The sequence below is a fragment of the Juglans microcarpa x Juglans regia genome, chromosome 3D, assembly GCF_004785595.1.
Source record: "Juglans microcarpa x Juglans regia isolate MS1-56 chromosome 3D, Jm3101_v1.0, whole genome shotgun sequence".
Lineage (NCBI taxonomy): Eukaryota > Viridiplantae > Streptophyta > Magnoliopsida > Fagales > Juglandaceae > Juglans > Juglans microcarpa x Juglans regia.
In genome coordinates, this window is record NC_054598.1 from 6,959,045 (window position 1) to 7,101,170 (window position 142,126).

Sequence of the window (142,126 nt, forward strand, 5' to 3'; positions counted from 1 at the left end):
GTTGGGTTCTGCTCGTCATCCATCAACCACGGTTTACTGTTTCAAATCTCTACATTTCCAGTTCAAGCATCCCGTCGTCTGCCTGAGATAAAGTTTCTGAAAAAATTCTCCTCGTCGCTCCTCCTTTTTCAAGTGGGTGACCAATAATTCCACAAAGTCGAGAAAGTATTACGCTAACAAATACAATTTTTGGGAAATTTCAGTCACTAAAGTTATTTCTTTAAATCCGATTCTAATTTCATTTGCATTTTTAGAAATTGATTCTTTCTTTTAAAGCTGATTCTCTCTCTCTCTCTCTCCTTTTCGTGGGATTTTTATTTTTTTATTTTTTGGCTTTAGGATGAGATATTCAGCTCATCCTATGCAGCTGCTATGTTCTTGAAGGTCAGTAGTTTTTCTAAAGGAAAAAAGGTTATTTGCTGCTTCTTTTCACTTGTTTATTTTCCTTTTCAAATACCCATTTATGTACATTAAAATAGAGCAGAATCAGTAGCCTACATGGCCGGTTACAGTTAGATGAGATAAGATGAAATGAAATGATATATTTTAAATAAAAATAAAATTTTTGAATAAAGATAACATCAAATAATTTATAAAAAAAATATGTATTTAGATAACAAGATAAGATGAAATGGTTTTTAATTTTTGAGATTTTAAAAATGTGTGAGTCACAATTGATTAGAGAACTGAAAAGTACATTGTCTACACACTGTTTATTGTCAATTTTTACTGTTTATATCAGTTTTGTACTGTTTATATATTGTTTACTGTCAGTATTTACTGTTTATTTAAGTGGATGCTTTTAAAATTTAGAGATGAAATATTGTGTGTTTGGATAGAAAAAACTACTGTACTGTACAGATGAGATGAAAAATATTTTTGAGTAACCAAACGTGGCCTAAACTATTTAGAATGACATACTCCCCATCCAAAGAAACATATCCTATTACCATGGTCTGGTAAAACTGGGTTGTGGTGGTCTAAAGGAACTAGTATTTGTCATTTCATGCTTTATTGTTGCAAAATATTGGAAGGGACTGCATGTGGCACCGTTAGGTCCTTTTGCAGGTTTACGCGGTGGGTGGGGAGGTAACGTTATATTGGAAGAGCTAGCTTGTCGGGTATAAAGGTCTTGGTGGCCCGGTAATTTAGTTTGTTATTTTGTTTACAAATTGAACATATGACTGATTTGCAAGAATGGCCTGGTATTTATTTATTTTTTTTCACTTTCAATCTTTATTTTATTTGGCCAACTTTGCAAGTGGACCGTTTTCTTCATTTATGATTAAACTTGCAAGGTGCAGGGTGTAGTTGCTATGTGTGTTGCTACTATGTGTGCATCAACCGAGAAGGAGCTTATTGTAGTTGGAAAACCATCAACCTTCAGCAAGCTCTGTAAAATGAATATTCTTTCACAATTATCTTGAGAATATATTTTCAAAATTAACCAAAATGAATATTCTTGTAATATATTTAGAGAATATTCTCATAATATAATCTTTTTTTTTTTTATATTTTGAATCAATTTAAATTTTAGTTTGGCTTATAATTTTGGATTAATTTGAAATATGACATAATTATATAAGTAGATATTACGATTATCAAAAGATATAAGTATATTATTGATAATTATAGAAAATATTTATAATAAATAAAAAATATTAAAAAAATATAATATGTATACTATATAGAAAAAAAATAGATAAATTGATATATGATATATTGTAAAAATTGATATATAAAATAGAAAAATAATTTTTAATAATATATTTTAAAAAATAAGATAAAAGAATAATTGAGAATGCTAGCTCCACGATGACTGTTGTGGTGGTCATCGGTGGCTATTGTTAAGATTTTTTTATTTTCAATTTAATTTTATTAATACTTGTATGGATTAAAATTTAAGGAGGGTATTTTAAAAAATAGGAGTAAAATATAACGGAAAGGAAGACCAATTAAGCCGTCAAAATCATATGGATGGACTGACTGGATGGGTTATGGTCTTCTATTTTGAACACTTGTAAAGTATATAGGGTTGGTACAATAATAAGGTGTGTGTAGGGTTATCCAAGTGCAGGCCACCAAAACCTAATTTTCTAGTCAAAGCCAGAGGCCGTCTCTATCTGAATAACTTTTTCCATGTCTCTTAGTAAATCTTCTGGCTATTGAATGCATATGCTTGCAGAATCATACATCGCATAATCTGCTGTAAGCTGTTAAAAGGCAAGATGACTTGAAAAGAACTCGAAGTACAATCTGGAGTCGCGTATGAATGTATGGCAAACAATGTTTAATAAGCAATCATGTACAGTACACGACATGGAGATCGTCGAAGCCGCCCATGTGCCTTTCTTTTAACCTTTATTGAGTACTTCTGGATTACTGGATAAGGATGAGAAGCTGAAATCAACCATCGTTATTGAATAGAGTCCAAAAGAATTAAAGTGAACCAGGAGTAATACTCACCCTCAGTACCCTATATATATAATATATAAAGGAAGATTCCTCCAATCAAATAAATGAAAATTAGCACGATCAGCAAGTAAATAAATAGCCAAAAATCAAGGCTGTCAATGCTGTAAGAGTCTGGAATTTTCTTGTATCCGTTAGTCATAATTTTAGAGAACTTACTTAGAATACACTCTCTAATATTGTATAAATTTCTTCATACAATCAATTGAAAGTGTGTGAATATTTTCCCATTCTCGGCAGCAATACAACTCTCCCCTATTACTCTTCAAAATTCATCATAATATTCACCCTCCCCAAACATCAACCAAAACATAAACAAACCTGAAAATGAGGTTTTGGGCCCTGGTAATTCTTTGTTTATGGCTGTCTTCATTTCAAAGAGGCTTAGCTGAGCAGTGTGGAGGGCAGGCAGGAGGGGCTCTATGCCCAGGTGGGCAGTGCTGCAGCCAGTTTGGCTGGTGCGGCACCGCACCTGACTACTGCACCAACGGTTGCCAAAGCCAATGCAGTGGTGGTGGTGGTGGAGGGACATAGGCAGTCTCATCTCAAGGAATAACTTTGATCAGTTGTTGAAGCATCGCAACGATGGCGGCTGTCCGGCCAAGGGCTTCTACACCTACGATGCATTCATAAGTGCTGCAAAGTCCTTTCCTGCCTTTGCTGCCACTGGGGACACTGCCACCCGTAAAAGAGAGATTGCTGCTTTCTTAGGCCAAACTTCCCATGAAACTACAAGCTATTTAGTTCAGACCAGGCTATGAAGTTTCATCATATTGTTAGCAGAATTTAACAAAGTGTTCGATCCAGAGATGACATGAAACCTTGATGTCGATCACTAAAACATTATTAATTATGTCCCGATTCCCTGATAAGAATCTTTGTAGTATAGTATCTATGTAGATTCCTGTATTGGTCAGTGAATTAACTTGTGTTGTGATATGCATATGCAGGAGGATGGGCAAGCGCACCAGATGGCCCATACTCTTGGGGATATTGCTATCTTAGGGAACAAAACCCTGGATCCTACCGTGCGTCGGATCCAAATTATCCTTGTGCTCCTGGCAGGCAATATTATGGCCGAGGTCCTATCCAAGTTACATGGTCAGTATACATCAATATCACCTTTGCGATTACATTATCTATATGACTTTTTGTCTTTCAATTATACTTTTTTTTTTTTTTTTTTTATGTATACAAAATTGTCATTATTCAGGAACTACAACTACGGGAGGTGTGGAAAAGCCATAGGAGTGGATCTGTTGAACAACCCTGACCTTGTGGCCACTAACCCAAAAATCTCATTCAAAACAGCACTCTGGTTCTGGATGACTCCACAGTCACCAAAGCCGTCGTGCCACGATGTTATGACCGGGAGATGGAATCCATCCGGTGCTGACAGCTCGGCCGGTCGGGTTCCGGGATATGGTGTAGTCACAAACATTATCAATGGTGGACTGGAGTGTGGTAAAGGGTGGAATTCTAAGGTGGAGGATCGCATTGGGTTCTATAAGAGGTATTGTGACATACTTGGGGTTGGATATGGTAACAACCTTGACTGCTACAACCAGAGGTCCTTTGGGAATGGACTATTGGTGGACACCATGTAGATGCATGCACGATCTAGATAACTTTGGGGTTTTGTGCTTCAGAATAATTGATCATTTGGTCAATGGGGAAGTTGATCCTTTCGTTTTTCGTATTATTAAGTCGGTGTATCATATATGTAAGTTTCTCATTTAATTTTCTCTTGTGAAATAAGAAAATACAAATAATTACTGAAAAAAAGGGTTAGTGCAATTATTTTATTCAAGAGAAATTTTATTTGCCCTCTTGAGTGAGGAACTGTGTGTATAGTCTTATTAATGAATGGAATAAAAAGAAAAAAAATATCATTTTAAAAAATATATTATTATAATTTTAAATTTTTTTAAATATAACTATATAGATTTGCATGAACAGTCTCCAAATTATAGACTAATTTTTTTATTTAAAGAGTTAGTCTATATATAATCCCTAAATGAGACTGCTCATAGGAGCCCATATAATTATATTTAAAAAAAATTTAAAATTATAATAATATCTTTTTTAAAATGATTTTTTTTTTATTTTACTCTTATTCATCCATAGGATTGCACAAATAATTTCTTACTCAAGACTGTAAATATAATTTTTATTATTTAAAAGCCTATTATAAGTTACCAGCCAATTGTGATTTACCCTCCCAAAACGATCAATTTCATTTATAATCAATGAATATATAAGAATCTCGAAAAATATGTATATTTCAATGCAATATATTAACGTTATATGGAAAATTAAAAAAAAAAAAAATGAAACTCCTTGACAAGATGTGAATGTGAATTAATTGAACATGTCACGTCCCGTAGTTGGAAGTGAACCTTTTTAATCTGAAATTCATAATAATAAAAACTTATATACAATAATACTCCAAAATCAAATCTCTCAAAAATCATTTCAAGTGAAATAAACTCAACACTAATAAATATTTTCTAAAATCTTACAAATCCATATATATCCTATTACACTTAAATTTATTTTTTAATCATGTCACGTGTCATCTATTCCAGTTGTGACAGAACAAATCTACGTTGTATTTATAACAATAATTTGAATATTAAATAAATTATAACTAAAAGAAATTTGAAGAAGGGGGTAACACCCAATATAATTTTAGTGGGTCATTAGTTTTGGAATATGTTTAGAATAATTATACTCTACCGCTTCAGTGTGCCCGTTCGCAGTTACCGCATGATGCGGAGTGCGCCACGTTGTCAACTTCCGCTTTCTTGTCAAACACGATCTCCTTTAGTGAACCCGAACCATAGCCTTTCCTCCACCATCTCGCACCCAGCTGCCCTCCCTCCCTGACGTTGCCGACCACCATTCCCGGCGTCATCACTAGCGAAACAATTTCTGCGTCGGCCTCCCAAGGTGAAAGTTATGCTCACTTTTGAAACAATTTCTTCATCACTTTTGAAAGGATATATCCAGATTCAAAAACTCTTTCATTTTTTATGAAAATCCACTTAAAAGAGAAGGAATCAATAACATCACGATTGCATTACGTGGAAACTAAAAATAACAGAAAGACAAGATATGTATTAAAATTGGGCAAGCAAAATATGAGATTAATAACATGAACAATTCTAAATACTTCAGAAGCACATATTTGTTTTAGTTATTGATCAATCTTTATTTTATTTGGCCAACTTTGCAAGTGGACAGTTTTCTTCATTATGATTAAACTTGTAGGTGCAGGGTGTAGTTGCTATGTGTGTTGCTACTATGGTGCATCAACCGATCGAGAAGGAGCCTATTGTAGTTCGAAAACCATCAACCTTCAACAAGCTCTTTAAAATGAATATTCTTTCACAATTATCTTGATAATATTCTATCAAAAATGAATATTCTTGTAATATATTTTGAGAATATTCTCATAATATAATCTCTTTTTTATATTTTAAATCAATTTAAATTTTAGTTTGGCTTATAAATTTGGATTAATTTGAAATATGACATAATTATATAGGTAGATATTGCAAATATCAAAAGATATAAAAATATCTTTGATAGTTATAGAAAATATTTGAAATGAATAAAAAATATTAAAAAAAATTTAATATGTAAATGATATAGAGAAAAAATAGATAATGTAACACCCCGCTTTCCAAAAAGACAATTTAGAATTTTCGGGGAGCCTATGTGCTACTACTGAACTTAAACTTAAAAGTTTTTCTTTTTAACAAAGCGCCAGACGTGAAAGATTTCCATAAATAAAGCAAACTTCAATAAAATACTGAAAATTTAAAATAAAGTCTGCAGAAGCACTTATTTCAGAAAAAATACGAAAGTCTTATGTGCTTATCAAAATAATTTATTTAAACCTTAAACCATAAACTAATCACAGCATAATTTGTCTAGGCCTCTACCTCGCCTCCCGGGGTTAAGTCCTGTCCTGCAGTCTCATCTTCATAAATGTTATCATCTGGGCGGTTCAAAAACATAAAAATATACAAAAATGAGTCGAATACTTAATAAGCAACACATCATACAGTAAACATAATAAACATAAGGCTTCTTGGAAAACGTGCATACTCACAAATACATGTGTAATTAACATGAACATGAACATGAACTTATCTTTCACTTATATAGGCCGTTACCCACTGTTGACCCCCGTGAGTTAGGGTTAGCGAATCTAAATAGATTCTGATTCCGTCCATAGCCGCGGGTTGTGGAATCCATACATAAGGAAGACATACTGAGTGCACTACCAGCATGCATGACTTGGCAATGCAATATGCCCATAACATAGGTACCGTCTTCATATCATAACATATGTTGTTACATATTTTATCATAATCATACTTGCATACTTGTCATTTCATAGATTTCAAAAGAAATCACATACATACTTGTCAAATCGTATCATAGATTTGAAATGAAATCGCATTCTTTCATAAATATCGTTATACATGTTTTCTCAAATAAATTGATGACTTTTCATAGATAATTTTATGCATAACTCTCACATAAAATCATGACTTTTCATAAATAATTTTATGCATAACTCTCACATAAAATCATGCATTTCATAAATAGTTTTATGAAATAACTCACATAAAATAATTTTATGCATAACTCTTATATAAAATCATGACTTTTCATAAATAATTTTATTTATAACCCTCACATAAAATTATGACTTTTCCTAAATAATTTTATACATAACTCTCACATAATATCATGATTGAGGTACGTAAAAAGGGGCTTCTAATGAAGGGCATACATGCATTAATTGAACATGTCATGTCCCGTAGTTGGAAGTGAACCTTTTTAATCTGTAATTCATAATAATAAAAACTTAAATACAATAATACTCCAAAATCAAATCTCTCAAAAATCATTTCAAGTGAAATAAACTCAACAGTAATAAGTATTTTCTAAAATCTTACAAATTCATATATATCCTCTTACACTTAAATTTATTTTTTAATCATGTCACGTGTGATCTATTCCCGTTGTCACAGAACAACTCTACGTGGTATTTATAATAATAATTTGAATCTTAAATAAATTATAACTAAAATAAATTTGAAGAAGGGGCAAAACCCAATATTATATTAATGGTTCATTAGCTTAGGAATATGCTTAGAATAATTCTACTCTGCCACTTCAGTGTGCCTGCTCGCTATGCAACACCCGGACCCAGTCAAGCTCAATTTTTTATTTATTTATTTTCTTTTTTTTTTCACCGCCTTGCACGATTGCACTCCCATGCACGTACGCCTCTATTCTCCTCAGCTTTAGGGTTTTTATTTTTGTTTTGTTTCAATCACCTATTTTTTTTTTCACACGTTAACTTCTCCGCACGTTTTATTTTCTTACTATTTTTCACCCCTAGAGTTTTCCTCACGTCCACAGCATGCATGATCTTGCACGTCTCTTGCCTATTTTTCTCTAGGGTTTTTGCCAATCAACTCTTTATATACTTGTACTCATTTCTTGAAAAAGTAGTAGCCGTAACAACCCACGCATAACTCCCTCTCGTCCACTGCTTCTCCACTTTCTCGGATTAGCGCTCGTCAACTTTGCACCCATAAAGCTCTACTGAAAACCACCAACACTGAAAGATAGCCCACCATAGAAAACTCCTCCGCCTTGGTCACGTAAACACACCCTAAGCCGTGCAACACCCCCAACCACTGGCCAAGCCGTAATGCAACATGGTTTTATTTTCCGTGGCGCCGCTGCCCTGCCACACGAGGTCATAGTCAGCAACTCCTCCTTGCAAATAGCACACCACCCTCCAGGCCGTCCTCACCACCACAGAAAGCCAGCTACTGTCGCCCAACCGTTGAAGGAAGAACACCCATGACATACTTTGCTTTTGACCTCCGTAACAGAGGACTAGCTTTCCCCCATCGTGTGCAACCAACCTGCCACCCTACGCCGCCAACCTCCTCCTCGACATCGCTAACTCACAGGGAGCTTTGCCGGGCGCTGCACTCTATCTAGGTCCGTTGCTCTCCTCTCGATAAGCCTATGCCGAACTCACCCACTCTCCTCTCCGTCTCTCTCTCTATTTTCTACGTAATGTTCCTCTCTCTCTCTCATTAGTTGGTCTCTTTCTCTAACCAATGTTTTGCCGCCGACCCCATCACTGTAAACAACCGCCCAGCTTGCCGCCTTCGTGCCCTCTATCGCTCGGTGAGTATGGTTCCATACAAATTTATACTGTGATGTATATGAACCTCTGTCATTTCCAAGAAGGTCCTTATGTGTTTTGTTTAATCCCTAAAATACCCTTATCATTAGACTAATTATAGGTTTATCATGTTTTGGTCTATATATATTAGTAGGTTTTGTTTTAAAGTACAAGATTTCATAAAAGAAATAGAGAAAGATTTGAGATATTATTAGTGATAATATATAAATTTTAAGAAGTACATAGTAAGTGCAAAATTTTATTTTGAGATCTTTAAAGAGAAACTAATTAGTCTATTTTTATTAAATGAAATTTTGACCTACGAACTTTTAATAAGTTTTGTTATAATTATGTTAAGAGAATTTTTTTAAACTAGAGATGTATTTTATGGCATAGTTGTATTTAGTATAATATTATTATGTAATTTAGAAAGGACTTAGAGTATAATGGTGAGAGGAATTAAGTGGATATTGATGGTTTTAGAAAATGATGATATTTTATGAATTATAAGAATTTTAGGTTTTGTGGATTTAAAATAGGTTCTTTTAGTATTTTAGGTTTAAATATCGAAATACGTGGTTGAATAGAAATTTACGAGAATTACTTGATTATTTTATAGTTGACGATAATTAATTGTTTGCCATTTTTGAGGAAAATTCTAAAATGGGCCAAGAAGTCCAGGTAAGCGGGGTTCCTATGCTAGACTTTGCATTAAAATAAAATGAGCTGAGGTTGAATTTTTGGAAAATATACATATTTGGTTATGAAAAGAAATTTGAACTACCTCAGTTATTTATTCTGCATTACTCATGAGATTTTGTCTAAGAAGAAAGTATTTTCTGTCATGACTGGTGTAGACATGAGCTTATTTTTGACATTCTGTTTCTGAACTTTGAAAAAGAGAGTGAATATGAAATTTTATGCATAAATTATGTTTTGTGATATGATTTTGTTCTGTTCTGAAGATTTTTTGTACTCTGATATGATTTGATGCGGTTTTTGAAAACCTTTGGCATAACATTCTGTTTATGTTTCTGTTTCCGTTTTGACCTTACCACGGGTGTAAAACTATGGCCTCTGTTTGGGTTGATACCAACTTTTCTGTTTCTGGTGCACCCACATTGGAAACAAAGTGATTTTCTGCGTGGTCTTTCTTATATACACACTTGGGGCTCCGAGAATGAATAACGGGAATATTCACATTCTGTTTCTACTTGGTTAGCTATCGGGGTTTGCACAACCCTATCACAGGGGTTAAACACGGTATTTGTTATGATATGATAAGATAAGATGTAATGTTTCAGTTTATACTATGCCAAAGAGATTTTGATTATGAATATTTTTGAACTTTCACTCCGATATTTTTGATAACATTGTTCTGACGTTGCATTTTGAAAACATTATTCTGATTCTGCATTCTGAAAGAAAAGATTATGTTCTGTATTTTGAACTCTGTAAATGCTCATGTTTACATACTAATATATGTCTTCTGCTTACTGAGTTGTTGATAACTCACCCCTTATCTCCATATATTTTTCAGATAATTTTGATGGTTCAGCTGGAGAACAAGAGTAGGAAATTTTAGCAAGGTATGATGATCGTAGTGGAATAAGTGCCTGAGGGTATAAGTGCTTATTTGAGAATCGTAGTTAGTAAACTAATTTATTTTTTCAGATATTTTGATTTGATGAGTTAAGGATATTTTCGAATTTTTGGAGAATTTCTAATTTATGTTATTGAGAATTTCTTTATTGTCCCCATAGAGGAACTTAGATATTTGGATTGATTAAATGGATTAGTATTTTATGGAATTTTCTAGATTTTATAATTGTGTTATTTAAGTTGATATTAGGTATTAAGAGCTAACTCTCCGGACCTTCGGGAACGGGGCGTTACATGCAGTTACCGCATAATGCGGAGTGCGCCACTTTGTCAAAGAGAAAAAAAAAAAAAAACCCACAACTTCTGCTCTCTTGTCAAACATGATCTCCTTCAGTGAACCCGAACCTTAGCCTTTCCTCCACCATCTCGCACCTAGCTGCCCTCCCTCACTGACATTGCCGACCACCATTCCCGGCGTCATCTCCGGCGAAACAATTTCTGCGTCGGCCTCCCAAGGTGAAAGTTATGCTCACTTTTGAAACAATTTCTTCATCACTTTTGAAAGGATATATCCAGATTCAAAAACTCTTTCGTTTTTTTATGAAAATCCACTTAAAAGAGAAGGAATCAATAACATCTCGACTGCATTACATGGAAACTAAAAATAACAGAAAGACAAGATATGTATTAAAATTGGGCAAGCAAAATATGAGATTAATAACATGAACAATTCTAAATACTTCAGAAGCACATATTTGTTTTAGTTATTGATCAATCTTTATTTTATTTGGCCAACTTTGCAAGTGGACAGTTTTCTTCATTATGATTAAACTTGCAGGTGCAGGGTGTAGTTGCTATGTGTGTTGCTACTATGGTGCATCAACCGATCGAGAAGGAGCCTATTGTAGTGTAATGGACCCCTTGACGAATATGAAGAATTCTCCAAGAACTAAAGAGAGAAAGAGATAGAGAGAGATAATGAGAAGTAGAGAGAGAGAGAGAGAGAGAGAGAGAGAGAGAGAGAGAGAGATAAATTTGATTCACATTGAATACCGAAGTTGGCCTCCTTCCCAACTTACGACTACCTTTTATAGACGAATGAATCAATTTACATGAATTAGTTATGAAAACTACACATATTTATTTCATGTTCAGCCATTTGATAACTTAAACGACAGTCACAAAATGACACCATTCTATTTATTTCCACTTACAATTAAACGACACAACTACAAACAGTTATATACAAAATAGCTCCACTTAAACCAAACTGTGTGTTTTGATCTTTCTACTTTACTTATTCGAAGACTTCAGTTCTTATTCGTGCAGACTTCAGTTCAAACTTCAATTCTTACTCATGTTGGCCTCGATCTGCAATCTCGTTCATCTTCCATAATTCTCAACTCGTAACATACCCTCCCCCATTAAAGCATCTTGCCCACAAGGTGAGGAAATTTATCACGCGTTAACCAATATGGCTCCCAGGTTGCATCATCAACACTAGCCCCCTTCCATTGAACTAACACATCAATTACTACTCTGTTATGAACTTGCCTCATTCTACATTGCAGAATAGCCTGAGGCTCAGGAGTTAATTCACCTTGCAAATCCATTGGAGGCAAGGAAGATAGTGGAGAGTGATGTTGACCCAACTTTTTCTTAAGACAAGAAATATGAAAAATTGGGTGAATAGAGCTGGTTGGTGGTAATTCCAGCTTATAAGCAACATGTCCCACTCTTTAAAAAATCTGAAAAGGTCCAAAGAGATGAGGAGAAATCTTGAAATTTCTTCTAGCTACCAAAGACTGTTGCCTATAAGGTTGCAATCTCAAATAAACCCAATCCCCTACAGCAAACTCCCTTTTAGTTCTTTTCTTGTCAGCTTGAAACTTCATCCTCTCTTGAGCAGTAGCCAAGTTACTCTTAAAGGTAGAAAGAATTTGATCTCGAGTCTTTAAAACCTCATCAACTGCTTGATTAGCAGTCAAACCAGGTATATAAGATTGTAATTTTGTTGGAGGTCTACCATACATCACCTCAAAAGGAGTCAACTTTGTTGAAGTTTGAGGAGTGGAATTATACCACCATTCAGACAGGGTCAACCAATCAAACCATAACCTAGGCCTATCCCCAGAACAACTTCTCAAAAAATGCTCAATGCACTTATTGACTGCCTCAGTTTGACCATCACTTTGAGGATGGTAGGTAGATGAGAAGGAAAGTGTCACTCCTTGTAGCTTAAAGAGTTCCTTCCAAAAGGAACTAGTAAAAGTTGTTTCTCTATCAGAACAATATTCTGAGGCATGCCATACAACTCAAACACATTGTCAAAAAATAATGCTGTCACTTTAGATGCTATGAATGGGTGCTTCGAGGCCATAAAGTGTGCATATTTAGATAATCTGTCAACAACAACTATGATGACAGAAAACCCTCTTGAGATTTGCAAGCCTTCAATGAAATCTATGGACAAGTTTGTCCATGTATTTGCAGGTACAGGAAGATGCTGTAAAAGACCGGCAGGGTATACAAGCTCCACCTTGTTCCTTTGACACAAATCACGCTCCTTTATATACTGTTTCACTTCACGTTTAAGGTCAGGCCAATAAAAATCTTGCCTAGCTCTATGTAGGGACTTATGGAAACCAGAAAGTCCAGCAGATGGGCTAGCATGTATAAAATGCAAAATTTTTAGTTTCAACTCAGGATTATCAGGGATATAAATTCTGTTTTTTCTAAATAACAACCCATGCTTCAGAAAAGGAAGGAGGAGTGTGGCGCCCTCGACCCCCACGTGTTATTTTTGTGGAGTTCGTGACACCGGGATGATAACCACACGGATCACGCACCCCAACGACCAGTGCTCAAAGTGTGTACAACATACAATAAATGTACAGTATAATATTCGTAGCGGAGAAAATAAAAGGGTCTTTCTTTATTAAGTACCAGAATTGTACAAAAGCAGTAAAATAACTTTACAAGAATTTTACAGTCCTCTGATAGATGATTTAAAGAAAACAAATAACATAAGGGAAACAAGTCCCAAAACGCTGAACAACATATCAGCGACTTAAGCCTCTGGCGGAGTTGGTCCTTCAGGTTCATACTCGGGCTCTGCGTCAAACTCTACGGCACCATAAAACGGAACCGTAGGGTAAACACCACTATGAGATTATGACATCTCAGCAAGTAATTAACCAAACAACATCCAAGAGATTTAAAACACATTTATATAAACACGTGTTCCCATACGGACAAAATAACAACCCACATTTATTTTTTCCAAAAATACCATTTTTATACTTACACCAAAATCCCATTTTTGGTCCCAATTATATTTATTATGAAATTACGCATGCACCACGGTCTCCCCTATGGACCGTCCACACACCTTGGCTCTCTTCGTCACATCACGGGTAACGTCCGTACAAGAGACTTCTTAACAAGCGATGCCCAGTTCCGCGCCCAGCGCGTACATGGCCAAGCATCCTCTAACCTCGCCAGCCAAAAGGTCACGGAATCGGTACGAGAGCGTTACCGTCTCGTCCGTTCCCGTCGTTGCCCTGCGACAACTCAGAGGACGTCATGTCAGTCTATTACGCTCCCGAGTGACCAGAGGAGCTCCACCGAGATAATGCCCCATCTCGGCTTGGAGTCGTGATACACACGCACCCACGCCATTAATAACAGTAGTCTCAATTCCAACAGACAACGTGACATCACAGCACAATTTATTATAAACGATAAATATGCATTGCAACAGTTTAATGGAATAAATATTAAATATCTCATTTACAATAAAATAATCCTCCATTTACAGTTATACAGTTTCATAATACACACGTAATCCCGTCCTGCAATCCGGCCCAAGGCCCAAATCCAACAACTCCAATTTAACAAACCCAACACTTCAACAGCTCAAGGCCCAATTCTAACAAAACCGACAGATCAATAATTTACAAATGAACAACAGTTATAATGTTAATTTAAATCACTTGATTTACGATGAAAAATTACATACACACGAAGATGGGTAATTCTGAAAGATCACTCGAAGGGCGTTGCTCAAGGCGGCAGCTCAACGGAACAGTGCCCAAAAATTGGGTTTTATCACACGGCAACAACAACCCAACCGATCAATCAATTTTTTCCAATTAAGACAAAACCAAGCACAACAAAATCTAAGCTCTCGGATTCAATCACCCAAAACTCACAAATTTCAGAATTGAAGCTCTCGGTAAAACCACACAACCACTCGGGTTCACCCCAAAAATTCACAGATCAAAACTCCAATTAAGAGGGACAAGATTGAGGAACTCCCAAAAATTATTTGTAGAAGCCGTGGCCTATTTATAGGCCAAGCACGGCGGTGACAGGTGCCCGTGTGTCACACGGGTAGAAGAAGAGAAAACGGCATCAAGCCGTGGAGGAGTGAGATGTCTTTGCGCGGACGTGTGGTGCGGCAGCAAAGACAGCACATTCGGAGCCCATGCCCAACGCCACCGAGATGCTTACGGAAGAATGAGGTGGTGGCGTGGGGAACGGCAGCTCGACAGCAAGCTTCGGAGTCACTACCGAAAGACACGGAGAGGGAAAGGCAAGGTGGAGGTGGCGGCTTGCGGCTGATTTGCGGAACGAAGTCTAGATTGGCGTTGGCAGCAGCTGCGTGGAAGAGTAAGTTGCAGGAAGAAGAAGAAATAAGAAGAAGAAGGAAGAAGTCGTGCGGCGCATGAAGGAAACGATGGAGCCCTAGCTTCCTGACCAAAAACGGCGCCGTTCGGATTAAAAGGGGAGGACTGGGTTCACAACACGGGCTGGGCTCAGCTTGTGCACGGGTTGGGCCCTCCTTCACACGGCTGGGTTAGTCTAGGCTCACCAAACTCACACACCCATGGCCCACAATGAAAAACACACATACACACACAGCCCACAATAAATAATCACTACGATAAAATTACACAAAAATTACTATCACATATAAAATAATTAATAAAGAAATTAAAATCCCAACATACTAAAATAATTAACAATAAAATAATACACTTAAAAAAGATAAAATAAAATAACACAATAATATAATTAAGTAAATAATTTAAAACCCATAAAAATAAGGATCTCACAAGGAGAACCTCATTGTAACACTGCCAACTGTTCCTGTACCTTCTGATCTGAAGCATAAGCTTGCTTCAATTCCTCCAACCAGAATGGAGTAGGAAATGAAATAGCAGTCATTAATGTAGTGTCATTTAAACCTTCCTTCCTTGACAAAGCATCTATTGCTTTGTTTTCAACTCCCTTCTTGTACTCAATTGTGAATTCATAACCTAACAGCTTAAAAATCTACCTTTGTTGAGCATTTGTATCCACTTTCTATTCTAAGAGGTACTTTAAACTATGGTGATCAGTTCTAACAACAAAAGCTGCCCCCAACAGATAAGGTCTCCATTTTTTTACAGCCATAACAAGTACCAACAGCTCTTTCTCATAGGTGGAAAGCCTCAAATTCTTACCCTTGAGAGCTTGACTCAGAAAAGCCAATGGCTTTTGATCTTGCATCAAGACAGCTCCTACTCCCACTCCACATGCATCACACTCCACCGCAAATTGCTTATTAAAGTCAGGTAAGCATAAAACAGGAGGACTCGTGATTGCCTTCTTCAATTCCTCAAAGGCATCATTTGCTGCCTCAGACCATTTAAAGGCATCTTTTTTTCAACAAAAGAGTTAAAAGTATTGTTATTTGGCCATATCCCCGAATAAACTTCCTGTAATATCCTGTTAATCCCAAGAAACCCCTCAATGCTTTAAGAGTTTTTGAAATTGGCCAGGACACCATTGAATCCAGCTTCCTTGGATCAGCTCAACACCATATTTTGAGATTAAATGGCCAAGGTACTCAATTTCTGAACAAGCAAAGTGACATTTTGATCTCTTTGCAAACAATTGATTAGCCTTAAGTGTCTTCAAAACAGTGGTCAAATGAATTAGATGGGATGCCATATCCTTACTATAGACAAGAATGTCATAAAAAAACACGATGACAAACTGCCTAAGAAAAGGCTTAAAGACCTCATTCATTAATGCTTGAAATGTTGAAGGAGCATTTGTAAGGCCAAAAGACATGACAAGGAACTCATAATGTCCCTCGTGAGTCCTAAATGCAGTTTTTAGTACATCCGCATCCCTCATTCTAATCTGGTGATAACCAGATCTCAAATCTAATTTAGAAAAAATTGTTGAGCCAAAGAGTTCATCCAATAACTTATCAACAACTGGTATTGGATACTTATCCTTAACAGTAGCCTCATTAAGCACCCTATAATCGATGCACATTCTCCAAGAGCCATCATATTTCCTCACTAATAATACAGGAGATGAAAATGGGGATTGATTGGGTCTAATCACACCAAACTTGAGCAATTCAGACACAATCTTCTCTATTTCTGTTTTTTGGAAGTAAGGATATTTGTATGGTCTGACACTCACAGGAACAACCTCATTCTTAAGATTAATCTGATGATCTCGAGCCCTATGAGGAGGTAAGGTAGTAGGTTCATCAAAAACCTTTTCAAACTTCTTTAACAATTGCTGTATTTGGGGAGAAGAATCATTCTGATTCTTCATGACTTCCACATGCATAAGTTGCAACCACACTCCCTTAGAACCCACCTTAGAGATCATGAAAATTTCTTTATCATCTACTAAACTAATAGCAGAAGATGTGAGCCCTTTAAGGCAAACTTTCCTTCCATGATAATCAAATTGCATTTTCAGATCTGTAAAATCCCAAAGTATTGGCCCAAGAGATGAAAGTCAACTAACTCCCAATACTACATCACACCCCCTGAGAGCCAATGAAAAACAAATCAGCAAAAAATCAGATTCCTTGTATTTGAATGCCAACCCCAATAGCTCTAGCACTATTATTCAAAATCTCACCATTAGCCACCCTGACCTACATAGCCTGCCCTTGCTGTACCTCCAACCCACAACTGTTCATGAGTACAGTATCCACAAAATTGTGGCTACTGCCAGAGTCAATTAATATCACAACCTCCTTTTATTAATATGCCCAACCACTCGCATGGTTTTAGTACTTGGAGACCCAACCATAGCTTGGAAAGAAATGGAAGCTAGGTCTGCAGCTTCAGGTTCCTCATGTATCTCCTCCACAATTAATTTTTCTCAGTTGCATTAACACTACTTTCACCCATATCCATTCCATCCAACACATAAACTCTTGGTTTAGTGCACTTATGGCCTGGTTTCCATTTCTCATCACAGAAATAACATAAACCTTTCATTCTTCTCTCTTGCATCTGAGACTCATTTATTTTTTAGTATGGCAACTTAACAGTAGGTATCTTAGGGCTTCCCAAAAAAAAAGCCCCCGCATTCGACTGCTGAGAATCATTAGAATTACTTCTCCATGACCTCTTTGTACTCCAAACATATTGCTCTTGGATTTTTGCTAATCCAAAGGCATCATTCAAGGAAGAAGGATTTAACTTTCTAATAGGCAGTCTAACTTCATCTTTTAAGCCACTTAAAAAATAGTTTAATTTGTTCCTTTCAGAAATGCCTTTAATACAATTGGAAAGCAATTCAAATTTAGTCTTATAAGCAGTAACAAAATGAACCTGTTTTAAACGTGTCAATGCCTCCATAGGATCATCATAGGCAGATGAACCAAATCGAACCTGCACTGCCTGAATGAATTCCTCCCAAGAATGAAAGATTCCAGACTCACTTGCATCCTGAAACCACACCAAGGCATCATCATCCATGTGGAATGAACCCAAAAAAATCATCTGACCAAGAGGCACTTGATGAAACTGAAAATACTGATTTGTTCGATAAATCCAAGCTGTAGGATCTTTTCCACCAAATCTTGGAAAATCTAGCTTAATTGGCCTCATATTAGATCTATCTCCCATGTTTCTGCAATAAACCTCCCCCATACCATCATTTGATTCACCATCTCTTGATTGATGAAAACCTTGTCCATTTCTTGTATTCTGTGTATTTCCTTCCAACTGAGGATTATGAGGCTTTGAAAGATGCTGCAGTAATTCAGCAAACTTCCTATCCTGAGATTCCCTTTCCAACCTTGTTGTTTCTTGTTTCTGAGCCAGGACCATAATAGCATCCTCGATCTGCTTCTGTTGCCGTTCTTGTTGTTGTCGCAATTGATTCACAGAATCAAGGATCTGTGCATATGATCTTGTTCCCTCCGCCATCACTGACAATTGATACCAATTGTAATGGACCCCTTGGTGAATATGAAGAATTCTCCAAGAACTAAAGAGAGAAAGAGACAGAGAGTGTGAGTGAGAAGTAGAGTTGATTCACACTGAATACCGAAGTTGGCCTCCTTCCCAACTTACGGCTACCTTTTATAGACGAATGAATCAATTTACATGAATTAGTTATGAAAACTGCACAGATTTATTTCATGTTCAGCCATTTGATGACTTAAACGACATTCACGAAATGGCACCGTCCTATTTATTTCCACTTACAACTAAACGACACAACTACAAACAGTTATATACAAAACAACTCCACTTAAACCAAACGGTGCGTTTTGATCTTTAACTTTACTTATTCGAAGACTTCAGTTCTTATTCATGCAGACTTCAGTTCAAACTTCAATTCATACTCACGTTGGCCTCGATCTACAATCTCGTCCATCTTCTATACTTCTCAACCCGTAACAGGTAGTTGGAAAACCATCAACCTTCAACAAGCTCTCTAAAATGAATATTCTTTCACAATTATCTTGACAATATTCTATCGAAAATGAATGTTCTCGTAATATATTTTGAGAATGTTCTCATAATATAATCTCTTTTTTATATTTTGAATCAATTTAAATTTTAGTTTGGCTTATAAATTTAGATTAATTTGAAATACGATATAATTATATAGGTAGATATTGCAAATATCAAAAGATATAAATATATGATTGATAATTATAGAAAATATTTGAAATGAATAATAAATATTAAAAAATATAAGATGTAAATGATATAGAGAAAAAATAGATAATGTAACACCCCGTTTCTCAAAAAGACATTTTAAAATTTTCGGAGAGCCAGTGTGCTACTACTGAACTTAAACTTAAAAGCTTTTCTTTTTAACAAAGCGCCAGATACGAAAGATTTCCATAAATAAAGCAAACTTCAATAAAATACTGAAAATCCAAAATAAAATCTGCGGAAACACTTATTTAAAAAAAAAATACGAAAGTCTCATGTGCTTATCAAAATAATTTATTTAAATCTTAAACCATAAAACTAATCACAACATAATTTGTCTAGGCCTCTGCCTTGCCTCTTGGGTCAAGTCCTATCCTGCAGTCTCATCTTCATAAATGTCATCACTTGGGTGGTTCAAAAACATAAAAATATACAAAAATGAGTCGAATACTTAATAAACAACACATCATACAATAAACATAATAAACATAAGGTTTCTTGGAAAACGTGCATACTCACAAATACATATATAATTAACATGAATATGAACATGAACTTATCTTTCACTTATCATAGGCCGTTACCCACTGTTGACCCCCGTGAGTTAGGGTTAGCGAATCTAAATAGATTCCGATTCCGCCGGTGGCTGCGAGTTGTAGAATCCATATATAAGGAAGACATACTGGGTGCACTACCAGTATGCACGACCTGGCAATACAATATGCCCATAACATAGGTACCATCTTTATATCATAACATAGGTCGTTACATATTTTATCATAATCATACTTGCATACTTGTCATTTTATAAATTTCAAAAGAAATCACATACATACTGGTCATATTGTATCATAAATTTCAAATGAAATCGCATTCTTTCATAAATATTGTGATACATATTTCCTCACATAAATTCATGACTTTTCATAGATAATTTTATGCATAACTCTCACATAAAATAATTTTATGCATAACTCTCACATAAAATTATGACTTTTCATAAATAATTTTATGCATAACTCTCACATAAAATCATGCATTTCATAAATAATTTTATGAAATAACTCTCACATAAAATACTTTTATGCATAACTCTCACATAAAATCATGACTTTTCATAAATAATTTTATGCATAACCCTCACATAAAATCATGACTTTTCATAAATAATGTTATGCATAACTCTCACATAATATCATGATTGAGGTATGTAAAAATGGGCTTCCAATAAAGGGCATACATGCATAATATTTTTATAAAAGAAGACAAGCAGTTTACCTTATATACGTGTAAGGGTATGATCATGCTACTTACCTTGCGGTGCTAATCTACTATTTTCGGCACGTAATCGGTTGCCTAAAAAATAGAGACGTAATTTGCATAAATTTTTAATTAAACATGTGAGTTTATTTATAATCTAAAATACTAAAATAGTTTATATTTCCTAAACCTATATTCTTTCTAACATTAAAATATTCTCACCTGTTAATCCTAAATAGGCATGAGTATTTTTGAAAAAAACAACCTACTGGGCATGGTCATTTTGGGAAAACAATATAAAAGGGCATTTTTGTAATCTCATCAATATCTGCCCATTCTAAAGTAAAACCTAAAAGCAACTTATATGTGTTTTGTAGAGAAACAGAAGGCGAGAGAGAGACGTGCGATACTCACCGAGAGGAAGCGGCACGGTACGACGGCTGGTGGCTGCGCGCGGTGGCAACTCCGGCGAGTGGGCGACTATGCAAATGAGTGAGAGAGAGTTACGGAAGAACAAGAAAATGCCGAGAGGCCATGCATGGAGTGGGTCGGCGTGAACTTACAGAGTAAGGGTGGCGGCTTGTGGTGGCGTGAGGTGTCGGACGACACTCTCTGTGCAGTGTGGTGAAGACATGTAGGGAGTTGGTGCTGTGGAGTGGCTGGGCTGTGGCTCACGGTGGGGAGAAAAATCCCCTGTTTTTTATGGTGAAAACAGAGCACCCTCTCTATACCTTTCAGTGGTTGGCGCCGTTTACGTGGGCTGCGAAAAAACTCTATTTGCCATGTGATGGTTGTGAGAAAACTGGTGGTTCTTGGTGCACTGTCGTGTGTGTGGTTGTGCGGTGGCCTTGTGTTTGCTCTACGGTGAGCATTGTTTGTGTGTTTGGAGGTGGATAAAACCGAGACTCTCTCGGTGACGGACTTGCGGGTTATGTGCTTTTGTGTGGTGCTGTGGCTGAGGGAGGAGACGTGAACTAGGGGTATTGGAGGGTGAACGTTAGTGCGGATAAGTGGTGAACTGGGGTAGCCGTGCTGCGGGACTGAACGTGGGGCTGTGGCCGTGGCTTTCGGTGGCCGTCACAAAGGAGGTCTTGGGTGCAACTGGCCAGTGTGTGGACGTACTCAGTGATGGATTCCAGCGAGGTGGTGGTCTGGTATGGAGAGAAATTGCTACGGAGTTTCTGTTTTCGATGTTGGGCTTACTGTGAGTGTGTGTTTTCTTATTTGTGTTGTGTTTATTACTAGAGGGTTTCGGGGTAGTTTTATAGGTAGGGGAAAGGGATGTATCGTGGATCATAGGAGGTTGGATATAGTTTGGAGTTGAGAGGCGTACGTGCATGTGCATGTGCATGTGCATGTGAGTGGATATGTACATTAGAGACGTGCATTGTTGTGGTTTATAAGGAAATCAGTTAAGAGTTTATCTAGTCTAACGCTAAGGAGTTTGGAGTTTTAAAAAATATAATAATAATAACAATAATGGAGCCCTAACTCTAAAGTATAAAATATATATATATAATCTGTCCGATAAATTTTTTTATGGGCTTTAACTCATTTATTGAGCCTAATAAAATTATCTAAACTTTATCCTTAAAAATATAGGATAAGGTCGTTACAGATAAGTTGATATATGATATATTGTAAAAGCCGGTATGTAAAATAGAAAAAATGACTTTTAGTAATATATTTTAAAAGATAAGATAAAAGAACCATTGAGAATGCTAGTTCTAAGAGCTGCCACCCCATGATGACTTTTGTGGTGGTCATCGATGGCCATTTTTAAGATTTATTTATTTATTTATTTTCAATTTAATTTTATTAATACTTGTATGGATTAAAATTTAAGGAGGGTATTTTAAAACATTCAATATATAAATAGAAAATACCTCTGGGATTCCAATGTAATTCCTTTCATAAGTAGCAACTGCGTTAATGGGTAACAAAAAAATAATTGTAGAAGATAAGGATACAAAATCTTAAGCTGGCCACCACAAAAGGATACAAAATATTCGATCATCATGATCATACTGATCAATCATCATCTATATTTAAATAGGAGTAAAATATAACGGAAAGGAAGACCAATTAAGCTGTCAAAATCATATGGATGGTCTGGATGGGTTATGGTCTTCTATTTTGAACACTTGTAAAGTATATAGGGTTGGTATAATAATGAGGTGTGTGTGTGTAGGGTTATCCAAGTGCAGGCCACCAAAACCTAATTTTCAAGTCAAAGCCGGAGGTCTCTATCTGAGTTTGGGCAAAACGCGCAAACCTTTCAGGATTTGAACCATTGAAATTATTATATAAAAAGGAAAAGGCCTACAAGGGGTATGTTGTGGCCTGATTTCATGGGATATTCTCACTTTCCTAAAGCATATCCTACTTTCTTTACCAGGACATGCTAAATGCAAGTGTCTAACAAACGTGTCAGTGTCTTGTTGTCGACAAATTGCGTAATGGGATTGAGGATTTGGAGGCTCATGATGAACATCCTTTTCCAGATATGCATGGAGAATAACTTTTTCCATGTCTCTTAGTAAATCTTCTGGCTACTGAATGCATATGCTTGCAGAATCATACATCGCATGATCTGCTGTAAGCTGTTAAAAGGCAAGATAACTTAAAAAGGACTCCAAGTACAATCCTGGGATGGTATTACTTACAGGGTGATATGCATACTTTTTATGTAAATCTATGATCGTCTATATGGATAACACCACATTCAATCTGTTTTGAAATGTAGCTTTAACTTAAGATCATGTCCTGTCTCACACGCTCTGGAGTCGCGTATGAATGTATGGCAAAAAATGTTTAATAAGCAATCATGTACAGTACATGACATGACATGGAGATCGTCGAAGCCGCCCATGTGCCTTTCTTTTTAACCTTTATTGAGTACTTCTGGATTACTGGACAAGGATGAGAAGCTGAAATCAGCCATCGTTATTTAATAAAATCCAAAAGAATTAAAGAGGAAGAAACAAAACTCTTATCAGGAGTAATACTCACCCTCAGTACCCTATATATATAATATTCACCCTCCCCAAACATCAACCAAAACATAAACAAACCTGAAAATGAGGTTTTGGGCCCTGGTAATTCTCCGTTTATGGCTGTCTTCATTTCAAAGAGGCTTAGCTGAGCAGTGTGGAAGGCAGGCAGGAGGGGCTCTATGCCCTGGTGGGCAGTGCTGCAGCCAGTTTGGCTGGTGCGGCACCGCACCTGACTACTGCACCAACGGTTGCCAAAGCCAATGCAGTGGTGGTGGTGGAGGTGGAGGGGATATAGGCAGTCTTATCTCAAGGAATAACTTTGATCAGTTGCTGAAGCATCGCAACGATGGCGGCTGCCCGGCCAAGGGCTTCTACACCTACGATGCATTCATAAGCGCTGCAAAGTCCTTTCCTGCCTTTGCTACCACTGGGGACACTGCCACCCGTAAAAGAGAGATTGCTGCTTTCTTAGGCCAAACTTCCCATGAAACTACAGGTTAGTTAGTTAGTTAGTTCATACAGGCTATGAAGTTTCATCATATTGTTAGCAGAATTTAACGAAGTGTTCGATCCGGAGATGACATGAAACCTTGATGTCGATCACTAAAACATTATTAATTATGTCCCGATTCCCTGATAAGAATCTTTGTAGTATAGTATCTATGTAGATTCCTGTATTGGTCAGAGAATTAACCTGTGTTGTGATATGCATATGCAGGAGGATGGGCAAGCGCACCAGATGGCCCATACTCTTGGGATATTGCTATCTTAGGGAACAAAACCCTGGATCCTACTGTGCTTCGGATCCAAATTATCCTTGTGCTCCTGGCAGGCAATATTATGGCCGAGGTCCTATCCAACTTTCATGGTCAGTATACATCAGTATCACCTTTACAATTACATTATTTATATGACTTTTTGTCTTTCAATTATACTTATTTTTTGTGATGTCTACAAAAAATTGTCATTATTCAGGAACTACAACTATGGGAGGTGTGGAAAAGCCATAGGAGTGGACCTATTGAACAACCCTGACCTTGTGGCTACTAGCCCAGAAATCTCATTCAAAACAGCACTCTGGTTCTGGATGACTCCACAGTCACCAAAGCCGTCGTGCCACGATGTTATGACCGGGAGATGGAATCCATCCGGTGCTGACAGCTCGGCCGGTCGGGTTCCGGGATATGGTGTAGTCACAAACATTATCAATGGTGGACTGGAGTGTGGTAAAGGGTGGAATTCTAAGGTGGAGGATCGCATTGGGTTCTATAAGAGGTATTGTGACATACTTGGGGTTGGATATGGTAACAACCTTGACTGCTACAACCAGAGGTCCTTTGGGAATGGACTATTGCTGGACACCATGTAGATGCATGCTCGATCTAGATAACTTTGGGGTTTTGTGCTTCAGAATAATTGATCATTTGGTCAATGGGGAAGTTGATCCTTTCGTTTTTCGTATTATTAAGTCGGTATATCATGTATGTAACTTTCTCATTTAATTTTCTCTTGTGAAATAAGAAAATACAAATAATTACTGAAAAAAAAGGGTTAGTGCAATTATTTTATTCAAGAGAAATTTTATTTATAATTTTGAGTGGGGACTGTGTTTTCAGTCTTATTGATAAATTGGGTAAAAGGAGAAAAAAATTATTTAAAAAATAATATTATTATAATTTTAAATTTTTTTAAACATAACTGTATAAGCATGCATGAGCAGTCTCTAAATTATAGATTAACTCTTTAATTAAAAAATTAGTTTATATACAATTCTTAAATAAAATTGTTCATATAAATTTATATAATTATGCTTAAAAAATTTTAAAATTATAATAATATTTTTTTAAGAATAATATTTTTTTATTTTACTCTTATTGATGCAAACAATCCAAACAATCTTTCACTCAAAACTATAAATAAAATTCTCTTTATCTCTTATAAGTTACCAGCCAATTGTGATTTACCATCCCAAAACGATCAATTTCATTTATAATCAATGAATGTATAAGAATCTCGAAAAATATGTATATTTCAAAGCAATATATTAATTTTATATGGAAAATTAAAAAAGAAAAAAAAAAAAAAAACTCCTTAACAAGATGTGAATTAATTTAACATGTCACGTCCCGTATTTGGAAGTGAACCTTTTTAATCTGAAATTCATAATAATAAAAACTTAAATACAATAATACTCCAAAATCAAATGTCTCAAAAATCATTTCAAGTGAAATAAACTCAACACTAAATAAATATTTTCTAAAATCTTACAAATCCATATATATCCTCTTACACTTAAATTTATTTTTTAATCATGTCCCGTGTGATCTATTCCAGTTGTCACAGAACAACTCTTACGTGGTATTTATAACAATAATTTGAATCTAAATAAATTATAACTAAAAGAAATTTGAAGAAGGGGAAAACGTAAAACCCAATATAATTTTAGTGGGTCATTAGCTTAGGAATATGTTTAGAATAATTCTACTTCTGCCGCTTCGTGTGCCCGCTCGCAGTTACCGCATGATGCGGAGTGCGCAACATTGTCAAAGAGAAGGAAAAAAAAAAAAAAAAAAAAAAAACAACTTCTACTCTCTTGTCAAACACGATCTCCTTCAGTGAACCCGAACCCTAGCCTTTCCTCCACCATCTCGCACCCAGCTGCCCTCCTCCCTGACGTTGCCGACCACCATTCCCGGCGTCATCTCCGGCGAAACAATTTCTGCGTCGGCCTCCCAAGGTGAAAGTTATGCTCACTTTTGAAACAATTTCTTCATCACTTTTGAAAGGATATATCCAGATTAAAAAACTCATTCGTTTTTTATGAAATTCCACTTTAAAGAGAAGGAATCAATAACATCTCGACTGCATTACATGGAAACTAAAAATAACAGAAAGACAAGATATGTATTAAAATTGGGCAAGCAAAATATGAGATTAAGACATGAACAATTCTAAATACTTCAGAAGCACATATTTGTTTTAGTTATTGATCGATTGCTGAAATAGTTTACACAATTGCCCAGATTTAAAAAATAAAAGAAAAGAAAAAAGATGAAGAATAGTCTATGGATGCTGGTAGTCTATGGCTTACCGACTAACTCATTGTAGAAAAAGGAAATAAAAAACAATAAAGTAAAAATCATTCAATGCAACAAAATATAATTGTTTTCTGAATAAATACTTGGGGACATGTTGTAATCCCTTGGGGGAGCAGAGACTGGAACTCGTGGCGATGCTCTTGAAGAATCCTTGCAGCTCCAAGAAGCATGGAAACATGAGCATCATGGCCACATGCATGCATCTTCCCAGGAACTTTACTCTTGTGCTCCCACTCTACAAGCTCCTGTAACAACCAAAATCCTCATTAGGTTCTAAGATTTCCTCTTAACTAATTTAATTCATCAAAGTATGCAGGAATTCTCAATGATCTACTGCTGCACAGGTACATTGCAATCACCAATTATAGTTTACTACCGGTTGTAACTAACGATATTTCCTCATCATTTTTTGCAATAAAAATAATAATGTTTATTCGTTAATCAAAGACTCAAAGAGATTTGTTTACAGCAAAAAAAGGGAACATAAAGAGTGAGAAACAGAACACGGATGCATCGAGATCTATATTAATACAGCAGGATCACATAAGTGAATACAAAAGGAAGACATGGCTTTTGAATTACACGATAGCCATACATCTGCAGGCTTAAAGGCAAAACTTGACCTGTGAGTTGATAAGCAAGTTCCTTCCTCTGCTCGGCGCTTCCATACTCAAAACTAAAGATCACAAAAGAAATGCCTTATGCTTTTAAACGAGGGAGACGAAGGCACTTATTGAAAAACGCAAATAAACAAACACCTTACCGTATGGCCAGAAGCTCTGCCGCGTGACTTAAAGAAGTTCTTGAGCCGCGAGCGACGGATGGTACTCGTGGAGGAGGGAGCCGACGGTAGCCGACGGACGGAACTCGTGACGGTGGACGGTATTCGACGATGGGAGGGCGACAAGAGGGCCGAAATGTATCCGCACGATTTGAGAATTTCAGCACGTCAGGCGATCAATTAGAGCGGGCATCTGCATTTGTTCATACTCTCGTCTCAATATGTTGGGCTATATAATGAGTGGTATACGAAACGGCGCCGTTTAATATATCCTGTGTATCCCAATGCAGATTCCCTTCCCTTCCCGAACCCTAACCTACATAACTCACTCAGTCTGCAGCTCTCAATTAATCTCTCGCTATCGCTCTTCCGGTTTGTGATTTATACTGATTGACGTTTGATTTCTCTGCATTAAATTGAACTCGATTATGCGGATTCTCGGTTGATTTCTTCGAACGGCTTGATCTTGGCCGAGGGTAAATCTCTCTCTCTATAGATGGAGTGGATCTCTCTCCGATTTCGTGATGGGTATCTTCGCATGCATGATGCTTCCCTAGGAAAACCGCTCAAAATGTATTGACGAATTTTCCAAATACCACCAGCTGGTGGAATCTTGCCCATCTAAAAAACTGAAGCCCTTTGTTTTATGGCCCGATCGGTTCATTTGGTTCTTTGATAAGCTTCATGTCAGAGATGTCAAAATCGCTTTGATTTGGTTTGGAATGACACATTTTTTTTTTCAGTTAATGCCTTCAATTGTCTGTTAAGACTTGCAAGTGATTCAGTGCTTTGAAAAACATGTATTTTTTTGTCTAGGACCTAAAAGCATGCCACTCTGGTCTCTACAGTCTAAAGCCTAAAGGCCTGTTATTTCTTACGATTTTTCCGTTTTAAAACCTTTTAGGGCTAGAAATTGTCGTTGCTTAGTTTTTCAACGTTGCTGTTTCTCCTTTGAATGATTTCAAACAATGGAAATATACTGTTGGATCTTTACCAAGATTGTGGTGACTGTCTTTCATTTCCTCTTTTTCTGCATATAATTAATTTGATGTTAGGAAGGTTAATCCTTTTCATTTGTATATCCTTAAGTAAATTATTTATGTTTTGTTTTTCAGGAAAGTCGCTGCTTAAGCAACCTAGATGTACCGGAGACTCCATGGGTTCAGAAATTGATACTCTCAAGGAGAGGTTAACATCTATGCTTGGCCAGCTCCAAACAGAGTGTGGCATTCTTGAAAGAATGGCGTACAAGAACAAGAACCAGCATCGCCGTTGCTCGTATTTCCAGTATATTTTGAAGGTTCTTATTCTTTCCTTTAAAGATGCTTACCCTTTTTCGGTTTCTGCTGATGAAAAGACTAAAAAAGAGAAGGGATTTGTTACTAGTATGTGCAAAATGTGCAAAAATCTCACTTCAAGTTTGCCAAATAGCCTTAAATTGGCCAATTTCACCAGTGAGATTTAGTTGGGTAGCATATAATGAGTTTATTTTTCCCTACTTTAGCAGCCAAATAGGGCACTGGATTCTAATTGCTTTGGAATTCTTATGATTTGTGCACTCTTCCTTACTTCTTTTGTGATTTTAGGTTAGGAGGGATCTAAGGCTGCTGAAATCAACTAAATTGGAGGAGTTAGTAGATTCTTGCTTTTTGGTTATCACTGGAAAGAGACCTAAACAAAAGCTGCACCTTTTAGAAAGGTAAAATTTTTGTTGTCTTATATTAGACCTCTAATTAATAGGTGGGTTGTATCATGAGTATCATGAGCTTGCAAATACTTTGATTAGTGTTTATCTTCTGTGAAACACAATGCATGTATATGTAACTGTATATTATGGTTGTCTTCACCTTAGAATTGGGATTGCTGTAAAAAAACTAAGGCTTTCCGCTAAGCCTTAGTATTTTTATGCTTCTGCTAAACCTTAGTTTTTTAATGCCTTTCCTATCAGGGAAATGGTATTTGTAGTTTACTGAAACTAAATCAGCATCATGTATTTGGGAGTTCCTTTTGAATTTGGTACAACTTGGTAAGAAAATGTCCATAAATGCTCATACGGATTTTGATGAGCATGTATGAATGTTGGCTCTGGTAAGGATAAGCACGATAGTTGATGGATGAGAAACACAATGCATATCTTAAATTGCAAACAATTAAACATAATGGATTTGTCTGCATATAAGAGAGCATTATCAGGTGACAAAAGGGGTTGAGTCACCGATCACACATTTAGAGTAGTCATGATGGCTTCTGTACTTTTATTAACGGTGGTTAAATAGAGGGACAAAAGTTGGATACTTTCCATTTTAAAAGAAGAGGGATGCTTTAGAGATGGAGGTCTAAGGCATGGATGCATAGGATCGGGTTTTACCATGTAGAGATAAAATCTGTTGGATGTAGATTAGGTTTACAAATCTTAAATGCACTTTGTCCTATATTGTTTTGCCTACTCCTTGGCCTACTATCTACCGTCCTATCCCCGTGCAATTATATAAACTGGAATGAACAAAATTAATCCAATTTGTTAGTATTGTAATTGGATCAAAGCACCTTCTCTGCCATCTGAACTGTAATTGCCTTTTTAGTTTATTATGGCATCTTAAAATCAGTTTTGGGAATAAAAAGATGAGCTTTGACTCTTTCTATCTAGGTATGTCATGCATGACCTCATTTCCCAATATTTATGAGATAACCTCATCTTTATATGGGCTATATGGTTAGTTTCTACTTATTGATTCATTTTGTCCCAGTTTAAAGAGGAGAAAATGTGATGGTGGAAAACATAATTTCATGGAACGACTTCTGGGAGCTGCACGACTACTCTCACTGGTATGGTCATGCTTTTATCTTATGCTTCCCATCTTCTTTGCCCACCTTGGTCACTGAAGTTATTACTCGCTTTTCTATTCCAAGGTTGTTTTGACTAAACGTGGACATCTCTCTCTCTCTCTCTCTCTCGTATTTAAGCTACTGAAGTAGAGATTTCATCCTGATGTTTTTTTCTTCATCTATACTAAAGCACCCAACTGATTGTTGGCTTTTGTTCGGAAAGATCTAAATATTTTCATTCTTTTGAACCATTTAAGATGTGCATTTTACATTTGACCCATGTTTCAGGCCTGGCCAACTTAATTAATTATGGTGTCTTATAGAAGTCTTGATAGGGAAAATAACTGTTTTAATTGCCACAGTGACAAAATCAACTAAGCTTTTATTACAACTCAGTTTTGGCTCCATGGCTATCAGGAGGCAATCATGTTGAATAATGCTTCTACAGATTCATGTTGCCATTAACCATTTGATTTGAGTGCTGGCATCAAGGAGCAGTTTTGTGTGGATTTCTTGAATTTGGTAATCATATGTGCCTTGTTTCTCATGCAGATTGTTGAGCCAATATTGATGGCAGCTGCGTATCCTATTTATTGGTTAAAGAGTTACTTGTCCATATTGTTTATAAGATCGAATATTTGTTTTTGAAAGTTGTCCTTTTTTCATATACATGTTAGAGCTTTTGGCTGTACTTCAACCCCTATGACTCCTTATTTTCAGTTATCAAGCATCTACACAAACACAAAATTTCCCTTTCTTATAATTGTCCCAAAAGAGAAATATTTACATTTCTTATATTTTACCACCTTTTCTTGTGCTGTTGTTATGTAGGTGTACTCTTTGGCTTTAAAACTTGCCAACAGATTATATGCCAGTTAATGCAAGAATAATTTTTTTTTTTTTTTTTTTTCCAAACAAGCAAAAAAAGTATCATTTTCATCCTTGACCACTCTGCAGTGAGATATCTATCTTGCTTGCTCGATCCTTTTTCATGGGATTTTCTATGACTATGTTGGCTCTGCTCGCACGCCTTCGAGTTTTGGTTCAGCAAGTACGTATATTTCGGGTCTTGTTCTTAAACTTTTTGAGAGTCGACCTTTGCACTTTTAAATTTTCAGTTAGTTTTAGGCATGTCAACTCGTTGATCCTGTTTATCTATGTAACAATACCATCTTGAATAACCTTATTCCTGGAGGATGAAATTTGGATTTTTTTATTAGTAAATTTGGATATTATATGAGACGAATAAAGTTATAGATGTATGGCATGGTTACAGAGGTTATTTACGGGCAGCATTTAGAAATTGAAATAAATTGAACTAGCTTTGGTTTCAGGCAACAATCTCACCTGCCTGACTAACAAAGAGTATTTATTATTTTGGGCATAAACGTTAGCAATCTGCAGAAAAGATAGTAGTCTCCTTGTGACTGTCCTTTAGGAATAAGTATATAAACCCTTATTTTGATGGGTTAGCATTGTGGAGTCTTGACCTCTTAATTCTTATATTTGTATTGGAGCTGCCTGCTATCAGTATGCAACTAAGCTAGTCTTCCAATTAAACTTCTATTTATGTTCCTTGTACAGATACTACATGATGTTGTTTCAATATTCAACATGGTTTCTTCTATCTCCCAGAAGAAGCAATCTGTAAAGATAAACCAGGAAGGAATTGAGGTTGGTCCACACCTCTTAATTCCTTTGGTCAATTTCTCTTTTCAACGCCTTTTTACTTTAAGAGTTTTTATAAGTTACTTTTTCTTGTCCTGCTATGACCCGTTCAGGTCTTCAGGGAGTTTTATCCTACCAATGAGGAAGTTGTTACCTTAGAGTGTGTATGGAAATCAGATAAGTTTGTGTTACTTGAGAGGATGTGTAAGAGCAATACTGGAAGCCCAGATGAGGATCTTATAGAAGATGCATCTTTGGGAGCATCAGCTGTAAAGTATCTACATGTCGAGTCTTTTCTTGGAGGTAAGCATTTCTCATGATTTTCTTCTGAACCCCTGAACCCCCCCCCCCCCAAAAAAACTCGATCATTCACTTTTTCTTCTTTCTTTCTTTTCTTTATAAAAGCCAGCTTCGGTTGTAATTGCATTTTCCCTACATCTTACTGCTTATGGAGCAAGAATATCCCTTCTTCATTCACATGTTTCTTTACACCTTATGCTTTTCTTATTCTGATGTAATAAGTTTTAAGATTGCTTCCTATTTCTTGCAAGTCATCAGTAAACAGTGGCTTTTTCTGCTATTGATCAGCTGAAATGTGGCTTGCTTGCATAGTTTTTCATTTGTTACATTAGAATTATACTTTTAAATCAGAGATCAGGACTAGCAATCCCATATGATGAACTCTAATGACATTTATTGCCAAAGAGCGACTTCATTTATCAGAGTCAAGATGAGTAGAGTACAAGTGCCGAAGGAATCCCATATACCCAGGATTTATGATACATTAAAAGTGCATTACCATGTGCATGATAGACTACATTATGATTATGATGCATGTAAACTGTGTACCATTATTAAGGAGTCTTGATGCTTTTACTTTCTAGCAACTCCTGAATGTCTCTTTTGTAGACGATGAACTTGTTCCCAAGAAGGTGGATTCTGATCAAATGGGTGAAAAAGGCCCATCTCACGTCAAGGCGGTGAGGACTGATTTGCCCGCAAGCCCTCCCATGGAGAGTGACAATAGGAAGGCAGTTGAAGATTGTAGGGAAGTTGGAGATGGTTCAGGAACTGCAGCTACACCTTGCAAGAAACTCCTGCAGGAAGTGAGTTTGCTTACAGCCTCAAAGCCCTCTCCAAGTTCAAACACTTCTATACTCAAATCCGGGTCAAGAAAAGTAGCATTCGTCTCTGTGAAAAATCCTCCAGCATTAACGGCTAATGTGAAAAACCTGCCAGTACCTGGCTTTAAAGGTGAGGACAACGCAGATCCATTTTTCAGCTTGCTCATTGATGGAAATGTGAAGGATAGTCTCCTCTAGTTACTAATCCTTTGAATAGGATTTTTTTTTTTTTATTTATTTAATGATAGTATATTTTTCATATAATTCTTCGACTTCTCTCATCCGTTCAATAGGAGAATTTATAGGTGAATTATCCTGAAACTCATATAAATGCCTGTTCCGGATAAAAGCCCCTAAAATTGTAACCAATGAATTCTTTTAAAAAACCCCTGAATTAAAAAAAAAAAAAAAAATCAGAATAAAAGAAAATAAAACAATTGAGACAATGTTTTTGAATTACATACACTCCATATCATTCTTATTTTCTTAACAATAAGATAAGATGATACTTGAGTTTGACCTTTTTAACTTTCTTAGGGTAACTTCAGTGTGAAGTTCGTAAAACTTAAAGCCGTGATTTTCGATTCAACGACTTAGGTTTTGTAACCTCAACATACAATTTAATAAATACAATGAATTAAGGAGAGACCGAGAACTCTCTCTATACAAAATCTGAATTAAGAATTACGGTTAAAATTTAAAAACTTTACCATGAAGTTACTTAATTCATAGAGAAATGTAGAATATCAAAACAAATTATAATAATTTACTTGTCAAATTGACATATTTGATGCGATATATCAGATTGTGATGTCTTTCTATTGTAAAGCAAATATGATGCAAGGCACTAAATCATATTAGTTTGTAAGTTTTTTTAATTTCTAAGATTTTTCTAGACTTGGCACTTCCTTAGCATATGCAAAAAGAGTTTACACCTTTCACGCTTTAGGCATCTCTTTGTACATTCCTTTTATGCGTATTGATTCCTTGTATTAATCTATGAGATAACTGGTCTCGTTTATTTTTACAAAACTTTTCAACTCATCTCATTTAATCATTATAATTTTTTCAAATTCTCACACAAAAAAAAAACAATTCAACTTTTTCAAATCTCAAAACAAAAATAAAATTAAAAAAATATATTCTAACAATATTTTATTCAACTTTTAACTTTTATCTTAATTTTTATCTCATCTATAAAAAGCTTTAAGATTCACTGCATTTTCATTCTCTATGAGGGAGGGTCAAAGTCAAACGCTGGAATTTTGTTTTGTTGGAATCTCTCAAAAATAGAACCAGTCAACCATTAATATAAGAAGGAGCAACTTATTTTATTTTTTTAAAAAATAAAATACATCAAATTAAAACTAAAATTAAAATAAATATTTTTAAAATATTATTTTATTTTAAGATTGTAGAAAAATTGTGTAACATGAATAATATTTGTAGTCGTGAATGCACAAGCGTTATGTAATATTTTTGAAAAAAATAAGTAAATATGAATCTAATGAAAAACGGTCCATACAAGTTTTTTTCCTGCAACGCAATAAAAAAACAATATTACAAAGTAAGTTTACAAAAAAAAAAAAAAAAAAGATGCAACCACAAAGTTGGTAGCAATATAACTCTGCAACACAAGATTCCTTGAAGGGAAGCCCCTTTCTCTGAACCCATCTGTTTAGTAGAGAATCCGTTCCCATCTTTAGCACTTGAATTAAAGATCGATCAGTCGATGAAGAAGTAGGTTTCATTACCATATAGGCCAATTTCTTGGATTTTCTTAGTTTTCCATCTGTTTTTAAAATTTAAGAGAAGCCATTCTCGAAAGTGAAACTGTTCTTTAATCAGAACAGAAAGCACCCTTTGAAAGGAGGAAAACAAGTCATGGCCAACCACCTGATGACTAACAAAAACTTATCCAGAATTCCCTTAATCGAGGAGGGATTGGCCCATATACTACTAATTCATGCACAAATTTATCTACATGGCCTAAGTTTATTGTATTCTAGGCATGATGAACGTGAAGAAATTAGAAGTTCAGAATGTTGGCATAAGGGGTCAGGCTTTGAAGCCAAGGACTGTTTAACTGAGTCCAAAATTGATCTTGGGTCCAGTCCATGGTCGATTTGGGAACTTGAAGCTCTGGCAACTTGTCCTTCCCTAGTGGCAAGTGCAGGGATGTGGAACATCCTCTACTTTCAATTGGTCTTCCATGTTTTGTGTCTTCTTCTGCTTCTTTCTTGAAGACAATGTTGTGCACAGGCATTGGTGGCACAAACTGATCCTCCTGTTGAGTTAGAAATGAGACGGTTTCAAGTGATGATGATGGTGGAGATGAATAAGGGGAAGCATGAAAGTTCTTCATCTCTTCCTCCATTGCTGCCCTTTGCTCTAGGACTTTTAAAGAAGTGGCCTTCCTGTATATCTTGCACAGTACTATGTCCTGCATTTGAAAACAGAGACATTAGGAAGGACCATAGTGTGGAATTACTGAATTAGTTAGGTGAGAATAACTTATGCCACTGTGATTTCAACTACTATACGACTACTGACTTTTATTTACCTATCGGTAGTGGGACCTATTCTAAAAATAGAATATTGTAAACACTATGATTTTGCACTGCTTTAATAATGTGGCCCAAGTGTTACTGGGTCCCCATAATTTATATATTGGAAGGCACTTATAAAAGGTGTACATGAACTCAATGGATAATAGTCTTGGTATTAATAATCTCTGAACTTAAACTAGTGTTCCATCTAAACATTTTCATGGAAACTTCCTAGATAGCTTTTAATTCACACTAACAGATGGTGATTCTTGAAAGAGATATTTTCTTAGAATTGACTAGTTTGTTTTCGCAGATAAGATGAGATGGATGAGATGAATTGAGATAAAAATTGAATAAAATATTATTATAATATTTTTTTTAATATTTTTTTATTTTGAGATTTAAAAAATTAAATTATTTATTTTATTTTACGTGAAAATTTGAAAAAATTATAATAATTAAATAAAAAATTTTGTGAAAGTGAACACCGAGACGTGGACTTGAGAAAACTCCTTTCAAGTACTACATTTTCTGAAACAAGCAAAGCCCTCGATTCTCTCTCGGAAAATATTGGCTGGGGAAGCAATTTTCCTAGCAATACTTACTATTCATTGGCCAAAACTACAACTTTGATTTCAAAACTGAAGAATCGAAAAGTCTAAACTTTCCAAGTAGTTTAAAACTACAACGAAAAGGTTGGCTCGCTAACCTTTGGTAACGGAGATGAATCAGGCAGGCGATACTCGTTCATCACCCAGTCGGTCTTGTTTCCTCTAGGTGCTCTTCCTTTATAGAAAACAAGGGTCTTCCTTAAGCCAATAATCCGTTTCGGATCCGATATGGTCACGATTTTCCGGTCAGAACCTGTGGCTTTCCAAAACCCATTTTCAGTTGTCCGGTTAGGCCTCCCACCACTACCATGCTTCCTGTCCCTCGGCACAAAGAAGTACCACTCTCTTTCACCAATCCTCGCCAGCCCTTTTTTACAAAAAATCATGACAAATAAGCATAATCATATATTACTCGTACTGAAATTTGAAACAAAACTAAAGCAACGTAGGAAAGTGCAGAAAACAATATATATATATATATATAGGTATATATATTATGTACCAGGCAAATCCCAAGGGTCATGATGATAGATGTTGAGAAAGCCGATTATATCAAAACGCAATCTTTTTCCGAACACCATGTTCTTGAGGTAGAAGTCGAGAAGTTCTTCTTCTGTAGGGTGAAATCGGAAGCCCGGAAGTTCAAGTTCTGGTGTCATTTCATCCATGGCAGTGGCTGTCATTTTGGTTAAGTAACTAGGTATTGCTGAAGTATTTGCTCTTCACTATTCTTGTTTAAGGTTGTGTGTGATTTTTTTTTTTCTTTTTTCTCCTACGTAGATACACCTACCACTCTGAAAGAAGATTTATAAGCGGGTGGCAATGAATCTGTGTTGGTTATTTATAAGGATGGCTGATAAAAGAAGGTTGGGACCAAGTCATCGGAGTTGTGGGGGCAGGGAAGTCCTTCAAAAAATGTTCCGGAGACTTGGGTCCATCAGGGTGGTGGAACCCACACGGCATTGCAAAAAGTCACCAGAGACTGAAATGTAAGTCTGTGACAATGACTCGTATCTCTTATGCACTTGCCACTTAGCATGAAATTTTTTTCCCTCATCAGTTTTGGACTCTTACCTGGAAATTTCAGACAACTTGGAGATTTTTCCAAGTAATTCTGCTCTCCATGATTTGATCTTTGATTCTGAATATATGAATCATATCATAGTTTCAAGGCTTCAAAGGCAAATTAGTAGTCAGCAAGTCTTTTAAGGACTCCACATTCTTGTGATATATGGCAATTTGAGCCGGTCTTATTAATGGAGTCTTTGCTAATTTCTTGGAATTAAAAGTTTCTGGTTTCTGCAGATCGCACCTTCACCAGCTCAGCCCTCCAATTTGCATCATTGAATTTCACTCCAACCTTAAAAATCAAACCCCAATCACATTTAAAAGAGTATATGACATGTGAGTGCGAACAATTACATCTCTTTTTCATTAATTTTTTTAAACAGTTACATCACATATCGGATAATAATTACAAAATGGAAGAAGGGATTAATATAATATTGGTTTGGTTTACACTTCTATGTGAAATAGAATATCTTCCCATATATTATTTAAATCCAAGCTTAAAACTTGATCGATATTCATCTCTCAAGTGATAACAAATTACTAGGAATTTGTAGATTTTTGAATTCTTGGTTTATAAATCTCGAGAGGAAATGATTGTTGGGTTGCATATGATCATAGGTCGTTAATTCTTGAAATTAAAGAGGTAGATAGAGTTGAAAAAAAGATATATTAGTCTTCATCTTAAATCTCATCATCCTTACCGGCACTTGTTGATATGGGTTGTTTTTAAATGATTTCATATAAGAATCACTTAAATAAAATAATTCTTAAAATGTTACACCTTACAGATCATATAACTGACAAAATATAGTTTTAAAAAAAAAAAAAAAGTGGGGTAGAGATATTTCATGAGCCTCATGTTGTTGCATAATTAATGTGCATGTATAAGAAGTACTTGGCATTTTGTTTATATGACTAAGTCTTTATGATTTAGTGCTCACAAAACTACAAGACAGGAATATTTTCCAAAGCTGTCAATTCAAAGAGCAACCACGCGTTGTTGTACTGTTTGGTTTTTCATTAATATATGTACAACTTTGGTAACAGGCTGTTTTTCATGGCATTTGATGGGTAATTTGACTTGGAAGTCTTCCCCGTAGACCTGAAGAAGTCTTTCCTTCCTCCCACGCAAATGATAAGAATCACCACAGAAAAAATAGACTTTTTAATACCTTCTAGTAATTGCCCTCTACTGTCCCATTTACTTCTAAATTTCTCAATTTTCACTCAAATCTATGAACATAGTGTATGGTTTAAAGGTACAAACACAATTATTAATTTTATAAGTTGCTTTCTTTGCAATTTCCTCGAATTTTCTCATATCTGTTTTTGAAAGAGTCTCACCAAGTCTGAGGGAACATAGTTTGCTGTCTAATAAAGTTTGTGTCAGGTTTGTCGACATAACATATGAAACCCTACAATCCTTTATGCAAATCGATAAGTGTTATAGACATAAAAACATTCCATAAAAATAAACCTATAAATTAGTATGGATTTATATGATACGTTAGATGTAATTTATAATAAAATTAATTTTACAATTTAATGTACTACATCAAACCACATCAATTTATAAATATATTTTTGTGGAAGAGTAAAGCTACAACTACCGAATCGGGATCCAAATTTGGGTCTGTAGTTCATCTTTTTTTTTTTTCTTATTTTTTTTTACATGTATTTTTGTAACATCTTTAATTATTTTTATTTAAAAAAATCACAATATTATTAAAAAATACTTCCTTAATTACTAAATAAAAAAAAAAATGCATCGTGAAACACTACCGGGATCCAACTTTGGTAGATTTAGCATTTCTGTTAGTGGAATCTCTTTATATTTAAAGCATTTCTCGTACCAAAAACTAAGCAAAAACTGTCTGAATCAAAAGTCTAAGCTTGTGACAAAGCAAAAGACTGCATTGGTTGGCATCATGGAATGCAAGCTCAGTTCTGCGTTACATAGAGTCATTTAAGGATGCAAAAGTCTCATGGTTCTGTATACTGAGAATGGAAGATAATTTTTCAAGTGCCAGATAATATTGGAGAAATACAAAAGGTGTCTTAACATTATAATACTTTGACCGTAAGCTATAATTCCGGCACAAATTGAGATGGGACTCGAATGCTGAAAGATTTTGATATATACCTCACTCACCTCTTATATCTTAATTCACCGAAAAGAGAGGGAGGCATTCAGTGAATTACATGATTCTCGTCTCTTTAATGTTGTCGCGAAGATGCATACTCAGATGATAACGAGTTTATAAACCTCATTTGTTTTTACAGATGAGATGAGATGAGATAAGTTGGAATTCAAATTGAAAATTAATAAAATATTATTAGAATATATATTATTATTATTATTATTGTTTTGAGATTTGAAAAAATTGAATTGTTTATTTTATTTTGTGTAGAAATTTAAAAATATTATAATGATTAAATGAGATTGATTATAAAATCAAACAAGGCTTGAAGACTCATTTTATGTTTATATCGCTTATTACTCTAACTATAACGAGTCAGTCAAAAACTATATGAAATTTTGATCCTGAATATTTTCTATTTTTTTAGTAGAAAGCATTTCTTGAAAAATAAAGATAATTATAGAACGAGTTATTCTGTTCTCAAATTAGTGTATAGATCACACCATCTATATATCTTAAATGGTAATATATATTTTATTTGTGAGATTTAAATTTTAAAATTTATCTTCATAATTAAATTATATTATGTAAATATTTATTAAATATACTCTGCTTACTGACTTGAGAATATAATTTTTCTTACAAAACAGGAAAGAAGAAGAATATTGAGTTCAAGTCCACGGAGTCTATTACACGACAGAGTTCGTACAAAAATTATTAGTGGGTGCCTCTTTTTTGTTTTTAATAAAAATTATTTTGAGGTAAACGAATCTTCCGAAGTCTTATACATTGAACAGCCATGGTCTTTTTTCTCCTTTTTAATTGTTTTTTTTTTATCAATAAAATGACATCAAGATGACTGGGATTAACACTTTTTTTTTTTTAATAATATTACGTACAATTTTTATTTAAGGACTGCAATATAAATTTATATAATTTTATTTTTAAATTTTCTTAAAATTACAAAAATATTCTTCTTAAAATAATATTTTTTTTCATTTAATAAAGAGTTTGCACGTACAGTCTCTAAATAAATATTGCAAATAATTTTTTTTTTTTATACTTAAATTATTGACCCGTTCGGATGACATTTCTTTATTCTATGCTTTGTATTTAATGGTACTGCAATTATTCAAACATTTACATTAAAAAAAAAAAAGAAAAATAAAAAAGGAGAGTATATAATTCAAGAGCGAACTACATATGCAATGCATGGTGCCCACCGTAGCATGTCATGTGAATATTGTCATTCTAGTGCAAAAATTATGATAGACAGGAAATTACATTTTTCACCCATACATCACTTATTTTTCTCTTTCTATCCTAAATTATAAAATATTTAAGCCTGCCGTCACTAAGAGTGCGTTTGGTTACCAAACTCACCTCAACTCATTATTACAATTTTTTCAAATCCAAATACAAAATATAATAAACAATTCAACTTTTTTAAATTTCAAAATAATAATAATATTAAAAAATAATATTCTAACAATATTTTATCATTACAACTCAACTCAACTCAACTCACTTCAACATCCCCACACACCCTAAGTATTTCAATTAACACTCTCAACTTATGGTTGTTGCCTGTTGGGATGAGTTAAAAGTAATTGACCATGTGATATAATCTTAAACCAAGGATTTAATTAATGGATTATTATTATTATATATCTAGATATATATAATTCCATGTTTGAATTGAAATATTTGGTAGTTTGAGATGCAAAATAAAAGACAAATGACTGGTTGTGGTCCTGCTTTCACTGTTTTTATTTTCATGCAAAATAAAAACACATTTCACTTGTGGATGAAATGTGTAATTCCCCATGTGATAAACAGTAAAAACTAATTCATAAATTGAGTAATGAAAATATAATCAATTCAAAACTGATTGTATAATGTTTAATATACAGTTTTAGAGTGTACAGTTCCTATTTACTTCTTTTTTTAAAAAAAAATTAGGGATTATTATTAAAAAATAAAATTTTCACGTGAATCTTAGATTTACCTATTTTAATTTTTTTTTTTTTAAATGAACACACGAAAATTACACATTCCATAACAGTAAATAATTATCATTTCTCCTATTATTATTTTTCAATTTAATATTAAAGATGACTACTAGGCCCTCGCTAAAACCACAAGGATTTCTTTATAACTATAATAAGACAATCGATATTTCTTATCTTTATTCTATATATATATTTATACGAAAAATTATATTCATCATCATCACACATCATTTTTTTTCTCTTATCAAATGTGTGATATATGAATTATGAGTAGAAGAATTCAATAAGTTTAAAAAGAATAAAATCAAAAACAAATTAAAAAAAAAAATGATGTGTGGTGTGTGGTGCGTGAAAATGATGAGTAACAAAGCTCATATACACATGATGTATAAATTTTTGTTGAGTCATGTCATTCAGTCTCGCATTAAATGATCATAAATATAGAATAATTAGATATATTGTATCATAAGATTTTGTATCCTTTCCTATGTTTAACGTAATACAATTAATAATAGAAGAATGTTGTATTTAAAAAAACTTTACCATCAAGTTATAGACATAATTGCCAAGAGTTTGATGGCACGATGGCATACAACCCACTTCTCTAAATAGAGAACATGGATTCAAACTCTCCTTTATATATATATATATATATATATATATATATATAACTTATAAACATAATTATAAATTATAAATTTTGTTTAGTGCATTGCACTTGTGCAAGGCTAGTATCAACTATTACACTATGTTACTACTATTAGAAGACATTTTAGTCCTATAAAGCCAAGTCATTCACTCTCCCTTTTACTTTGAACTCTCTCCCTCTTTTCACTCTTTTCACTTTTGTTCATAGTTTGTTACATTATTAACACAAAAACAAAATGAGAATAAGGATATAGAAAATCAAATTGCTCAAACAAACTCTTAGATATCAAAATGCTCGTGCTTATTTTTTTTCAATTACATAAGAGGTTTTTTTTTTTTTTCATTTAGCACATAAACCTATTATACAATGATTTTTTTTACGAGCATTATCAAGCATAAAGAAACTTCTTGTTATTTCATGAGTAATGATACGTGTACAACTTTTTATAGAACCATATTTTAAATTGAAAGTATTTCATTAAAACGATATTATTTTTATAAATTATTTTATAAAAATGTCCCCCATTTAAAATAAGATTGTGAAAAAATATTGTAAGTCTATATTTTCTTTATAGATATATTTTAATTATAAAAATATTTTATATAAATAAATTCATAAATTAATGTAATTTGATATATTAACACCTTTGGACTCGGAGGATAATGTACATATGCTCTCCATTTTGCTTTATCACTTGCGTTGGACCAAAATTCTAGAGTCCTCAACAAAATCGAGAATTTCTCAAATTTCGTTTAGATTTGAGTATGGTAAAAACCCACTAGGCCCACTTTTAGAAGTTGTATGAACAATTCCTGAACTCTAGCCTAAAGAGTGAAGGCCATGAACATGGATAGGCCCAAACATACCAAAACAAGAGACCCATTAGGCCCAATTATGAGATGTCTAATATACACTTTACTGCCTCCTTGAATAATTTCTAAGAACTTAAAGGAAATATATTTTCTATAAACAATTTACAAGATAAGATCATAGCCCCATGTGGCAAGTTAAAATCGCAACATTAAATTTAATAATAACAAAATAATTAATTAGAAGGCAAAATAACAAAAAAACTCAATAAAATTAATTTAAATTCTAAATTAAAGTAGTCCATAAGAGTGTGAATAGACCATGAATGGGGGGTCATGATATCCATGCTTGACCACGTTTGAAGGGGTAAAGTGGTCACACAGGATTTTAATTTTAAATTTGCATTTGATTCACTGTGAATGACTGAAATTTCAAGCCCAGATGCAGCATATCACCAAAGTTGAGAAACCCAACGAGGCAATGATAAAAGGCATTGCAATTATTTTGGGTGCCCAATAACATAGTATTTCTCCACTATTTGAACTGAAAGTTTATACAGTATTGAACAAAAAGTATGTCTGTGATAAGATCAAAACGAGAGACATGATCAGTTAGTCCCACCTAAAATGAATGTGGTCCGATTGTAAAAGATGAGAACTTTTACACTATTTGAACTGAAAGTTTGAAATGGCTTTCCACCCTCTACACTCTGAGCAAAAGTCCAGTAGTGGATTGAACCAGAGAGTGGGGCATTTCTGTTCTTAAATTGGCCAGGTGAAGGAGACAGTGAAGAAGATGTGTTGTCAGAGTGAGAGTGGTGGGAAATGGAGTAGTGGCTACCAAAAAAAAAAAAAAAAAAAGTAGCCTTTTAAGCTGAAGACACGCATCCTTTACATCAGGAGGAGTAATGATCGAAGACATTCTTCAATCAGTCCTCCAATGTAACAGTACTGCACTATTTGAACAGCACAACCCCCCTTAGGAGTTGTTGGGGGCCGGGGCTTTGGTCTCTGACCACTGTTTGAGAATTGAACTCCTTGGCTAGTTTAGAGCATTGACAATGAACTAACCAAATATCAAAAGTCTAAACTTTAGTTAGATATGAGAAAAAAGCTTCATATTAGACTAGCTAATGGTCCAAAACTTAAGACTTGATGAATAGTAAATTTTAAGTCCTCTCCAAACATGGTTAGCTACTATTCACAATAGAAAGTAATATTTAATTATTTCATCACTTCCATCTCTCTTTGAATGGTAAAACATGCATGGCATGCACATTATTTCTACAAAACATGAAGATCTAAGAAATATATAAATTGTATTTATAAAAAAAAATAAATAATAAAAAAAAATAAATAATATTATATTATTATTTTAACTTTATAATGGCTAATCTAATGTGGACTCACTAGTCAAAAGTTGATATTATAGTTAAAAGTTAAGATTCTAGCCAAACTTTAGACTTGGCAATGACCATTGCCAATGCTCTTAGTTATGAACTTATGAGGGGGAAAAAGTCTTTGTATTTGCACCCATTTCTTCTCATGTTTTGGTTTCAATCACTTCTGCTTTTATTCAGGGTTGTTCTGTTGTGTTGCAATAACAAGATGGCCTCAAATTGTGCAGATACCAAGAGATCGTTCTTGAGGAAGATTCAGACTTTCAGTAGTCATAGATCAGCAAATTCATCCTGTCATTAAATTACAACAGCTGTGTGCATACATTGGCGCCATGGATCGCTTCCACGCTGTCTGTTGGAAGCATTGCCACTGACAAACCTTCTGTTTGTATTGTTAATACAGAGAGTGTGTGGTGCAACTCCCAATGTACGTAAAGCAGTATGTACAATGCTCTTGTCAAGAAACATCGAAAGATGTTTGAAACTGCAAATTTTAAGAATAAATAAACACACATCAGTTTACTCGTATAGCGCCTATCATGTTCACTTCAAATTGATAAGATATCCTTGCATGTACATGAGTCATATCCAACAGATGTTTTGGTCGGTGCAAGTTAGTCCTCTCTCATCAATTGGAAAGCCAAGAGAAATGGATGGAGTCTAGATTTTGCTCAACTTTCCCAGGAATATTTTGAAAATGGGTTTTGGATTCTAACAGAAAGCATTACAGAAACTCAATGAAAAGAGTTTTGGAAGCTGGGAGAAATTCTTGAAATATTGAAGAAACCTGGGCTGCACTGGCTATTGAATTTCCCCAACTAAAACAACAAAGCAAATCCCTGGAAAAATGTTTGGATTTCCAAAACAAGACCTGATATTGTATCACTTCCAATTTCCTTTGCTGCTTACATTTCTTCATCTCATATGGTAAAAGTAAGCCATAATCACAAGTGAGTAGACACTCCGGTCCCACACTGATACAGTTGTAACCACCACACCCTTCTCTCGCAGTTGACCTATAATAATGAAGGTGTCTTAGCCTTAGGACAAGCTTTCAAGGGCGGCACTCCTTGTATCATCATTTGCCCTTTGCCAAAGGGAATGGTATGGTCCAATCCAACTGTGAGACCAGCCACAAGAACAAAAGGGAGGAGCCACTAACTGCACAACGACAAACCGGTCCCCCAACCGTGGTCACACCCACCCACATTGTCCAAAATCAAGGATGTTGGCATTCTACTTTGGGCAACCCAAACTAGAGCCTTGTATTTTTACCAGGCAGAGGGAGTCAGGGAGGGACGGTACATAAAACCCATGAATGGCTGCCTCTTATCTCAAGGGCTGGGCTGCCCCCCCCCCCCCCCCCCCCCCCCCCCCCCCCATGTTTAAGTGCCATAAGAAAGCCAAAGTTACCCATTATTATTAGCAGATTGTATGAAAGCTTCATTAGTGGAAATCCTACTTTAGCTTTAGTGGGAGAGGACATCATAATAATCAAAATTTGAGACTGTCAAAGTCCCCAATAGTCCCTACACACAACCACTTTCAACTTGCTATTATGCTGAATTATCAGCAGGACAACATCTGGTTTGAAATATGTTAGTTCCACCAAACATTCTGAAAAACATCATGTCTGCAACAGAAATAGGAGAAAAAATAGGAATCAAAACCTAGCTACGTCTAACTTCGTCTCTGTAACATTTTGGTATCCAACAAGATCAGGCCCCAAGCCTAAACTTGATGACTTTCAAAACCCCGAATTCAAAACTAACCTAAAGTCTCTAATTGGCCTATGCAACAAATATTACGTTATACCTTCAAAGCTAAGGCCCAGGTCACACTGGTCAGGAACCAAAGTAAATCACCAGATAAAAACTGACCATATTTCTTGTAGTTGCAGATGACAATTCAACAAAGTAACCAATTTCATTTCTTTTCTTTTGAAACTTGTGAAAACGTCACTCTTTATTCAAAGCTTACAGATTGTGGCGTACAGAAAAATTTATGATAAATTTGAAGTTCCGTGAAATATTTAATCACTGTACAAAAATTTCTGGAAACGTCACCAAAGAGAGAAAAAAATCCTTTTTCAGGCTTTTTCATGCCTAAACGAAGTTCAAAGTCAGATCCAATTTGTATAGAAACATCACATCCCAAAAAATAAAAGAAAATGAAAGGAACCCTCTCCTTTGAACACTTCAAAGTCCAAAGTCCCATCCCAACCGAAAGGCAGGGTCTTATCTTTATTGCTATTTCAAATATAAGTAGTATTTAAGGGGGATAATTAAGTATTGGAACCCCCGGGGTCTCTCTGACTTTGGAATAACAACTTCGAAAAGCATGATTTGGTGGTTCGTTAGTTACCATGATTGGCAAGTTTTTTTAAATTAATCCAAGTTTTCAGGTCATCATATCCAACCTCTATTTCTCTGTCTCTCTACAGTGCTTTTTCAGAAGACCAGAAAGAGCCTCGGGCTACAGTTCAAAATCCCTGTGCTGGGGCTGTACCAGCCTTCTCATCCTCATGAACAACCCAACAAATGGAACAAGATTGGTCTTAAAAAAAGTAGGCCACTCGTCCACCACTTATAGACTCATCCAACGTAATCCCAACATTTCAAGGTCCCCAAAAAATGATGCAGCTACATAAATCATCACAGCACCCCCACAACAGTACCTTAAAAACTGGCAGAGACAAAAAAGAGAATTATAACACCCAACAGTAAAAGCATGCATGCTGTAGCAATTAAATGGAGAGAATAAAGCTGGCTATTTCTGCTAGTTTTTGGATCTTACTTCTTGTTCCTTCTATAAAATCTTTGTACACAATTCAAGCTTCAAAATACAATGCTCAAAACTTAACCGAGTACCAGGATAAGCCTTTCTTTCTAAGAAAGATACAAAAATGCCCAAAACTTTTTTTTTTTTTTTTGGTCAAAGTTTCTTCTCCATCTCCCTAATCTTTTTTTTTTCCTACTTTTTTTCTTTTCTACTGGGTTACATCACACCCCCAGTCAATCAAACAACTTTACCATAGCATACCATTATGGTATGGTTGGTATATGACCCAAAATAAGACCAAAAGCAAAGAGCATAAGCACTTTTTCCCCCAACTTTTATCTTCTACTTTTCACTTGTCTCTCTTTATAGAGCGATCTCAGTCTGCAAAGTAGTGGCATTGAACCCCACCTGTTGTTGCTGCTGCTGTTGTGGCAACTCAACCTCCCACCTTGCCTTGGCTATGGCTCCATCATGCACTGGCACGTACTCCTAATCACAACAAAATAGTATCATCATTTACAACCAAACAACCCATATAAGAACCATACACCTAGATAGTATACTGAGAAAGATTCCTTCTCCAGAAGCCAGATTGTCTTTTCCATACAAGAGCTTTAAAATCAGCAGACCCTAAAAACAAGAAGTTGATGACAAAGTAAAAAAGATGAAGCGACCCACCTCAAGTTTCTGAACAAGCTCTCTGGCATTAGGAGCAGACACAATGATGTGGCGCTGGGATGGCTTGATGAAGCCATCATCCACGGCTTTGTCAATGAAAGTAAGAAAGGAATTGTAGTAGCCATCAACATTCAACAGGCCCACCTGTATAGTTTGAGATCTAAAAATTAGGTTTTGGAAGTAAAACACCCACAAGGGTTTTTGTCGAGAGTCTGCCGGGTACACTCACAGGCTTGTCATGTATACCCAGTTGGGCCCAGGTGATGACCTCCAAAAGCTCTTCCAAAGTTCCATACCCACCTGAAACCCAAGGTGATGGCAGAATAACATTGATAATTTGGGGAACAAAAAGGGTAAAGCGAAGGTTTGGTTATATTTGTATTTCATAGAGAAAGAGGAGATGGGAACCTGGTAGGGCAATAAAACAATCAGAATGGCGGGCCATTTCTGCCTTTCTTTGGTGCATGTCGGCTACTGGCCTCACCTCTCCAACCGTCTCACCCGTTATCTGTGGCTCCACCATAGACAAGCATTCTCAGAGACACCATGACGCAAAATGGTCTAACTTTGAAACAGTATTAAAAGCATACAAGGAATTTACAGAGTCGCCACGACCCTTAAAAAGTGCGAAACTTTAAACCAGTACTATGAAAAAGAAAAACCCTTTAACCCATTCGAAACTCAAAAGTTAGAAACCGGAATGAGATTCTAGGTACCTCTTTGCACATCAGAGTCCTCGGGATGATCCTGTGAACCAATATCCAGAAATAGAAACTTATATAAGCCATGTGGGGAAAGAGCAACAACAATTTCAAACATAAAACCCAAGATAGTGGTAATCTAGTTCAGTGACTGTACCCAAGAACTTTACCCCCACCACGATGCACAGCTTGTGAAACCAGACCCATTAGCCCAATACTCCCACCTCCATACACAAGGTCGAGCCTCCTTGACACCTTAACATGCATATGCCCAAAACACCTCAGAACGAGATGAAAAAAGAAAGAAAGATGAAATAACATATAGAAGTTGGTGTAATTCAGTTTTATGAATCAGTAAATACCAGCTCTTGGGCCAACTCAATGGCAGCATCCCTGTAGCAATTTCTCTTCCCCGTACTGCTACCGCAGAAAACACAAACCCTCTTGAATCTTGAACTCACAACCTTTCCTTCCATTTCCATACTAAGGATTCTCACTCGTTTGGTTTGCAAGCACTACAACGCGAATAAATAATGAAGATGGATGAAGCTTCACTACAACACGCAGTAGCAAGTGAAATGGAACAGTCTCTATATATAGACCCGACAAAAATATTATTAAAAAGGAAGAGACTTTACATAAATAAAAAATTAAAGAATATAAAGGAAAAAAATTTGAGAAAAAGCACACTGTGAGTGGATAGGGATGCAGTAGGACAAAAAAGGCCAAAGCATTTGAGACAGTCGCAGATAGATAGAGAGTTGTGTATACCATTGCCCCCAAGGTATACACGTGTCTTCATAGAATGGCAGAACATGGTGGTTTCGTGCTCATTCTCGTAAGACAAGCATTCTTGATGAACCAAAAGAATTTACAATAATTCCCATCCTCGCACACCACCCAGACCATATAGTGTTTTTCTCTCTGTCTCGTTTCTAACGCACGCAATCATAATTTGATGGCTAAGACACGTGCAGAGCCTCACTGCATCAAAATCAATATCAACAACACTCTAATACAAAAACCATCCAATTACGAAGGAGTAACAATAAAACGAAGTTATTATTCAGTGCAACTTGTCTTTTTGGTTTCATCCATCGATTCAAGCCATTTGCCATTCCCAGGAAAAACCCAAATGCTTATCTATACTCATACTGGAGTAGCTTTTTGTCCACACACTAAGCAATGCCTCCTCGAAAAAAATCTTTTTTTGTCAATATATATTTATATATATGAACCCAAATTTTTAACAGCTGTATATCTGAGGAGAACTTCCATAACAGGCATGTCGAGTTCATAATTAGAGAAAGTTTAAAGGCTCACGCACACAATTGTTTTTGACACCACAAAAGTTTTAAGTTAAATTTTTGCGTGTTTATATATAATAGTCTTTTGCACACGCTAGCATTGCCAACTTCTTTATTATTTTTTTACTGTGAGTGGCATTATTAACCTGCAGTGGCATTAAATGTTCTGTGTGAGAGTTGCATCATTATAATACTGACAAGCATAATTACCAGCTTCATCTGATCGTTTGTACATACAAAGCAATCATCAGTGAACATCTTGATTATTTGCTGTTTGTTTTAAGTTTTACATCATCTTTCCCTATCTCTATTGTTTTTATTATATTTAGGGTGAGTTTTGTATTTAAAATTCATTTCAATTTATTTTAATTTATTATTATAATTTTTTTAAATTTTAATATAAAATATAATAAATAATTTAATTTTTTTAAAAATTTAAAATAATAATAATATTAAAAAATAATATTCTAATAATATTTTATCATCTCAATTCAACTCAATTTAATTCAATATTTAAACACAATCTTACTTATCTATGAAAAGTATGGAAAGGATGCCAATGGAAAGGATGCTCCACCTGTGATATATGCAGAGTAATAAAAAGATTCATTAACAATAGGTATAGGATTGAAGCGCCGCCCATCTAAATTACCATCTCTATCTATCTATCTTTCTTTCTTTCTTTCTTTCTTTCTTTCTTTTTTTTAAGCCAACTGAAAGGGACGTGCAAGCAAAAATCAATTCTGGGTTCTGGCTAAAGGAACTGGGAATTCAAGTTTCAAGCTGGGATTAGCAGCTCCGCGACCCCAGGTAAAACAAGTAGAAGAAGCCACACACGAAAGCTCACCTCCAAGAAGCAAGAATTGGTTATTGGGTGGAACGGGGCTAGAATGGGACCCACTTGTGGGTGTCTGATAGTCTCAATGGGGTCACTGTCGGTCTGTGATTGGGCTCCACACAGCTCGCTTCAACTAGCACGTTCTCATTTAATGCATCCCTGAACAGTTCTTTCATCTCCTCTGGTTTTCTTGTCCACGTGTAACATCTAGGCCTAAGTAGCAGTGAGAGAAGTGATAACTAAAGATTCAGGTAGGCCCCAATAAATAAATGTTCGATGAGGTCTCTGTGTTGGAGAAGGTCTCGTTACCTCCTAAAAGATTGTGTAGTTTCTTTATGCTCTTGGACATCATTCCTTTTTATTTTCTTATACAGTTGATCCCGTACTTTGGTACATCAAAGGGCGAATGTTATGGCCACTGACGATGCCGGAGAGGCCGGCCACAATCAAATGACGAGACCACAGTGAAGGGTGCAGATGCCTTCCCATGGAAATCGTGTTAGTTTTCTGCAGAGTGAAAGAGCTTGGCAATGGAGATCGTGTTTTTTTTTTTAAAAAAAAAAATTTTGAAAGAGTGAAAGAGATTGAAATTGTGGCTAAAGCTGTGCATGCGGCGCAATGATTTTACTGCGCCGTCCGCCATTCATATGTAATTTCACTGTACTTCTCCGTTTGTTGAATTTAATGACTTTGTGTTATTCCTCTGCTCCCTTTTTGGTACATGAGCTAGCTAGCTAGCCCCCTCCTCCTGCGAGAGATCCGTTTTCAGGCCACAAAACATATATATATATATATATATCTATTTTTCTTTGTTTTTTTTAATGTGTTAGATGAATTTAAATGAAATAATTCCTATAAATTTATGGCATCTGCAGTATAATTTTCGAAGTTTATCGGTTTGTCTGAATAATGCAGTTGCTAATATCAATTTATATAAAAATCAAAACAAAATAAGGTAATGCCGTAATGGTGGAAGCAACAGTACAATAATGATCAGGAAGCAGCTTGAATTTTGTTTAAAATCTAGCTGTTCATCACGTATATATGTGAATAAAGAAATAAATTAGGGGAAAATGAGAGGCCGGTGGAGGGATGTGAGTGTGACTGTCGAGGTGATCTGAAGGGTTTCAGAGTTATAAAGACAGGAAAACTTTATCAACGTTGGGATTCGAAAGAGCAATCAAGAGCGTGATTACCGCCTATCCTGCGTGCATTACGTCTTGTACGTGATTAACTTCAACTTGCTGCTGTGCCCAAGTTTCTTCTTTTCTATTTCTCCTGTTCCAACAACATGCGATTTTACCACTGCCTGCCTCGCATGTTATACATACCTATATTTACTACCACCTTTTTCGATATGATATCATCATGTTGGGATCGATTGATTATATATCAGCAGCATATCCTCGTGATTTTTTTTTTTCTTCATCTTTTTCTAATCAAGCATGGTTTCTGTGAAATTGTACAGAATTGTACAGAAAAATAAAAGAAAAACAGACCAATAAAGAAATGTATTTTAGATTGAAAAAATTCTCATTCATTTCAATCATTATCTATGTACAAAATGACTCTATTTATACACTTAAAATTGATCAATAATACTAATCAATTATTGACATTTGGCATAACTAATTTAACTGTCAAAAAATAGATAAAGCCTTATGTTTGGCTACTTGAGACTTTAACTCTAATTCATCTATTAGATTCTGGATATCCCAACAGCTCCCTGCAAGATGAGAATGAATATTTATTATTCTCATCTTGCTAATAAGATGATGAAAGTTGAGACACCCGAGAGGTTTGGTTGGTATATCTGCCAATTGATACTTGGAAGGAATGTGGAAGATTTTTATCAAACCCTCTTGCAATTTCTCTCTAACCAGATGACAATCTAACTGTATATGTTTTGTTCTTTTGTGATGTATTAGGTTGGAAGCAATTTCTGAAGCAGGTTTGCTATCTGTGTATAGCAATGCAGCTTGAGAATACTTTACCTTCAAATCAGCCAACAAATAAAAGAACCATTGAAGCTCACAGGTTGTAATGGCTAAAACTCTATATTCAGCTTCTGCCGAGGACCTACTTACAATAGGTTGCTTCTTTGATTTCCAAGATACAAGAGAATCTCCAATGAAAACTGTAAAACCAGTAACACTTCTTCTAGTGTCAATACATCCACCTCAATCACTATCGGAATATGCCTTTAAATGCAAATCAGATGAAGCCTTTAGGAATAAGTCTTGACCTGGTGTTGCCTTAATGTATCAAAGGACTCTCTCTGCAGCTTGTAAGTGCATAGTATAAGGATTAGACATAAACTGGCTGAGAGCTTTTACTGCATATGCTAAGTCTGGTCTTGTGATTGTTAGATAAAGAAGTCTGCCAATGAGTCTCCTATAGGATGCAAGATCAGATAATAAAGGACTTGGATCATTTGCAGTGAGTTTCAGATTTGATTCCATAGGGAAGCCAACTGGTTTAGAGCCAGAGAAACCACTGTCTTCCAACACATCTAGAGCATACTTCCGTTGGCATAAAGCAATACCTTTGGTTGATCTTGCTACTTCAATGCCTAAAAAATATTTTAGCTCACCCAAATCTTTTATAGTAAAAGATTCATAAAGAAACCTTTTCACAATAGCTATTTCTTCAAGATTATTGGAAGCTATTATAACATCATCAACATATATTAATAAAGCCATAAAACTTGTTGATGTTTGTCTGATAAAAAGGCTTGAATCTGACTTTGCTTGACTGAAACCAAAATTTAGTAAAGATGAAGATAGCTTTGAGAACCACTGCCTTGAAGCTTGTTTCAGACCATATAAACTCTTTTTGAGTTTACAAACCCGAGGGTCATTTGGAGTTGAAAATCCTGGTGGCAATTGCATATAAACCTCCTCATTTAAGTCTCCATGCAAGAAGGCATTATTTACATCAAGTTGATGTAAATGCCATTGTTTAACTGCTGCAATAGCAAGAAGAACTCTAACTGTTGTCATCTTTGCAATAGGAGAATATGTGTCAAAAAAATCAAGCCCCTCTTGTTGAGTATAGCCCTTGACTACTAGTCTAGCTTTGTACCTTTCAACACTTCCATTTGTCTTAAATTTCACTCGATATACCAACTTACAACCTATAGCAATTTTGTTTGGAGGCAAAATTGCAAGATCCCAAGTTTTATTATGTTCAACAGCTTTAATTTCATCAGTCATGGCAGTTTGCCAATGAGGAATTGAGCTGGCTTGTTTGTAAGTTTTGGCTTCAAAAGTGGATGAAATAGCAGTAATGAAAGCTTTGTGTTTAGATGACAATCTGGAATTAGATAAGAAGGAGAATATAGAATGGGGCTTACTAGATAAAGAACAGCTTGAAGGTGCTTGAGTTGCTGAAGAAATCTTAGTCATATTACCACAATAGTAATTATGCAAGTATTTTGGTAAATGCTTAGTTCTTTCAGACCTTCTAAGACTATTAGTATCATTGTTTACAGCAATTGGATTTTCAGGAATTGAAGATTCCTGAATAGAAGTTGTAGAAGGTGAATTTGTAGGAACAGAAGTTATAGAAATTGTCTTGTTTGGAATGCAGGAGATTGGTTCATATATTTGGGGAAAATCTGGAAAAACAAAAGGTGTATGAATTTTATCTAGAATAGAAGGAAATGTAGATTCATGAAAAACTACATTTCGAGATACAAAAGTTTTGAGAGTGACTAAGTCAAGTACTTTGTACCCTTTTATGTTTGGTGGATAACCACGAAAAAGATATTTTGTAGCTCTTGGCTGAAATTTGCCTCGGTTGCTTGTGATTGTACTAGCAAAACATAAACAACTAAAGACTTTGAAATAGTTGTAGTTTGGTGGCTTTTGAAATAAAAGATGGTATGGTGTTTGATTATTTAGAATGGATGATGGAGTACGATTTATCAGATGTGTGGCTGTTAATACACAATATGTCCAATATGATAAATGTAGTTTTGACTGAAACATGAGAGATCTAGCTACATTCAATAGGTGTTGATGTTTTCTTTCAACCCTTCCATTTTGTTCAGGTGTTTCAACACGTGATAATTGATGAATAATGCCATGCTCTTGATAAAAAGCATGCATATTAAACTCTCGGCCATTATCTAATCTAAGAGTTTGAATATTAGTGTTGAAATGAGTATAAACATAAGCTAGAAAGTTTGTAAGAATTGCTCGAGTTTCTGTTTTGGTTTTCATTAAAAATAACCAAGTGAATCTTATGTAATCATCAACAATAGTAAGAAAGAATCTATAACCAAAATATGAAGGAATAGAAAAGGGTCCCCAAATATCGATGTGAACCAATTGAAAGGCATTATTTGATTGACTGTTTGATACAGGAAATGGTAGCTTTTTTTGTTTAGCTAATGGGCAAATCTCACAGACATTATTGTGAGTAGCTTTTACAGAAGAATCAGAACTATTTATGAGTTGTATTTTTGTATTTGGAATATGGCCTAAACGAAAATGCCATAGATCAAAATTAACAGTACAAGATTCAACTAAAGAACTAGAAGGTAAACCAATTGAATTTGAAAGCATTTCATTATTTGCTTGAACAAATGGTTTTTGAAGATGGTATAGACCAGATTGAACTTCAGCAAGCCCAATCATCCTCCATTTGCTGAGGTCCTGCAAGATACATTTGGATTGAAGAAAAAATAATCCAATTGAATTTTCATTAGTTAATCTCAATGCAAAAACAAGATTGATGTTGAAAGATGGAATATAAAGAGCAGTGTAAAATAATATCAGGAGAAAATTTGATAAATCCAGTGAAGATAATTGGAACTGTTTGGCCATTTGGTAAATGAACCTTGGAAGGTGTTTTAGGCAAAACAATTGAATCGAATAGAAGAGGAGAACAGATCATATGATCTGTTGCTCCTGTATCAAGAATCTAAGTGAATTAATTCTTTGATAAAGAAACTGTATTACAAGAAAAAAAATTACCTGAAGTAGATGCAACATTAGCAGTTGCATTAGAATTTATGTTTGAGCTGGAAAGGCTATTTGCAAGAGTGAGCAGATTTTGTATTTGCTCTTGAGAGAAAATTATGTTGGGATTGCCTGAATTTTGTTCCAAAACAGTAGTATTATTTACAGTGGGTAATCTTTGAAAATTCGTGGCTGCAGTTGGTATAGAATTGAATCTTTTTCCTCTTGGGCCCTTCCATCTAGGAGGATATCCAATTAACTGAAAACATTTATCAACAAGGTGACCCGAATAACCACAATGAGAGCAGATTGCATCAGACTTTCCTTTCTGCTTTGTGAATCGAGTGTTATTTGTTGAAATTGTTCTTGATGATTGTTCAGCAACCATTGCTTGTGAATCAATGGAAATACCAACAGCATTAGTCAAGGACCCTTGATTCTCTTTTTGTAAAAGTAAAGAAAACACTCTGCTCATAGATGGTAAAGGAGATTGAAGCAATAGTTGACTTCTGACTGCAGAATAAGAGTCATGAAGACCCACAAGAAACTTCATTACATGATCTGATTGTTGTCGATCTGTCAGATTCTTCAAAATGTTACATGAACAACGATCAAGATTCTCACATCTGCAACTGGGAATTGGTCTGTAGCTGATGTATTTATCCCATAAAGCCTTGAATTCACTGAAATATTCAGTGACAGATTTCGAGTTTTGAGAAATAGAGCTTAAAGATTTCTCCAAAGAGAAAACCCTTGGTCCATCACTTCGAAGATATCTAACTCTTATTTCTTCCGAAATATCAAAAGCATTTGTAAAATAAAGAAGACTACCACGGATTTCTTTGGCAATTGAATTCATTAGCCAAGATAGGACAAGATTGTTGGCTCTTAGCCAGGCAACACGAAGATAAGGATCATTAGTTATAGGTTGAACTAGAGATCCATCAACAAAGGCAATTTTATTTTTCATTGTTAGAGCAATTGACATAGATCGACTTCATGCAATGTAATTCTCACCAGTGAATATCTCAGAAACCAGAAGCACACCAGGATTATCAGACGGATGCAAGTAGTAGCAGCTGGATGAATCATCAGAAAGATTCTGTACAGAGGCATTTGATGAAGGAGTGTGTGCCATAGAAGCGTTTTCCTCAAGATTATCAGACATTGTAAAGCAAGAAAGATCAAGAAAGCAGCGAAAAAGTGTTTGTTCTTGATGATACCATGTGAAATTGTACAGAATTGTACAAAAAAGTAAAAGAAAAACAGATCAATGAAGAGATGTATTCTATATTGGAAAAATTCTCATTCATTTCAACCATTATCTCTGTACAAAATGACTCTATTTATATACTTGAAATTGATCAATAATACTAATCAACTATTGACATCTGGCATAACTAATTTAACTGTCAAATAACAGATAAAGCCTTCTGTTTGGCTACTTGAGACTTTAACTCTAATTCATCTATTAGATTCTGGATATCCCAACAGTTTCATTAACAAAAACAATTTACAAGCTAGTAGGGATGCTTCCCGTTGTCAATATGCAAAATACAAGAAGGAATTTTTTCGAAGGATATGCTACCAAAAACATAGTTGATTGCTACCCATTGCGCTACCGACTGTACACATCAATTTTTGGATCTATTTATTTTTTAAAAGCTTCAGTCATTTTGACTTTGCAAAATTTGAGCAACGTCTTCAATTATGGGGTTAATCTATCAAACCACCAATTCTCTTTGGATTGCCAATATTACTGGTTGTGCATCTCCTTCTGTTATTGTGTTGTCATTTTGAGTGCAAGCTTTGCTGCCTAGGTTTATGCTATAATAGGTATTGTGGTAGCATTTTTCTTTGTCCAGATTTCTATAATATTCCCCTCTGAATCTCGACTTACCACTGAGGATGTCGAGTAAGAAACTCGTACTGCAGCATCAAAGGGCATACTTATATGGTATCTGAAGGGGACTTGTCACTCTTATGATTGACCTGATTTCGCCTTTTGTTTCCATGCATGTAGATTTTCTTGGTATGAAGTGTCCAATTGCTCCTTTGCCTTTGTTAGAGAAATAACAGTTTGGTTGTGGACTACATCATTCCTCATTTTTTAGATAAAATTTTTCAAATAAAATTTATTATCAAGACTACAAAGAACTGAAAAGGATGCTCTTCCTGTGATTTAAATCCCAATTTTACTTCGGGATCAATGATAATTTGTATCCATTCTTGCATAGCGGTGATCGCCAGCGATGAAAGATTTAGTGGCCAGCTGCTTTGGCTCCATAAAATTATAGTGATTGGGTATTCAATAAAAAGATGGCGCAATGTTCTGCCTGCTTGTGATTATAATTTTGATTGCCAGCCCTCCAACTTCCTATTTATGTTGTCCATTAGTTCTTTGTAATTCACTTTCTTTGACCTTTCAAAAGATGTTGGAATCCCCAAGTACTTTATTCTGGATGTTGATTCTTTGCATTGCATTTTGGCCAGGATCATCGCTCTTGTAGCTTGGTTGGTATTCCAAGTTATGAAGATTGATGATTTTGCCTTGTTGACTTTTTGGCCTGACCAAACTTGGTATTTATCTAAATTGTCACGGATGATTTGGCCCCTTTTTTCATCTACTTTCTCAAAAATTATTAGATCATTCGCAAAAAATAAGTAAGATATAAAGGCAGTTTCTACTCAGTTTAACTGCTTATAGATTCCCCATAGCTTCTGATTTTCCTATTAGTCTTGAAAGCACTTCTGTGTATAAAATGAAAAGGGAATGAGAGATTGGATCTCCTTACTTGAGACCTCTTTGCATTTTGAAAAAATCTCTTAGAGAACCATTTATGAGAATTGAGAATAAGGTTGTTGTTACACATTCTCTAATCCAGTTGATTCATATACTGCTATATCTCAATGCCTTCATTGTAGCAAAAAGAAAATTCCATTCAATATACTCGAATCCTTTTCCATTTCTAACTTTATCGCCCTTTGGCCATTTTTTCATGTTTTTCTCGTGAAATTTGAAACAACATATATATATATATATATTAAAATGTTTTTTGTGATTGTATTTATGAGATGACAAGATGTTTGTTAAGTAGTGGTAGAAAATTTATTTATATTTTATAAGATTTTCGTGAATGTAAGTATTAAGGTCGACTAACGATTAGATGAAATATCTTCTTTTCTTTTAAATGAAAATGTATTTTAGTATTAAAATGTACGTAGAGAAATAAAATCTAACCAACATTGCTGTAAGCACGACTTCAGCCTTAGGTTGTCTTTAAAGAAATTATTAATGAAACTCAATTCACATCAACTCGGCTACTTCCAGTTCCGAACGTTCAGACTAATCAAACGAAAGAACTTCATCTCCCTAAATTGATGGGACTTTATTATTTATTTTTCTTTATTTTCATTTTAGGTCACTGGTTTCTCAACCTAGCTAACGAAAAACAATATAAGTTACGTCGACTTTCGATCCTAGTTTTTTTGTTCAGACCAAACTATCTCACCCTTTTTTACCTAAGCCTACCTCTCTATTAGAAGACTCTCACTGAATTAGTTAAAAATTAAATTTATTAAATATTTAGTTATTAAATAACAAAATATAATCACAATAGATTAGCTACAATGATTTTTAAAATTTTTTTTAAATTTAAAAGTTACTACAATGATTTTTAAAATTTTTTTTAAATTTAAAAGTTACTATACATATATCAAATATATATTTTATTAATTATTTCTCTTTCCCTTTCTTTTTATCATATATTTTATCATAATTGATATATTAATTTGAGTTAGTGATATATTAATTTAATAAAAATATGATTATTAATTGATATATAATAGGTAGAATAGTAAAATATGATAAAATAAAATAAATTAATAATTAAAAAAATTAAATATTTTTGAAATGATTAGTTATTCATTACTATATAATGAATAAATGTATAATCTAATGTAGAGATTTAATGTGACTAACCAAAATCAAATTCATATTATATTATTTTATTATTATATAATAAAAAGATAACTATTTCAATGTAGAAATTTATGTGAATATAATAATTAAAAGTTAAATTTCTCTTATATTCACAAAAATATCCTTTAACTAAGACTAATCTAACGAGACTGCTCTTACATGCTTTGTTGTTTTTTTTTTTTTTGGCACGATTCTTACATGCTTGAATGTGCGAGATATCGGACATGCAGTATTGCGGTAATATCATGGCCAGTACGTGGTACTGTTTACGTACATCGGTACATGCACATAACTTTTTCAAATGAGTAATATTGGGAACAACTTTGAAATAGACTAATCACAAGATCACAAGACTACATCCTTCGTAAAAAGGTAAATCTAGTTTATAAAAAATAATTTTTTTTAATCTTTTAAAATTAAATCTACTTTTTTACAAAAATTTACGTAAATTTTATCTATTTAAAATTTATAGAAATCATTCCGCTTTCCAAATATCACTTGCATGTGTTGTACCTGCTCCCACACAGCTTGCCATGAAACATTAAAAAACTCTTACCTCGAAAGAAGGCTTTATTGATCCTTTTTTGATGTTTTTGTTTTTTTACGTTAAAATAATCAAAGTTTTCTTTGCTGCAGTATCATGATCAGTCTTCGATTATTCATAGTGTAAAGATAAAGGATAAATTAACTGGATGGTGAAGTCGTGCAGCATGGTGATCCGACCGATTGATTGTTGCATGCGAATTAAAGGACTCTAACCGAATTATATATATAGGTATTAAAAAAATTTATACTAATTAAAAACTTTACAAAATTATAACATGTCATCGAATTAAAATAATAAAAAAACTAAATTAATATTTATTGTATATATGGGTAATGTATCACCAATTGCATGCACGTGAGTTTTGCTAACAAATTTAGCATTTTTTTCCGTACAGTTGTTTGCAATCTTTGTTACGCAATCGATATTAAGAAATAATATTTATAATCATAGAATGCATAAGTGATACGTGCGTATTTTTTATATAAAAATAAATTTTATTATTAAAAAATTATTATTTTTTATGTGAATCTCATATAATTTCGGTGCGACCAGGCTTTAGAAGATGATAAGGATAGGTGCATGTTGTCTTGCACTAAGAGGGCTATGGAATTAGTGATTTACACCAAAGCATGAAAAATACTTTTTAGAGCATATTTTATTATTATTTTATAATTTTTTTAGGACAAGGGATGGAAACACTAATGGCGTATTGAGTAGGGTCAAGACCCAAAATTGAAGAGGTCAAAGATGCGATATTAATTATTATGGCTCTTGCTACCTACCTAAGCTTTAAAAGTGAGGATAATGATGCCCAATTGATTCATACCTAATTTCAACTTTTGGACAGATCCATCTGAACTTGGAATGTATCCCTTTCAATTGGAATAATATTAGCAATATTTTGGTGTTTTATGTCATATTTGGCACCTGACTGCAAGCCCAACCAAACCATATAATGGAGATCGTGGTGAAAATCACTTTGTTTCAAAGTAAGGTGTTTTTTTAGGTAAGGAGATGGATGAAATTTTTTAAAAAGTTATCATTATTTTCTTTTCAAACATCACTCGAGATTCAAGCATAAAATACTGTTTAATTTTAAATTTTTAAAATTTTTATTTAATCATTATAATTTTTACAAACTTTAAAATAAAACAAAAAAATTAAACAATTTTTTCAAACTTCAAAATAAAAATAGTAATAATAAATTATATTCAAACAGTTTTTTAACTTTACCATATTTTTATTGAACTTTTTTTGCCATTTCTTAAAATTCAATAAAATATCTTAACTAAAACTATTTTATTACTATTCATAAATAATTTCATTATTATTTATAAAATTATAAAATATTTTCAAGTTTCTAAATGAAATCTAAATTTTATCATTCTCAATAACAGTTGTTACATATTGTACATATTGTAATCAATTGTCATCTAATTTATTGATATATGAAATCACTTTTATCGTTCATTGAAATCATTCTCTTCCCGCGCGCCCATTCGACAGTTATCTGCTTGTGATGAATGACTTTTGGTAGCTGTGTAAGTCAACCTTGGAAGCGGAATCTGTCATGTGAATGCCTATCGTTGAAAATTTAGGTTGGGTGGTTTACCAAGTTGATCTCATGATTTAGGTGGTCATGACTCGTGCACGAAGTTTGACATTAAAGAAGATGGTATATGGCTAAAGAAATCATATTTACAGTCGTGTCGTTTGTAAGTATGGATATTTTTATAATCAATGACTGTATCGAATATTACTCGTTTAGCTAAAAGTAATAGTTGGAAAAGAAATTGTTTAATTCTCATCCAACTATTATTTCAAGAGATCAATATGCATGGGACCTAGCTAGATAATAACATCACGATCCAAGCTCAAAAAGTCCATTATCCTTTTTAGCCCAAGTTCGGCTAAATGTTTTGGGCCTCATGAGTAGTGTGCCCAATAAAGTTTAAGAAAAAGGCCTTTAGGGAGTTTTATTCAGTAATCATATCAGACTCAATTTATTTAATTAAACATGGTGGATGCTAATTTGACCGCGTGAGTGTCAGTTGTTATGGATTGGGCCTTGGGTCCTAAACCGTAAAGTTTCTTTTTATATCTATTTCAGAGGTCCAAGCTACATTTGGGACATGTCTTAATTAGAATAAATAGTATAATTTGGTAGGTTTGGAGGGTGGGATGAGACATAAAATTTTTATTTCATCTTATCATTATACTTTTTTCAAATTTTTATATAAAATATAATAAACAATTCAACATTTCCAAATCCCAATTCACATTTTTCAAATTTTAAAACAATAATAATATTAAAACACAATATTTTAAACTCTAAAATAAAATACAAAATTTTCATCTCACCCCGCAAACTTGCTCAGATAAAGTGAGATGCTATACACAGCTGTCACAGCAAGCATGGCTTACTTCAGATGTATATTTTCTTGATTGTCCCTCCCGAGTTAGTCTACATACAGTTCTCAAATAGAGACTGTTTATGTAAATCCATACAATTATTTTTTAAAAAAAATTAAAATTACAATAATATACTTTTTAAAATGATATTTTTTCCTCTTTTATCTTCATTCATTAATAGGACTGCACACACAATTTCCTACTCAGGATTGCAAATAGAATTTCTCAGTCTCTCCTGCCCCATTTGCATGATCAATTAAAAAAAAGGGCAAAACATGGCTCACTCCAGCTTGCCAGACTCTGGATGTGTGGCGTTGTCCAGCAAAGTTTAGGTTTACACCTTGTATCTAAAATGTTGGGGTATTGGCCTACATATGCTCACTAGAGCCATCATGCTCTCGCATTCAAAGCAATTTCTCATCCTCAGTACCAAGTGGGAACTGCAGTAATATGGTGGTTTCCTGTCAAATTTCGACACCACGTCCTGTCCATATTATAAACAGCTTGTGCGTCGAAAGTTTTTTTTTTTCTTTTAGTTTATTTTTTTACTCCATCTTGGGGCATTGCTAGTCATTCGTATGCATTATAAGTACGCATATCAGAGGGAGTCGGAAAGGAACAAGGTGGGAGGAATCTCGGATATTTTATTATACCATCGAATGAAATATGTTAAGACAACATTAAGAACATCCTATCTGAAAGGTGAGAAAATTGTCCTAGTAAAATGAAGTTCAGAACTCCCAAACGCAGTTGAAAGCCATTCCAGTTCGTGTTCTTATTTCCTGAGATTCTAAGCTAATTTTTCTGGACCTACATATATTCACCCCAGCAGGGCCAAGTTCCCTCATTTCCAGTTCTCTTTGTCGCATGGAGAGCAGCCCTCTTGTGCAATATCAGTTATTTGAACTCCTGAGTCATATATTGCTCCTGAGTTCCAGTCAGCAGGGAGAACATGCTGTGCCCAAACCCACTTCCCGTCGTACCCACCTGTTACTACAAACCGGAATTGCAGCGGCCCAGATGGCACTCTGCTTGTGTCCCAGATTGCCCCATAATTTCTGCTCATGGAACCCCAGTTCAAGGAACCAACCTAGGAAGATTGCAATAATGTTTCATGATCAGTATGTTACCTTAAATTTGAACAGTAAAATAGTTTAACAAGTCAAAAGTTGTAAGCTTTTGGCTCACCTGAGCCACATCCACACCCACTATCTCCGTCTGACCACCTTGATACAGAAATTTGACTGCCAAGTAATGTGGTCTTTGGCTTAATTCTTCCACTCGCGCGGTCAAATTCTGATTCCCGTATTCACAAGGTACCCTGGTTTTGTGCAACCAAGAAGATTGGATTTTAGTGCTCGAGGTATGGTGTTATGCCATTTTCGTTCCAAAGCATCTGATGATGCAGATTCATAAGATTATTTTATGCATATTGGACCGTTAATAACATTAAATGTGCTTGGTTTTTGTCCAAGGGGACAATGGCTGACCCGCTGAGACTAGTATTATTTAAAGTTGGTCCACATGCATCTGGACTTTTCTATGTGGTGGGTGTAACAAAACCACATATAGTGGGGCAGGGTTTAAAAAAGTCAATAATTGTTTATGATTTGGACTTGAAGTGGAAGCTAAGAGTGTATCCTTACCTCTTGTACTCCACGTCCACGATCCCTTGTTTCAAAATGTGTTGGCTCATCCCTTCTTGAGCCATAGCCGTGAAAGCTCTGCTGCTGAGAACAAAGTCTATTTGGTTATTGTCATTACGATCCGTCAAAATCACTCTAGTCCCTTTTCCGGTACAAAGAGTTGTGTTCTTGCATCTTATCTGCCAAACGTGGCCCCCGATCAAAACAAGTTTACTCGGTAAAAGCATTAGCAAACAACAGAAAGGAGGTGATTAATCTATACGCACCTGGAAACATGCTCCACAACCAGCTCCATCCTTGTAAAGGGAAGCAACCCCGCCTGCAAGTCGTCCACCGTTGAAGCCTAATGCCAGGGAACCATACCCACAAGCCCCAGCTGCATCAAATCCACAAAACAAGAAAGGCCCGCTTAGTATTTCCCAAAAATAAAATCTGGGTCAGTGTTACTTTTTCAATTTCGCCGAGAATTATCACACGAGTATCCATCAAAATAATCAAACAGAGACGATAAAACAAAATGAAAAAAAGGAAAAAAAAAAATGCATCTTACATGAAAGTGCTGAAGCTTGATTGAAATAGGCAGCCTTAGTTTGGTGCACACAACGTTCGCAAGCAGTTGCAGATGAAATAAGAAAGAAAAGGAAGCAAATAAAGACGGCCATTTTGTTACGAGTGTCGAGGAGGAGCAATGGTTGAGGTACATATATATACACACGTTGTAGTGCCACTCATTTCCAAATTCCAATTACAACTTTGTTAGTTCTTTGTATAGGGGATCGAAGATTTGATTACATAGTGACGTGGAATAGGCGTAGATAAGAAGGAAAGAAAAGCATTTGTGCCAACGAGGTGGGACAAAGCAAAATGGGATGGGTCCTTCTCACCGACTCTCTTCTGCCTTCGCAAAAACAGCTGTGCTGTGACCGTGAGAGGGGTGATGAAGCATACTCTGCTCGGTATTCGTTCAGTTAAATTTAAAATAAATTTGATTCTTTAAAAAAAAAAAACTCATCTATATAAGTAAATACCAGCTTGATTAGTAAATAATATGTATCCGACAAAACTTGACTTGACTAAAACTTGTTAAGGCCCGCTCGTTTATGTCTGAGTTAACTCATTAGCTCGACTTGATTAAAACTTATTCATATATTGATAAATATATATATACACTTATGTGTATATACACACACATATATGTGTTAGCTAATAATATAAGAATAGCATTTTTATAATTAAATATATAATGTATAACATAATTACTTATGTTTATATATTGAATATACTTCATAGCTATATTTTATAATTTGTACAATAATTATTCAATAAGATTTAATAATTTCGTATACTAGTATGTGTGAGTCATATATGAAATAAATATATGTTATCATATTATGTGTATGTATTAATAATTTCTGTAGGCAATATAAGATATTGTTATTATGGATAAATATCAATTATTTATAAATTTTATAATTCAATAGAAGTTCTACTTGTTAGTTATACAAATTCAATATTAGATTTCTTTTTTATTTTTTATCTATCTAATTTATTAATTATTAAATCTTATTCAAAAAATAAAAAAATGGAGGAGCTCGAGCTCGAGTTGGGAATTTAACTTACCAAGTTGAGCTCGAATAAAGAATAAATAAAAATTTCGAACTCGAGTTCAAATATTTTGAGTCGAGCCGAGCTTGACAAACCAAAAACCGATTCGGCTCAACTTGGCTGGATTATAGCCCTATGTGAGAATTCGGAAAGAGTTTTGTTGTGTGTAAGTATTTTATTTGCCTATCCGAGTCTGTGAAGGACCAGGGGACAAATTTTTCACTCAACTAGAGATTAAGGTCTCGTTTATTTTCACAATCATTCTCATTTCATTTCATCTCATCTAATTATTACAATTTTTGTATATTTCCACACAAAATGAAATAAACAATTCAAATTTTTTAAATTTTAAAATAAAAATAATATTAAAAAATATATTCTAACAATATTTTATTTAGCTTTTAACTTTTATTTTATCTTATATCAACTCATCTATAAAAACAAACGAGGCAAAGTGATTTTTTTAAGATAAAAGTAATCTCATTTGCCAAATAAGTAATAACCCTTAAAAACTGGTTTTTTTTTTTTTATAAAAAAAAAAAAAGAGGAATTTTGTGCGCTTTTGTTGAGGTGTTCACGCGTATGGTCCCAAGTCCAAGAATAGAAAGGAAAGAACATTTAGGCCTCGTTTGTTTTTAGAAAACATCTCATCTCATCTCATCTCATCTCACCTCATCTCATCTCATCATTATAACTTTCTCAAATCTCCACACAAAATAAAATAAATAATTTAACTTTTTCAAATCTTTAAACAAAAATAATATTAAAAAAAATATTTTAATAATATTTTATTCAACTTTTTAACTTTAATCTCATCTCATCTCATCTTATCTTTAAAAACAAACGAACTCTTAAGTTGATAAAAGTTTGTTGAATATGAGGATTCTTGTCAATGGGTGCAAAGATAAGAACAAAGTCTACACCAACCCCACCTCTAATGCAAGAATAATGCCAAAATTTAAACAGCTATATGGAGGGCTTTGGAGGAGAACCTTCCATGATATTTTTATTCATATTTATATATCATTCTCTTCAGGAAAATTATAAGCAGCGGCAATAGCACAATAACCTCAGATAACCCTTTTTTCAGATTTTTTTTTTGTTTTGTTTTGGCTCAACGAAAGAAAGAACAGAACAACTTCATGAAGACCTTCACTTCTGAAAATTTAAACTGAAGTCGCGTATTAATGTTCAAAACCGTTTATAATTAGATTTTTTCTTTAAAAACTGTATCAGTATCCTATAAGCACTGGAACACACTACTCGGTAGTGGATAACTTTTTATTTTTTATTTTTGATGAGTTACTCGGTAGTGGATAATTACCAGTTGTTTTGTGCATAAACAATAGTTCTGGTTTTATCACTAGCCAACCAGGCTTTCACACACGGTTCTCAAGTGGTTTCCACTCAAGTAAAAAATTTTATACTGTAGGCGTTTTGCATACTTTACCCAAAAAAACAGGTTGTTCCTGGCTCATCATTCATCACTTTCGTCAATGGACTCTTGGGTGTATACCACTGCAAGGCTATCATTAAATCAAAGCTGTAGGATCCTGCTCTGCCCATGACAAATGTGTAGCAACTTTCGGTTTGGTCCATAGAGGTGAAGAGTCTGTGCACCAAGTTGCAATATTATCAAACCACATTATCGTATAAGACTATTTAAACCTCTATTGTAGACAACATATATGATACGGGCGCCAAGTAAGGAAGTGCATGGGATGATAATGTGGTTTCGCTACGGTCCAACTATGTTCGAGGATTCGCTACGGTCCAACTATGTTCGAGGACCATTTTGGTTCACTCAGCAAGCTGCGGCAAACTAGCTCTGTCTGAGAATATCAACTTCAATTTGAACAATTGTTAAGCCGTGTAGGGAGGCTAGCTCCCGACCATCAACTGGGATGTTTAGTCAGCGGATTGAAGGAACCTGTTCGCACAGATGTGCAAGCTGCGAGACGCACGTCCATTACGGATGCGATTGGGTTGGCTAGGCTTTAAGAAGCAAGGAGTATGAAGAGACCCCTTCAGCTGGACAATAGAAGGCAAACCACGTTGGAACCAACTCCTCCACCTATGCCTTTAGCTAATTTGTCAAGAACAAAGACTCCGGTTATCTGACGTCTCAACCGCAATGAGATGCAAGAGAGGAGGAAGAAAGACCTTTGTTTTAATTGTGACGAGCCCTTCACACCAGGCCATCGCTGTAAGAAATTATTTTTAATTGAAGGAATATATTTGTAGGATGATGAGGGGAACGACAGAGTGGAGGTAGAAGACCAAGAAGATTTTAATGAAGAACCAAGAATATCTTTGCATGCCATGCTGGGGTCAACACCACCACAAACAATGAGAGTTCAGGGTGTGCTTATGGGCCAAGGTATCACCATCCTTTTAGACACTGGAAGCTCTCAAAATTTTTTGAATGCCTCGTCCGCAAGGAAATTCGGATTGATTCCACAACCAACACATGGAATGAAGGTGATGGTTGCAAATGGAGAGAGGCTTGACTGTGAAGGTTGTTGCAACAATGTAGAGTTATGAATCCAAGACAACAAATTTTCCATTGAATTTTTCTTGTTGGCTATTGAAGGGTGCGATGCAGTCCTGGGCACTCAATGGTTACGCACGCTTGGATCGATCTGGTGGGACTTTACTAAGCTTGCTATGAGCTTCAAGCATAAAGGAAGGAGGGTGGAATTGAAGGGAATAAATGGACCAAAGCATAAGGTAGTCGAAGAAGGAGTAGCGGCCAGAGAAATGTGAGCCATGATCTTAAAAAATTATTGTTGGAGTATGAGGAGTTATTCTTGGAACCAGTGGGATTACCTCCAGATCGCTCACATAACCACCACATTCCTTTGAAACATGGGTGCGGACCTATCAACGTTCGTCCATATTGTTACCCACACTACATGAAGGGGGAAATTGAGAAAATGATTTCCGAACTCTTGCAAGCTGGGGTAGTTCAAACAAGTACCAGCCCATACTTTTCGCTGGTGTTGATGGTTAAAAAAAAAAGATGGCTCGTGGCCTTTGTGTTGATTATCGGGCTCTCAACCAAATCACGGTAAAAGATAAATTTCTGATACCCATCATCGATGAATTATTAGACGAGTTAAATGGAGCAAGGTATTTTTCAAAACTGGATTTTCGCTCGGGATATCATCAAATTAAGATGCACGACAAAGACGTGGAAAAACAGCCTTCCAGACACATCATGGCCACTATGAATTTCTTGTGATGCCGTTCGGACTCACCAACGCGCCCTTGACCTTCCAATCACTCATGAATGAGGTTTTTAAAAACGCCTTACGGAGGTACGTGTTGGTATTTTTTGATGATATACTTGTTTATAGTCTAACGTGGGAGGACCATCTTTATCATTTACGGATGGTGTTAGATACGTTGAAGGCTAATCAATTGTTTGTAAGAATGGATAAGTGCCAGTTTGGGCAAAGGCAGTTCAGTTACTTGGGACATCTCATTTCCAAAAATGGCGTGGCAATGGACCCGGACAAGGTGACGGCCATGACGGAATGGCCTTGTCCCACCACCGTGAAGGCCTTACGAGGCTTCCTTAGCTTGACCGGTTATTATCGAAAATTTATCCTCAAATATGGTCAGATTGCACGTCCCCTCACAAAACTTCTCAAAAAAGACTCTTTTGGCTGGAATGAAGGAGCAGAGGCAGCATTCCTTCAACTCAAGAAGACGATGACGGTTGGTCCAGTTCTGGCTCGTCCGAATTTTTCTAAACAATTCGTGATCGAATGTGATGCTTCCGGCTTTGGTTTAGGCACCGTCCTCATGCAAGAGGGGAGGCCCATTGCCTATTTCAGCAAGGCTCTACAAGGAAGGAACTTAAGCCAATCCACATATGAGAAGGAAATTTTGGCTCTCGTCACTGCTATTAAAAAATGGAGGCCTTATATTCTTGGAAATAAATTTGTGATACGCTCTAACCAGAAAAGTTTGAGATATTTATGGGATCAGACCATAGCTACGGAAGCACAACAAAAATGGTTAGTAAAACTCATGGGATACGATTTTGCTATTGAGTATAAAAAGGGACGGAAAAATTCAGCTGCAGATAGCTTATCCAGACATGAAGAAGGAGCTTGGAATGAGAACAGGGCATTTGCCATCAGCATGCCGCTGCCTCTATGGTCAGACACCATCCGAGAGGAAGTATCGCGCGATCCAGCGTTGCAGACTTAAAAAAAAAAAATATTGAAGCAGGCGAAGCCGTCGGTCCATGGAGCATCAAGTCTGGAATGATCTTCTATAAAAATAGAATTTACTTGAGATCAACTTCTCCTTTGACTAAACTCATTATTAGTGAGTTTCATGCAGGAATGCATGAAGGTTTTCACAAGAGCTGGCAAAGACTCAAGGCAGTTTTTTTTTGGCATGGAGCAATGTCCCAACTCAAAGCATTCATACGTGAATGTGATATTTGCCAAAGACATAAGAGTGAACATGCCAAACTAGCAGGGCTTCTTCAACCACTTCCAATTCCGATCACTGTATGGGCGGACCTTTTCATGGATTTCATAACAAGACTGCCGAATTCACAAGGGAAAAATGTGATTTTTGTCGTGGTTGATCGCTTTTCGAAATTTGCTCACTTCATGGCTCTCAAACACCCCTTCACAGCAGCGACAGTGGCTCAAGTTTGACTTCCTACTTCCATTGTTTGTGATAGAGATCCCACATTTACGAGTAAATTTTGGCAAGAATTCTTTGAATTGCAGGGCATTAAGTTCAACTTCAGTTCCTTGTATCATCCGCAAACGGATGGCTAGACGGAGGTGGTTAATCGAACCTTTGAAATGTATCTGCGCTGCTTCACTAGCTCCACACCTGCAGCATGGGCCAAATGGCTACCTTGGGCAGAGTACGTGTATAATACCAGCAGCCATTCTAGCACAGGTCGATCTCCCTACGAGGTGGTTTATGGAAAGGCACCTCCAACACTGCTCACATATGTACCTGAAACGACAAGGGTAGAAACTGTGGAACAGACACTCATGGAGAGGGATCAGCTTCTGAAAGATGTAAGGCTTAAACTCCAGCAAGCTCAAAACCGTATGAAGCTGCAATATGACAAGGGGCATCAAGAGAGGATTTTTCAAACAGGTGACATGGTTTACGTTCGGTTACAACCATATCAGCAACAATCTGTGGAAATGAGGACCACAATGAAGTTAGCAGCTTGATACTTCGGTCCATTCAAGGTCTTGGAACGAATCCGATCAATGGCATACCATCTCCAATTTCCTGAAGGGTCGCGTGTTCACCCGGTGTTTCACGTATCGTTGTTAAAGCTGAAATTGGGAAAACAGGAATCAGCAGCTACTAAGTTTCCCGAGGCTGCTCTCACGTCCACTCCAATCCAACCGCAAGCTGTCTTAGCTGTTCGTGGTCAAGGGCGTAAAGCAATGGCGCTCATTCATTGGCAAGGGACCAATCCAGCTGAAGCCACCTGGGAGGATATTTCAACTATCAAGTGGCAATTTTCTGAGTTCAACCTTGAGGACAAGTGTTGAATTGAAGTGGGGAGGGATGATACGGGCTCTAAGTAAGGAAGTGCATGGGATGATGATACGGGTGCTAAGTATGGAAAGTGAATAAAGAGGAGCGGCAACGTGATTCAACGTGATCGACTAGTCTCGCACAATAGGAAACTTTTCCATTTGAATCTTGCTCTGTTTTGGGAATAATACGTTAAGCTTTAATTACGTATGTTGTTTTGGAAAGTTGAATAATGTAATGAGTATATCATTGTACGAGGGAAATGAAGAAATTATCAAGAAAATTATTATTCAAACTTGTTTTGAAAGAGGCGGGTTCCTCATCAACCCAACTGTTCTTGCATTTTATTTCAACATAGGTAAGGCATGTCGACTCAATCCGGCGTCCTTTCCCGTTGAACCTCGCATAACTCCTCTAAGAGATTTTCTACCTTGATTGTTACTTCTTCAGCCTTCACCTATAAAAGGAAACTCTAAAACATATTAGAGATTCTTGTTCTAGTCATGAATGGATGTGAATAGTACAATAAACAAATTAAAATTATAGAAGTGCTGGAGCTGGAGGGAGGTTGATGATGATAGTTCTATTTTTTAATTTCCCAGAGCCAGAAATTCTCACTGACTTGGGGATTCGATCAAAAGTTTGAACTCACGGTTAGGCACAAACGATAAAACTGGTGTTACTAGCAGAGGGATGAACGTTAAATAAATGGTTCACTAAAAAACAGACATGATTCTTTTCAAGGATACAGCAAAACAAAGAAAGCACTCACATAAGTTTTGCAATTAATAGCAATTCTAAAAGAAAAAAAAAACATACTTTGAGAGTGGAACACAGGTTTTTCTTACGGTAATCTCTCGCATTGACATATTCAATGAAAGGTTCACCAGCCAGAGCTTCTATTCGCCTGATTCCAGATGCTATACCCTGCTCTGAGATTATTTTGAAGCCACGTATCTCAGATGTATTGCTGACATGGGTCCCGCCACATGGTTCCATCGAGACACCTGGGACCTCTACAACACGTACCTTTAACAATCAAAGTATTATAAAACAGAAATGAATGAAAAGGTTTTGTATCAGACACTATGGATATCCAAAGTGTCCTGTTGAATGTTGAAATAAGTACATGTCCTGTCCTGACAATACGACCTCTGAGATTGTTTGGAGTAAAACATTTGTACCAAACAGATACTACAGAGGCAACCACTTGAGAGTAAGAAACACGATAGTTCAAGAGGAGAGAGAATAAAATATGGTCCTCCTGGCCAAGAAGTTATTTATGCTTTAGAATCCTACTTTTGATCACTCTCTCATCATGCTCACCATAAACCATATAATGGTAAGACTGATCAACTTTGAAGAAGCTCAGCGGAATGAGTATAAAGGTAAGCCATTATTAATGGATGCAAAAATTTGTTATTAAAACTATGAAGCTTCAAACCTTTTCTCCATATTTTTCCCCAAACATTGCAATAGCCCCAGCTCTTTTTGCATCAACAAGAGGCATGACTTTAGTTTGAAGTAGTGTTGCGTCGCCAATCCATCTGTTGATAATTCCTTCAATTTCCACAATCTCATTCTCATGAAGTGGTCGGTGGAAGTTGAAATCAAACCTGAGACGGTCAAAAGCAACCAATGAACCTGCTTGTGATGTTTCCTGGCCTACAACTTTCTTAAGTGCAGCTTGTAGCAAATGCGTAGCAGTATGATGAACCTGCAAAATACCAAAATAAATTTAGGCAGCAAGCTAAAAGGTGCTGAAAATAGAAAGATATACATTCCATAAGGTATGACGTAGCTCTTGGTGAACAGGAAGTACCATTTAATATTTGACTTTTCTACCTTCCAAATCAATTTGAGCTTGGACATAAACTCAAGTTAATAACTACTATATTTGTTTTAACCTCTTCTCATCTGAAGATTGTGTTCTAGACTTCACAATCTGGGAAAAAGAAAAGTTGAACCAGCAGTTAAGCATGTACCTTTGCCCGCTGCCTCAGTTTTGCATCTACTGTTGCTTCCACTTCTCTACCAACCTCTATAATTCCCTCTCTGATAGTACCCTTATGAACAAATATGTTACCAAAAGATTTTTGGACATCTTTTATCTCCACAACAGCTTTCTCTCGGCCACCATCACTAAAATATAGAAAGCCATGATCTGCAATTTGACCACCTGATTCTGCATAAAATGGTGTTCTGTTCAGCAGTGTTAAAGTATCTAGTGCAACCACATCAGACCCCTCAAGCTCCAGCTCTGCAGATCGTGCACAGGATGAGTGCCCAAGAAGTATCATTACCAATATGGCAAGAGCACCTCTCCAAGATCATGACAGCAAGCCTCCAGACAGCTAGCCTTACAAATATGGAAGCTCACACTTAAGGAAAGCCTTTGCAACAATCATGGATCCTACAATATCTGCTGTATAATTTTGTAATCTCATAGATTCAGCAAATCAATCTTATTTATGTTAATTGTATCTTTTGCTATCTTGTACAGAAAATAATATGTATCTCAAGATTGTATCTTTTGATTTTTCATTGACTTGTACTGCCTATATAATGAATACACAATATACTGGTTTGGTGTGTTGGCCAAAACCATTTTTCTGCAACTTTGTTCATGGTATCAGAGCAGTACTCAGCTCACGCTCATACATCCTGGTTCAATGGCTTCTCCAAATACTACTTCTGCTGCTCCTTTTGTTTTTCCATCCTTTACCCAATTAACTGGGGTCAAACTTGATGGAAACAACTACTTACAATGGCTATCTCAACTGGTTCCTGTTATGAGAAGTCATGACATGATGGGCATTGTGGATGGTTCTGAACCTTGCCCTACCACTTTGATCTCTGATGCTCAAGGCAAAGAGGTTCCTAATTCAGCTTATGCTCTATGGATAAAGAAGGATCAGTTCCTTCTCGAATGGATCAATATGACCCTATCTGAATCAGTGCTTTCCACAGTTTATGGATTGCAAACTTCTCACCAAGTGTGGACTGCCCTTGCCAGTCGATTTGCATCACAGTCTAGATCTCATGTCTCTCACCTAAAAAGACAATTGCAGTGCCTTTCTCAAGGCGCCAAATCATGTTCTGAATACCTGCAAAGTGCTAAAGTCCTAGCAGACCAACTTGCTGCAGTTGGCAAACCCACTGAGGATGAGGACTTAATTTCCTTCATTATTAGTGGCCTTAATCCTTCCTTCAATGGATTTATCACTTCTTTCTCTCTTGCAACAAGAGACAACCCTCTAACATTTCTTGACTTTCAAGATGAGTTACTTAGTCATGAAATGCTCCTCAAACAACAAACTCCTTCTCCTGATCCAACGAACTTTGCTCTATTTATGCCAAAGTCCAACTCCCCACAACAAAATAGATTTCCTTCACGTAATGGAGCACCCCACTTCCACAAGAAAGGCAAAAATCCTCACACATACAATTACCCCTTAAGAAATGGGCCCTCTAAGCTCTCTGCAGGTTCAGCACCTAAGCCACCACAGCAAAACAATGGCCAAAACTTCAGCAACACCAGTAGGCCATCGTGTCAAATTTGTGGAAAAACCAGTCATACAGCTATTGATTGCTTCCATAGGATGGATTATTCCTATCAAGGAAGGCATCCTCCATCTCAGCTCGCTGCCTTGGTGGCTCACACCAACCAAACATTGGAAGAACAATCTTGGTATGCTGATAGTGGTGCCAATGCGCACATCACCAATAACTTGGAGAACCTGACCATCCAGCAACCTTTTCAAGGATATGACACAGTTACAGTTGGCAATGGAGCTGGAATTCACATCCAAAACACTGGTTCTTCAATCGTTCACTCATCTAGATCTCATTTTCATCTTAAAAATGTGTTGCATTGTCCACAGGCCTCAGCCAACTTGCTTTCTATTAACAAATTCTGTTCTGATAATAATTGTTATTTTGTCCTAATCTCCTCTCATTTTTTTGTGAAGGACAATCAGACCAGAGCCATACTCTTGGAAGGCAAAGTTGAGAATGGGCTGTACCCCTTGCGGTTTCAAGGATCTTCCTTCAAAAATAAACATGTGTTTACTGCCTTTATTGGATTAAAGACCACTCTTCCTATGTGGCATTTTAGACTAGGGCATTCATCATTTGTACTAGTCTCTCAAATAATAAAAGATTATCATTTACCATTCTTTCATGCAAATGATAATGAGCAACCCTTTTGTGATTCATGTCAGCTTGGTAAAAGTAAAAAGCTTCCATTTTATGCCTCTCACAGAATCTCTACTGCTCCTTTACAACTTATTCATTCAGATTTATGGATATCGCCTATCTCTTATGTTAGTGGCTGCAAGTACTACATAATATTTGTGGATGACTTTTCACGCTACACTTGGTTTTATCCTCTTCGTACTAAAGCAGAAACCTATGAGTATTTTGTTAAGTTCAAGACTCTTGTGGAAACCCAATTCTCCTGTAAAATCAAAAAGTTGCAAACTGATGGAGGAGGGGAGTACAATTCACTTCAGTTTCAATCATTTTTGACCCAAAATGGCATTATGCATCGTAAAACTTGCCCACACACTTCACAACAAAATGGATTGGCTGAAAGAAAACTCCGCCATATCCTTGAAACGGGCCTCACTCTTCTTGCCCATTCGGGCCTTTCAAACACCTATTGGGTTGATGCCTTCCTCACCTCTGTTTACATCATCAACAGGTTGCCTACTGCTGTCCTTACTCACAAATCCCCGTATGAAAAACTCTTCAAAATGACACCGAATTATTCTATCCTCAGGGTCTTTGGTTGTAAATGTTTCCCTCTACTTCGGCCTTACACCACTCACAAGTTAGAATATTGGTCCAAAATCTGTATTTTTCTTGGCTACAGTCCTGCTGGCTATCGTTGTCTTGATCCATTTTCAGGTCGAGTTTATCTCTCTAGGCATGTCGTTTTTGATGAAAGATTCTTTCCAGCAAAGGAACATGCTACATTGCAACTGCCATCCAGGATTAATGCTGCTGCTGATCATCCTTTTCAACTCTCTGTAAGTTTTCCTTCTCCTAATCCATTTACACTTGCTTCTGAAAATTCTAGCACTACTCCTGTGTTACCTATCTCTGGTGACACCCAGATTGACATACAATCATGGATCGTACAATATCTATTGTATACTTTTGTAATCTCATAGATTCAGCAAATCAATCTTATTTATGTTAATTGTATCTTTTGCTATCTTGTACAGAAAATAATATGTATCTCAAGATTGTATCTTTTGATTTTTCATTGACTTGTACTGCCTATATAATGAATACACAATATACTGATTTGGTGTGTTGGCCAAAACCATTTTTCTGCAACTTTGTTCAAGCAGAACTTCTACTTCACTTCCTTCTGAAACCTGTATCACTGGGTTCCCATTCACCAGAAGGCTCTCCACTAATGCTCTAGCATAAAGGGTGTCATATCCAAGAAATTCAGTGTCAGGTACATCTTCCGTAATATCTGCACCATTTCCAACTGCAAGTTTAACAGCGCTGTGTGCAGCCTGAGATTGACGTCTTTGGTTCTCCATTTCAACATCAAAACCATTCACATCTACACTTGCACCACGTTCTTCAGCGACTTCTTTTGTTATCTCTACAAGAAACCCATACGTGTCATACAAAAGAAAAGCATCTTTTCCGGACAAACAAGGTGCAGTTCCATTTTCTTTTGCATGTAAGAATGCATCAGCTAGCATTTCTTCCAGCAATTTTTCTCCTCTCTCCAATGTTTGTACAAAGCGAAGTTCTTCCCTTTTCAACTCCTCGAGAATTCGTGATGCTCTGTCCTTTACATCCGCATCAATATGAGTGCTTAATTCTATTACTTTCTCTGCAACTATTGGCAAAAATGCTTCTTCTACATTATCCCTACCATCCCCCTTTATACCAAGCAACCTGCCAGTACGGACAGCCCTTCTAATAAGCCGCCGAACTACAAAACCTCTCCCAATGTTTGAGGGGAACACTCCGTCTGATATGAGATATACAATTGCACGCAACATGATCTCCTATAATCTGATAATGAAAATAATAACTAAATTAATAGAGGAGTCATGCACATTTATTATGAAAGAGAGATTCTAAAGTGAGATGCTATACACAGCTGTCACAGCAAGCATGGCTTACTTCAGTTGTATATTTTCTTGGCTGTCCCTCCCGAGTTAGTCTACATATAGTTCTCAAATAGGAACTGCTCATGCAAATCCATACAGTTATATTTTAAAAAAAAATTAAAATTACAATAATATACCTTTTAAAATGATACTTTTTCCTGTTTTACTCTCATTCATTAATAGAACTGCAGACACAATCTCACACTCAGAAGTGTAAATAGAATTTCTCATTCTCTCCTACCCCAATTGCATGCTCAATTAAAAAGAAGGACAAAACATGGCTCACTCCAGTTTGCCAGACCGTGGATGTGTGGCGTTGTCCAGCAAAGTTTAGGTTTACACCTTGTATCTAAAATGTTGGGGTATTGGCCTACATATGCTCGCTAGAGCCATCATGCTCTCACATTCAAAGCAATTTCTCATCCTCAGTACCAAGTGGCAACTGCAGTATTATGGTGGTTTCCTGTCAAATTTCGACACCCCGTCCTGTCCATATTATAAACAGCTAATACTTGTGCGTCGAAAGTTTTTTTTTTTCTTTTAGTTTATTTTTTTACTCCATCTTGGCGCATTGCTAGTCATTCATATGAATTATAGGTACGCATATCAGAGGGAGTCGGAAAGGAACAAGGTGGGAGGAATCTCGGATATTTTATTATACCATCGAATGAAATATGTTAAGACAACATTAAGAACATCCTATCTGACAGGTGAGAAAATTGTCCTAGTAAAATGAAGTTCAGAACTCCCAAATGCAGTTGAAAGCCATTCCAGTTCGTGTTCTTATTTCCTGAGATTCTAAGCTAATTTTTCTGGACCTACATATATTCACCCCAGCAGGGCCAAGTTCCATCATTTCCAGTGCTCTTTGTCGCATGGAGAGCAGCTCTCTTGTGCAATATCAGTTATTTGAACTCCTGCGTCATATATTGCTCCTGAATTCCAGTCAGCAGGAAGAACATGTTGTGCCCAAACCCACTTCCCGTCGTACCCAGCTGTTACTAAAAACCGGAATTGCAGTGGCCCAGATGGCACTCTGCTTGTGTCCCAGATTGCTCCATAATTTCTGCTCATGGAACCCCAGTTCGAGGAACCAACCTAGGAAGATTGCCATAATGTTTCATGATCAGTATGTTACCTTAAATTTGAACAGTTAAATAGTTTAACAAGTCAAAAGTTGTAAGCTTTTGGCTCACCTGAGCCACATCCACACCCACTATCTCCGTCTGACCACCTTGATACAGAAATTTGACTGCCAAGTAACGTGGTTTTTGGCTTAATTCTTCCACTCGCGCGGCCAAATTCTGATTCCCGTATTTACAAGGTACCCTGGTTTTATGCAACCAAGAAGATTGGATTTTAGTGCTCGAGGTATGGTGTTATGCCATTTTCTTTCCAAAGCATCTGATGATGCAGATTCATAAGATTATTTTATGCATATTGGATCGTTAATAACATTAAATGTGCTTGGTTTTGTCCAAGGGGACAATGGCCGACCCGCTGAGACTAGTATTATTTAAAGTTGGTCCACATGCATCTGGACTTTTCTACGTGATGTGTGTAACAAAACAACATATAGTGGGGCAGGGTTTAAAAAAGTCAATAATTGTTTATGATTTTGACTTGAAGTGGGAGCTAAGAGTGAGATATAATATCCTTACCTCTTGTACTCCACGTCCACGATCCCTTGTTCCAAAATGTGTTGGCTCATCCCTCCATGAGCCATAGCCGTAAAAGCTCTGCTGCTGAGAACAAAGTCTAATTGGTTATTGTCATTACGATCCGTCAAAATCACTCTAGTCCCTTTTCTGGTACAAAGAGTTGTGTTCTTGCATCTTATCTGCCAAACGTGGCCCCCGATCAAAACAAGTTTACTCGGTAAAAGCATTAGCAAACAACAGAAAGGAGGTGATTAATCTATACGCACCTGGAAACATGCTCCACAACCAGCTCCATCGTTGTAAAGGGAAGCAACCCCACCTGCAAGTCGTCCACTGTTGAAGCCTAATGCCAAGGAACCATACCCACAAGCCCCAGCTGCATCAAATCCACAAAACAAGAAAGGCCCGCTTAGTATTTCCCAAAAATAAAATCTGGGTCAGTGTTACTTTTTCAATTTCGCCGAGAATTATCACACGAGTATCCATCAAAATAATCAAACAGAGACGATAAAACAAAATGAAAAAAAGGAAAAAAATGCATCTTACATGAAAGTGCTGAAGCTCGAGTGAAATAGGCAGCCTTAGTTTGGTGCACACAACGTTCGCAAGCAGTTGCAGATGAAATAAGAAAGAAAAGGAAGCAAATAAAGACGGCCATTTTGTTATAAGTGTCGAGGAGGAGCAATGGCTGAGGTACGTATATATACACGTTGGTAGATGAGTGTGGACTACAGGTCAGCATTTCCCAATTTTTTCGGGACATCCTTCGCGACCATTTTTCGGTGGCTGTAGTGCCACTCATTTCCAAATTCCAATTACAACTTTGGTAGTTCTTTGTATATGGGATCGAAGATTTGATTACATAGTGACGTGGAATAGGCGTAGATAAGAAGGAAAGAAAAGCATTTGTGCCAACGCGGTGGGACAAAGCAAAATGGGATGTGTCCTTCTCACCGTCTCTCTTCTGCCTTCACATGCTGTGACCGTGAGAGGGCTGTTAGAGGATACTCCGCTTGGTATTCGTCCATTAAACTTGAATTGAATTCGACTCTTAAAAAAAAAAAAATTCACCTGTACAAGTAAATACCAACTTGATTAGTAAATTATACATACTCGATAAAACTCGACTCGATTCGACTTAAATTCATTAAAGCTCGCTCGTTTATGCTTGAGTCGACTCATTAACTCAACTCGATTAAAACTTATTTATATATTAATAAATATATACATACACTTATGTGTATATACACACACATATATGTATTAGCTAATAATATAATAATAGCATTTTTATAATTAAATATATAATATGTAACCTAATTACTTATGTCTATATATTAAATATATTTCACAATTATATTTTATAATTTGTACAATAATTATTTCTTAAAATTTAATAATTTCGTATATTAGTATGTGAGAATCATATATGAAATAGATATATGCTATCATATTATATGTATGTATTAATAATTTTTGTAAACATATAAGATGTTATTATGGATAAATATCAGTTATTATAAATTTTTAAAATTTTATAATTCAATAGAAGTTCTATCTGTTAGTTATACAAATTCAATATTAGATTTTTTTTATTTTTTATCTATCTAATTTATTAATTATTAAATCTTATTAAAAAAATCGACGAGCTCGAATTGAAAATTTAACTTACCAAGTTGAGCTTGAATAAAGAATAAATAAAAATTTTGAGCTCGAATTCAAATATTTTGAGTCGAGCTAAACTTGACAAAACCAAAAACCGACTTGACTCAACTCGGCTTGATTACAATCCTATGTGAGAACTCGGAAAGAGTTGTGCTGTGTGTAAGCACTTTATTTGTCTATCCGAGTCTGTGAAGGCCCAGGGGACAAATTTTGCACTCAGCTAGAGATTAAGGTCTTATTTGTTTTCACAATCATTTGCTGAGGTGTTCACGCGTATGGTCCCCACATTTAAGTTGATAAAAGTTTGTTGAATATGAGGATTCTTGTCAATGGGTGCAAAGATAAGAACAAATTCTACACCAACCCCACCTCTAAAGCGCAGGAATAATGCCAAAATTTAAACAGCTATATAGAGGGCTTTGGAGGAGAACCTTCCATGATATTTTTATTCACATTTATATATCATTCTCTTCAGGAAAATTATAAGCAGCGGCAATAGCACAATAACCTCAGATAACCCTTTTTTCAGATTTTTTTTATTTTTTTTGTTTTGGCTCAACAAAAGAAAGAACAGAACAACTTCATGAAGACCTCCACTTCTGGAAATTTAAACTATATGAGTATGCTATAAGGACTGGAACACACTACTCGGTAGTGGATAATTTTTTATTTTTTATTTTGATAAGTTACTCGGTAGTGGATAATTAACAGTTGTTTTGTGCATAAACAATAGTTCTGGTTTTTTCACCAGCCAACCAGGCTTTCACACACGGTTCTCTAGTGGTTTCCACTCAAGTAAAAAATTTTATACTGAAGGCGTTTTGCATGCGTACCCAAAAAATCAGGTTGTTCCTGGCATCATCATTCATCACTTTCGTCAATGGACTCTTGGGTGTATACCACTGCAAGGCTATCATTAAATCAAAGCTGTAGGATCCTGCTCTGCTCACGACAAATGTGTAGCAACTTTCGGTTTGGTCCATAGAGATAAAGAGTTTGTGCACCAAGTTGCAATATTATCAAACCACATTATTGTATAAGACTATTTAAACCTCTATTGTAGACAATATATATGCATAAAAACCCCAAGTGGTGAAGGCCTTGATCTTAGAGTATCACTCCCTTCAAGGTCCAAGGTTCAACACCTCATGACAATCGCTTGACCCAGATTTTAGGTCCTAATTGTTTGGAGCCAATGAAGCATATCTATACAGGCTATAGTGCATCTTTCTTTCCCCTACTCCAAGGGTATTGTCACAATCTACAGCCATTTCTGTGTGAGGAAAAGATGCAAATGCGCACACCCTTAGCAGTTGTAAACAAAGAATTGCAAAGCGGCCTTGAGAAGCAAAAGTTGTGCTTGTGTAAACTTTCCACAAGGAAATTCAATCAAATAAGCGTAGATGTCAGCTTGCCTTCTTAGTCAGGATTGAGACAAGCTCTGATTGGGCTTTTTCTAGGGCACTTGACAAATTCTCAGGTTTCCTCCCGCCTGCCTGAGCAAAATTGGGCCTGCCACCCCCTCCCCCACCACACAACTTAGCTATAGGTCCTATGAACTTCCCTGCCTGTACTCCTAAATCGACGACTCCAGGAGTGAATGCGGCAACCAAACTAACCTTCCCTTCACCTGGACATGAACCCAATACCACAGCTGCTGGGTCTTGTAGTACATCCACCAGATATTCAGCCGCACTTTTCAGTGAATCAGCGTCAATATCATCCATGCACTCAACTAATAACCTGAAACGGAAGTTTTTCGAAGACAAAAAAAAAAAAAAAAAAATGCTAAACATCATAACGCTTTCTACATGGAAGTGCTATGTGATACTTCTGAGATTATATTTCCTCTTGAAAATACTGAAAGAGCAGAAGACAAGGAAAATTTTGGTGCATCTAGCTACTTCACAAGCTCACACAGGTTTCAAGGACTACAAATGAGGAGGATGCAATCAATACGATTTCAAGAATAATTTGGTGTATCTTCGGCTATAATGTGCATATCTTAATGAATAATTTTCTCACCGTTCCTATTTTGCATATCTAAGTTTTTCTCTTCGTGAATTCTTTTTCCTATTTTTCTATTTTTAAGGTTTTTTTTTTTTGGGAGGGGGTTGGGACAGAGAGGGCAGATTTGAGGGATCCATATGTATATGAACAACTGTAACCATGTATGTATGGATAGGGGTGCAAATGGTCCGGTCCGGCGATGGACAATTTTCGGTCCATCATTGGACCGGACCGAATACCCATAGGGACTGGACCAGACCGGTAGTTATCAGTCCGGTCCGGTCCAATCGGTCCGGCCTAATTGTTTTTTCCTTTTTTTATTTTTTTAAATCAATTAATAAAAAAAAATTATTTAAAATACTAAATTAAATTAAGTGATTTATTAATGTGGATTATGTAACAAATTCAATAAAAAAATATTTTATATGGTCAATGATAATAAATTAGATGAAAATTACATTATTAATTTATATAATTACTATATAATTAACTAATTGATATTATATATTAGTTAATTCATAGAATATTAACAAGTGTTAATAACATATTTAAAATTTTATATTGTTAATAGTAATAGGTTAGATGAAGATATATATAAAATATTATTAATTTATAAAATATTAACAAGTATTAATAACATATTTAAAATTTTATATTGTTAATTGTACAATTATTATATAAATAATATATATAATTTTTTTTTTAAATTTTTTATTCGGTCAGTCCGGACTGGACCGAAGACCGAAATTCCCCTACTTATTAGACCGGACCGGACCATGCATTTTTTCAGTCCGGTCTGGTCCGGACCGACCGTTTTACACCCCTATCAGTATGGAGGCAGATACGTACATGATCTTTTTTGAACTGCCCACTGGGAATGCCTTGCTCGCAACAGTTGATGCTTTGTATTCTGCTGCCTTTGCTCGCAAAGCAGAAACTTCATTTCTTACCATCCGTAACTCCTCTAAGAGATTTTCTACCCTGATTGTTACTTCTTCAGCCTTCACCTATAAAAGGAAACTCTAAAACATATTAGAGATTCTTGTTCTAGTCATGAATGGATGTCTAAGGCACCATACAGCATTCAAAAACTGAGGACCAAAAAGAAGAGAGAGCCAATCCTATAGAATGAACAGTACAATAAACAAATTAAAATTATAGAAGTGCTGGAGCTGGAGGGAGGTTGATGATGATAGTTCTATTTTTTAATTTCCCACAGTCAGAAAGTCTCACTGACTTGGGGATTCTATCAAAAGTTTGAACTCATGGTTAGACACAAATGATAAAACTGGTGTTACTAGATGAGGGATGAAGGTTAAATAAATGGTTCTCTAAAAAACACACATGATTCTTTTCAAGGATATAGCAAAACAAAGAAAGGACTCATAAGTTTTGCAATTAATAACAATTGTAAAAGAAAAAAAACATACTTTGAGAGTGGAACACAGGTTTTTCATATGGTAGTCTCTCGCATTGACATATTCAATGAAAGGTTCACCAGCCACAGCTTCTATTCGCCTGATTCCAGATGCTATACCCTGCTCTGAGATTATTTTGAAGCCACGTATCTCAGATGTATTGCTGACATGGGTCCCGCCACATAGTTCCATCGATACACCTGGGACCTCTACAACACGTACCTATAACAATCAAACTATTAGAAAACAGAAATGAATGAACAGGTTTTGTATATGACCTCTGAGATTGTTTGGAGTAAAACATTAGTACCAAACAGATACTACAAAGGCAATCACTTGAGAGTAAGAAACACAATAATTAAAGAGGAGAGAAAATAAAATATGGTCCTCCTGGCCAAGAAGTTAGTTATGCTTTAGAATCCTACTTTTGATCACTCCTTCATCATGCTCACCATAAACCATATAATGGTAAGACTGATCAACTTTGAAGAAGCTCAGCGGAATGAGTATAAAGGTAAGCCATTATTAATGTATGCAAAAATTTGTTATTAAAACATAGAAGCTTCAAACCTGTTCTCCATATTTTTCCCCAAACATTGCAATAGCCCCAGCTCTTTTTGCATCAACAAGAGGCATGACTTTAGTTTGAAGAAGTGTTGCGTCGCCAATCCATCTGTTGATAATTCCTTCGATTTCCACAATCTCATTCTCATGAAGTGGTCGGTGGAAGTTGAAATCAAACCTGAGACGATCAAAAGCAACCAATGAACCTGCTTGTGATGTTTCCTGGCCTACAACTTTCTTAAGTGCAGCTTGTAGCAAATGCGTAGCAGTATGATGAACCTGCAAAATACCAAAATAAATTTAGGCAGCAAGCTAAAAAGTGCTGAAAATAGAAAGATATACATTCCACAAGGTATGACATATCTCTTGGTGAACAGGAAGTACCATTTAATATTTGACTTTTCTACCTTCCAAATCAATTTGAGCTTGGACATAAACTCAAGTTAATAACTAATATTTGTTTTAACCTCTTTAACCTCTTCTCATCTGAAGATTGTGTTCTAGACTTCACAATTTGGGAAAAAGAAAAGTTGAACCAGCAGTTAAGCATGTACCTTTGCCCGCTGCCTCAGTTTTGCATCTACCGTTGCTTCCACTTCTCTACCAACCTCTAGAACTCCCTCTCTGATAGTACCCTTATGAACAAATATGTTACCAAAAGATTTTTGGACATCTTTTATCTCCACAACAGCTTTCTCTCGGCTTTCACCATCACTAAAATATAGAAAGCCATGATCAGCAATTTGACCACCTGATTCTGCATAAAATGGTGTTCTGTTCAGCAGAACTTCTACTTCACTTCCTTCTGAAACCTGTATCACTGGGTTCCCATTCACCAGAAGGCTCTCCACTAATGCTCTAGCATAAAGGGTGTCATATCCAAGAAATTCAGTGTCAGGTACATCTTCCGTAATATCTGCACCATTTCCAACTGCAAGTTTAACAGCACTGTGTGCAGCCTGAGATTGACGTCTTTGGTTCTCCATTTCAACATCAAAACCATTCACATCTACACTTGCACCACGTTCTTCAGCCACTTCTTTTGTTATCTCTACAGGAAACCCATATGTGTCATACAAAAGAAAAGCATCTTTGCCGGACAAACAAGGTGCAGTTCCATTTTCTTTTGCATGTAAGAATGCATCAGCTAGCATTTCTTCCAGCAATTTTTCTCCTCTCTCCAATGTTTGTACAAAGCGAAGTTCTTCCCTTTTCAACTCCTCGAGAATTCGTGATGCTCTGTCCTTTACATCCATATCAATATGAGTGCTTAATTCTATTACTTTTTCTGCAACTATTGGCAAAAATGCTCCTTCTACATTACCCCTACCGTCCCCCTTTATACCAAGCAACCTGCCAGTACGGACAGCCCTTCTGATAAGCCGCCGAACTACATAACCTCTCCCAATGTTTGAGGGGAACACTCCGTCTGATATGAGATATACAATTGCACGCACATGATCTCCTATAATCTGATAATGAAAATAATAACTAAATTAATAGAGGAGTCATGCACATTTATTATGAAAGAGAAAATATATGTTGAAACAGAAACTTAAAATTATTTTCAGCTTCATAAAAGATGGTGTACTTTAAGGTTCATCTTGGTATGATCATCAGCAAGAACATATGACACATTGGCCAACTTTGAGGCCTTCTCTATAATGGGATAAATCAAGTCAGTCTCATAGTTGTTTGGAACCTGCATGCGAAACATGATTTACGTGATTAGAAGTTTTGAAGCATAGAATATCGTGCTTGGTTTGCTATCCATGTTCCAATAATTCAATTTCCTCTCCCAATCGTAAAAAAGGAAAGAAAGAAAGAATGTTCATTTCATTATTTCTGTATTGTGGCAAACCAACATATACCTTCTGGAGGATACGAGCCATACGCTCTAGACCAAGCCCAGTGTCTATATTCTTCTGTTTTAAGGGTTCAAGAGTACCATCCTCTGTTTTGTTGTATTGCATGAAAACCAGATTGTAGAACTCTATGAACCTAGTATCATCTCCAAGATCCTGTATATCATTCATAAAATAATGAAAAACAAACAAAAAGCACCAGCATAAACTAATCATCAGTTTGCACCTTCAAACAAAGATGAAGAGCCTAGGAAATGAAGAATGGTCACTTGAACTCATACAATACATACAGTGTCTAAAATTCCCCTCTCAGGGTGGAAATCATAATAAATCTCTGAGCAGGGACCACAGGGACCAGTAACTCCACTAGTCCAAAAGTTGTCATCTTCACCCATCCTCTTTATACGCTCCACAGGAACCCCCACCTGAAGCAAAAGCCTTGTTTATAGAGTGTACATAACCATAAATAGCACTTGGTTATATTTTTTCTTTTCCAGGTTATAATGTGATTTATGGGAAACAGACACATACAGCCAATAAGTTCACATAAGTAATAATGGTGATGATGATCATAAACTCCAGGATGCAAGTCCAGGACTAAAATTTATACCGATATGTTGATATTTATGTGCAAAGTCATAAACTCCAGTATACAAGTCCATGACTAAAAAATAAAAAATATAAGACAAATAACAATAATAAAAAATTAAAAACCAGATGCAATCCCACAAACGTGGAAGAGTATATGTAGTTCCAAATGCAAAATAGTCATACATAAAGTTTAACATATAACTAATTATGAACTCTGTTTGACTGACCTCATCATGCCAGATTTTAAAAGCTTCGTCATCATCTTCATAAATACTGATCCATAGTCTCTCAGCTGGCAATCCAAATCTGTAGGAAAAATAAGTATGTGGTCAGTTAATAAGTTTCTTACCTAGCAAAATAAAATATGCTGAAACAATATACTAACTGTTCATTTTTGCTTTTTTGTTTTGATAGATTTAAAAAAAAAAAATATCCAGAGCACACTCACTCAAATACAAATATCAACATATTGAATCTTAGAAAGCAATTGCTTATATCCTTGAAAAAGAAACACAACACTTCTGTCCTTAGAGGGCATTCGCCTTATGAGGAATCGATTTTTGGTTGAGACTCAGATGTCTCTGTCATAGAACATCAATATTGCCCTCGCTTCATTCGTAACATATGAAATTTTTGCTTGCATACACACATAAACTTGCTTGCACTAGCAGCCTGGATAATATGCTAACTAGCAATGAAGCCTTCAGTGCAATAACAAGAAATCATTCGTCAAGAAAAGAGCACAATATATATAACTATTTTTTCTACGAACGTATAAATATATGTTAATGACCCATTAGCAGCAAAATAATTCATGCATACTCCATGGTCGACAGCTCCCATGCCCATCTAATTGCTTCCTTCTTGAAGTAATCTCCAAAACTGAAGTTTCCAAGCATCTCAAAAAATGTGTGATGCCGAGCTGTTCGACCTACATTCTCCACATCGTTGGTACGTATGCATCTTTGTGCAGTTGTCGCACAAGGTACCTGTCTGGGAACCTGAACAGGATATGTTAACACCATCAGAAAAATATAATAAACATCTCTTCAAGAGTCTTTCATGCTAATTAGACCATTTGATTCTGAGAGTTACCTTCTAAAAAAGACATTTTTTTTAAGTTCAAAGACAATATTCTAGGAACCTGACATTAGTTTAACAAGAAGTTTCGTTATACCTTGCCAAGGAATATAGGCTTGAATTGAAGCATTCCTGCAATTGTCAGTAGAACTGTCGGATCATCTGGTACCAAAGAAGCACTTGGAAGAACCTTGTGACCACGGGAAGCATAAAAATTAAGAAACCGATGGCGAATAGAATCCCCACTTACAGGGTCATCCTTTGATGTATCTTCCATCAGTTCCTCAGTCATGGTCTGCATCGATGCTGAAAATTCATGCAGTAAATTTCATATCCCTTGATGACAGAAGCTGAAGGAAAATTTATAAGCTTGTAATAAAAAACTTATACACCTAAATACAGCAACCTGATGTACTGGTTTTGCTAAAATGCGCATGTTGTGCTTCTTTTAGATCACAATGACCACGCAGGAAAATATTAGGAGAAACCATGGTAATGGTTCTCATAAAAAGACCTGCATAATCCCAAAGATCAATATTCAGAAAACTCGTGCATCAACCCTAAGAACCTAGTACAATGCTTTGAAAGCACATCAATCTATTATAAAGTGCACAACAGAATAATTATTCAAGGGAGATAATTATAGTGTAAAAGTAGATTGTTAATAAATTAGGACCAGCTTAAAACGCAAGCAATTAAAGTGCTTGTGTAATTCCCTCCAGGATAAAAGTGTCTCATTAAGGTCCCGTAATAAAGAATATTTCATCAAAATGATGATATGTTGAAATCAATTAAGAGATAAAGGAAACTTCATTTTGACCAAATATATTTTATTTCTTTCTAAGGATGGCTTTACCTATCTAATGTGATCCGCAAAAATTACAAAAAATTCTTCCGAAATATTAGCAATTGATCATATGTCAAAAACACGAGCACAACATAAAGAACCGTACTTCATATCTCAAAAGTCCTACAAACAAGTGTAATCATTTTAAAAACTTCATTTCTTTCTTTTATTAGACTTCTTGAATGACAATAGCTTCCAAAAAGCAGTAATATAGTGTCCAAAAATATCTTAAACTTTTATTAAATCCCTCTTTCAGATTCTTTTTGGGTTTTCATTCTTTCACCAATCTATGAGTCTGGGTTTTTATGAATTTATTAATCTTCTACTTCTAAGTATAGTGGTTAAAAGAAATTTTATACCATTGAATTTCTAAAAACCAGAGACGGGGTTTGGCTGAATTCAAGAGAGGATATTGAGAATAATATATATAGTTGAGTACTTTAAACAGATATACTCCTCTACGAACCCCCAATTTCCACAGGACCTCCGGGGGAAAATTACACCAGTAATCACGGAGGAGGACACTAGTCTTCTATGTGCTATCCCTGACGAGCAGGAAATTAGGGAAGCTCTCAAACATTCAGCTTCGGTAATTATACTTAAAAAGCTATGCTGGAACGGTTTCTAACGAGAGAACCGGAAAAAAACTAAAGGTAGAGTTTTGAAAGAAAGTACCAGTGAAAAGCGCGAATTTGCGGTTCGGGTAGATTGGAAAGGGTGATCTGGGAGACAAGCTCGAAGAGGGGAATGGGAAGAGAGCCTTTTTGCCTCCATGGCCGCAGTGTAGAGAGTGTGGGAGCTTCAGGGTCTCCATGGTTGAGTCTACCCGTAGCTTGTCTTGATTTTCAAAAGGGTGGTTTATAGTTTATATACGTTGGTGTATATGGAGGGGATAAGCCGCTCTTGAGAGGTTCACATTTTTGGAGCTAATTCGAAGTTTTCAAGGGGTTTATTTTGGGCTCGGGCTCCAACGAAAGGTCTATTGGGCTTCTGGATGACCCATTCCCAAGTCAGGAATATAGACTTCTCGACACTCCAGTCCTAAATTAAGGACCTTCTTAGGTGCAAGAAACAGGGGCAGTAAAAAGATAGAAAATTGAAACAGAAAATTAAATAACAAGAAACATAAATGGCCGACCCTGAAGTGTTGTTGATGGCCGAACAGAGAACAGACATGCCATGCCCACTATCCCAACCATTGGTTTGGTTTGATAATCACATGGCCATCAGCCTAACACAAAAGATGACAGCAGTGTTTGGTGCTGTCTAACCTTGTGGATATATACCTTTATACAGAACACAAGATCCAGCATCTGAAATATCGCACCTCTAGAGCTCTTTCCTATTTATTGCTTGTTAAGAACCCTCATTCTAAACCCCACAAGGCTCATCGTAATGTCAAAGGAGTGGTGGTAGAGGATGGCTGCTAATAAGCCTTAGAGGATTTCATCTATACGAAGTGATGTGGGTTTGCAATCTTTAATGGCCAGTAAAGGCCATTTTGTTGTATCCACCGATGACAACAAACGGTTTGTGGTTCCCTTAGAATATGTCAGCAAAATGATCTTCGGGGAGCTCTTGAGAATGTCTGAGGAGTTTGGACTGCCTAGCAATGAACCCATCGGCAACACATTGCCTTGTGATGGTACTTTCTCGGAGTATGTGATTTATTTAGTTCAAGTACACATGCCTGAAGATATAGAGAAGGCTTTACTCTCACTTCTTTGGCAACATGCCAAAGCTCGGGATCATGTTCAATTGCTTTAGGACAGAACCAACCACGCACACTTGTTATGCCTTCTGAAGGAATTTTGATATCTTTATTCTTTTTTTATTTGTGTACGTGAAAAAAAAATCAGTTTTGTAAATTTAGAAGCAGATTATAAAACCGAATGTATATTATTTGAAAATTAATTTGAGTCTGATAGCTTTGGTGTAAATAGCATAAAATTAAAAAAAAAAATTGTGGAGCAGACAAACTGTTGTATTGATTAGAACGAGAAACCAATTCTGCACTGACCGTACAAAAATTAAGGACGAAATTCTAATTTACTCTTGTGAGAAACGTATGATGTTTTGGATGAGTTTTTGCCATGTTTTAAGTAAAGGAAAGGAAAAACTCAGTTTACTCTTGCTCATGGTGTTATTACAGAAAAGACTAATGTTAAAGTCGTGAGAGAACCAACGCCAAAAATCAGGACATACTGATGATATACCATTACCATATATGGAACATAAAAGAAAATTGAAGATTAGAAACCAATGCCCACTTGACATCAATGCTAAATCACAAATTATGGAGATTGCAAGAGCACTCTTCTTATAGCAATCATCGACCCAAAAGGTTGCAAAGAAATCTGTTTTCTCTTTTTGTGCTTTGGGGTATTCAGGGTCGACGAACTCAAAACAATCTGAATTGTCATTGAAGATTGGCTTTTCAAGACACATCGGTTTGAGAAAGACAAAGCTCCAGGTTGGCCTCGTATATGTTCATGATACACATACAGAGAAAAGAATTTCATCATATGATGCACCATCTAAAATATTACGGTAACATTATTCAAATAAGCATTTTTCAGTATGAGCCACATATAAAACAATCTACTCAATTCCAGGAAAAATGAAATATATTCATGAACATCCGGCAAAATGTACAAAGACATTGTACAGCATCTGGTCACCTTTGCCTGGTACTCTGAAGTTGAATTCATATTCTACAATTCGCAGCTGAACAAGAAAAGATGCATTAACTTGTTAAAATATGGTACTTGACAACAAATGTTTGACAAAACTGGCACCCAAAAAATGGGTGGTTTGAACTCTTTGACGGCTAGGGAGAGTGCCCTCTGTGGACTACATTAATCACAAAGATCAAAAGTATTTCAAAATCAAGCGGATCTTGGGTGGGGTCCACGGAATTGTGGAGCCCCAAATTAACCAGCCTCCCTCACTGCAAGATTGCAGTTTTTACAATGAAAATGGCAGACATATTTTGGTAAAAAGTTTAAAAGGATAGCATTTTGGGCACTGAAATTATATTTGGTTGATTGCCTCAAAGATCTGAAGGGGTCCAGAAGACTAAAAATGCCATGAAAGGTCGCAATACACTAAAACTTAACTTTAAACCATAAGCTTTTTAGTTTTTCTTAGGGAGAATCAGAGTACTCACTGCAGTAGACAAACTGGTTGAGATCAAGAGTCACCCTGCCTTGCTTTGCTGTATCAAATGAATTGAATAAATTCCTGCAGGAAACAAAATTAGAACATAACCACAATGAGAATAATAGTATTTAAAGATTAGAATTTCTGGTTCAATTTAGAAGTATTATTCACTCTAGACTCAATGGGTCTCACTTCGTGTGAATAGCCTCTAATGGAAAATGAGTTTACTGTGCTACTGTGGACCATTTGGTAGAACTAAGCTACAAGACTAAAATGAGCCCAATTAAACTTAAGACCAAAATCACCCCATGGTGACCATGTACACCCACTGTACCATTAATGGCACCATTACCTTACATCATTGCTCATATTACCCAAAGTATAAAAGGTGTAACATCAAACATGCAGTTTTCTGGAATATAATGGATACTTACCGAGCAGACTGTAAAAATATACAAAGAGATATGAAGTCATCCAGCCGAAATCTCCCATTCTTCTTTTGATCAAAGCTCTGAGCAATCAAGAAAAAAACTTATAAGCATTCTCAACTTGATCAAACCAGTTGAACACTTGGATCAAGCGTAAAATTTATGTCATTAAACAGATAAAAATTTTCAAACATGTACTTGAACAACTGTGGGGAATAGAGAGCACAAAAAACACGACTATTAATCAAACCCTGAAGACTCAGTTCTACACATAATTTTTCATAACAAAAGTTTCTAGTCTTGTTTATCAAGGTATAAGCCATACCTCGCAAACTGTGTAAAAAGCAGGAGTGTCCAATGAGAAACCAATCTTCACCAACGCCTGCAACCAATACCTCGGCAGTTGAGGAAAAAAACATATTTGGGCAAAAAAGAGGAGGGGAATCACAAGGTTTCTCATTAATAGTATAAAAAATAGGTACAAGGGGACCACGTACATTCATAAAAAATAAAAAACGGGGGTATACATCTACAACAAAAAAATACCTCGTACACTTCATCCGTAACAATGTATCCGCGAGCTCTGCAAAAAATGACCCGATATGGCAAAAGACAATACTAAGGTTATGTTACTTCACAATACAATCACATGTAACCGAATAAGCTTCTTAAACAAAAAGCAAGAAAACCACCTCTCTAGGTCAGAGAAAGCTTGTTGAACCTGCAAAGCAAAGGAATCAGCAGTATAAAGCGAGTGGCCATTGAAAATGGTAATCAATTACGTGCCGTTGAGACCTATAGCTAGTGTTGGCCATTAATACTAAATTTTTCATTACAAATTTTAAAAAAAGGTGAAGTGATTTCATGGAAAGGTCGAACACCTTGAGAAGGAACTTGTTGAGCGCAACGAATTCTGAGAAAAAAGACAAATTTAAACCAAAATTAGAAAGACAATCAAGTTTAAGCAAGCACCAAAGTAAATATAAGTGAGGAAAATCACCGAAAATATGAAATCGATAAAGAAACTAAAAATCCGCTCACCATCGAAGCTCATGGTGCCGTTCCTATCAAAGTCGTACATCCTGCAACAAGCGCCATACAAGTTCAATTTATTATATTCGGGATATGAGAACGACAAAGAGATGATGAAATAAAGACCTGATCATCTGCTGAACGACCGAGAGAGGGAATTCGAGGTTCCCAACAGCGAGAGCTCTCTGGTCATGGGGAAAAGTGATCGTTTCAATTAAAATTGAGATCAATTAGTAGTACAGATTGCTACGAAGAAGAAGAAGAAGAAGAAAATGAACCTTGAGCAGAGGAGCAGTGATGCTTCCAGTTTTCTCCGAGTCCACTCTCTCGAACCACTCCCTCAGGATCGCCGTGTTCTCCATCTCTCTCTCTCTCTCTCTCTCTCTCTCTGTCTGCTCGATAATTGAAAAAAAGTAAAAGAAGTTAGAACAGTGCAGAACAGCGTCGTTTTTTCAGTATTAAATCTTGCATTATACCAACGACGTCGTTTCATCCGCCTAATGCCCAATGGCCATTTGCCCGTTTAAATGTACAGATGCCCACTGCAATTGTGTCTGAAAAAATGATTTTGTTTTCCCATGAATCTGTGTTTAAACTGGACGATTTTCACTTCTTGTTCTTGCATTTTACTATTTTAGATAGATGATCTATCTGCATTAGTTTATTTTTTTATGGAAAAACTCACTGATAAAATAATAGACGTTTTTGCATGGTAAAATTCCAAGTAAAATGTCACCAAACCTCTAACTTGTGCCTCTTCTTTACGAAATTATTTCAGTTATCAATTTCTATGCCAATGGATCCCTTGACAGCAACCTGGGTTCAACCAGAGGAATTTTACTTCTCCATCCATCCATTATGAAATGGCAAATAGAAATGACTTTCATGGATATTCAGACTCAACGGGAACAGATCATAATACCACCATGAGGTAATTGGATCTCGACAAATATTGAAGCAAACTTGTGAAAGAAAAAACACCGGGTTGCTGAAGACTAGACCCAGCCCAACAAACCACACTAGAGAACAAAATGGAGAGGAGGGGAGTGGGAGACAAGAAATGACCATGGGTCAAGAGAGTAAGAGAAGTGTGTCATGAAAGAGTGGGGAAAAGAAGGGATGCTCAGATACGCCAAGGGTCGGGTCTCACCTCCGTTGACAGACACACAAAGGGATCGGTCATATCAAGGCAGGCAGGCATGCACAATAGAGAATGAGATAAAAGCAAGGGACTGGATGGCCAAATGGGATCTTCTTCTTCTTCTTCTTCTTCAACCTCTCGAGGAATACATCGTCTCCAGCAGGAAAAGCTCCAGCTTTCTTTGTACAGGAAGAAATGACAGGTCATGGGAGACTGTAAACAAGTATATAGTGGATTTTTTTCTCCTCAAACGCTCGTGGATGTATGCAACATGTCGAACCACGTAAATCTGTATGTCCTTTACTCTAACTTTTTCTACACTTATTTTTCATTTACCACCATGCACGTACACATCGACACCGTACAACTACACTGAGACACTGTCGGGGGCTCCAAATAACAATGATCAAGGCCCAAGTCGACCCAGTGGGCCCGGGAATGACTATTTCTCTCCTTCCAGCCTGTTGTGCAATTTTTCCAGCATCAATAGTAATGCCGTCTGTGGGATTCGTTTCACTTTCTAAGTCGGAGGTGGAAGAATGACGATTTTCCCGTGTGCTAAGTACTCGTCGAGCGGACAATGGGAATTCTCCCATATAAGTGTTATTGAACTCTCGACTTTTTTTTTATGAAAAATATTACCATCAGTATGTAGACCTGGGAATCTAAACTCCCGGGACACTTGAGTTGTACATGCACACTTGCTCATGCATTTCAAATACACAGTGCACAGGCACAAATAGGAAGGCAAACACTTAAGTACACAGTATCCATACACTTACAAGTACAATGCAAGACACCTGCATAGGCAGCTACCCATGCACGTCCCAATTGTGGATGGCACTTGTATGCCATGCACAGATAGGTACGTGCCGTGGTGAAGACAGACGGCTCGCGGCAAGCTGCTTCGAGCTCGGAAACCTACCGGCAGCCACCACATGGGTCGTCGGGTGGTTTTGCCTCCAACTAGGCCACCCCCGTCGCCGGAAACTGAGCATGGTGCCCTTAAACGAGTGTAAGCCAACATGCACCCTAGAGTCCTTGCCGACGGCCACGACTTGGGCCACCGGCATTCTCTGTTGTGGCTGCAGTGGTCACGAAGTCCATGCATATCATGCACGACAAACAACGGCTGGACGTTGCCCAACGTAACCGAGAGGCTCAAGGTTGTTTGATCCTCAGGCGACCACCACTTGGGCTGTTGGAGGTTTCTGTTCCTAACCGGACATCTCCCGTGAATAGGGAGCATGCCAGCATGGTGTTGTGCCATGCTCGCGTAGGCACGAGAGTTGAGGTGCATAGAGAGCAATTGCGGGTCCAGCGAGCCTGTCGGCAGACCACGAGGTGGCTGCCCTACAGTTTCTGTCTCGCACCGGCTCTTCCTCGCCACTGGGGACTGAGCACGGTGCACCAGGCAACACCTTAACCACACGGGCTCTCCACTTACACCGAGCCCTCAACCGCACCGGACTCGGACACATTTGACACAAGGCTTGGACTCCTGCTCAGAGAATCATCTCGCACAGACCGGTGGGCAAGCATGGGCTCGGAGCAGCCCCTCGCTTACTTGCATGGGACTCAGGCACCACTAACTGGGCTCGGACAGTACCCACTTGTAGGGCTCAGGCACAGTCCTCTCCTACATGGGGCTCGGACAGTGCCCACTTGCTGGGCTCGGACACAGTCCCCACTTGTAGGGCTCAGGCACAGTCCTCTCCTACATGGGGCTCAGACAGTGCCCACTTGTTGGGCTCGGACACAGTCCCCACTTGCACTGTTCGAAACTCAAGTGTATAGGCTCTCAACTACATGGGATCTCCTTTACTCCAGGCTCTCCTCAACCGACCACCATGGAAGGCACTTAGCTCGCCACCCTGACAACAGCCTCTCCTTTGCTTAGGATTGAACTGCACGGGCTCTCCTATGCTCGAGGCTCATCTGCACGGGATCTCATATGCTCAGGACTGAACTGCACGTGGTTGTACCATTTTGGGATCTCAATTGCACGGGACCCATCTGATCAGGCGCAGTACCCACGCTCCATTAAAGCCGAGTCACTGAACTCGCCGTGACCAAACGATCGAACACAAGTCCCTCGACTTGTCAACCCTCGCACTACAAGCCAAGTCTCTGGATTTGCCACGATGTATTGGCTAGAGCTAGGGCATTTCGAACTCTAACCCATCGACAGCTAGTCACAAGTCCATTGACTTACTGACCTTCGTGCTACAAGTTGAGTCTCTAGATTCGCCACGATGCATTGGCTAGGGCCAGGCGAGCTCTACCCCTTCGACAACCAGTCGGACACAAGTTGTGACGCTCTGACTCCCACGTACAAAAAAAAGAGAATCGTGATGTCAGGATGATGACAACACGGGTCACGCATCCCAACGAAATGTGCTCAAGTGTGTACAACATGTAAAAGTGCACAATAAAAATCACAGCAGATAATATAAATAAGTTATCTAAGTACCAGAAGTTTAAATACAAATATTCAAAACAACTTATCCTTAAAAAGTTATATAGTCATCCCAAAATATATTACAAGACAAATACATAAATAATTGATAAAAACGAATCTCGATAAACAGGAGCAATCTCAGATCACTCTGCCAACGGAGACAAGCTAAGGCTCGTCATCCTCATCTGCATCAAAATCTGCGATACCATAAAATGGTACCACAAGTAAGTATAAACCAAACAACTACGAGATAAAAACATATTGATGCAACCAACATGCATGCATATGATAAAATATGCATCAAATCCAAAATATCATTTTTCCTGAAAATAGATATTTTTCAAAACACGCCAAAATCTCATTTTGCCCCAAAAATAATAATCCGTCATTTTCCCAGAAAATGACCCAAGTCAATAAAACATCATTTTCTCAGAAAATGAATCACATAAAATCTTTTTATTCAACACGTTATTTTCCCAGAAAACAACCATTAATCCATTAACCAATGCACCATGATCTCCCCTAGGGATCATCCGTACGTCTTGGCTTCGTAGCGATGCTCAGTTCCGCGCCCAGCGTGTTCATGGCCAAGTACCCACTACGCAAAGAGCGATGCCCAGTTCCGCGCTCAGCGCTTTCGTGGCCAAGCATCCTCTAGCCCCCGCCAGCAGAGGGGCCACGGAGTCGGCACGAAACCATCTCGTCCCATCCCGTTGTCGCCCAGCGACAACCCAGGGGACGTCACTCAGTATATTCCGCTCCCGAGTAACCAGAGGAGCTCCACCGAGATAATGCCCCATCTCAGCTTGGGGTCGTGATACACACGCACCCAAAATCCTTTAACACATGAAAACTGGATTTTCATGAAACACATGAACATGAATGCATGTACACGAAAACCCAGTTTCCTTTACAAACATAATCATGCGTGCAATATGTCATGTACCTGAACAACACCATACCAACAACCAACATTTCACAATACCAATCAAACACACAACTCCGTCCACAATCCATCCGACCCCCGAACTCTTCGGACTCAATCTGGCATGTCCAACCAGATCACAATAATATGAGTTAGTGCAAAAATATATTTAAATCACGATAGTTCTTTGAAAAAAATACTTACAGTGCTATATAATAATTTTCAAATGATCACGAAGCTGCAAGAAGTGGCAACACAGCTGCAGAACAGTGCAAAATGCACTGTGGCCGTGGGTCTCAAATACCTATTTTTGAACGGAGACAAACCAAGACCCGAAATTGATAGGGTAGGTCTTAGAGAGGTCGGTGAAGCTAGTGGTGGTGGTGGTTTACCGTGGATGGCAACACAAAGGATGGTTGAAGACCAAAAATACCCAAATCGGAATAGGATTGGTTGTGCTTCACCTGTGACGGATCGGAACTGGGGTTGGATGCATTGGGTTGCTAGGAGGTAGAGGATGAAGTGGTGAAGAAATGGTGGCCGGAAGTGGAGCGGCGGCGGCGCAACGGCATAAGGAATACCGTGGCTTTGAGGGGCTCGTGGTGGCTAACGGCCACACGAGGGAGGCTGTGATTGAAGGGGTAAGGTCGCCGGAGGGTGGGGGAGCTAGTGGGCTAGGCAGAGTCGGGCATGAGCGGCGCTGAAGTGAAGAGAGCGCCACAACTTGGTGTTGTGCGGGGGAAGAAACGACAGCGAGTTAGGGGCTGAGATTGGTGGGGGATGATGGCCGGTGGGAGGGAAACTTGTGGCGATGGGCGGTGTTGGTCACGGGCGGTTCACGGCGGCGGGCTGGGTAGAGGAGAAAATGGACGGGGAGGGAGAGTGCAAGGACTTCGCGCGAGAGGAGAGAGAAGGAAGAGAAAGAAATAGAGAAAAAGAAAAGAAAAAGGGGAAAAAGAAAAGTGAATAGAAAGAAATGAAGTCTAATCCTCACATCTTGGGTCACAAAAATGATCCAACGAAAATGATTTCAAAACAGCATCTCAATTAAAATAATTTAAACTTAATGATACAATGAAAATAAAATAATTAAATCTAACAATCAATTAATTTAAAATAAAGAATAATTTAAATGCATCACAATAATAAATATTAAGAAAACATATCAAATTTAATTTTCGTAAATTTTAAAAATCATAAAAATAAACCCACTAAAAATCCACCAATTTTAAAATAAGATAATAAAATTTTAAATTAATAAAAATAATCATTCAATAAAAATACACTAAAATACGGGGTGTTACACAAGTCGCTTGACTTGCTAACCTTCGTGTTACAAGCCGAGTCTCTAGATTCGCCACGATACATTGGCTAGGGCTAGGGTCTTCTAAGCTTTGCCCCATCGGCAGCCAATTGGATAAAAGTCCCTAAACTTGTTGACCTTCGTGCTACAAGTGGAGTCTCTAGACTCGCCATGATGCATTGGCTAGGGCCAGGGCCTTCCGAGGTCTACCCCATCGACAGCCAATCAGACACAATTCCCTTAACTTGCAGACCTTCGTGCTACAAGCTGAGTCTCTGGATTCACTACGACGCATTGGCTAGAGTTAGGGCCTTTCGAACTTTACCCCATCGACAACCAGTCATACACAAGTCCTTTAACTTACCGACCTCCGTACTACAAGCCAAGTCTCTCGATTCGCCATGATGCATTGGCTAGGGCCAGGGCCTTCCAAGCTCTACCCCATCAACAACCAGTAGGACAAAAGTCTTTTGAATTATCGATCTTCATGCTACAAGCCGAGTCTCTAGACTTGCCACGATGTATAATCGTTACCAGCGGGTTATCTCCGAGAACGAGCATTTAGAGTTAATGGGCTTCCGAGCTCCAAAACCGCCTAGCGCGGGTTACCTTCGGGAATGAGCTGACGGGCTCGAAACCCCCTAAGGTGGATCCAGGGGGTTGACGGGCCCTTTGACCGCTTTGTGTGGGTTACTTCGCACAAACTCCAATGTTAATAGTAAATAAAAAACAAAAATATCGAACGAACATACACTTTTCAATGACAATAAACATACGAACGATGCACCGCCAAACTATGCATCATACGCGGTCCCTAAACTTGCCGACATTCGTGCTACAAGTGGAGTCTCTAGACTCGCCACGATGCATTGGCTAAGGCTAGGGCCTTCTGAACTTTGCCCCATCGATAACTAGTTCGACACAAGTCCCTTAACTTGCCGACTTTCATGTTACAAGCTGAGTCTCTAGATTCGCGAAGATGCATTGGCTAGGGTTAAGGCCTTCCGAGCTCTGCCCCATCGACAGCCAGTCAGATACAAGTCCATTGACTTGCCGACCTTCGTATTACAAACCAAGTCTCTGGATTTACCACGATGCATTGGCTAGGGCTAGGGCCTTCCAAGCTCTACCACATCGATAGCCAGTCGGACACAAGTCTCTTGACTTGCCGATCTTTGTGCTACACACTGAGTCTTTAGACTAGCCATGATGCATAACCGCTGCTAGCGGGTTACCACTAGGAACGAGCCTTCAAAGTTAACGGGCCTTCGAGCTCCAAAACCTCATAGAACGGATTACCTTCGGGAACGAGCCTACGGGACCGACGGGCTTGACAATCGCCTAAGGTGGATCCAGGGGGTTGATGGGCCCTTTGACCACTTTGTGTAGGCTACTTCACACAAACTCCAACACTAACAGTAAATCGAAAACAAAAACATCTAACGAACGTACACTTTTCAATAACGATAAATATACGAACGATGCACTACCAAACTATGCATCATACGTGGTTGAGTACACCTTCCGCCACATTCGAGCTCCGCGCTTGCATCTCACGCAGTCGAGTACACCTCCCGCCTAAATTCACCCTTGGAGGCATTTATCGCTTAACACAAGCGAGTGGAGAACGGAGAACCCGTTTTTGAAATTTGTTTTCTTATTGACGACCTATGTTGCATAATTTATCTTAAAGATTCTCAAGGTCTTTTGTTGGAACGAGTTGCCCTTAAGAATCGCAGGCATTTGTGAAGGATAAAATACAGGGCCTGCTGAAGGTTAGAAACACCCCACCAAGCCACACTAGAAGACAAAATTGAGAGGAGAGGAGTGGGAGACAAGAGAGGACCATGGGTTAGTAGAGTAAGAGAAATGTGTCAGGAAAGAGTTGGGAAAAGAATGGATGCTCAGACACGCCAAGGGTCAGGCCTTACCTCTACGAACAGACATGCAAAGGGATCAGTCACATCAAGGCAATGAGGCATGCGCAATAGAGAATGAGATCAAAGCAAGGACGGGATGACCAAATGGGATCTTCTTCTTCTTTTTCTTCTTCTTCAGCAACCTCCCGAGGAAGACATCGTCTCCAGCAGGAAGAGTTCCAGTTTTCTTTGTACATTGAAAAATGAGAGACCATGAAAGATTGTAAACAAATATATTATAGTGGATTTTTCCTCCCCAAATGCCCGTGGACGTAGGCAACATGTTGAACCACGTAAATCTGTGCGTCCCTTACTTTTACTTTTTCTGTACTTCTTTTCTATTCACCACCATGGACGTATGCATTGACACTGAACAACTGCACCAGAACACTATTGGGGCTCCAAACAATATCGATCAAGGCCCAAGTCGACCCAGTGGACCGGGAATGACTACTTCTCTCCTTTCGACCTGTTGTGTGATTTTTCCAGCATCAACAAAACCATTTTGAAAACAAATTATCAAGCCAAAAAGGAACACAATTTACTCCATTCAACCACCCCCCCCCCCCAAAAGAAAAAAAGACATCAACATGTTTGGCAACAAAAGAAACCCAACATGGTTGACTTCCTCGGGGCAACGTCGGTTGCTACACACACCTGAAAGCTCAACATTACAAACATTTTGTCAATCACTTTTTTAGTTGTGTCAAAGATCTAGGAGAAAGCGTGCCGGTTTAGCTTTTGCCACGTGGCCAAACTTCTATGTGATGTACTTCCTATGCACTCCAGTGAGTTTCCCAGTTCCAGCCTTCTGATGGAAAGTAACCATCAATTTTGAGCATTCTCTGTTGGCACATTTTGAAAGTGAACATCATTGATTGTTTTAGTAAATAAATTATAGTTAGTTCGATGACAATGTGTTCAAACTCAAAGACAATTCCGAGCTTTTTCTCTTAGTGACGAAGTGTACTACGTAGTATAAAACTAGAGTAACACTTAACAAATCCACAGCCTAAATATCTTATCAAGAGAAAACAAAAAAGAGAGAGTTTTTGTTTATATCAGTTTAGTTCCAAAAACCAATTGAGGTGGACTATAAAACACGGCTGGCCTTCAAGGCTAGCCATTACACTGCAGCCGTTGCAAGCTGCAACAGCTTGTAACGTATGGCATAATGTTATGCCATACATTACAAGTCAAGTAACTTTGAGGTATATAGGGAGGGGGTCAACCCACGTGGGCGCCCCTCCTTACCTCTTGCTAACATCTCCCACTCGTACACAGTGGGCATGATTCCACGGCAGCATCTCTCTAATGTTCTTAATCTTGTTCATACAAATAAATAGGTTGTGCGACCACCAAGCACATTTGTAGAAAGGTGGGAGTACATATACCAAATCTCTCCTAGAGAATACCAGTATAGTAACATCCCTAAAGTGTCTGGTCATGTCCTAGACTCATTCAATCGCATCAAGATCAAGCATTTTCAAACTCTCTTGAGTTAAAAAACTCAAAACAATGCTTGACTACCTCCAAATCATTTCAATGTGTTCACAACCTTTAGCCGCTTCCAAGATGTAGCGTCATTGTTTGACGTCAGCAAGCACTATCGAAAATACGATGTCGAAGAGTCTTCCCTTTGCACTCATATCACTCAATTTTGGTTGAACCGTTTTCCCAACAATGCCTCTTTAGACAGTATCAATCATGGCCATAGACAGCATGCCAAAGTAACAGACATCACAACCTCTATCTCGTGACGTAGTCAAAAGTAAAGGATATTTAAAAAATGAGACTCACATAGTGAGAAAGAGGGAAACATTTTACTCACTTACGCATATGGTCGTATAAGCACATATAGTATGAAACACATGCTACGGTGGATTTCTATTTCTTAAAGAGTATATGTCTATATCAACACGTTACAGATCTTAGTCTAGCCGCCACTGTTTTGGATACCGTTCCGTACTGGCCGGTACATGCCGAAACCGAAAATATGTTATTCCGTACCGGTTTAAAAACCGGGTGTACCGGCCGGTATTTTATGTTTCGGCCGAAACAGAAATTTCGGCCGGTACATATTTCGGCCGGGTCAGTCGAGTGTTAATTTGTTAAAGCTGATGGCATTTACGAAATTATGGCAAATAATTAGGGGCAAAGTTGGAATTTCACCTCAAAATTAAAACCTAACACCTCAGTTTCTTTTCTCTTCTTTCACTTTCAGGCTGAATTCTTCCTTCATCACGCAGCTGCAGCGTAGCGCCAGCACCCGAGTCCCAAATTGCAGACAGCCAGCCAGCTGCCAGCGTCCACCGCCCTCCGTCTCGTCGCACCGCACGTCGCCGACCACCGCCCTCATCTCGGTATTTTACTATTTTTTTTGTTTATTACTTAGTTTGATTTTTTTTTTGTTACTTTTTTTATAAATAAATCATAATTGTATTTTTATAGATGTTTTAGATTATATGTTTGTAGATGTTTTAGATTATATTGTTATAGTGTTTGTTTTTATAGATGTTTTATATTATATTTTTATAGATGTTTGTTTATATTTTTATAGATTATGTTTTTGTAGATGTTTGTTTATATTTTTATAGATTATATTTTTGTAGATGTTTTAGATTATATTGTTATAGTATTTGTTTTTATAGATATTTTAGATTATATTTTTATAGATGTTTTATAGATGTTTATTTATATTTTTTTAGATTATGTTTTTATAGATGTTTGTTTATATTTTTATAGATTATATTTTTGTAGATGTTTTAGATTATATTGCTATAGTGTTTGTTGGTATTTTTATAAATGTTTTAGATTATATTTTTATAGATGTTTGATAGATGTTTGTTTATATTTTTATAGATTATATTTTGATAGATGTCTGTTTATTGTTTATATTTTGATAGATTATATTTTTATAGATGTTTGTTTATAGTTTAGATTTGATTGAGTTTCTTCTTAATGGCTTACTTATAAGTGTTAATGTTTTATACTTTAATAGTTATAAATGTCTAGTTGTCGATCAACCGGTAGTATGACTTCAAGTTCAACTCCAGCACTTGCTCCTGTAAGATCAGAAGATCCAGCTTGGGCCCATGCACGTGCAGTGCCAGGGGCAAGAAATAATACCGAATGTTTATATTGTAATAAAGTAATTAGAGGTGGCGGAATCACTCGGTTGAAGTATCATCTAGCTGGGATTCCAGGCAATGTAGAAGCATGTAAAAAGGTCACTGAAGATGTAAAATGGCAAATGAATGAGTTGCTTAATGAAATGAAAAAAAGTAAAGAGAAGAAAAGAAAAATAAGTTCAGAGATTGGAGGCGATATAGATTTAACATCTGATGATATTGATGATGGTAATAGTATAGAGGGACAGTCTCAGCTTTCAAAAGGTAAGGGGAAGTCGAAAGAATCTGGAACTGGAAAGTCAGTGGGTGGATTGAATAGATTTTTTGCTCCAAGAACAACTCCTGGGGCCCAACCTTCAATTAAGAGTTCTATGTCTTCAAATGAGATGATTGTAAAAGCAAAGATGGCTGTAGCACGTTGGTGGTATGATGCTAATCTGCCTTTCAATGCAGCTCAATCCAAGTTTTATCAACCAGCTATCGATGCCATGACTGCCATCGGGTCAGGATTCAAAGGCCTATTTTTATATGAGTTGAGAGGAAATTTGTTAAAGATGGCTGTAGATGAGGTTCAGGATTATTTGCAACAAATTAAGAAGGTTTGGAATGAGACCGGTTGTTCACTAATGGCAGATGGTTGGACAAACCAGAAGCAACAATCAATAATCAACTTTCTAGTTTATTGTCCGAAGGTACAATGTTTTTGAAATCTGTTGATACATCTGGCCTTAGAAAAGATGCTGAAACATTGTTTAATATCTTTGATGAGGTTGTTCAAGAAATTGGAGTTGAGAATCTTGTGCAGTTCATAACGGACAATGATGCAAGTTATAAAGCTGCAGGAAAAAAGTTACAACAGAAGTATGGCTCTTTCTACTGGTCCCCATGTGCAGCTCATTGCATAGATTTAATGTTGGAGAATTTTTCTGATTCAAGATGTTTTCCCCTTATTGATGATGCTATAAAAAAGGCAAAAAAGATAACAAAGTTTATCTATAACCATGGTTGGGTTTTGGCATTGATGAGAAAAGACTTTACCAAAGGTCATGATTTGTGTCGTCCTGCAATTACAAGATTTGCGACAAATTTTTTAAGTATCCAATGTTTGCTATTGTTTAAGAAAGAACTCAGACAAATGTTTACTTGTGATAAATGGATTGCATCAAGTCATTCTAAGAGTAACATAGGGAATGAGATAGCTGAGATCGTTTTAGAAGATAAAGAGTTTTGGGCTCAATGTCAATTTATTGTCAGAGTTAGTGAGCCTTTGGTTCGTGTTCTACGACTTGTTGACGGGGATGAGAAACCTGCAATGGGATACTTGTATGATACAATGGAAATAGCCAAAGAGAACATAAAAGCAAGATTCAATAATAAAGTTAGTTTATTCAGTCCATTCACCAGGATCATTGATTCAAGATGGGATAGGCAGCTTCACAGTCCATTACATGTGGCGGGTTGTTTTCTTAATCCTGGAATTTACTATAGCCCCAATTTTAAAAATAAAAATGATGTTGTAAGAGGCTTCAACAGTTGTGTTATGAAGATGGAACTTGATCCCGATAATCAAGATAAGATCATTGCAGAACTTGACTTGTATAAGAATGCAATAGGTGAGTTTGGACATTCTTTAGCAATCCGCCAGCGTGATAAGATTAATCCAGGTATTATCATTTATCAATATCATTTGTTAAATAATGTGACTTTGTACTTTAAATTTTATCTTATTTTATTTTTACTGATTAATAATTTATAATTGCATTATTGTTATAGTTGCATGGTGGACCCAATTTGGTTGCGAGGTTCCAATGCTTCAAAGGTTTGCTGTTCGAGTGCTAAGTCAATGTTGTAGTGCAACTGGATGTGAGAGAAACTGGAGCACATTTGATTTTATTCATTCGAAGAAGAGAAATAGATTAGTGCATAAACGTTTGAATGACTTAGTATTTGTTCGTTATAACTTGAAGCTGAGAGAGAGGTAAATTTTTTTAATACTAATGTTTTCACTCTTGAAAAATATATAATATTTTCACTTATGTTTGATTTTATTTTTACATGAGCATAAAAAAGGGAAGAGATGCTTTAAATCCAATCAATCTTGAAAACATTGATTTGATGGAAGAATGGGTGGGTGAAGAATCTGGGCTTCTTGATGGAGAATATTTGGATTGGACAAATATTGAGGAGCCATTACCCTCACTAAATGAGGAAGACAATGATAATGTTGGTATTGATGTTGATGACAGTGATGACGTTGATGAAAATATTTTGATTAACATGTCGAATCCTGATCCTTATTGTCTTTTTGATGAGGATGAGTATCTTTGATGACGTGGTGACGTTAATGACTTTATCATGATAATGTTGATGTTTATAACTTTATATTAGTTGTAACTTAAAACTTAAGACTTGTATTGAGAAGTATTGAGTTTATGACTTATTCTGTTGTTATTTTATAATACAGTTAATGCTTGTATATATATAATTTATTCAAGTATAAATTATTCCGAAACGGTATACAAAACGGTACCAGTACCGGTACCGAAACGGTATCGGGATCGAAATATTATCCCGAAACGGTACACGAAACGGTACCGGTACCGAAATATTTCGTTCCAGTGCCTTGACCGGTACGACTTCCGGTACGGTATTCAAAACTTTGCTAGCCGCTCCTTAAGCGTCTAACCTGAATTCCTCTATTTGCACGCCTCCAAGGCGTCAAAGAGGAACTCGCATCTAGCTTACTACAGGCTATATGGATGGTGGGGTAACTCATGCATAGTCCTATTAATGGACCTCATCTTAGCTCCCACTAAGACGATATATGTTTGTGTCAACTAACTTATCTCTTTGGACAAGTACCTAGGGACACAATGTCTCATCTCTACTCGCTGCTCAAGCGTTAGAGGCGATCGCTCATATGAGTGAGTCGATTTTAGCCTATTGACATATCTTGTGTGTGTATTAGAAAAAACAATACGATAAAGAACTGAATCATATTGTATTAATATCTCAATGTCATTTGAAAAACAAATTACATTTACAGTCTACACAGTCCAAGATTTCTAACATGAACCTCGAAGACATCTCTTGCTATAGGCTTCGTTAAGGGATCAGCAACTATGCAACTCGTAAAAAGGTGTTTCAGAGCCACTTCCTTTTGCGCTACCATGTCTCTGATGTAGTGATATCTGATATCTATGTGTTTGGTTCTTCCATGATACTTTGAGTCCTTAGCATATGCGAGAGCTGCCACGCTATCGCAGAATATCTTCACCGGATCTGAAGTATTCGTGCCAATGTCTAAATGCTTGAGGAACCTCTGTAACCAAATAGCTTCTTGAACTGCTGCAGAACAAGCTATGTATTCTGCCTCCATGGTAGATAAATCTATATATGGTTTTTTCTTGCTGCTCCATGTAATGACGCCTTTATTGAGCAGAAAGACATACCCAGTGGTTGCAGAATATCTTCACCGGATCTGAAGTATTCGTGCCAATGTCTAAATGCTTGAGGAACCTCTGTAACCAAATAGCTTCTTGAACTGCTGCAGAACAAGCTATGTATTCTGCCTCCATGGTAGATAAATCTATATATGGTTGTTTCTTGCTGCTCCATGTAATGACGCCTTTATTGAGCAGAAAGACATACCTAGTGGTTGATTTACGCTCATCTAGGTCGCTGCCCCAATCGGCATCACTGTAACCTCTTAACTGCAAATCTGAACCCTGATAGCACAGCACATAGTCCGCAGTTCCCTTTAGATATCGCATAATCCTTTTGACCACTTTCCAGTGAGCCAGTTCGGGGTTAGACTGGAATCTACTCATTAAGCCAACTGCATAGCATATGTCAAGCCGAGTACACATCATTGCGTACATCAGACTACCCATAGCATTGGCATAAAGGACACGAGCCATCTTTTCCTTTTCTCTTTGAGTCTTAGGACACAACTCTTTAGACAAGTTCTCGCTTCTTGCAACAGGGGTGTCAATAGGTTTACATCCATTCAATAGGAAGCGCTCGAGGACTTTCTTTATGTAAGTCTGTTGGTACAAACACAAAAGTCTCTTTGAGTGATTTGTAGATTTTAACTCCCAGAATGTATTCTGCTTCACCCATATCCCTCATCTCAAATTGAAGGATAACCACTCTTTTGTAGCGACTATCAACCCTTTATTATTTCCAGCTAGTAGTATGTCGTCAACATATAATAACAACATAATGAAACTCTTCTTAGACTTTTTGACATAGACACAATGATACTCTGTGATCATCGTAAACTCATTCAAGAGAATGGCTCGATGGAATCTGAGATACCATTGCCTAGATGATTGCTTTAGGCCATATATAGATCGTTTCAGCTTGCACACTTTGCGCTCTTGACCTTTGACCACAAAACCCGTTGGTTGATGATCCATATAGATCTCCTCATCTAGTTCTCCATTGAGAAATGTTGTCTTGACGTCCATCTGGTAGAGTTCTAAATCCATCTTTGCTATTATAGCTAGAATCAGGCGAATTGAGGCAAACCTCATCACTGGTGAAAAAGTTTCCTCATAGTCTATACTCTCATGTTGGGTATATCATTTCGCCACTAAGCGAGCTTTGTACTTATCTATTGATCCATCAGACTTGCGTTTAACCTTAAGAACCCATTTGTTCCCAATAGTCTTACGCCTTGTCGGTAGATCAACCAGATCCCAGACCTGGTTAGTCTTCATAGACTCAATCTCGTCTTCAGATGAAAGAGCCTCATGAATTGTCCTAGGCTCGTTATCATCATGCGGAGCTACCATAAAAGCTTCCCCTTCAATCTTAAAATGACGACGAGGAATACTTTCACGTGTGCTTCTATGCAGCTGAGGTTGTTGTGATTGATTGACAAGTGGTATGCTCCCACTCGGATTCAAATCTTTTTTATAATTTGTAGGAGCTTGAAGAATTTCTTCCTCATTCTCAACTAAATTCCTTGGAGCGCTTTCCTCTTGTTCCACAATCTCATGAAGTTCTAAACTCCTATCAACCTCACCTCTACTTGAAAACTCATATACAATGAAATCTACATCTCGTGACTCAATCTCAGTCACACTTCCATCAGATTGTTCACCTATTAACACATACCCTTTAGAGTGTTCTGAGTACCTTATAAAGATACACTTATTCCCTCTAGGGCCTAACTTCTCATACTTATGAGAAAGGTCGTAAACAAAACTCGTTGAACTCCATGGCCGCAAGTTACTCAATTTGGGTTTCTCGCCGGTTCATAGTTCATATGGGATGGAAGTTACTTATTTGGAGAGCACTCGGTTAAGAATGTAGGCAGCAGTTAAAAGTGCATCCCCCCAAAAAGAAATTAGTAGGTTTGCTTGCGCCATTATCGACCTAACCATCTCAAGCAGTGTTTGATTTATTCTTTCTGCCACGCCATTTTGCTGCGGCGTACTCGGCATCGTCAACTGTCTTTTGATTCTTTTTTTATCATAGAGCTTTTTAAATTGCTCAGAGAGATATTCTAGTACTCAGTCAGTTCTTAGAGTTTTTAAACTCTTGTCTAACTGATTCTCAACCATTCTTAGATATCGTCTAAAGCATTCCAATGCTTCAGACTTATGGGAGATTAAGTAGACATGACCGTAACGTGAAAAATCATCTATAAATGTGATGAAGTAGACATCTCCGTGTCTTGCCCTCACACTCATTGGACGACAGATGTCCGAGTGGACTAATTGCAGTGGAAAAGATGCCCTAGTGGCTTTTCCAAACAGTCTTCTCTTAACTTTACCCATTAGGCAATGTTCACATGTGAGCAAGATGACTTTAGCGAGATTGCCTATAAGACCTTCTCTACCTAACCGAGCCATTCTATATTGCCCTATATGGCCAAGCCTAGCATGTCATTTATATGAATCCAAATTATCAGATGTAGAAAAAAAAAAGCAATAGACTCATTTATATTTGAATAATCCAAATTCAATATCATGGTTATCTTGAAGAAAAGCATTTCCATAAAACACATGGCCTAAATAAAAGGAAACATAATTGTTTTCAAATCGAAAACGAAGTCTTATAGAGTGACTACAGAAAGTAAGTTTTGTCGGATTTCGGGAGCGTATAGCACATTGTGGAGAAAAAGAGTGCGGCCACCCCGCAAGTCCAGCTTGTAGGTACCAAGTCCTAGTACCTCCACACTAGCTCCATTCCCCACCTTGATATCACGGCTCCCTACTGGAATCCGGTGATACTCCACAAATCTGACTCTGTCTCGCGCTATGTGTTCGGTCGCTCCTGAATCAACAGTCCACACAGGATAGGAGTGAGCAACCATCACATGGCTAGTTACAAAAACAATGCAAGAAAAGTCAGAGTGTACCTTCTTCGGCTCAGTGCAGTCACGAGCGAAGTGACCATTCTTTCCACAGTTGAAGCACTCTAATTTTAACTTGTTCTTCCCGCGCTTACCTCATTGGTTGCGCTGAGAAGTTCCTGACACCTTCTTAATTTGTCCAGCAGCTACCCCATTCTTGGACTTCTTGCGTTTAGGCCTTGATGCCTTACGCGAACCAGAATCAGCCACATAGACCGTATGATTGGGCTTAGCAGCCTCTAGGCGCTCAACCTCCAATTCCAAGTGACTCGAGATATCATCAAAGTCTTTGATATTCTCGTTATGCGTCAGGTTCTGGCTCATATTCTCTCAAGAGTTCGGCAGTGATAAGTCACTGCCTGGACTTGCTGTTCATCAGTCAGGTTGTTTCCTGCTGACTTTTAAGTTCGCGGATCATGGTCGACATAGCCTTAAGATGCTGCTTCATCGTGTGGTCAGAGCGCATCTTATAAGAGTCAAATCTCATGGTTAATCCATGCAACCTAGTGGCTGAAGTTCCACCAAACTTCAACTTCAAAACTTCCCACATGCTTTGGGTAGTGTCATAGATCTCGAACTCACACATTATATCATTGTGCATGTTGCTTAACATTATTATGCACGCGCACCGACTTTTCTTAGCCCATTGAGTATAGGCTAGTTGATCTATCTTGTGTTGTTCCGAGGTCCCTTCTCCGGGTGCAGTAAGGGAGTGAGATAAGGCATTCAAGACCTCTTGCTCATCTAAGACATATTGGATCTTGCGATGCCAAATGTCATAGCTCTTCCCATTCAATTTCTCTCATTTGTTTAAATCGGCAACTATACTCTTGGATGTCATTTCACAACAATACGCAAAGAAGGGATATTACACACACACACCTAAGAAATCTGTCGCGTCCATCCAAGATAGAAAAAGGAATAATTTAGACATGTCGCAAGATCGAAAAATCGCTAGGCTTCAGAATCATCTATTGCGCCACAATATCTAATTATTAAATTTCTAACATAATTCCCGCTCAAATTAAAAAAAAATATGGGAGAATTAATCATCATAAATCTCAACCATACTCCCATTATCTTAAGTAGTCATCTAGCCTTAGTCACATGTAAAGGCATAACCTACTAAAATCGCAGTAACCTTTTGGGCCAGTCTACAAGGACAGCTACTCCAACCACGACAACCTGTTGGGCCAGTCTACAAAGATGGTTCATATAAGACCATTACAGTCCATTTTTCTTGTTCCATCAGTGCATTTACAGTTCTTACTGGGGCCACCATGGTCTTTTGGCTATACAGTGCATTTACAGTTCTTACTGGGGTCACTGCAATTCTTTCAGCCTATCATTTACACTAACAATTCTAACTAAGACTACTTAGTGGGAATTATTCTATTTTATCATTAAAGATTAATGTATAAACATTCAAGCCTAACATTCATAGATGATAAAATAATCACATATCCACATGTTCAATTCACATATACATGTAATCACATTTAATCTAAAAAATTAAATAAAAAATCACATGTAATATAACATAATGGAATAAAAAAAATAGCATGAATATAACCATATATTCACATGTGATCACATTTAATCTAAATAACAAAACTTTTCAGCATCGCTTAGATGTCTCAAAGTGGCCTTATCACTGGAAATGATTTCATCTCCAAAAGCATATATGGTGAAATTAATATCATGCAGTTTCAAAGAACACAAATATCAATCCCATACATGCAGGGAATTTAAATCTTTAGTAATGCCAATGAAAAGGCTTTCCAAGTCTTCTAGTGGGAAAAAAACACAAATAGTGGTATTTCCACATGATGACCGAGTGCATCCTCTATAACCAGCTTCAAAGAAACAAATCAAGGTCATAATAATTTACCTCGATAAGCCAATCGATAAGGATAGCCCTCATTTTCTCATTGCTGTCGAATTGATGGGTCATGTAATTTGGAGAAACACAGCTAGAATACTGCATGATCGTTATTAAGTGAATGAGATATAGATAATGTTACACAATGGATGATGTTAACCGATTAATGACATTCCCATAGCAGATAATAACTTTTTCATAAGTTGTTTACTCTCAAGGATAGACTTCTTTATAAACATGGGTGATTGGCATGGTTACGACCAATAAATAGAACTTAAACCTAATAAAAGATACACATTGTAGAGACAGGATAATTGTACATCAAGATTCACATGAGAATATAGTTAAGAAGCCTAAAATAGATTCAAGAGTTTTAGCTAATCTGACGAGAGGAGCAGATTGATGTCACCCCCTCTGTTGCAAGGAGGCACAGGGTGTGGAATCCCCTCCTCTACACCCACCTACCCTTTACTATGAAGATCACATTTATAGTAGTAAACAATGCAAACAGAATTTAATTGTTGATTACACAATTTGAACTTGAACGGATACAGATAATCTGAATGAGCGCTACCCGCTACAAATATGAGTTTCAACCGAGAAAACTTACCTCAGTTCTCCGGCAGTAAGCCATTATGTCATCTATGTATTCAACAACTGCGAGTGCATCTTTCAAATCGCTGCTATCGACATCAATAACTGGGTCCTCCGCATCTTCCATTTCGATCTCTTCCTATGGAAACTCAATGCAAGTTATCTAGTGATGCTGCCCAACCAAAGATATATGTCTAAACCCATTTCAACAGAGAAAGCGTTAGAATTACAGGAGCACATACCATTCGATCAATTTCATCCAGCATATCTTCAGTGTGCTTCACAAACATCGGAACTCCACCATCACTTGCATCCTCGCACGTATCGTTCAAGCTACAAGGGTTCGGAGCCAACGAGGTATGTTTCTTAGCTTCCTGACCGAACAATCATTCTAATAAATACCAATTCAGTTTGGTTTAAATAGAACAAAAACAAAAGGAAACTAAACATATTCTTCTTGAATTATACACAAAGTCCTCCAGGGCATTGCTGGACCATTTGTGCTGCAAGCTTCTTATACAACATCGAGGAAAACAATTCAATACTAACGATGAGTTATTATTTTTATTATTGAATCAAACGTAATAGGGAAATTCAATAAACGTGTGTGCTTGACCAAGTAATTGGTTTACTGCCAAAATAGATGAGATCTTACTGCACATCACGTCTTTCCCTAACGTATTGCAGTGAGATCAACTAGAAAGATAGTGTAGCAAAGTTAACTAAGATGAAGCTTAATGTCAGGAAAAAAATTTAATCTGATATGATTTATACCCTTTGAATTCTGCCTCGTTGACCACGAGAGGGTTTAAGGTAACCCCAACAACATTCTGATCGATATCGCCTAGAACTAGCCGATGATTGTGTCCCATTTCCTGCACAAACTTGGCATCCCCCATTCTTGGACCTTCTTTTGAATTAGGAAGGAAAAAAAAGAAAGATGAGAGCTTATAAATATGAATTCCAAGAACATACTAAAACAGATAACTGTTGTTTAAAGAATTGATTGGTCCAAGCAGCAAGCCAGATTACAAGAAATGTAGAAATACCATTTGATCTTTACCTTGAAAACTTGAGGGCCTAATGAGACAAGGATAGTTCTCCTTTGATCCACCCATTTTAATCACCTTCAAGATTAACCCACAAGAACAATAAACCCGATTTCCACACAGCCTTAAAGCAATCAATGGAATGAGATGCCCCAATTCAAAAAACATGAAAACCCATGGTCTAGAAGAAGAAGAAGAAGAAGAAAAACAAGAACAAGAAGATCAATAGAAACAATACCATAAGGTTTTGACAATATAAACAAGCAACCTTAAAGAAGGAAGTTTCCTGTGTCTTTCAGCTCTTTAAATCTCTCAGAGAGTGTGTGTGTGAGAGAGAGAGAGAGAGAGAGAGAGTAAAACTCAGTAGAGGGTTGTGTACGTGTGCGAGAGTGAGTATTCCTGAGAATAAAAGGAAACGACATGGAACGATGGAAAGCGGAACTGAGAAGCGGAGCGTGTTGCCACGTACGATTATTTCTTCTTCTTCTTCTATTTTTTTTATTTATTTATTTTTTTTTTGAAGTTTAACGGCTAGTAAACAATGGCCGTCCGATCTAAATAATAACGAAAGGTCGCAATGGTTAGTCTAGCGGCACGTTGCATTGATTCAAATATTTCAATGGCCCAAAAAAAGCGAACATATATAAATCTCTGAGTCTTTTCTGTGGGGTGTCAGAGTACGCTCCACGGCACTTAAAGAGTTTCGGGCACTTAAAGAGTTCAGGAAGGTTGCCACGTATATATTTTTTTAAGAAATAAACGTAATATAGACCGTCTTGCTACTCGTGACACATCAAGTATAACGCCAGCTTAATATTATTGACCTAAAGAAAAATCATTCGTACAAGTTTCAGTAGATAAATTTTTATAATTATGATAAGAATATAATTAGAGTGTAATATCTAATACCATAACGCATATATTTTTATCTCAAACTATTGGAGGTGCACAATTTGTGTATAAAACTCAACTTAAAAAAAAATTATCATGCCCCATATTAATTTATCAAATTTTCACATAAAATAAAATAAATAATTTAATTTTTTCAAATTTTAAAAGAAAAATAATATTAAAAAATATATTATAACAATATTTTATTCAATTTTCAATTTTTATCTTACTCATTTTATCTCATATAGGAAAACCAACGATGCCTTAATTTTTTAAAAATGTATGGAAATAGATAGGCATAAATCTTTCGATCTCTGATCTATAATTGTATTTTTCTATATACCTTTATTTAACCGGTAATCAAAATGTAATTTATTATTTTTATTTTTTTATTTAAATATATATATATTTAAACATTAAAATAAAATAATAAATTATATATTAATTAAATAAAAATATATGATATAAGACATTCACTTAAAATTTATATTTTATTTTATGTCATTGGGGTAGTTGGGAGAGGGTGATCATGGAAATGCGACTGGTTCAACTTCAGCATGCATGTTTTCCACTTTGGACGGCAAAAACGTAATTAACGGGTTGAGAGGACATTGTGAAACACCACCTTTAGTGGATGCATGCATCCTTACGAATTGACATGAGTTGTCAGGCATTAATGACTATATATGGTCAAATGGCCAGACCCCATGCAGCTTGGACGGTGCATTTGAGACCCCTTTCTCAATCTAGTTCTAGGGATAAATGGATTTGTATGTATAACGAATTTTGCTATTCATCACATATTATATATATATAAATATTTAAAAAAAAAGATTTTTATTTTATTTTTTTATAAATTAATTAAATTTTTCAATTCATCATTCATATTTTATACATTTGATAAAATAAAATAAAAATATATATAATATGTTGTGTGAGAATCACAATGAATATGATTTTTCATATATAATTAAGGCTAGGCTAGGCTACTGCCGGCTACACGTCAAAAAATATTTTTCTTATAAATTCCATCTAAGTTTAGAATTGACCCATTATTAGTGTTAATTTATATTGCCGTAAAAGTTTAAGTTCACAAGGAGAGTTGTTACAATTGATAGATGACCAAATACAAAGTTGATAAATACTTTAATCACAAAGATTGTAAAGTCATTTTTATTATAAAGTAAATTTAATGTATCATATAAAATTATATTAATTTGTAAATTTATTTCTGCACGATTTCTTTACTACGGTAACACTTTTTTTTATAAAATTTATGATAGTTTTGTTAATGATTTAATTGGTCATGAAAAATGTTTTGAATGGTATGCATGAAATATGCATAGTGTCAAAGATTTTTCTGTTATGATCGTGAATTTATTTATTTTATATTATATTCTCTGTCATAAGAATGAATAACAAGAATAAAAAGTCTTGGTTCAAATTTTTATAAACCTACCTGCAACCGAAAGAGATGAGAGATATCGGCAGACACTATATCTAGCAAATCACGTACGCATGATTTCTGAAATCATCATAAAATGTTTGACTAGCATACCAATAAATGTAAATAGATTATTGATTTTCATAATTGTAAATACTTACATTAGTCAGTCAATATATATATATTAGTCATCTTTCTTGTCAAAGTAATGACCTTTTCATTCATGTGGAACGTCTAGGCATTTTCCTAATTTTTTTTTTATTTTTTACATTTATATGATCATTTAAGAATTTAATTTCCATCAAAACTGGTAAAATCAGGTTCTTTACATCATCTTCTTAAAAATTTGATAAATCAAAGGTTTTGAAAAAATTATATCCTTATTTTTTTTAAAAAAAAAAAGAAGATTATTATTGGAATATTTTACATGAGTTCCTTATTATAGATACTTATTATTTAAAATATATTTTAATAAAAAAATTAAAAAATAAATTTATAAATTGACGTAGCTTATACTTATAGACAAACTTTGTCGACAAGATAGCTGGGTTGAACCAATTTCGACACGAAAAAGCAGAGGCTCTGCTTAGATTTGCTGGTCCTAAAAATCATTCCCAATAAGCTTTAAAAGAGAAAGTAGAGCAAAGATACAAAGAATGGGACCCATTATCCGAAAACAGATTAAAGTGATTAGGCACTAATTAAGGAGGAGAGATGAAAGATAATCAACTTAGAGTAAAAATTAAGAAATAAAGAACAAAGGAAATAGTGGGTTGTGGGACTGGGGGCAATAGGTACAGGGTACAGCACAATGTAGGACAGACACAGAAAGGAGACAGCACGGGAAGACGCGTCCATGTTTGTCAAAGACAACCGCGTGAACCCGCCTAGCTGCCAGACCCAGGAAATACGCAATGCAGCAGCAACTGCTTTTCAAATACCTTGCTGCTAAACCCGCCAAGCACAGTTAACTATTGAATCCCCTCACTTGGTTAGAATCCCAGAATGTGACAAAACCCTCCATCAATGTTCTTTTAATGCTAACCCCACCATCTTGTTTTCTAGGGAAAACCGCTTTTTTCCGGGGGATTTTTTAGAGTTTCCCAGTCGACCCTTTTAAGATCAGCTTTAGCAAGCTAGTGAGTTTTTACTTTTGGCTTTGTGGGGGAAGTAATGGAGAGGCAGATGAATGTTTCGGTTTCATCTAAAGGTGGAGATGAAAGCGACGTGGTTAAGGAATCGATGGAATTGATTGAGACCGTGGGATCGTACGTGGGGTACAGAAAAACGCAGAGGAAGGAATGCTTGAGTTTGGTTAGGAGATTGAAACTGTTGGTGCCTCTTTTGGAGGAGTTCAGGGAGCTCGGCACTTCCGTTTCCGGCGAGGTTTTGAATTGTTTGGCTGATTTGAGGAAAGCACTTCTTGCAGCAAAGAAGTTGCTGAAGCATTGCAACTATGGAAGCAAGATTTATTTGGTCTCTCACTCACTCACCCTCTCCCTTTCTTTTTATTTCTCATTTTTGTTTTTTAGCTAGTGTAATTTACATGTAGCCGTATCGGATCTTTAGGCATTGGAAGGGGAGGCGGTAATGAGCAGATTCCATGCTGTTTACGACAAGTTAAATCAAGCCCTGGATGGTTTGCCTTACGATGAGATCGGGATCTCGGTTGAAGTGAAAGAGCAAGTAATTCCTCTGCCAACTTGTTTACTTTTTCTTCATGTTTTTCCTCATTGTATTTTGGGGCCACCTTTACTATTTACTGAAATTCATTTTGGTTAGATCCACTGGTTTTAAGAGTTAGATTTCTACAATGTGGTGACTACTGCGGAAACATTTAATCATCACAACTCAATTTATCTCATCTAATCATTACAACTTTCTCAAATTCTCATATAAAATTAAATAAATAATTCAACTTTTTTAAATCTAAAAATAAAAATAATATTAAAAAAATATATTTTAATAATATTTTATTTAATTTTTAACTTTAATCTTAACTCATCTTGCGAAAACAGATGAGACTTTAATACTGAAGGCTGCTCAATATATATGAATGTGCGCTTGGCTTCATGAACTCAATCTGGATTGATAATGGAAGTCCTCACATTTTTGTTATTCTTTCTTCTTTTACGATGAAAGCGAGTTGATAATAAGTACCATAATAGTTGATGTGTAACCTAATGATTTAACTGCAGTGGGGTTGAGACGATGATGCTTGGATAGGATACTATTTTGGGATGAATATTGTTTGTCCTCTGAGAGATGCAATATTTATCGTCAGAAACAGTCTGTTGATTGTGTCCGAAGATCACGCTGACTACATGAAAAGAGACCAATTTGTATAAACAAAAGGGAATTCAGTATGGTTTGCAGATTGGCTCTTTAGGATGGTTGGATAAAATGCTTTAGAACACAACAATAGGGTTTTGTCTTAAACATCAAATGGACACTTTGTGGTTGGAATTGGATGACTGAGAAGTCTTGGAGAAAGGGTGGTCTTTGATTTCCCTTGTAGGGAAAACGTACTTAAACCTCTTCCGTTGCTTCTTTTTTTTTTTTTTTTTTTCCTAGGAAATTTCCCCTTTTCATCGTTTTTGCTTTACTCATATCTGCTTTAGGTTGAGCTAATGCGGATGCAACTTAAAAGAGCAAAAAGAAGAACGGATACACAAGATATAGAACTGGCAATGGATATGATGGTCGTATTCTCTAAAAACGATGATAGGAATGCAGACAGTGCCATACTGGAAAGACTGGCAATCAAGTTGGAACTACATACTGTTACAGACTTGAATGAGGAGACACTGGCTGTTAGAAAACTTGTTAAAGGAAGAGGAGGGCACAATGCTGAGAGCATCCAGCAAATCATAGATCTTTTGAGAAAATTTAAACAAATTACAGGAATTGAAGAGAAAATTGCATTTGATGGTCCTGTTTCCTCTAAAAGTTTGCAGAGGTGTGAGTCCTCATCAATCCCTCATGAATTCCTCTGTCCAATTACACTAGAGATCATGACGGATCCAGTTATTGTGGCAACTGGACAGGTATTGTGGCCTCGGTATTACTTTTCAAACATGCATAAGATATATTAGAATAGTTTTTCTGTCTTTGTAATATATAAAGAGAGACTTCTTTATAAAACTACCGAGCAATTCTCCTTTATTCTGGGCCCTACATTTTAGTTTCGGAGATAAATGTAATAGGTCATATGCATAGTGGATCGGTTTGTTCCACTAGGTCTAGGGTACGAGTCTCCAGCATGCTTTATCACAAGTAGAAGGAACTGCTTTGCACCACCAATACATCAGTTTTTATTGTTCTAATTCTTTACTCTTAAGTCATACTTCATGTCGAGGATGCGTTATACTGTTCTATTTCAATAAAACTTTACCCTTTATGAACACATCCAGCATCTTCTATCCTTTAGGAGGCAGCGAGACATGTTTGAATGGAATTGTACAAATACTCTGTCAAAAAACCAAAAAAGTCAGTTCCAGTGACACAGTCCCTCCATATCTATATGTTATCAAACCTGGTTGTAGCATCAACTTCCCCCTGGTTCCGAACAGGATACTCTTATGGAAATATTCACATTTTGCACAGTAAGATGCCGACATTGACGTATATGAAAAACTTAATCCCTTATCATGCATGCATGCTCTGGGACTGACAGTTTTTCCTGCTGTGTTTGATAGACATTTGAAAGAGAAAGCATCCGTAAATGGCTGGATTCTAATAATCGGACCTGCCCAAAGACTGGACAAACTTTGAATCATTTGTCACTAGCACCAAATTTCGCCCTCAAGAACCTTATCCAGCAATGGTGTGAGAAGAACAATTTTGAACTGCCCAAGAAAGATCCTTATTTTGGCTCTCATGAGTCTTCTACTGTACTCATGAAGGAAATCTCCTTCCTGGTCCAAAATCTATCCTCTTGTCAGCTGGATGTGCAAAGAGAGGCTATTGGGAAGATCCGTATGCTCTCCAAAGATAACCCCGACAACAGAATTTTAATCGCGGACAGTGGTGGAATTCCTCCATTGGTTCGGCTCCTATGCCGTCCAGATTCCAAGATTCAAGAACACACTGTGACAGCTCTTTTGAACCTGTCAATTGATGAAACAAACAAAAGACTCATAGCAAGAGAAGGAGCTATTCCTGCTATAATTGAAATCCTGCAGAATGGAACTGATAAGGCTAGGGAGAATTCTGCTGCAGCCTTATTTAGCTTGTCTATCATTGAGGAGAACAGAGAACTGGTGGGCGCATTGAAGGGAATCCCTCCCTTGGTAGATCTTTTGCGGCATGGGACAATCAGAGGTAAAAAGGATGCTGCTACTGCACTATTTAACTTGTCTTTAAACCAAGCTAACAAGTCCAGGGCCATTAAGGCAGGTATTATACCCCCACTACTACATTTGCTTGAGGATGATAAGAACTTGGGTATGATTGATGAGGCCCTCTCAATCTTGTTACTCCTTACGTCGCATCCGGAGGGCCGGAATGAGATTGGAAAGCTGTCTTTTATTGAAATTCTTGTTGAAATTATTAGAAGTGGTACCCCAAAAAACAAGGAATGTGCTACATCAGTTCTGCTTGTGCTGGGTTTAAATAACTCTTCTTTGGTCTTGGCTGCACTCCAATATGGTGTGTATGAGCATTTGGTAGAGATTGCAACAAGCGGAACAAATAGAGCACAAAGAAAAGCAAATTCACTTTTGAATCACATGAGCAAGTGCGAACACATCCCCTGATATTTCATCAATAAGAATTCTTCTTCTTTGTGGGTGGCACCAAGTTATGCTTGGGGGGGGGGGGGGGGGGGGGGGGGGGGTGGGGGGGGGGGGGGTTTGGGGGTGTGGGGGAGCATACATTAAATTTCAAGTTGTGTGCTTTCTTTTTATGTAATTATGATTTGGCTTCAAATATACTGAGAAAAGTATAACTTTCTCTGTACATTATTTAGATCTGATTATGTTGTAAGTGTTGTCAATTAACAAAAACAAATCCTAGTTTGAGACTTGCTCTTGTGAGCCTTGCTTCATTTCCTTCAATTTTTCACCCAACATCCATCTTCCCAATTAAATCTGGGGAAATAATTTTTCAGAGTGAAATGTCTAAAATGCACTTGCTCAATATTGAAAATAAAACATAAACATTAAAATAATAGAACAGATAGCAATAATAAAAAGGACAGCCACCATGGAGGTGGCACTTGGGGTCACCACAACAACGACCCGATTAAGGTAGCCTTCATTCACCTTCCTTTCATATATTTTAATTTGCATAGATAGATATGTGTGCGTATATATAAATACAAGTTTCTTTTTTGAATCGCATTTCCCATCCATCTACCACACACACAACCACGACCATTGATCCATTGAACTTCATTTCCCCTTCACCATGTCCTAATATCACTAGCATGCGACGTCCTAGTTCTGTCACAGTCCACATGTGAGTTTTATGCAGTTGGTGGCATTTTCTATGTCGCTCCAAACCGAGACCTCTTCTAGGATTGGTCTTCTTCCCTTAATTCAACCTTTATTTTTTCACATTTGTTTCTTTTGCCTTGTTGGAGTTTGTTCACACATGTCATGTAGGCGCTTCACTTCCACATCTAACACTCCCATTGAGAGGGGGTTTATTTCCGACCTTGGGCAGCGTAAGGTTCATTCCTCTCAGGGCTCAAGCTGATAATGGATAGCCCCAGCACAGAAGTTACGAAGAAAGGAGGGCTAGGCCGGGTCCAAGAAGGCCCATTAGATATGGTGACTAGTCGCGTCACCAGCCCTAACCACAAACCACACTATCGGACAACAAGCACACCGCATTAAATGCCAAAGGAACCAGAATGCAACGTCAGAACTGGACGTCCACTCACTCCTATAATTGCGACAATGTGCGCACCTCCTCCTCACCTACCACAAGAAACAAACAAGCAAAGAAAGAGCAACCTACATACTGTACGACAAGGCGACAGCTGACACGACATAGGAGAAGCCTGCCACTAGTGCATAGCTCAATACGCCTTTGCACGATCTGCTAGCAATGAGCGGGGACCACCACGATCGGGTATATAAGCACGTCTCGGGCTCAGGTAAATGGATCAGAAGCTTTGATCTTTGCACATATTCACTCTCTCGAATACTTTCTCCTAACACCCTCCTCATAAAAATGTTATTCTGATTTAGGCATTAGAGGTGTCCCTCACCATCCCAAACCCTCATCTTAGTAGATCTTGTAAGTCATCAGGAGGAACTGCTGAGTTGCCTTAGATATGAAACACGACATCAACACCCATATTCTTAAAAAAATGCCACCAAACATACCAAAATTGGAGGCACTTGAATCTTATGCACCACAACTTCTAATGCTTCCTATATCTAGAGCTTTCAGTGCTCTCTTTTTATTATACTTTTGAGGGAGGTGGTATGTTTTTTATTTATTTATTTTTATATATAAAAAATCTATCCGTCAATTCTATTTTTTATACCGTTAATGTGTGATTGATGTGAAATATTTCCACGTCATTTATTTTAAAAAAGATATCGATCCACAATAAATAATATTTTAACACAGATTATACAATAGATAATATGTGAACACATTGACTCGAGTATAGCAAGAATTTCTTTCACGGAAAGCTACGTCTTTTATCCAAGATATGGTCTTTTCAACACGGTTAGCTTTAAGTGCACGACCTTAACATTTATGGGTCTCTTTTTAACAGGTGGACTTTTTCTTGACCCAAAGTCGAGAAAAACATGAGACATGGGCCACGTGGGCATGGTTGGATTTTATTTCCCGTTTGCTTAATGCTAATTCCAACTGTCCGATCAATCCGATTGCTAACTGAACTAACACTAACACTACATAAACAGCATCACTTGGCTCAAAGAATATTCGAAGCAAACCGTACAGAATCTCAATTTTCTCTACAAAACAAAAAATAAAACAAAAGAGCAAGGGAAAAAAGCAGTCGCTCTCGCATTGGGCACACAGAAGATCTGTATCCGTTCAATAATTCAATTCGTCCCGAGTCTATTTTTGTAAAAAGAAATTCAATTTTGGATTTATTTTGTATCTTTCTTTTATTCTTTTAATATTTTCGATCGATTTTGTTCTCCTACAATCGTTAGCATATAAATCAATTCTCATACCGGAATACCAATCCCTTCCTTCTGCGCGCCTGCACGCGCGCACACACACATACAGAGATCCATTTTGGGGGGTTTTGATTTACTTTGGGTCCTTCTTTTGGTGTAGGGTTTTTTATTTTATTTTTTGCTTTCGCTTCTTGAACAACCAATTTCAATGGGCGCTGAGGGTGATTCGAGCGAGTTGAGGGTCAGTCCCGGTGGTGTTGAAGAAGAACAAGTGGTGATGATTAGTATCCGGTGCTCCAACGGCTCGAAATTTACTGTGAGGACCAGCCTCAAGTCCTCGGTTAGCGAATTCAAAACGGTACTGGCTCAGAATTGTGATGTCCCAGCTGATCAGCAGAGATTAATTTACAAAGGTCGCATCTTGAAGGATGATCAAACCCTAGAAAGCTATGGTACGTGTCTCGATTCCTCATTTTGTCCATGAAAGTTTTAATTTTAATTTAATTTTATCGTTTGGGTTTAATTTATATTATGGGATATTCAATTATGTTTTAGTTCGCTGAGGATTCTATCATATATAATTTTTAGTTTAAATCACCTGTTATCTGTTGAATATTCATATTGATAGAAAAGTGAAACTGGGTTTCTTGAGATTTTAAGTCGCCAATGCCTGTTTTCTTTGAGTCGGGCAAATGGGCATTGTGAAACTCTTGGAGATTTTAGAGTTGATTGAAATGTGTGGCTTTATTTATTTGTATTTGTAGACTATTGTCAAGAAGGGTACCGGGTTATCCAACATGTACTGATGCTTGGAAGTCCTCAAATATATGTGGTTCGGGGTATTTTGACTAGAAGAGTGACTGATAGAAGCGTGTTTTTTGTTGAGGATATTTCCAGTCATTTCAGGTAATAGAATTGATGGTACCGATTTTCCTTTTGGTGGCAGCGTGAGGGGAACATTAGGTGAAGTTACCATTGTTTGTATTATATTTTTTTTTATACTTCTGCAGACATCTCTATTTGTGTGTTGACTTGTGCAACAGATAATTGGGTATCTTTAGTGATTTATTTGAGCCTTATTTGCAGTAGCTTATACACGTGGAGTCATTAGAAGAGTTTGCTTTATAGAGGTCTTTCTTCTCATGTGGTTGATCTTGTTTTCCCTTCTCTTTCTTATATTTTGTACTTCTCTTTTGTTAAGGTTTGCAGGCGGAGCACACCATTCACATGGTTCGTGGGTTTGCTTCAGCTGCATCAACACCTGCTGCTGTAAATGCTGCTGCTACTGGTAATTCCAGAAGTCCCGACAATACCCCAGGTGTTACAAGGGGTGTTGGCTCAAATGAAGGTGGGGGCTTGGGAAGTGCTGGTCTTGGTGGCTCTTTATTTCCTGGATTAGGTTTCACATCTGGATTGTTTGGAGATGATCTGCCGGAGTTTGAACAAGTGCAGCAACAGCTGACTCAGAACCCAAACATGATGAGGGAAATAATGAATATGCCTGCCATTCAGAGCCTAATGAACAATCCCGACTTAATGCGCAGCTTGATCACGAGCAATCCTCAGATGCAAGAGATCATTGACCGGAATCCAGAGCTCGCTCACGTACTTAATGACCCTGGGATTCTCCGACAGACAATAGAAGCGGCAAGGAACCCTGAGCTCATGCGTGAGATGATGCGAAACACTGACCGGGCAATGAGCAACATTGAATCTTCCCCTGAGGGATTTAATATGCTCAGACGTATGTACGAAAATGTTCAGGAGCCGTTTCTGAATGCCACAACAATGGGTGGAAACACTGGAAATGATTTGAGTTCAAACCCATTTGCAGCACTTTTGGGAAACCAAGGTGGGGCCCAAGTCAGGGATGGTGCTAATAACCCTTCGACTACTGGTTCTGAAACTACTAGCAGGATTAGTTCTCCAAATACAAATCCACTCCCTAACCCTTGGAGCAATATTGCTGGTAATCTTTGCCCTTCTTTGCTCTTTCTAAGCTTTTATGTTCCGGCTTTGGTATTCATATGTATTCATTGGCATCATAGAAGAGAAAAACAAGCAGCAAGAACTTGTGATTTCCTGATCAACTGTCATGCCTCTCTTTCTTGAGGTTTATTTGTTGGGATCAAGCTGCATAATTATGTAGAACAGAACATCTTACTTTCCTAGCAGAAAATTGCTGCTTTTATTTCTGTTTTTTTTTTCATTAGAGACGTTGTCAGACTTTGTTAATTGTAAATTTTACTAATTATAATCTTCATATGTGTTAATATATGATATGTCAGGTGGTACTCAGACAACAACTACGCGTCCAAATCCTACTGGGGATGCAAGAACGCCCGGTATTGCTGGTCTTGGAGGGTTTGGTCTCCCCGATATGGAACACACGTTGAATGGCATCCCAGATGCTGCTCTACTGAATCAGTTTTTGCAAAATCCAGCTGTGTCACAGATGATGCAAAGCTTACTTTCTAATCCCCATTATATGAATCAGGTTACTACAACTAGGATTACTATCTTAGTTGAATATATCATATTTCCCGAGATTTGGGCTTTTCCATGTATTTAATAGGTTCTTTTTCTGAATGTTAGATTCTAAACCTCAACCCTCAACTGCGTGGCATGGTTGATATGAATCCTCAATTAAGAGAAATGATGCAAAATCCAGACCTTCTACGTCAGTTAACTAATCCCGAAACAATTCAGGTTCATCTTTGCACACATGGTCCCAATCTCTCTCTCTCTCTCTCTCTCTATGTGCTTGTGCGTGTGCACGATATATTCATGTTGTTTTTATGTTGTAATATTCATTGACACCAGTTGATGCCATTCACCATTTAGTTTGAGTTTTAAGTCATGGTCATGGTTGGCAACAATCATGTTTTACTCGATAAGATGTTTTGGCTGCTAATAAATTTGAGATTGGTTGTATTTGGTGGCCATGCTTGCAATATTTTCACCATGAAGTTGCATTGTGATTCATCTATGCTTGACATATCTTTTGCTCTGCTCTGTGCTGCTTCTTGCAGCAAATGCTAGCTTTACAGCAATCGCTTCTCTCCCGGCTTAATCAACAGCGATCAAGCCAGTAAGTGGGATGTATAATTCTTTGTTACTTGAGTGGTGCCATTAGTTTGCTTGCAGCAAGGTTGTGGTGGGTTCATGTAATTTTGTGCTCATGTAAATGAACTGATGAGTAATCATAAACATTTTCCGGATGATTAGTTTGACATCTGGGCTTTCCTACTAAAAATTTAAATAATTAATTTTTGCAGAAAATTCATGCCCTCGCTTAGTATTATAAACATTGTTTTGATCCTTGTTGTAAAAAATAATTATTCTTGGATTTTAGGAAGTGGCCACTCCTTTATCTTAATCATATCGCTTTCAGTGCCACTATCTCTATTCACGTCCCCATGGACTGATTTCAGTTTCTCAGGCTTCTCAAACACCATTGTTATGGATACTTGTTGTAAAAGATTTTTACCGTTGGGACTTTGATAAATGGCCATCCTTTTTATCTGAATTCTAGATTATAGCGCCACTGCTCTACTCTAATCACCTTGGTGTGATTCAATCCTCCGTGACCTGTCAAACATACTGTATGTAAATGCACCATATAGCTTTTTAGCCTGTGGTCTTCATAGAGATTTTCTTTGCATCATATTGACCGGCATTCATCAATTCATGATGTTGGCTCTTACTACCATTACGGCTCTCTTACAGGGATCAAGCTCAGACTGGTGGGACTACAGGTAGTTCAGAAGACAATGATTTAGCAGCTAATCCCATATTATAGTTAATTCTGTTGTCACGTTTTTCCTTCCCAATTAAATTTCCATTGATTTGATGTTCTTGCCAACAGGAACACCTAATAATGCCGCAGCAATGGAATTGATGATGAACATGTTTGGTGGTCTTGGAGCTGGCAGCTTGGCTGTTCCAAATAACCCAGATGGTTAGAATTCTTTCATTGATCACAATTTTTACGAACTGTAACCGTTTGTTTGACACTGAGATTTATCTTTTGCTTCTTCTGTAGTACCCCCAGAAGAACTGTATGCAACTCAACTTTCACAGCTCCAAGAAATGGGTTTCTTTGATGCTCAGGAGAATATCAGGGCACTGCGTGCTACTGCTGGGAATGTCCACGCCGCAGTAGAGCGACTTTTGGGGAATCCCGGGCAATAATATTACTGTGGGTTTCCATTTTTTTTTTTTCTCATATTCTATTTTTAAGTAGTTTCTTGAGGAACAGTGATTTGGAGTTGTAAGAATAGTTAATTTGCACTGGTGTCATGTAAAGGCACGCGATGTCCAGAGGAACATTCTATTTTGGGCGTGTTAATAAGGGAGGAGACGCTTTTATACAGCCGTGAGCTTATTTATGGTTTATACTAGCATGGGCATTACTAGATCATTTCGGTACCCTTTCTATCTATTTACTGGCCTTTTCACTCTTCCCATACGCACATTTCTTATGAAAGAAAAAATCATTTATCATCATTTTAATAATAATTTTTTACGCCACATTAAATGATTGATAAATACATAAAATTAATAGAAAAAATTTATTTATAAGTCTTATTTTTTAGCATTGCTAATGTGAGAGTTTTTCACATTCACATAAGCTATCTTAAAAAATAATTGGTATTTTGAATTTTTTTTTAAAATTATAAATAAGTCTCACTATAAATGGTATATTAACACGCTGACCTATGTGTAGTAAAACTCAAACTCAAATTAACGCACCGGCTTATGATGATTAAATAGATTATCAGTGTTTCAAATTGCTTAATATATATTAATAATAATAATAATAATAATAGAATATTAGCAATAAATTGTATAACATCTAATTACCGGATGGTTAAGCTAACGGCCTGTCGCCTGGTTGCACAAAACCCACATCTTCAAAATGGAGATTATGGTTGACCCTCTATCAAAAAAATTACCGGATGGCTAACAGAAATTGAACGAATGATTAAAATGAAAATACTCAAACTGCCATAATGAACTGCCATAATGTCCCATTCAATACGAACACTTGGTCCCTTCACGCTTGGGTCATGTCCCACAAAATTTTCGTGGCTAAACGTTTGACACTGTTGTAAAAAGTTAAGGGCTCAAGTGTACATAACCCAAAATTTTGAGGCCGATTTCCCAATCCTCGAGAACCTCGGGACCAGTCTCAAACTTCCCAGACACGCAGCCCAAGGGACTAAAATGATAAATTCTTTCTGTAGTTAGAGCGAAAGCCACCAGCTTTTGAAACCTGCTCTTCTATTTCTCTCACAGAGGCGCTTCCAATTAGCCAAGGTAATCACAATGCTCTTCTTTCTCTCCGTTGATTCGAAATCTTCTTGAATCCGGGTCTTCCTTTCTGGGTAGAGGTTTACTCCGTTGGATTGTTGTTTCATTTTGTTGGTATGCATGTTTTAGGTGTTTTTGTGTAAAGTGACGGAAAATCTTGATTGCATGCGAATCTGAGTGTGGGAAGCTCTTTTTGCAAATTGATTTCAATGCGCCTCGTTTATTCTTTATTTTAAGGGAACCCATATTCCCTAATTGGGTTTTATGGTTATATAAGTGTTCTGAATGATGGTATTCTCTTTTCTGCATTGTTGTATTGAATAGGATGAAAGCTCAAGAAGTGAATTACCCATGATTTGAGCAAATTGGTCTGATATTTTGTTATTCATTGAATTGACTTTCATGAAAATAGTATTACATTGATGGATTGGACCGTATGATGGTTCAATCATCATGTGTTCCATTCTTTCACGTAGTTGGATGGGGATTTTCTTGCGGATGGGGGTGAGATATCTTTGCTACATTTCCATTCTATTATGTACAACTTAATGTTCACACTTTAGACAGATGCTGGTTGCTGTGTTGCCTTAATTGCACTAGTAATACGCTTATTGTGTTCAGAAAGTGTTAATAGTTTATAGGTGCAATTACCTTGACTGTGCGGAATAGCAAATGATCAAAGATGGAGTTAGCACTTTAGTTTTTTGAACTACATAATTAGGCAATTGAAAGATTAAAGAAGAAAGCGATGGACACTTGAATATTGAAAATTACTTGCTTTTTATCTGGCATTAAAATATGGTGCTCATGTAGTATTATAAAGCAAAGGTATAAGGCTATATGTTTTTATTTTGCTAATTCCTAAATAGTTGCCTCTTCCAGTTATCCGCCACCATATGCCCTAACAAAGTTCCAGATATATTAAGAGAATAAAGGTAGAAGTTTGGTACAATGATGCCAAGGACTAGAAGGTTTTAGGATGAAGTAATTTTGTGGTTATTTTGAATTTTAAAAATGATGAAATACTTCATCCTTTATTTTTATGTTGTAATTATGTATACTTTTTCTGTATCATTGTCGGTGACCGTAGTTTAAATCTGACTTATATACTATTATACAGAAAAACTATACTTATTGCTAATTGGCAATAGGTATGGGTTGATGAGAACATTGTTGATGAGAACATTTTTCATTGCTTAATCACAAGTCAAAATGATCTAGAAGCTTCTTTGGTCTATGGTTGATCTTGGTGAGTGCAGTTGGTTGTACTTGATGGAACCATTATTTACTATTTTGTATCAATCTCGACTGAATATCATTACTTTCTGATCTGTATACAGTCACGATCTTATACATCCAGGGTTGTTGCAAAAGGAGGCTTGAAGAAAATGTCTTGGCTAACCTTGAAGCTTGCACCTTAGGTGAGTGAGGTGTACATCTCATGTTTAGGCCTTGGCCTTTGGTTTAAAACATATTTGTCCCCGAAACATTAGTTAAGAGAAGTGTTAGGTCAACAAAAAGAATTACAAAAATTATGATACATATTGATGCGGTACATCAAATTTACTTCACAATAAAAAGAGCTTCAAAATCTAACATACCACATCAAGCCATGTTAGTTTGTAAAGTAGTTTTTTTGTAATTCTTTTGTGGACCAAGCATTTCTCTTAGGTTAAAAGTTGAATATATTTTCTTTCTTATCTTTCCCATTTCTTAATAAAACTTGATCTTGTTTTGTATCTAATTCTGCAAGTTCTTATAATTATTCCAAAACACTTCACATTAAAGACACTGACACTTTAGTTTTCGAGTGTCTTATTTTCATCTCCAATTTTTTTCCTTTTCAATTTGTTTGGGTGATGTGCATTTTTTTGTCTTGTTATGTTAATGTTTGCTAAATTGTGGTCAGTTCATCTTCTTTTTGAGCTTTGATTGAAGCTTGGCTTTTCTCTTTTTGGCACATAGAGTCTTGTCAATGTACTGATATCCTAAATAGAAGACAAGAGGAGTTGACTTGCGAGACATTTTATGTGCCAAGTCTTGCGGGACTGGCACATGTTTCAAGAGTTAACTTGTGAGACATCTTTATGTGCCAAGCCTTGTGGGAGTAACACGTATCAATTGATGCTCATATATACTGGGACCAATATCAAGGACACATGGGTTTTCATGCTATTCAGTCTATATTTGATATAAGTTTCTTCTTCTGATATTTCAAGCTCTGCCGTTTTGAACCATAGTTTTCTAGCTATGTATATTCTGAATTTCTAAGTTTGTTCTTTGGAAGTCATGTTGATTCAGATGGTTCAACAAACAATAGACTCTAAATTCATTGAATATGGGATGGGAAGTACTGAAAATGACTTGCCTACTTGTGATAAGCAACTGTCTGTTGCTGTAAAGAAGACAGCTTTGAGAGATCTGCAGAATGATAATAGAATTATGATGCCCAACTCTACTGAAAACTCTCCACTTCTGAAGGATAGAAATCCAATTAGTGATGCCCTTGAAGTTTCTGGTGCCAAGAAGCCCTCACTTGAGTGCCCTGAAAGCCCCCCTCAATACCAATCTCCAAGCAGCAATGCTGCAAATGGGCATCTTGTCTATGTCCGTAGAAAATCTGAAGCAGAACTAGGCAAGAGCAGCACTGGTGATAGCACAAGCATTAATGCCGAATGCCTGCAGTCAAGGAAACTCAATCACCAGGAGGAGACCACCCGACCCAAATCCCAGATGGAGCCAAAGGTCTCTTGTTTTCCGGCATTTGCTCCTCTTCCAATGGTGGCATCCATGAGCTCATCTGGAAAACCTTCAGTTCCTCGTAATCTTGGGAAGCCTGGTATGACGTTAGCACCAGTAGAGCCCAATGACCATCCTGTTGCTTCAGCTGCCCCGTTGTTAAGTAATCCAAAGGGATCATGGGAAGAGCGATATCATCAACTGAAGATGTTCTTAAGAAAATTGGACGAAGCCGATCAAGAGGAATATCTCCAGAGTATGCCCTTCAATCTCAAAGAAGTCAGCTTAAGATGCTTTATTTGCCACTTAAATTCTAATATATTGTTCCTTTTTTTATTTATGTGATCTTTAGTGCTTCGCTCGTTCTCTCCAGTTGAACTCAGCAGATATGCTGTTGAGGTGGAAAAGAGATCGATTCAGCTTTCACTGGAGGAAGGTAATATGAAATTTTGGATTTATTGCCTTTTGACTTTTCAACGGTTTTAAACAGAACTTTCATAAATTGGATGGGTATTTTTCTCTCGTTTACTATCCGGTCATTTTTTTTCTCGATAAATATTCTGATCATTGTTGTGAGTTATCTAATGAAATATTTGATAACCCATTAAATAGATTCCAAAAGATATTTATTGAACTAGATAATTGGTCAAGTTAAGCATTCTAGTTTGAATTAAGAAAAAACCCCATCAAAACTTTCACCCAATATATACTTTTTTCTATTCCACATTGGTAAAAGAGGAAGGAATTGAAGAGACTCGAGGGAGGATGGAGAAAAGACCGACATGGGTTTAAAAATAATGTCTTTTAGATTTGTAGAAACTTTTTAGGATCAAAGTATTGAGTTAAAAAAGTCTGTATGTGTTTTTTTTTGGAGGCCAAATTCTTGGATAAAAAAAAAAAAACCATATACCTTTTTGTCACTTGTTTTAGGGATGAGGAGGATCTTTGAGGACAGCCGGGGTCTTTTAGAAATTTTTCGGGGAGGAAGGGGGCCTAGGGGATTTCTTTTGTTCAATATGAGCAAAGAGTCAGCTCCCAGGTCAAGGGTCTCTGTCTCATCTAGCTGCCCTTATTAAAAAAGATAAAATGAGAGATTAAACTGCGGTGCATATGGGACTCAATTAAGGGCTAAAGGATGTTTTGTCATTTTTATGGGGCCATGACCTACTAGCCCCGTCCCTCTACCCCTGAACTCCTTATTCAATTTCCATGGGGGTAGTTTAGGGAAGTGCACATTTTGGAGATTTATTAATTGCTTTAATGAACCCTTGTGCATTTTTATGGCTATTTATATGCTAGATATCGTGAACGAATTTGATAATCCTCTGCTCGTTCCCGCCGCTTTCCGTCTGCTAGTATTGTTGATTAGGTAGTTGAAGGCATTTTGTGCTTCGTGCTATCAAAATTATTAATATTGTGGGGAATCATTAACAACTTCATATATGACCATTGATGATTTAGGATCTAACTACAGAGTTGTTTGAAACTTCATCATGCTTTCTCCTTGAGACCTATAATTATTTGTTAAACATGGCCATGACATTGAGCATTAAATGTGTCATAACGATTAGACATACCTATTTTAGTGGCAAGACAATATAATTGAGTAGTAGTTTTAGATGGCAATGTCAGTTATTATTCTAGTTGTGGAATTCGATTTTCCGGGAATTTTGTTTAGCTTACTAACTGAAGTGACGTATGAATACTCTTAAGGCAATGGGAAGCCCTTCTATCCCATTCTTATTTGTTTTTTCATTATTACAGCAAAAGAGTTGCAGCGGGTAACTGCTTTGAATGTCCTGGGAAAATGTATAATGGATTTTAAAGCAGCCTCAACTCATCAAGACCGTTTAGAGAATTGAGAGGACAGGGTGAACACTATATATGTGTTGGGCAAAGATAGTTTGCAGACAACCCGTCCTTAACTCTCTTTTTTCTCCCTCTTCCCAGGCTTCTCCGCTGTGCTCATCCTCCCACTTTGGTTGGTACTCACTGTAATATTGTGATTGCCACTGTAATTTTCCATGTCTAGTAGTGAGATGCTGTGGACAATATGAAATATTGTTACTGCGTTAGTGTTTAGAGAGAAGGATATAGAAAAACAAGTGTTTAACTGTGATGCATTGCTTCTGTTTCCACTGGGGGCCGTATCTTTTGTATATAAATGCAAGTTCAGAGTAAGTCATTGCTTGTAATTTTTCTTTTTAATCGAGACAAATTGATTATTTTTTGAAGTTGGGATGGTGAAAAAAGAGAGGTGAGGGGCTATAATTGGAGATTCTTTTTTGGTTTTGTTGTGCAAAAGTTCCTATATCAAGGGGTTAAACTTGTATATGTATTCCCCTCAATGTGGATGCGGCAGTGATTCTGAGACATAACAAAAGATATATAGCTATGGTGCCAAATGTGAATGCCAGCTCTCTGACCTGCCATTGATAGGTTTCTTGAATCTTCCTCTGACCCATTGTAGGAATGCAATCCAAGGATGATAATTATTCGATTAACGATTATTTTTTAAAAAAGGAAAAATAATATTTGGCAGTCAATCGAAAATATTCCGCATATTTTTTAAAAAAAGAAAGTAATATTTCGGCAGTCAACCGACAATTATTCGATTAACGCTTATTTTTAAAAAAAGAAAAAGTAATATTCAACAGTCAATCGATAATACCACATTACTACAAGTGATACTTGATAGTGCATATATAAAACGAACTCCACATTGAATTATCTATTCTACACTTCATGTGATATGATGTTAGTATTTAATTATCCTTCCTCCACCATCACAATCACCATCACCTTCGGCTGCAACTCAATAGCACCTATACTCACACGGGAAAGATATGTGATTCTCCTTTTTGTTGATATTAGTTTTTGACATGTGCTCTAGGTCCTCTATTTATGTAAACTGATTCCGTAGCTTAATAGCCATGCCCCCATTAAAATCAAAGGAACCTGGCGTCCTGAAAGGGATAAACCCAACAACATATTCCAGCGTATATGTTGGATAGTTTAACCTCAAGTTAATTTAGCCAATATGTGACTAAATCCAATGCAGCATTATTTCTAGGGAAATGATTTATACGAGAAATGATATATATATATATATATATATATATATATAAAAGCCCTAAATGCAGAAATCCCGCGCAAACTCTTTATAAAAAAGTAGACTATATTATGAAAAAGTAAGAAAAACTTACTTTTTCTTGATAGGGGCCACATTTTTACAAAAGACTTGTATATTATTTATACATTTGAGACTTGTACCTACCATTACTCGATTAATATAGTTTTAGAGAATAAAGAAGGAAAATTTTAAAATCTACCTGAAAATACATACTTTTTAATGAGAGACTACTATTTTTTAAAGAAAGTGAGCCGCATTTGCAAATAATGTAAACGTAATGATGGACTTACAAGTTACAACCCATTTACCACCACTTTACTATTTTTAGTGTATTTTTTTTTTCTTTTAAGTATTTTTTTAATATTTTTAATTATTAAAAAAAATTAAAAAATATACAGTTTTATTAATAGTCACTTTCTTAACTATCAAGTAAAAGAAAAATTTTACAAAAAATAAAGTTAAAGAAAAATTAAAAAAAATTAAAAAATTAAAAAAAAAAATAGTAGAAGGGTAGTAGAAGAGGTCTTACTATCATTATTCATAATGTAAATATTTCTTATGCTTTCCAAATGATATTGGCCACGTTTCAAACTTTCTGAAGATTTTTTTTTTTCTCCTTTTCTCGCTCTTGATCCCAAAAGGACCGTACAGACTTTGAACTTCCTTTACCTCCAACGAAGCGTTATCGATTTACTATTTCACCCGTACTTGTTTCGAACCTTCCAAACAGCAATATACTCCCACAGGGGTATCCCAGTAATTGAAACCCAAATAACCACCCCCACCCCAAAACAATCCCCAACTGAAAAAAACTGCCCGATTGGAAGCGACTCTTCCTCTCCCTCTCCCTCACGGACTATAGTAACCGCCAACACCCCTACATATACAACACTTTCAGCACTTGAAAGCTTTTTTCTTTCTCTTTCCTTTTTTCAGTTTCTTAACCAATCTCTATGACGACCACCACCACTGGCTCCGATCTCTGCTTACCCTCTTCTCCGTCTCTTCACGAAGAGAAAGCTCGCCGCAAGAAGCGTTCGAAACCGATTAGGATCGATGGAATGATGGAGCTGAGTTCGAGCGGCGTGGTTTCGAAGCCGAAATACGCGAAGAAACCAGACCCAAGTGCTCCCAAGATCACGCGGCCTTGCAGCGAGTGCGGCAAGAAGTTCTGGTCGTGGAAGGCCTTGTTCGGGCACATGCGGTGCCACCCGGAACGACAGTGGCGTGGGATTAATCCCCCGCCGAATCTGCGCAGACCCGTAGCGCTAGCGCTGAGTAGTTTCGATGGTCTGGTGATGATGAGTCAAGAGGATCACGAAGTTGCAGCGTGTTTGTTGATGATGGCCAATGGGGGCAATGAGAATGAGGGTAAGAGCAAGAGTGTTGCTGATAGTTATCATCAAGAGATTCCTGATTCAGAAGGTTTATTTCGAGAGGAGGCGGCTGAGGAGGCGAGTTTCAGGTTTGAGTGTTCGAGTTGTAAGAAGGTGTTTGGGTCACACCAGGCTTTAGGAGGGCACAGGGCCAGCCACAAGAATGTGAAAGGGTGTTTCGCTATAACGAGGAGTGATGGTGATCAGGTTGAGGATCCCAGCGGTGCTGATGAGAGGGATAGCGTGGAGGACAAGGTGTTGATGGTTTTGGGATCAGGGCATAAATGCAGTATTTGTTTGAGGGTGTTTTCTAGTGGGCAAGCTTTGGGTGGGCATAAGAGGTGCCACTGGGAGAAAGGGGATGACCCATCAATGCTAAGCCAGCAAGGGCTCAGCCCTTGTGGAACAAAGGAGGGTTTTGGGCTGGACTTGAATATGCCTGCCCCAGTGGAAGATGGCTCCTCCTCTTCTAATTTTTCTTCAGAATTGACTTTGGATTTAAGGTTGGGACTATAAAAGTTAGGTTCTTTTGTCAATTAGGTTACTTGCTAAACTGATCTATATTGTAATCTAGTATTCTGTAACATTGATGGTGTTTGACTTGACGGAGAAAGGGTGTTGTTTGCTTTGGCTCCACAACTGGGAGACAGACATTATTTGTTTCATATATAGACAACATATGGAAAGAAATTTCTTTACAATAAATTTACAGAGGTTATTAGATTGATGTGGGTGAATCTTTCTAGCTTATGGCACGTATTTTTTCTCTCTCTTGTACTTTGATTGGGCATGTGTTTGAAACATTTACTGGTCCTTGCGTAAATTACATTTCTGTTTTCTAGCAAGATGGCTTTGAACATGTCTTGTCGCTGCACCTATGTTAGGATTTCGTTGGCCTTTGCTCGATCATGGGGGATTGTCCACGACCTTGTCATCGGTAATTTAATCAACAGGGTCCTTAACCTCTATGTTCACTCTATGTTTTGGGTATTGTAAGTTCCACTCCCAGTATAATGGAGTTGTAATTGTGTGGATATAGTTCAACAGCTGGGTCCTGACAGAATATGATAGTTGGGTATGAAGATCTCCTGGGTTTTGAGTTTCAACTGCTGCTATTCGATCCATCTCTTGGATATTGAGCTTCAATTTTATCGTCGCAGTCCACCAAGTAGTAAGGCCCTGTTTTGACATTGGATTGCGGCTACTGATCCATCTGATAGATTTTGAGTTACAAGCTTTTTGCAGGCAATAGCTTTTAATTGGTTTGGTATTCAGGTCCACTAGGGGGACAGTGATATGCAGCTAGCTGTTCGACCTTATGGATCTCCAGTGAGTCATATGATGGTTCGATTTGTGAGGTCACATATTGCCATGCAGCTCTCCATCTGAAGTATGTTGAATTAGAAGCCATCTGAATGTAGTGCAACTGTTTGATTAGTTTAATATTGAGGCCTTGACTTTTGGTGAAAAAGTTGTTAATAAAGGTTTTGTGGTTAGGTTCTGTTTTGAAACTGGTGGTGGAGTTTGCCGGCCACATATTTCAGACGAAGTACTGATATGTGATTGTAAAATGTCGAATCAATGGTGGTAGACTATTCTGATTACTGATTGTGAACCGGGGTAAAACAAAATTGAGATGAAAGATCAATGTATAAAAGTAGAAAATGAAAACGCAAGTCAATTCGTTATTATTTTCTTAAGATAACAGACACCAGAACATTCATTACTTCATATAGGCCCCAGCACTTTTACCTGGTTCGGAATTGAATCACGTATCACGTATGACATCCTTATCGATATTGAAGAATCATGAATGAGCACAAACATGAAACATATTTGAAAAATTGGAACTTTGGGATAGAATTATTTTTCACACTAATCTATGAACAGATTCAGAAGGCACTTCTCCTCATGGGTCAGGAGCGACACTACTAACCTCATCTTATTTTCCAATACTTATCCAATTCTCCCAATACTTACCTAAAACATAACTTTGGACGGTTTTCTAGTTTTAGCTGGCACTGCTAGATCAACATTGATCTTATCTTAGTAACAAAATATTACATCAACTTAAAGGAAACCACTTCAACCAGAAATGATCTCAGCTCAGCCCCAACAAATGATTCAATATTCAGATAGAAGGACGAGGTAGGAAACAACATTGACCTGAAATGGTGTCCAGATGAAGAGAAGATGTCTGTTCCATTTTATGCGTCTTCTTTTCCAATTGAAATCAATGTCAACGATGTATCTATGACAGTCATGTATATATGCCAGTCAATGGATATATGTATAGGATATCATTTTGTTAGGCACTAGGCTACTGTACAGTTTCCTTACTTAGATCATTACCTTATTTACTGATTATTTGTAGGTTGTAATTAAGGGGTTTCTTGGCTATTTAATGAGAAGGAAACCCTCCATTGAGAGGCATTGAAACCATTTTGACAATCAAAATGTATAATTATATGTTTATCTCCATCCTTTATGCCTTTCCTCTCTGCTTATATTTTTGTCTTTGCAACGTGTATATGAAACATTGAACCCATCCATCAATCTCTTACAAGTGTTGTAATGAGAAATTAAGAACACAGGATCATGTGCTACCTTTTACGCTTTAGTGGCTTCCCATTAATCCACGTTTTACCATTATTTATGATTTCAGATTTTAAGGACCAGTTAAAGAACTTGTTATATTATTTATGTCTCGGAGAAAAAAAAGGGTTGTACTCATTGATCTCGGTAACTCATTTTTAATGAACTCAGCAACTCAATTTTTTTTAGTACCTACTTTAGATCAGTTTTCCCATTAAAAACTGAATTCAACATGGCAAAAAAATGGAGTCACCATTTACCGTTGAACACATTTTTGCATTATGACTAATATAATCTACTTCAGTTCTCCATGGCTTGAAAAGAAACTCTTTTTTATATGCCCAAAATGATTATTGATAGCGATTGTGTGAAGTTTTGGCCAGATCCTCTGTATGGAAGTTTTGGGAACGTCATTCAACTTTTAGTTTCTCTACCGAGCATAAAATAAGAAATTCTTCTATATACAGTCGGTAGATATAACCGGCGTGCAGTCGTCCATGCCACGTCAGATTTAAAACGAATTGTTTACTTTTTCTCTAAACGCACATGCTCTCTCTCATCAGCTCTCTCAACAGCGCTTTCTCTCTCTCATCAACTCTCTCTTATCTAACTCCTTGGGTTGTCTCTCTCTCTCTCTCTCCCATTAGCTCTCTCTCATCAGCTCGGTCTCTCTCTCCTCAGCTCGGTCTTTCTCTCTCATCAGCTCGGTCTCTCTCTCTCTCCTCAGCTGTCTCTCATCTCTCTCTCTCATCAGCTCGGTCTCTCTCTCATTGTCTCCACGTCAGCCCCGTTTGCATGTCGTTTGCACTAGGCACTTGCAACAAGCATTTTTCTAAAATAAGTTACTCCCTTCCCATCTCTAATCATTAAACTTATCGTTCTCTTTGGTATTGAGAATGTTGATTGCCTATTTCCACCAATTCTCTCTATTTTATACCAACTTGTTTCTCTCAAAAGAGCAGTCAAAATCTTCGAAACATGTATTCGTACTAGAATTAAGTGGATCACTTATGGTAGAATGAACTTTTTAAGCTTCAAAAGGGCCATTTCTTCCAAATTTGCGAGCGTGGTTAACAGTTAGCAGTTGATCTGCAGAAAGTCGTTACTTGCTTTGAAAAGTGATCCTACTCTTCAAATCTTATAAACTTTCTTTACCTGCCATACACTAGAGCACGCCCTAATGGTATTGTGAACCAACTGTGACGTTTGATTCATCATATATTTTTATATATGTTGTTAATACTCCTACTGAAGTTCCTATCTTTTATAATTGAGGGTGGAAAATTAGAAAAAGTGAATATGTTGCCAAAGGATTTCCAAGACCCAGAAGAACAAAAGCAGATGCTCAACTCCTTATCCATTGTACTTCAATAGGCTTGCCAGAGTTTACATGCTGCCATAGACAAAGAACCACTTGATGAGGAAGAAATCATATACCAAGTTAAGGTAATGGTAGTTGCTTCAGATGTTTGAAATAAGAAAGAAGTTCAGAAATCATGATCTTCTCTGGAAGAGACCTCTCAGCAAGAGTCAGCGTGGATTGCCCATATGTTGGAGGCCCAGCAGAAAGGCAAAGGCGTGTCCATCTCCTTGGAGTATCAAAAGGAAGAACTTATGAAGAATTCAAGGTGATAACCCCCTGGGATGATACTCGGGGCAGTTTCACCCAATATGCAGGTCTTTTCAGAATTTGGGCAACTTCAACAATGTTCTGGATCCAAAGGTAGTGTTGGTGGTGGTGGAGATTCTTATTCTTGCAGCGGGCATAGCTCATCATGTGGTAGAAAAGCATGCGAGAAGAGGACCAAGTCTGAGAAGACTATCAGCTTGCCTTGTTCTCCAGCAACACTTTGCATGGATGCTGCTAAAAGTATTGGTGGTAGGAAACTAACCATTTAGATTAAAGTCAGAAGTACCTGATATAGTATAAGTTTATTATCTTACACTCATTAATTTATGAAAATTAATTGTTCTTATAAAAGACATTATTAAGAGTGATCCAGTTTCTAAAGAAAATTTCTCAATGTGTCTTCAGCAAAAATTAAGCTGCATTTTAACAGAACTCAAACCCTCGATTAAGCAAAAATAATCTAATAACTTTGTTCTTAACTCATCCTCATACATATATGGTTCAGTTAGATTCTAGCAACTCGTTTTGCTTGCAGTGTGCCCCCAACGACTCTGAAAAGGATATGAAGGCAACATGCTTTATACGATACCAATGATTATTTTTTATTGGCGATGAAGAAGAGTATAAGGTTGGTGGTGGACTAATATCTGAGCTACGAGATACTGTTGCAAAAGCGATGGCAGCAAGCAGAGAGTTTGATGATCTTGACCAAATTGAAGAACAGGGAGATGCTGAAAGAGAACGCCAGGAGGGAGAAAGGAGACACCAAGAAGAAATTGAGAAGCTTGAAAAAGGTGGCTCCCACTTATCGCTTCTTAAGATTTTATTTCAGCCTGTCCATTCTGTTCCGTTTTGTTTCACCACACGAGCGTTTGAAAGAATTATTGGGGTTTAGACTAGCTCAGGCAAATGATATCAAGTGCCTCGCTTCTGTATCAAAGTTGCATTATACTCATCTGTATCAAAGAGGAGAGGAAGAGGGTTTCAAGGGAGAAGAAGGGTTATGGGGGGAAAAAGGTTAAAGGGGGAGAAAAGGAAAGAGGGAAAAGAGAGGAGTCTAATACTTATTGTAATCTCTATAAGCTGGCGAGATGTTTATTTTTCACTGGTGGGTGTGAAAATGAAAGTTATACCCGACCGGCCTCAAGGTTTTTCCTTTATTTAATTCTTCTTCTCTAGGGGTTGGATAAAGATTACTTAATACTTATTTCTAATTTTTTTATGAGTAATTCGTATCTAACTTTTAATATATGCATAGAATGAACCCTACAATAGTCTAATCAAATTTGATATTTCTCAAACGGATTTAAATGTTCATTCAATGTCTAAATTAATTGTGACTTGACCTTTTAGCTTTGAGTAACCAAG

At 36.8% G+C, this 142,126-nt stretch overlaps 13 protein-coding genes and 1 long non-coding RNA gene across 40 annotated transcripts; 7 read left to right on the plus strand and 7 right to left on the minus strand.

The window, feature by feature from the left end:
- Window positions 1-281: 281 nt before the first annotated feature.
- Window positions 282-30,459, minus strand: LOC121255998. The gene is made up of 3 exons (XR_005938902.1): window positions 30,352-30,459; window positions 8,556-8,575; window positions 282-299 (listed from the first exon to the last, which is right to left on the minus strand). It is a non-coding gene; the product is annotated as an uncharacterized LOC121255998 (long non-coding RNA).
- On the plus strand, window positions 2,758-4,298 carry LOC121255997 (endochitinase 1-like). Its single transcript, XM_041156583.1, is given in 4 exon segments — window positions 2,758-2,989; window positions 2,992-3,207; window positions 3,423-3,573; window positions 3,686-4,298. Coding segments are annotated over 4 exon segments (951 nt in total). The 5' UTR covers window positions 2,758-2,799; the 3' UTR covers window positions 4,080-4,298.
- LOC121255995 lies at window positions 20,846-33,481 on the plus strand. 8 transcript variants are annotated; one of them, XM_041156578.1, is made up of 10 exons: window positions 20,846-20,856; window positions 21,414-21,423; window positions 28,535-28,719; window positions 29,006-29,118; window positions 30,167-30,245; window positions 30,798-30,826; window positions 31,203-31,296; window positions 31,830-31,919; window positions 32,027-32,216; window positions 32,823-33,481. In XM_041156578.1, the coding sequence occupies exons 3-10, from the start codon at window positions 28,576-28,578 to the stop codon at window positions 33,233-33,235; spliced, it is 1,152 nt and encodes a 383-aa protein (XP_041012512.1). In that variant the 5' UTR covers window positions 20,846-20,856; window positions 21,414-21,423; window positions 28,535-28,575; the 3' UTR covers window positions 33,236-33,481. The 8 variants fall into 8 exon arrangements, with proteins under 8 accessions (XP_041012512.1, XP_041012510.1, XP_041012508.1 ...); XM_041156574.1 differs by lacking the exons at window positions 20,846-20,856; window positions 21,414-21,423 and adding exons at window positions 26,156-26,277; window positions 26,955-26,982; XM_041156576.1 differs by lacking the exons at window positions 20,846-20,856; window positions 21,414-21,423 and adding an exon at window positions 26,147-26,277.
- LOC121255996 (endochitinase 1-like) lies at window positions 23,554-25,044 on the plus strand. The gene is given in 4 exon segments (XM_041156582.1): window positions 23,554-24,036; window positions 24,259-24,294; window positions 24,297-24,408; window positions 24,516-25,044. Coding segments are annotated over 4 exon segments (954 nt in total). The 5' UTR covers window positions 23,554-23,624; the 3' UTR covers window positions 24,910-25,044.
- A 1,136-nt stretch (window positions 33,482-34,617) lies between the features above and the next one.
- Window positions 34,618-37,018, minus strand: LOC121255999 (NAC domain-containing protein 6-like). The gene is made up of 3 exons (XM_041156584.1): window positions 36,700-37,018; window positions 36,296-36,564; window positions 34,618-35,480 (listed from the first exon to the last, which is right to left on the minus strand). The coding sequence occupies exons 1-3, from the start codon at window positions 36,878-36,880 to the stop codon at window positions 35,067-35,069; spliced, it is 864 nt and encodes a 287-aa protein (XP_041012518.1). The 5' UTR covers window positions 36,881-37,018; the 3' UTR covers window positions 34,618-35,066.
- A 10,040-nt stretch (window positions 37,019-47,058) lies between these two features.
- Window positions 47,059-49,039, minus strand: LOC121256000 (cytokinin riboside 5'-monophosphate phosphoribohydrolase LOG5-like). Its single transcript, XM_041156585.1, has 7 exons — window positions 48,802-49,039; window positions 48,597-48,694; window positions 48,455-48,485; window positions 48,147-48,246; window positions 47,968-48,038; window positions 47,739-47,882; window positions 47,059-47,549 (listed from the first exon to the last, which is right to left on the minus strand). The coding sequence occupies exons 1-7, from the start codon at window positions 48,919-48,921 to the stop codon at window positions 47,424-47,426; spliced, it is 690 nt and encodes a 229-aa protein (XP_041012519.1). The 5' UTR covers window positions 48,922-49,039; the 3' UTR covers window positions 47,059-47,423.
- A 14,064-nt stretch (window positions 49,040-63,103) lies between these two features.
- Window positions 63,104-79,901, minus strand: LOC121256003 (expansin-like A1). Of its 2 annotated transcripts, XM_041156590.1 has the most exons (6): window positions 79,792-79,870; window positions 64,689-64,845; window positions 64,405-64,514; window positions 64,139-64,317; window positions 63,681-63,813; window positions 63,104-63,582 (listed from the first exon to the last, which is right to left on the minus strand). In XM_041156590.1, the coding sequence occupies exons 1-6, from the start codon at window positions 79,849-79,851 to the stop codon at window positions 63,337-63,339; spliced, it is 885 nt and encodes a 294-aa protein (XP_041012524.1). In that variant the 5' UTR covers window positions 79,852-79,870; the 3' UTR covers window positions 63,104-63,336. The 2 variants fall into 2 exon arrangements, with proteins under 2 accessions (XP_041012524.1, XP_041012523.1); XM_041156589.1 differs by lacking the exons at window positions 63,104-63,582; window positions 63,681-63,813; window positions 64,139-64,317; window positions 64,405-64,514; window positions 64,689-64,845 and adding exons at window positions 78,164-78,525; window positions 78,624-78,756; window positions 79,089-79,267; window positions 79,355-79,464 and having other exon boundaries at window positions 79,635-79,901.
- A 2,084-nt stretch (window positions 79,902-81,985) lies between these two features.
- On the minus strand, window positions 81,986-90,052 carry LOC121256001 (alanine--tRNA ligase, chloroplastic/mitochondrial). Of its 3 annotated transcripts, none has more exons than XM_041156586.1 (13): window positions 89,804-90,052; window positions 88,688-88,795; window positions 88,379-88,587; window positions 88,024-88,202; window positions 87,429-87,507; window positions 86,901-87,035; window positions 86,617-86,766; window positions 86,337-86,447; window positions 85,300-86,217; window positions 84,752-85,024; window positions 84,194-84,403; window positions 83,613-83,770; window positions 81,986-82,496 (listed from the first exon to the last, which is right to left on the minus strand). In XM_041156586.1, exons 1-13 carry the CDS (start codon window positions 89,940-89,942, stop codon window positions 82,160-82,162), a joined length of 3,006 nt encoding a protein of 1,001 aa, XP_041012520.1. In that variant the 5' UTR covers window positions 89,943-90,052; the 3' UTR covers window positions 81,986-82,159. The 3 variants fall into 3 exon arrangements, with proteins under 3 accessions (XP_041012520.1, XP_041012521.1, XP_041012522.1); XM_041156587.1 differs by having other exon boundaries at window positions 88,379-88,576; window positions 89,804-89,939; XM_041156588.1 differs by lacking the exons at window positions 88,688-88,795; window positions 89,804-90,052 and having other exon boundaries at window positions 88,379-88,413; window positions 88,532-88,575.
- Window positions 90,053-91,659: 1,607 nt separating this feature from the next.
- Window positions 91,660-94,191, minus strand: LOC121256004 (sorcin-like). The gene is made up of 10 exons (XM_041156591.1): window positions 94,029-94,191; window positions 93,877-93,935; window positions 93,760-93,800; window positions 93,600-93,631; window positions 93,411-93,439; window positions 93,265-93,301; window positions 93,044-93,100; window positions 92,725-92,801; window positions 92,298-92,371; window positions 91,660-91,855 (listed from the first exon to the last, which is right to left on the minus strand). Exons 1-10 carry the CDS (start codon window positions 94,110-94,112, stop codon window positions 91,836-91,838), a joined length of 510 nt encoding a protein of 169 aa, XP_041012525.1. The 5' UTR covers window positions 94,113-94,191; the 3' UTR covers window positions 91,660-91,835.
- An 8,243-nt stretch (window positions 94,192-102,434) lies between these two features.
- On the minus strand, window positions 102,435-114,994 carry LOC121256005 (cyclin-B2-4-like). 10 transcript variants are annotated; one of them, XR_005938905.1, is made up of 6 exons: window positions 114,537-114,994; window positions 114,248-114,383; window positions 113,942-113,987; window positions 113,716-113,847; window positions 113,490-113,608; window positions 102,435-102,468 (listed from the first exon to the last, which is right to left on the minus strand). XR_005938905.1 is itself a non-coding variant. In XM_041156597.1 (6 exons), the coding sequence occupies exons 2-6, from the start codon at window positions 114,589-114,591 to the stop codon at window positions 113,552-113,554; spliced, it is 423 nt and encodes a 140-aa protein (XP_041012531.1). In that variant the 5' UTR covers window positions 114,592-114,600; window positions 114,791-114,994; the 3' UTR covers window positions 112,606-113,551. The 10 variants fall into 10 exon arrangements, 5 of the variants coding, with proteins under 5 accessions (XP_041012531.1, XP_041012530.1, XP_041012528.1 ...); XR_005938904.1 differs by having other exon boundaries at window positions 112,889-113,608; XR_005938907.1 differs by having other exon boundaries at window positions 113,490-113,645.
- A 2,663-nt stretch (window positions 114,995-117,657) lies between these two features.
- On the plus strand, window positions 117,658-121,880 carry LOC121256006 (U-box domain-containing protein 15-like). The gene is made up of 5 exons (XM_041156598.1): window positions 117,658-118,333; window positions 118,427-118,543; window positions 119,479-119,904; window positions 120,556-121,669; window positions 121,721-121,880. The coding sequence occupies exons 1-4, from the start codon at window positions 118,031-118,033 to the stop codon at window positions 121,612-121,614; spliced, it is 1,905 nt and encodes a 634-aa protein (XP_041012532.1). The 5' UTR covers window positions 117,658-118,030; the 3' UTR covers window positions 121,615-121,669; window positions 121,721-121,880.
- Window positions 121,881-123,771: 1,891 nt separating this feature from the next.
- LOC121256007 (ubiquitin domain-containing protein DSK2a-like) lies at window positions 123,772-128,392 on the plus strand. Its single transcript, XM_041156600.1, has 8 exons — window positions 123,772-124,421; window positions 125,171-125,938; window positions 126,258-126,466; window positions 126,565-126,678; window positions 127,002-127,060; window positions 127,699-127,727; window positions 127,838-127,930; window positions 128,015-128,392. Exons 1-8 carry the CDS (start codon window positions 124,178-124,180, stop codon window positions 128,161-128,163), a joined length of 1,665 nt encoding a protein of 554 aa, XP_041012534.1. The 5' UTR covers window positions 123,772-124,177; the 3' UTR covers window positions 128,164-128,392.
- Window positions 128,393-129,131: 739 nt separating this feature from the next.
- On the plus strand, window positions 129,132-134,304 carry LOC121256008. Of its 8 annotated transcripts, XM_041156601.1 has the most exons (7): window positions 129,132-129,291; window positions 130,406-130,534; window positions 130,646-130,706; window positions 131,251-131,457; window positions 131,587-132,280; window positions 132,377-132,460; window positions 133,789-134,304. In XM_041156601.1, exons 4-7 carry the CDS (start codon window positions 131,314-131,316, stop codon window positions 133,884-133,886), a joined length of 1,020 nt encoding a protein of 339 aa, XP_041012535.1. In that variant the 5' UTR covers window positions 129,132-129,291; window positions 130,406-130,534; window positions 130,646-130,706; window positions 131,251-131,313; the 3' UTR covers window positions 133,887-134,304. The 8 variants fall into 8 exon arrangements, with proteins under 8 accessions (XP_041012535.1, XP_041012537.1, XP_041012536.1 ...); XM_041156603.1 differs by lacking the exon at window positions 131,251-131,457 and having other exon boundaries at window positions 129,134-129,291; window positions 131,558-132,280; XM_041156602.1 differs by lacking the exon at window positions 131,251-131,457 and having other exon boundaries at window positions 129,134-129,291; window positions 131,573-132,280.
- Window positions 134,305-136,096: 1,792 nt separating this feature from the next.
- LOC121256010 (zinc finger protein ZAT3-like) lies at window positions 136,097-137,162 on the plus strand. Its single transcript, XM_041156610.1, has one exon. The coding sequence runs from the start codon at window positions 136,111-136,113 to the stop codon at window positions 137,047-137,049; it is 939 nt and encodes a 312-aa protein (XP_041012544.1). The 5' UTR covers window positions 136,097-136,110; the 3' UTR covers window positions 137,050-137,162.
- The last annotated feature ends 4,964 nt before the right edge of the window (window positions 137,163-142,126 follow it).

Excerpts from the sequence above, each read along its gene's own strand:
- LOC121255995 (XM_041156573.1), top strand. The coding sequence starts at position 28,375 with ATGATTTCAAACAATGGAAATATACTGTTGGATCTTTACCAAGATTGT. Across the intron at positions 28,720-29,005 it reads ATTTCCAGTATATTTTGAAG|GTTAGGAGGGATCTAAGGCT; the intron begins GTTCTTATTCTT and ends TTGTGATTTTAG. Across the intron at positions 30,827-31,202 it reads CCAATATTGATGGCAGCTGC|TGAGATATCTATCTTGCTTG; the intron begins GTATCCTATTTA and ends ACCACTCTGCAG.
- LOC121256003 (XM_041156589.1), bottom strand. The coding sequence starts at position 79,890 with ATGAGTGGCACTACAGCCACCGAAAAATGGTCGCGAAGGATGTCCCGA. Across the intron at positions 79,268-79,354 it reads GTTGTGGAGCATGTTTCCAG|ATAAGATGCAAGAACACAAC; the intron begins GTGCGTATAGAT and ends CACGTTTGGCAG. Across the intron at positions 78,526-78,623 it reads TGGGTGTGGATGTGGCTCAG|GTTGGTTCCTCGAACTGGGG; the intron begins GTGAGCCAAAAG and ends CAATCTTCCTAG.
- LOC121256006 (XM_041156598.1), top strand. The coding sequence starts at position 118,031 with ATGGAGAGGCAGATGAATGTTTCGGTTTCATCTAAAGGTGGAGATGAA. Across the intron at positions 118,544-119,478 it reads CGGTTGAAGTGAAAGAGCAA|GTTGAGCTAATGCGGATGCA; the intron begins GTAATTCCTCTG and ends TATCTGCTTTAG. Across the intron at positions 119,905-120,555 it reads TTATTGTGGCAACTGGACAG|ACATTTGAAAGAGAAAGCAT; the intron begins GTATTGTGGCCT and ends TGTGTTTGATAG.
- LOC121256007 (XM_041156600.1), top strand. The coding sequence starts at position 124,178 with ATGGGCGCTGAGGGTGATTCGAGCGAGTTGAGGGTCAGTCCCGGTGGT. Across the intron at positions 124,422-125,170 it reads TCAAACCCTAGAAAGCTATG|GTTTGCAGGCGGAGCACACC; the intron begins GTACGTGTCTCG and ends TCTTTTGTTAAG. Across the intron at positions 126,679-127,001 it reads CTAATCCCGAAACAATTCAG|CAAATGCTAGCTTTACAGCA; the intron begins GTTCATCTTTGC and ends TGCTTCTTGCAG.
- LOC121256008 (XM_041156601.1), top strand. The coding sequence starts at position 131,314 with ATGTGCCAAGTCTTGCGGGACTGGCACATGTTTCAAGAGTTAACTTGT. Across the intron at positions 131,458-131,586 it reads AGGACACATGGGTTTTCATG|ATGGTTCAACAAACAATAGA; the intron begins CTATTCAGTCTA and ends ATGTTGATTCAG. Across the intron at positions 132,461-133,788 it reads TCAGCTTTCACTGGAGGAAG|CAAAAGAGTTGCAGCGGGTA; the intron begins GTAATATGAAAT and ends TCATTATTACAG.
- LOC121256000 (XM_041156585.1), bottom strand. The coding sequence starts at position 48,921 with ATGGAAATGGAAGGAAAGGTTGTGAGTTCAAGATTCAAGAGGGTTTGT. Across the intron at positions 48,695-48,801 it reads TTGAGTTGGCCCAAGAGCTG|GTGTCAAGGAGGCTCGACCT; the intron begins GTATTTACTGAT and ends ATGCATGTTAAG. Across the intron at positions 48,039-48,146 it reads TTGTTTTATTGCCCTACCAG|GTGGGTATGGAACTTTGGAA; the intron begins GTTCCCATCTCC and ends CTTGGGTTTCAG.
- LOC121255999 (XM_041156584.1), bottom strand. The coding sequence starts at position 36,880 with ATGACAGCCACTGCCATGGATGAAATGACACCAGAACTTGAACTTCCG. Across the intron at positions 36,565-36,699 it reads TGACCCTTGGGATTTGCCTG|GGCTGGCGAGGATTGGTGAA; the intron begins GTACATAATATA and ends TTTGTAAAAAAG. Across the intron at positions 35,481-36,295 it reads ATTCATCTCCGTTACCAAAG|GACATAGTACTGTGCAAGAT; the intron begins GTTAGCGAGCCA and ends TTTCAAATGCAG.
- LOC121256005 (XM_041156593.1), bottom strand. The coding sequence starts at position 114,690 with ATGTTTTTTGAATTGGGGCATCTCATTCCATTGATTGCTTTAAGGCTG. Across the intron at positions 113,988-114,247 it reads AACGAGGCAGAATTCAAAGG|GAAGCTTGCAGCACAAATGG; the intron begins GTATAAATCATA and ends GATGTTGTATAA. Across the intron at positions 113,609-113,715 it reads TGGATGAAATTGATCGAATG|AGATCGAAATGGAAGATGCG; the intron begins GTATGTGCTCCT and ends TTCCATAGGAAG.
- LOC121256010 (XM_041156610.1), top strand. The coding sequence starts at position 136,111 with ATGACGACCACCACCACTGGCTCCGATCTCTGCTTACCCTCTTCTCCG.
- LOC121256004 (XM_041156591.1), bottom strand. The coding sequence starts at position 94,112 with ATGGAGAACACGGCGATCCTGAGGGAGTGGTTCGAGAGAGTGGACTCG. Across the intron at positions 93,440-93,599 it reads TCAACAAGTTCCTTCTCAAG|GTTCAACAAGCTTTCTCTGA; the intron begins GTGTTCGACCTT and ends TTTGCTTTGCAG. Across the intron at positions 93,101-93,264 it reads TTACGGATGAAGTGTACGAG|GCGTTGGTGAAGATTGGTTT; the intron begins GTATTTTTTTGT and ends TATTGGTTGCAG.
- LOC121256001 (XM_041156586.1), bottom strand. The coding sequence starts at position 89,942 with ATGGAGACCCTGAAGCTCCCACACTCTCTACACTGCGGCCATGGAGGC. Across the intron at positions 88,588-88,687 it reads TAGCAAAACCAGTACATCAG|CATCGATGCAGACCATGACT; the intron begins GTTGCTGTATTT and ends ATGAATTTTCAG. Across the intron at positions 88,203-88,378 it reads AGCCTATATTCCTTGGCAAG|GTTCCCAGACAGGTACCTTG; the intron begins GTATAACGAAAC and ends TATCCTGTTCAG.